The sequence below is a fragment of the Polyodon spathula genome, chromosome 16 (genome assembly GCF_017654505.1).
Source record: "Polyodon spathula isolate WHYD16114869_AA chromosome 16, ASM1765450v1, whole genome shotgun sequence".
Classification (NCBI taxonomy): domain Eukaryota; kingdom Metazoa; phylum Chordata; class Actinopteri; order Acipenseriformes; family Polyodontidae; genus Polyodon; species Polyodon spathula.
In genome coordinates, this window is record NC_054549.1 from 7,112,338 (window position 1) to 7,223,474 (window position 111,137).

The 111,137-nt window shown below is 40.6% G+C and overlaps 6 protein-coding genes across 28 annotated transcripts; 3 read left to right on the forward strand and 3 right to left on the reverse strand.

Annotated features, from left to right (window-relative positions):
- Positions 1-1,466: 1,466 nt before the first annotated feature.
- LOC121328628 (E3 ubiquitin-protein ligase MIB2-like) lies at positions 1,467-50,119 on the forward strand. Of its 5 annotated transcripts, none has more exons than XM_041273485.1 (19): positions 1,467-1,551; positions 13,137-13,456; positions 15,597-15,768; positions 30,226-30,332; positions 31,790-31,984; positions 32,818-32,960; positions 33,716-33,823; positions 35,224-35,328; positions 35,764-35,926; positions 36,364-36,497; positions 37,099-37,247; positions 37,859-38,015; positions 38,535-38,689; positions 43,464-43,590; positions 44,158-44,382; positions 45,301-45,479; positions 46,088-46,278; positions 46,649-46,714; positions 47,052-50,119. In XM_041273485.1, the coding sequence occupies exons 2-19, from the start codon at positions 13,234-13,236 to the stop codon at positions 47,291-47,293; spliced, it is 2,841 nt and encodes a 946-aa protein (XP_041129419.1). In that variant the 5' UTR covers positions 1,467-1,551; positions 13,137-13,233; the 3' UTR covers positions 47,294-50,119. The 5 variants fall into 5 exon arrangements, with proteins under 5 accessions (XP_041129419.1, XP_041129418.1, XP_041129422.1 ...); XM_041273484.1 differs by lacking the exon at positions 1,467-1,551 and adding an exon at positions 5,342-5,545; XM_041273487.1 differs by lacking the exon at positions 1,467-1,551 and adding an exon at positions 5,685-5,746.
- Positions 50,120-54,280: 4,161 nt separating this feature from the next.
- LOC121328540 (matrix metalloproteinase-23-like) lies at positions 54,281-61,388 on the forward strand. 2 transcript variants are annotated; one of them, XM_041273252.1, is made up of 8 exons: positions 54,281-54,673; positions 57,348-57,483; positions 57,821-57,960; positions 58,355-58,522; positions 59,202-59,366; positions 59,669-59,779; positions 60,237-60,363; positions 60,702-61,388. In XM_041273252.1, exons 1-8 carry the CDS (start codon positions 54,601-54,603, stop codon positions 60,874-60,876), a joined length of 1,095 nt encoding a protein of 364 aa, XP_041129186.1. In that variant the 5' UTR covers positions 54,281-54,600; the 3' UTR covers positions 60,877-61,388. The 2 variants fall into 2 exon arrangements, with proteins under 2 accessions (XP_041129186.1, XP_041129185.1); XM_041273251.1 differs by having other exon boundaries at positions 54,283-54,673; positions 57,344-57,483.
- Positions 61,389-63,456: 2,068 nt separating this feature from the next.
- LOC121328537 (cyclin-dependent kinase 11B-like) lies at positions 63,457-74,140 on the reverse strand. 8 transcript variants are annotated; one of them, XM_041273247.1, is made up of 21 exons: positions 74,041-74,105; positions 73,209-73,289; positions 72,683-72,813; positions 72,116-72,231; positions 71,814-71,941; positions 71,520-71,673; positions 70,709-70,848; positions 69,959-70,081; positions 69,652-69,753; positions 69,206-69,322; positions 68,998-69,072; positions 68,508-68,740; positions 67,942-68,032; positions 67,709-67,830; positions 67,409-67,514; positions 67,169-67,290; positions 66,866-66,973; positions 66,451-66,567; positions 65,969-66,117; positions 64,231-64,423; positions 63,457-63,935 (listed from the first exon to the last, which is right to left on the reverse strand). In XM_041273247.1, the coding sequence occupies exons 2-21, from the start codon at positions 73,222-73,224 to the stop codon at positions 63,843-63,845; spliced, it is 2,436 nt and encodes an 811-aa protein (XP_041129181.1). In that variant the 5' UTR covers positions 73,225-73,289; positions 74,041-74,105; the 3' UTR covers positions 63,457-63,842. The 8 variants fall into 8 exon arrangements, with proteins under 8 accessions (XP_041129181.1, XP_041129179.1, XP_041129180.1 ...); XM_041273245.1 differs by having other exon boundaries at positions 69,652-69,750; positions 70,709-70,890; XM_041273246.1 differs by having other exon boundaries at positions 70,709-70,890; positions 73,239-73,289; positions 74,041-74,104.
- Positions 74,141-74,942: 802 nt separating this feature from the next.
- LOC121329141 (solute carrier family 35 member E2A-like) lies at positions 74,943-84,239 on the reverse strand. Of its 7 annotated transcripts, none has more exons than XM_041274528.1 (9): positions 83,928-84,239; positions 80,352-80,800; positions 80,119-80,254; positions 79,891-80,018; positions 79,645-79,765; positions 79,497-79,550; positions 79,185-79,257; positions 78,733-78,878; positions 74,943-78,413 (listed from the first exon to the last, which is right to left on the reverse strand). In XM_041274528.1, the coding sequence occupies exons 2-9, from the start codon at positions 80,629-80,631 to the stop codon at positions 78,194-78,196; spliced, it is 1,158 nt and encodes a 385-aa protein (XP_041130462.1). In that variant the 5' UTR covers positions 80,632-80,800; positions 83,928-84,239; the 3' UTR covers positions 74,943-78,193. The 7 variants fall into 7 exon arrangements, with proteins under 7 accessions (XP_041130462.1, XP_041130461.1, XP_041130460.1 ...); XM_041274527.1 differs by lacking the exon at positions 83,928-84,239 and adding an exon at positions 83,264-83,479; XM_041274526.1 differs by lacking the exon at positions 83,928-84,239 and adding an exon at positions 82,832-83,257.
- On the forward strand, positions 83,566-91,344 carry LOC121329143. Its single transcript, XM_041274534.1, has 9 exons — positions 83,566-83,742; positions 84,255-84,351; positions 84,790-84,958; positions 86,050-86,198; positions 86,613-86,789; positions 86,880-86,999; positions 87,266-87,352; positions 87,501-87,648; positions 88,030-91,344. The coding sequence occupies exons 1-9, from the start codon at positions 83,729-83,731 to the stop codon at positions 88,053-88,055; spliced, it is 987 nt and encodes a 328-aa protein (XP_041130468.1). The 5' UTR covers positions 83,566-83,728; the 3' UTR covers positions 88,056-91,344.
- A 1,153-nt stretch (positions 91,345-92,497) lies between these two features.
- Positions 92,498-108,077, reverse strand: LOC121329140 (NAD kinase-like). Of its 5 annotated transcripts, XM_041274523.1 has the most exons (13): positions 107,938-108,077; positions 106,606-106,812; positions 104,715-104,798; positions 99,005-99,134; positions 98,495-98,603; positions 98,078-98,163; positions 97,300-97,402; positions 97,008-97,159; positions 96,373-96,472; positions 96,044-96,201; positions 95,173-95,255; positions 94,388-94,563; positions 92,498-92,780 (listed from the first exon to the last, which is right to left on the reverse strand). In XM_041274523.1, the coding sequence occupies exons 2-12, from the start codon at positions 106,785-106,787 to the stop codon at positions 94,416-94,418; spliced, it is 1,335 nt and encodes a 444-aa protein (XP_041130457.1). In that variant the 5' UTR covers positions 106,788-106,812; positions 107,938-108,077; the 3' UTR covers positions 92,498-92,780; positions 94,388-94,415. The 5 variants fall into 5 exon arrangements, with proteins under 5 accessions (XP_041130457.1, XP_041130455.1, XP_041130456.1 ...); XM_041274521.1 differs by having other exon boundaries at positions 92,498-94,563; XM_041274522.1 differs by lacking the exon at positions 107,938-108,077 and adding an exon at positions 107,225-107,343 and having other exon boundaries at positions 92,498-94,563.
- Positions 108,078-111,137: the final 3,060 nt, after the last annotated feature.

Genomic DNA, 111,137 nt, shown 5'->3' on the forward strand with positions numbered 1-111,137 from the left:
CCTCCAGCTCCTACAGAATCACTGCAGCTCTCTGCAGAGAGATTGGTTTACAGAATGCAGCTGTACCATTTTCTCAGATTAAAAAGCAAGGGCTGAACCTGAACCAACATCTGGTGCAGCGACGCATTAGACTGGACAAAAAGTTACACCGTTTTTCAAACTTCTTTTACATTTATTTATTTATTTAAATAACAGCTCTTATGACCTGCATGCTGCAAGCAATTTAGCAACCAAGTCAGATGGCTGGAAAAGTTTACAGACGCAATAAAATCTGGGGTTTGCTGTGAAGCAAGCCTGCCCTGTGGTAGCCAATGCTGCTGCTCAAGATCAATAGGTTATTTCAGCTGTTTCCATATTTAGAGACTTTCAAGCACCTTTAATTGGCAGGGATCAAGCTCTTGTGCTTGTGTGTGGCGATCCGGTTTTTATAGGGAGGCCAACAACATGCTTTCGTGGAAGAAAGACAGTGGCTTTGCAGAACACTTTGCAGATGAAATCATTACAGCTATAAATAGATGTCAGGTGTGTAGGTAAGGAGTGAGTTCAACGCAGTGTAATTCATTATATTTTCCACTTGCCAGACCAAGCTCAGTTTGGCAGTGCTTGGATTGAGACTGAGCACTCTCCAGCTCAGAGGCTGGTTTAAGAAAATACTGCTTGCTATTTTAATCTAAATGGCTGATCTACATTTTACGTCGCTCGCAACCTTAATCTATAAAGAGCAAATGGCATTCGATGCCATTTTAAAGGTTACTTACTGCATTACAGCGCGGTTGAAACACTACAACCATTTGTGACCTCCTTGCACCTAGCCTGCTGTCTGTAGCAGACATTGTGTCCCTTTCAGCTTAAATGATACCACGGCACATGATCAGAGGAGAATCCCGTTAGAATGCACGGGAGACCTGCATGTGGCCTAACATGGAGCAGAAGGCAACGTCATAGCTTTGTATATCTTCTGAGATGTTCAAAGTAATGGAAATGAACTAGTTTTTGGTTTATTCATGATTATATTCAGTCTAGATTGTAGATCTGCTGTGTGTCACGTGGACTGATTGCAGCAGGACTGAATTTGCTGGACATGAAATTGTCAGATTTTTTATTTTTTTTAACATCTGCAGTATGTGGTAGAATATTTATCTAATAGATATAGATGGTTAGATGCACTCCTTTAATTAAAGTGAACACCAATGCTTTATCTTCTGAGAGCTACTTTATTAATGAAATGCTAACTAACGCTTTAAAAAATGTATTTTCTTCCACTTCAGTGCAGTGCTAGAGCCGTAGTTTCCTAAATTATACACCAGAAGGCGCTCCAGTACTACACACCGTCGTGTACAATTTATCGACCGGACAGTATCTGGGTGACATTTCACCGCAGAGACTCTTGGGAGTTGTAGGCCTGTGGTTTCCAATTGCAGGCAATGCGAGTTAGAACTACATTGTCCAGAACGCTTTTGGGGACTAGGAAGCGAAAGCAGGGGAGTATGTGTTATGAAAATTAAACAAGACTGTCAGTGGATTTGATGTATAAGAGAACTCAAGCATAAGGTAAGTTTGCATCTGCTTTAAATATTCTGTGCTGCTTTTTATAAATACATTACACACATGAGGTGGGGTGACAGATTAGCGATCAACGAGGCATTGTAAAGTTTTCTGTTTTTATTTTACAACGAGCTGGATGACCGGGATTGTTTGTTTTCATGTACTGCTGCTGTATAATTAAGACAGATACTGTCTGTTGATAAGGCTGATTCACCAGTACGATTGAACAAATAGTTTGTTTTTGTTTTTTTCAATTTTAATGTCAAATTCGATTTAGCATTTGAACTAGAATGACCCCTTTCACGAAATACAAATGAAACCAGTGTTTCTGTGTACTGTGTTTTAAATAGCCTGTACAAGTTTGGCATCGTTTTCATTGTTACAGCATTGTGTCATAGCCACAGCTAATCATTTTCATGGGGTTTGTTCACCTGAATCTAACGAGCGCCACCGTAGAACAAGATTGTGCACAATGTACCTTTCACAGTATTTAAAATGGGGAAGCTATCAAATTAAAATATTTTTTTATATTGAACAATGAATTCTGGCTGGATTAATAATGCATTACAGTACAGGTATTGTTACGATGCAAATTCTTATTGTAGACGGGCTTCGTTAATTACAACTTCAAATACACTGTAGAAGTCAGTTTCTATTGCATATTATGTGATATTTGGACAGAAACCTTTTATGATACTTTTTTATTTTTACATTGATTCAGAGGTAATAGTTAATTTCAATATGAAAGTCCTGTCTCGCCAACAGACAGTAGGAGATCTCTGTGATGTTGTTTTATTATTAAATTCCGGGGTTGAGTAATACAAAAGGATGTTTTATTTATAGTCCATTGACTCGAACCCATAGTGTACTGAAAATGGTTCATGTTGAAAAGCCTTCTTAATATAAGCCTTGTTTAGGTTACCCAGGTCAGATATTTACTGTAGCTTAGGCCTGCTGCATTATCACCATACTCTGATGTATACCTAACTTAGTTTAATTGACTCGCTAAGAAATGATCAGGACACTGCAGGAATGCAACTGATGCATTTCTTGTTTCTGTTAAACTGTTGAATATTTGCCCCATTCAGGTTAGTCTTCAGCAGCTTTCTCATATAGCTTCAAGGTAAGGTGGTTTAGGAGTGACTTCAGCCCCTCCACCTGTTGCGTTTCTCAGATCACCAACCAGAGTGGCTACCGACTTCTTCTTCATCTTTTTATATTATTTGTTAATTTTCGACTCCTGTCGTGTCTGCTAGTTTCTTAAATTTGCCAAGTGTATTTCATCGAGCTGATATTGTAAGCGTTGACGTGGCTGCCTTTGGTTTGCAAAAAGGCAGCCGCATTAATGTTGCAAATCTGACTCTATTTCTTTTGTACCAATGTTTTTAAAATAAAAGCGATGTGATTACTGACAGAAATGGGGTACTGTAAGAATTGACACATCTGTTTGGTTTAAAGTGTTGTGAGAAAAACATTTCATAAAATGAAATAAATAGAATGAACAAGATATAGCTGTCACAGATATTTATTGCACCTATTATGTGATAGGATGGCTAATGCAGTGTTGCAATAAAGGAGAAAAACAATTTAATAAATCATTGATTTTAATAAATCATCATTAATTAATAATACAGCAAGTCTGACACTTGCCAGTTGCAAAGCCGGCAGCTGTATCTGTTTCTTTGTTGGGAGGTGAAATTAGAGACGGTTGTTCAAACAAAGGTACCTGACAACAGTTTACCAGGATCAGATTAAGGGGGGGCAGGTTAACCTCTAAAGGCATCCTAGAAAGTGCATGGTCGACAGGTTTGTAAAGAGGATCATGTCGGTTCCTTTCCAAGCGAAACGCGTGACTCCCGCCCAGGAACACAAAGACACTGTACTCTGTTATGTAAAGACAACTGTCTATTTTAGTCTGATCAGAAAGTGTTTCTCTAGTTGCCACAAGCTGTCTGTAAGCAGTTAATCTCATGATTGACAGTACACGGGCTGCCCTTTACTGTCGGTACAGTGTAAGGTCAAGGTAAAAAAAAGCTTTGTAATTAGATTACTTCCTGTCCATTTTGGCATTCTTTTTATTTCCTTTACACTCAAGGCAGCCTAAAATGAATTGTCATTTTTGCTGCAAATTCTTTCTTTGAGAGTTTTCAATCAGATTGCCTACTATCTTTCTAACAAAAGCTTGAATTTACTCTGATGTGGCAATATTAGTTTTACACTTATTTTAATATTGTTTTTTTTGGATATTTGGAGATTTAATAGGGACTGTATTAGTTACTATGTCTGTTCTAAAGAGCAAACATCTTGGCTGTGGGCTAAAGGATTGATTTGAGTGCTTTAGAATAGCTGTCAATTGTTGTTGGCTGTTTTTGTATAAACACAGAGGCAGGTTCTGGGTAGCATAGATACTGTAGTGTATTTAATCCACACAAATCCAGACGCTTAGCAAGGAGCAATATCCTGGAAGAAATCATTTCATTGTCCCGGAGTTGCGGACAGCCTCCCAGTTTGATCAGCTTCGCTCCCTGTCTTGAACACAATACTGAATGCCTGTGTATTCAAAAGAAAAGTTGTGACTTGAGAGTGTGCAGTGTGGGGAAACATGTGCTTGATACCCTGTGCAGTGCAGTAGAGACAGTTATGTAAATCCTTTCTACTTTTTTATACCTGCTTAACCAATGGCTCTGATGCTAACTGAAAGGGGTGCTAAATGATCTTGAATTGCCCCGACAGCCAGGAAAGCTGTGGAAGTTGTAATCGTTGCTTTTCGGAAAAGGATTCTGTGTGCGTGTTGAACACGTGTTTGCCCTTCTACTATTGCTTCTGCTTTTTGATTTATCGCTGTTCTTTGCTGGTGTTTCGCAAGTGCAAACATTCTCAGTTGAAGCTCCTTCTCAATCCCGGTTCTCACAGTGATACTGACAGTCTACAGAGGGATAACGGAATGGGAAATTCTTTGCATTGTGTGTTTTGAGAATGCCTTAATCTGGACCTTTTCATGCAAATCAGTTGTGTATTTTCTTTTTGGTGTTTAAATGAGGTACTTATGATGACACTATGGCAGTCTATGTAAAACACAAAGCATACTCATAAGTCTTTCTGAACAGCACATTGTCAAATGTGGGAAATCAGATGGGAACCGAATGATGTTGTGAATACAAGGTAGAGCAATGATCAGTCCAAGTGTCATTGATTTCTGTCTCTAATTTCATTTTAAAGCAATCCCAACTCCATTTATTTGTGGCAAACCACAGAGGTCCCAAAGCAATATAAATTAACAAAGAGGGTTCTTCTCAATTGAGAATCTGCAGTGCCCTTGTATTTGGGGGGGGGGTTATAGGCATGCTCATTCCCATCTTTGTGGAATGGCAGTGTTGTGTTTTGCACTGCCGCTTTAAGGATGGACAGCACACTACGTCCCTTTCCCCCTTCCCCAATCCTTGCTTTGCCATTGGTTGCTAGTATTGTGAATGACAGATGTGTGCATAGGGGTAGGGGTACAGGGTACAATTCTGAATGTGCCTGTCTGTGTGCTGGGCAGCTGAAGATTGAACAACAGGATTAGCAGGTGTGCCCCCCCCACCCCCACACACACCCTCCTCCCCCCTGCCTGTATTCTTTCATGACAGATTGTCCTCCCCTGTACAGGGAGTGTCACGGGAGGGGAAGGCTGAGCAGAGCTGTGTGACTGGGGTTTGGTAGAGACGGAAATAGCAACAACCAGAAGCTGTCTGTGTCAAACAGGACTCTCTCTCTCTCTCTCTCTCTCTCTCTCTCTCTCTCTCTCTCTCTGCCTCCTGCACTGGTAATCCTTACCTTGATGAAAAAGGGCAATGGAATAACGTGGGCCCAGGTTTCATTCCTCCTATGCACAATGCTGTAGCATCTTTTTATATATGCAGCAGCGGCAGCAGTTGTGTTTAATGGGATACTGTGCTCTTGCTTTACCTTCCAATTGGACACAGCTGTATATCAAGAGCCTGTCTGCCTGCTATAGAAAGTAAGGGCAGTAAATTTCATCTGTTGGATTTTGGTGCAGTTCCAGTATCCTGTGTGTGGTGTGGTGGGTTTTTTTTTTTAACTGTACTGTTCCACCCCTGATGTTTGGATGTGGCTTTCATAGTGAAGGTGATTTCTTTTTAAGGATTTCAGTGGAGAAGCTGTGATCTGCAGATCGTTCTTCTCATAGGGATTCCAGACGGTAACCATTAATTCCATATTCTAGCTACAGTGTGTCCTGCAGTGTAATGACAGCACCTACATTGACTGTCAAACCTGCAGCTTCTGGGTTGTCGCAGATCTACAGTACGGTACAGGATGCATGACTTGAAATGTATATTTGTATGTAGGCTTTGTTTTGGGGTGCAGATTGAGGCTTTGAGAATTTTTTAGGAGTAAATAGCTGTAGATGCTGAACAGCTGATGGGAATAAAATCTTAAATATTCTTAATATTGTAAAATTATAAATACTCACAACCCTGAGCTGTTCTATTCTGTCCCTTTTTAGACAGTGTAGAATCATCTTAAATGTCAATTAACGTATCCTGGCAATTTATATAGCAATGGGTTGCAAGGGAATGGTTAATGGAAAGTATTCCAGCACTGTGTGGTCTATACATAGCAACACAGTGTAGTATGCCTGCAGAACAACGCATTCTTCCAAATAAAGGGTAAAGGATACAATTCAAAGGCAGTGTTCTAGGAATGCGGGAGTGCTTTAAAAATATTCTCTAGGTAAAATGATTTGTCTGCAAAAGAAAAACACATAGCCTGGATATTGATACCTCTTATTAACAGATGAAGAGCTTCCAGATCCTGTGATGGTTTCTGATGCTGGGAGCCGATTTTGATCGCTATATATATATATATATATATATATATATATATATATATATATATATATATATATATATATTATATATATATGTTTTTTTTGTTATTGACTGTGAATTGATCACCTGCACCAAACTATTTAAACTGTGAATTAAATACTGAAATCAAGTGCAAGACCAATGACAATGTAGGTTTATTACAAAAAAGATTAAGATAATGTAGACCTTTTCTTTGTCATGCATCAGAGTTTAAAAAAACAAAAAAAAAACACTGGGCAATAAACTGATAGAAATGTTTGTAATTGGAATGTATGTCACTGCACTGTGATATTGGTGCTGCTGTCTGGGGTGCATTGTGCTTGCAGTACTGCGTTGATCAAAGGGTGTATTTATTGTTAAGGGACAGGGATCATTATAGGTGCATAGTAAGAATTCAGAAAGAGCACACAGAGGCAACACTAGAAGTTCCCATCCATGATTTTAAATTGATCTGTTGGGGAGGACCAGATATACACTCTGTAACTGTACAAAGATGAAAGGATAGCGCTTAGGGATGGCCTGGTAATATGGTAAAAGTACAGCTCTTGTTTGCATAGAGTATTGCACATTTCATATTCCGTTGCATGCAAGTTACTTTGTGGAAATCGTGGCTGATGAGAAAGGCATTAAAGGTGAAAACAAATTGGATTAACCTGTTGCAATCTCTTATCCTGGTTTCACACCACATTCATCTGAAAAGATACAAGCATTTATGGGAGAATGTAGTTGTCAAGGTGCCAGACCTAGAGCGTGTTTCTCTAATCATGACCATCTCTGAATTTGATAATAGCAGACGATCTAAATAGAGCAGCTGCCACTTTAAATACACCAGCTGCAGCCTTACGGAAGGTCACTATTGTGAACAGCTAATGTTAATGGGGCAGATTAAAGCACAGAGGGTTGGGGTGGGTAGGGGGATCACTTCTGTCTTTTTGTGCACAGGATGGAGTAATCATACAGCATGTGGAAGTCTGTAGTGGGGAGCTGTGTAGTTTGACTGGTGTGGGTAATCTTGTCCAGTCCTGGACAGCGTGCATGTTTGCATGGCTTGCTCTACACAGTAACCTTGACACTGCTGGCTGTTCCATAAAGTAGTATTAGAAAAAACATAATCCGACTGTTAATCTTTAAAAGATATGTCTAGTTCAAGCAAGCTTCACTACGTGCTGTGCTTTGCGTGGGCTAATTTTGCTGCCTGCCAATGACCAACCTTGCTTTACTATACATGTGGCCACTCACAGCAAAACAGATCACAACTTTGGTTGTTCAGCTTTGATTCTTTGGTGGGAGATTTTCTTACAGAACAGTACAGTTTTTGTAATTTGAGTTATTTTAAATGGGGGATTTTTTTTTTTTTTTAATAAAGTTACTCAGTGTTCATTTTAGTCTGCCAAGTTAATGATTAATCATATACAAAAATGCACCCTGAAATTCAAGACCATTCAGGTTGTCTTTTCTTAAAATAAACCAAACTGTTTACATAAAAGGGAACTGAAAGCAGCCAGAATTGCAGTCATTCATGACGAGACTAAACAGATGCCAATATATGTACAGTGCCATTGACGCCACCTTTACCCTGGCCAGACTGCCACAGCAAGTGTCTGCACTACAGCTGTCCTTCACAGAGCTTGCACTGCAGTGTATGGGTTGCGATGATGACCCTCTGCCACCTACCATGCCAGATACTGGAGGGTATAATCAGGATCTTTTTTTTTTTTTTAAATTTTAAAGTTGGAGTAACCCTTTCTAAAACACTGTTGTATAAAAGGGCTCAGTAGCTGCAAACTTGATGAATCAGAGTTCAGGTCAGTTCCTGATTTTCAATTTCATTTCCCATTCCTTTTAAATCGATTCATATTCCCTTTGAATCCAACACATCATTCAGAATTGCAATCAGAAGTATTCCTGTTAAAATGAGCTTCTCACGGTGGCTGTAAATTATTTATTTAAATTGTTGTCGCACTTAGTCACTTAAACTGGCTTCAAACGAAAGCAGTTCAACAATCACAACAGTTCTAGTGTCTCTAAAATATAAATTCCAATTTCTTCAAAGGAATTGGAAAAGGAACTGGAATTGAAAACCAGGAATCGACCCGAACGCTGATCAGAATGGCTTTATAAAACACTCCTTGCTAATGTGTTTACGTATTGCAATTTATCAAAGTTATTAATGAGCCCATATTGTTTCCAAGATGAAACTGAATACAGTACAGTGTTATCACAGCATTAAGTTTCACAGGAGAGAATGCATTCACTAGAGATTGTATTTCCCAGGCTGGTTTAAGATTGCTGTCTTTCTCTCTTATGGCTGACTGAGACTTTTGGTCAGTGTTCCTCTGTCCAGTTTCAACTCCATTGAGACACACAGCCGACCGCCCACCCCCGACCTTGGTCTTGTTACTCCAGTGTCTTCTTGGGAATACAGTCACCCAAACAGGTGTTGCTCAGATTAAGGTGCCGGTTGTACTGCATTTTCAACAATGCCGCTTGAAGGGAATCACCTGCCACTTCATGCACAGTCTATCTCTGCATGTGACCAACAAGGAAATTGCACCAACCCTTCTTAAGGGATCTTGAAGTCATGAGCGATACAGTGGCCCTGTTTTAAGACGTTTCACCTTTATTAACCTTCACAAATACTTTTTCGCTAAGGTGACATTCTTACTGGCTAGATACTATCTATAATAATAAACTCCTAGCTAATTGTAGACCAAAACAAATAACTTGCTATAGCACAGCTGCAAAATCCAATGAGTTAATCTAATAAATAAGTGTGTTTTTATATAGAGGAGCCTAAATGGCAAAGATTATCATTCCAGTTTGATGTGTAACTGCAGCCCTGCTGTGAGATGTTCAAAACAGGCAATTCACTGAACAAAACAAATACTATGCTTGTGTGTTTATAAAGTAATGTCATAGAGGACAGCCTGGCTTCAGTTGAATTGACTATGCATTGGTGCAGCATTGTATGTATCGTCCTGGTACTTTGCCCTGACTCTGTGAGAGTGATGGTTGGAAACGAGGTTATGTTCCCTAGTATGTAAACCTTTGCTCTCATGTTTTTAGAGAATTAGACTTTGTCTAGGTGTTGGCACTGTATTCCAACAGGCTGTTTTTGGGCGCTTGTTGTCTGAAATAAGACTGAAGGTGAGGATGATAGTGTGGCCCATAAGTAGATGTATCTATCTAAGTAAAAGCTGGCATGATGGCAGTGGTTCGTATACAGTGTGTATTAATTGGCAAAATAATGTCCAGGTAGAGATCTTCAGCTGTCCAGCACAGGGCTGCCATTTATTAAAGTCAGCATTTGTATAAAACTCTGGGCAGTGCTACAGATTTATATCCAAGGGAGGCTGTAGTTTTATTGAATGGTGGGGGGGGGGGGAATCTCTGCATGTCGTTATGGTATAAAGTACTTGCTTGACAATTAAAGCGTTCGTTTTCAACCAGCCAGGCACTGGCTCTTTGTTAAAAAGCAGACTTGGCTTTGTAAGGAAGGGGTTTGCTTTAGCCAATTCATTTTCTACTCAAACAGCGATTTCAATCAAAGGGATTTGCATTTAACATGAGAAACCGATGAGGAGTCTGTGCTGTGCTTTAGAAACAAAGGAAACACGTGGAGCAATTGGAAGCAGTTGCTGAGTGCAGCTGGGCTGCTGCTGCTTCCAAGTCCTACCATAGGAGGATTCCTTCTTTCGCTGAGGTCTTGGATACAGACACAGGAAGCTGGTTCTTGTGCTGCACAGCAGATAGAAAGAGGAAAGGCAGACGGACTTTAGTGTCAGTCGGCCAAGGTTAGGAGTTAAATCTCTGATACTTGTGCTTCCTCAAACTATTTTGGTTTGAGTGCATCTGCTGGTATAATTGAGTGAGGCACACTAATGTAATATTGAATGGAATGCTGTGACCACTTCAGGTTCTCAGTGTTGGCTGCAGACACTTCCCCATGTCACTCCAGGTAAAAAAGGTTTGTGGTCCGTGTCCTGGCTGTGCAAAATTGCCAGTCTTCGCTGGGGATTCCAGAGGGAGCGTCGCATTGGCTCCTGTGGGTTAGGGAGGCAAAACTGGTAAGGACTGCTTCTCCTTATCGCGCTACAGCAGCTGGCCCTGGATCTCAAGTTCCTGGGTGTAAAGAGGAAACTGGCTTAGTGATGGGATTGGCGGACACCCACTGAACAGTTCTCCGGAGCTGTGAGGGGAACATAATTGGACTTTAGTTTTGCATCCAACAAACAGGCAAAATTTTTAAGTAAAATAACACACGTCAATCCAAGGGATCAGTTACCTGTACCCCTGTTCCAGTTATGTGCAGAGGAGACTGGACAACGCTTGATGGGCTACCTGCTTTGTGATTGATGGGAACTTGAAGCAACACATAGCATGCATGCAGCATGTCCGGTGCTGCTTTGTCAGGGAGAGAACCTACTGCACTACAGTGCCTTCTGTCTTGGCATCGAGGGTTTTACCGATTTTAAATCTTTAACCTACCCAGCTGGGGCGTCTCGTTTTCGAACACATGTTTCTGTCACCAGTTGTGGAAACTGTGAGTGTTCCAAATATCTCTTTTTTTTCCAGAGGAAAGAATAAAAAATAAACTGAGTCATAACAATTTATGTACACCCAGCAAGTTTCACACTTCCCTAATTGGTTTACACATGCTTTTAATTAGGTTTGGGGATACGTGTTTAATGGGCTAGGCTAGCATGTGTCAGGATATGCTTTTAAATGAAGAGACACTCTATATAAACAGAGGCACTGGCCTCCAGTTTGGTCCATTAGCATTACAGACCTGGCAAAGAGAAGCAGCATGCAAGCAGGATGAAGCAAGGTATTAAATACGTTTTGCTTTCTCAGGTTCTTTTGATGAGGGTAGGTAATGTTTTTAAAAATGCCATGTGCTCTGACTTCAGGGATTTGATCAAAGATTGTGGAAAGCTGAGGCTTTGTTCTTTTATTAAGTGACTGTGGGTTCATTTTTAAAAAAAAAATGGTTTAATGGCTGGATAAAGCACAGTGAATTGACATGGAAAGCTAAAAAGAGAAAGGCACCAGTGTTTAATCTGTGCCTCAGCTTAATCAGCATTTTCTATCTTTTACACAAGGACGATTTCTCATAAGTATGGTATTACTACTTGTACACAGTATAACTCACAAACAACTGTTAATGAATTAAACGAGCAAGCAATTAATACTACAGTGAATAATACTACAAAGTGTATCAAATTGTGACTGGTGTTTTATTCTATTCAGTATCTATATTGTTCAAATGTTTATACATCCATTGAAATTGTGCATTTTTAATATTAAAAAAAAATGAAAATGTAATAGTGGAGACTGGGACTGAGGAGGTTAGACCCAAACTCTGCTGATTTTACCTAATTAAATCTATACAGGATGTACAATGTGTGTGGCTTTTACTGAGGTTACATCACTGCAGAAAACAGACGTACCAGTAGAACAAAGACCAAAATTGGAAAATGACACGGTTGGCAGAACAAACTGTGCAGGAGCCCTGGAAACTTTATTTTAAGGGTACAGCACGAACATTAGTACTGTGATATATGTAATCTCCCAGCAGGGGGGGGGGGGAAGAAATTCCCCCTTAAATAAACTTTTTATTGCATGTTACTGGTGAGTCTGCATCACGTTTTGGGGGGTTCATATTTGTGCTGTAAGAAACTGTTTGCTTAAGGAGGACCTTTATTGCTTAAAATGGGTGTTTGGTGACAGTTTTGCAGTCGTGCCTGAATGTTCAGCCCTGGTTACCCAATGGTTAGACCATTACGCTGGTAATGGTGGATGAGTGGCTCTGTAGACTGCATGCATGTGTTCTGTTTCTTCAGTAGAAAAACCCTGCGTTAAGGGGCTAGCGCCAATAAAACAAACACCCAACTGTCAAATACAGCTATGAAGACGCTGCAGGTAACTTTGAAACGTCTGTCTGGGGTACAGTAGAACAGTACGCTGTCCATGAAAGGGCTCTTCTCAAGCCTGTTTGACAGGTACAGCAGGAATCTTTTGGCAGCTTCTATATGAGGTGATTGTTTGTGAATTGGAACAGAGAAAACACTGTAACTGTTAAAGTAATGATTCAGAGATCTCCAGGGGAACAAACAGGACCAAGCTCAGGGTTTCTTAGGTGCAGGCTTTAGAATCCAGGAGGATTGTCCTTCAAAAAATAAAATCCGATCAGCACTTCGGTTGTGCTTGCCAGCTGGCCCGTTTTGTTACCTGTGATCCTGACTGTTAATGTACAGTGTTTGAAAACGTGGATGATATTGCACTAATAAAAAATAGCCCTGGTGTGTTCCCTCCTAACAAGCATGAGTAAATCGCAGTTAAAAATGACATTTTTTGCTGGGGCAGCGTTAATCGCAAGGACAAATTAGCATTTCACTCCAAAGGGAGGCAGTTATTGCTGCTTTTGTGATTTTTTTTCTTTTTTTTGTTTTCTTTCTAGTGAATTAACCATTTTACACTACCTTGCTGGTTTTCGACTTTGATTTCAGCTCATGTGACACAATTAAAGATAACACATCACAGTACAGCAGAGCCATTCTCACTTCTTCTGTTATCTATTTCATATCAGTAGGCACCATCTGAAACGTCTGTCCTGTTTGTAATTTATTATGTTATCTTACTTGATTGAGTGGATAAATGTGGGTGTCTGTTCACCCTGAATTCCAGCTGAATCTCTCTTCTCTTTGTTTTGTGTTGCAGTTGATGGTCTGTGATCCCTGACCTATCTTCAGAGTCTCCCATCCACCCCAGTTCCCTGAGTTTGTTACCAAGCCACTGTTGGAGCCGAGGGGCCAGGATGGAGGTGGGCATGCGTGTGATCCGCGGCGTGGACTGGAAGTGGGGTAACCAGGATGATGGGGAGGGGCACGTCGGCACCGTGGTCGAAATTGGCCGCCAGGGCAGCACCACCACACCGGACAAAACAGTGGTGGTGCAGTGGGACAGCGGCACCAGAACCAATTACCGGACCGGCTACCAGGGATCCTTTGACCTGCTCTTGTATGACAACGCACAGATCGGTAAAGAAAATTGTTTTTTTTTCTTTTTATATATATATAAAAAAAAAAAAAAACACTTTCCAACCTGCTATGACACCCAGTTCTTCTGCTGTTGACAATACCAGAGCTTGAAAAATCAATATTTAATAGGTATGTTATTGAAATGACCAGACGACAGTTTGAACTGCCCCTAGTTAAGCTGGTGCAGAGCCTCAGTGTTCGGAAGTGCACAGCCTTTAGTACTGTATTTTCAAAGATAGCCTGACCTCACCTTGTTAGTGATGTACTCTGTGGTTGAAAAGTGTTCTTAAAGGCAGGTGAATAAAACATTTAAAGCGCTCTCTGGTGATGAATAAAATCCTTGGGGAAAGGTGATTCATTGATTGATGCACAGTCAGCAGAACAGTGTCAATAACTGTGTGCTGCTGCAGTCTACCACAGTATATGAAATATCTTCCCCTTTGATCACCTAGAAACAATCAATCTGTTTGGGGGAGTGAGCTTAAGATGTGGTGAAGGCACCTCCAGTTCTGTTTGTTTCTAGAAAGGGCTTTCTTAAAAATTATTTTTCTAGTTATTTTGTCCTGTATCACCTGTCAGTGTGAGGCAGGGGGCCCGCATGTAGATGCCAGCAGTGTTGTAGAGCTTGGGGAACATGATGAGATTCCTGCAGATTTAGTGCTGTTTCAGACATGTTGAACAATGTGGATTATCCATCACAGTGGATGGGCTGCCGGGGGGGAAGCGGGTCGAACTGATTAAAAATGAACGACGGGCAGCAGCTGTGTAGAGGGAGGTAATGCAGGGCAGGGAGAGAGAAAGAGAGAGAGAGAGGCTCGGGGGGGGGGGGGGGGGGGGGGGGGGGGGGGTGGGGTTTCTGAATCGATAGGTAAACTCACACCTGAGGATTTGAAACTTTGAAAGTTAATTTAAGGTGAGCCCTAGTTTCTGGAACATTTACTGCTGTGCTAAAATGTTGAAAATTGCACTTTAGAGTATCCAGTGGAGTTGCTGGCAGTGGTAATGTGTAGGTCTCATTTATTAATATGTTAATTTTTTTTTTTAATACTTTCTTAGGTCAACAGCTATTTTTTAATTTCAGTTCTTTTCAAGTGCTGGCCTTTTATTAAAGGACCACTATGGGTTGAGTTCAGGCCACTGTTATATTAGGATGTAATATTTTTTTAAGGGCTGCCTGACGTTAAACACTGCAGGGAAACAACGCAAGATTCCTATACATTTTCCACGATTTAAAATAGCATTTTTTTGGCTTAAAGTGCTGCTCTAATATATAATTGTGCGTGCGAGTGCTGTGCTGATGGGCAGGATATTGCTGGAAGCTGCCTCGCTACATAGAAAATGCATTATATCAGCAGGGCACTCATTAATCCAGTTTACCAAGAAGTATTCTTGTTGTAGTCTGTTTCTTCAACACAGTTCCTCTGGATTTTAGCAGGTGGCTCGGATTTCACAGGGATCATGAAACACATTTTCTGATGTTTCACGTAAATCTGCACAAGGAAAATCGAGCTGTTTACTTTAGGTCAGACCAAGAAACAGTACCACTTTCACCAGCTCAATTGCAGCCAATGTAAATGAACATTCCGACTCGGGCAGAACTTGTATAGTAATCACATACTCCACATTTGTGTAAGACAACAATTAAAACTACAGGAAATGCCATAAACCAAGATGAAAATGCTTCCTTCTTCAGAACCACATACTGTACTCGGCATTCCTTTCATTTGCCCTTCAGTTAGCTCAGTATGTGAAGTGTTTCAGATGTTGTATTTTTTAAAGCAGTAAGAAGCTCTGAGGTGCTCTTAAGTTGCACAGGCTCGTTCTTTTGTTACCATAAGAAAATGGGATGGGCGGCACAAAGGTGCTCTCTTTTGTTCCGGATTTGTATAACTGTGTCAATAGGGAATACCCAACACAATAGTCAGTGGGCCTGTTTATATGGGCCTCAGAAAAAGCTACTTCCACTTCAGTTTGTAATTAGGCCTCACTGAGGAGGCACACGAGGTATTGTACAATAGGCTGTGTCTGAGCATTTGTTAGATAAAGATGTTGGGGGGGGGTTAGTGATAAATGTAGTGGAGAAATTGAAAAAGGTTTCAAGGCACGGAGATTTGATTTGTTGTTGAATCTCTTTTCCAAGGTGTCCGTCACTCCAACATCATCTGTGACAGCTGTAAGAAGCACGGGATCATGGGAATGCGGTGGAAGTGTAAGGTGTGCTTCGACTACGACCTGTGCACGCAGTGCTACATGAACAACAAGCACGACCTGTCCCACAACTTCGAGCGATACGAGACGGCGCATTCGCAACCGTGAGTACGGGAGCTGTCTGCTGCTGGGCGGCACGGATTCATTTCAGCAGAGCCCCACCTGCACCCAGCCTGGCCCCTGTCTGATTCATCACTGTTCCGCATCAAGGCTTCGCAGAAGCATTCTCCCCCTCCCCGGGCTTTTACAGAATGTCAGGAGTGAAGGCTGTTCTTTCATGTTACTATAAAGAATAGAAATGCATCCAGGTCTAGATTAGTAAATCATTATTCATTAGTATGTGTTACCGACTATTCCTAACCTACTTTTACCCAGCATTGAGTGTTTCTTGCTTGCAAGATTTAATGACATGGACGTGGTTCGATTTATTATTATTTTAAAAACAGTTTTTTTATGTGCTATATGTTGTTTGAACAGTATTGAAAGGTAGTTCTGTTTTGAACCATGTTGGTTTGGAGCTATTGAGCTATCTTCACATGGCTTTAGCAAAATAATTGGCATCCAATGCTGCTTTGAGGTTTGTCTGCCATATACAATAAATGGCTCGTAATGTAAGTTGCAGAGTCAGGATACAGCATTCTCCTACCTTGTCTGTTCAGTCTGTTTTGATGGCATCCTGTTAGTCTTTGCAGCATTGCCCTGGCAGCCGCGGGGCTTAGGATGCCCTCGATTTCACATTTTGCCTTTCTCTGAGCGGAAGTAATCCGTCGTGTCCCTGTTGCTGGATTTAAGGAAATGCTTTGCGTGCAGGTTAGTCAGGGTACCTAAAACTGAAATACAGATCTGCCGAAAAAGAAATCGCTATTTCAAAAACGGATTAAGCCGTTCCATTGCGCGCAGATGAAGATTTGCTTTGTTATCAGCAAGCTCTGTTCGTCCTGCGCCCAAGAGGTTTAACGCGTCAATGTCTGCTAAGTAATTGTGGCGTTTTAAACAATGCGAATGCACTCCTGCAGTTTTTGCCTCTCTGTGCGGTGGGAGTAGGTTGGGGTTGTGTGCTTGTGGAAGCTATTTGAGATGCTCAACACTCTTCCTCCCAGTTTAATATCATTTACATTGATATATAAGCCCAGTAGAGAACACGCCCGTGCCCTGTTTGTCAACAGGCAGCCATTCTGCCAGTAAGATGGATGTTCTCTCCTCTTCAGAATGCTTCGTTGTACAGTAGGACAGTCCCCTGTTATAAATAATTCATATACCAATTATGCACATCTCAGCTACACATTATTAGCAACTGTGTGTTCTCACGACTGAAGCATTCCGTAACACACAATAACAGTGTTTTTTTGGGTTTTTTTTTTTCCCTTTTTCAGATCTAGGCAAAATTCACAATGAACTAAGCTACCCATCACATGAATAATTTGTATTCGAAACCTCAGACCATTTCTCTAATGTCAGCAAGCTCCATTGCAGGGCTCTACCACACTGTAGATAACTGCAGAACATTCGTAGCAAAAAAAAAACAAAAACAAATGGAAGAGTCAAAGGTAGGTAAATCTGAAAAAATATATAGATTTAAAATGTTTATACTAATATAGAATAATTGTTACTGATCACAGTACAGCCCTTTTGTTGTGATTGTTGGGCATTACCACAAAGCTGCTGCACCAGAGATGTGCGAAGATCCAAAATGCTTTCGACAGGAAAACGATTCGTTTCTGGACTGAGGTAGAGGTCACTTTCCCTGGCTGAGTTGAGCCTATGTAGTCCCCATGTGGTTGTTGCTATCCCAGAGGTCCCAGTGTCAAATCTCATTGACTTACACTTAAACCTTGGGAAGAAGTCACTGCATATGTCCCTTATACAGTCTGACTCAGCTATAAAAGTGGGTGCCTAGAGAAAACTATTAAAACCTCTTATGATCAAAGCTTGCACTCAAGCTGTGGCAGGTCTGGTGCTCTTCAGCTACCCCGACTGAGACGCCAAGGCCGGTCTATACCCAGCACCTTGTATGTCTCGACACCGCGGCATCACTAGAGAACACGGCTGTATTGCATTGACTCTGTCTCTGCAGAGAGCGTTGTGCTTCTAATCCCGTGCACTGTAGAGTGGCAGGCTGCTGCTCCCAGTACCGTCCACCCAATTGTGTAGCCAGGTTTTGCAGTTTTAAGAGGACGTGCTCTTTGTGTTCCACCATGTATCGAAAACACAAGGGCTAATGAAGTGAGGCAACGGGATTGCAATACTGCCTTATAATGGGTTACTGTACACAATATGAAGTGCTGCTTTATTGCAAGGTGGCTTTGCAGTGTATTTGTATTTCCTCTTTTCTCTTTATTGTGGCAGACCGCAGAGTCAGCTGGTTTTGATTTGGCCTCTGTCTACAGCAAGCTCTGCATTTTAGTTTTTTTTTTAATAAACATTTTTTTCTGCACACAGCTGTGACATGGAATATGGATGTCCTTACAGCTGTAATTTGTCCTACTGTGTTTTATTGTTTTTCAACTTGAAGATGAGGGAGTCGGACACACAGTACAGTAGAGGACAGCACTGCAGCTTGCTTATGAATCCGGTTCTTTACAAATAGAATAATGCATGGGTCAGAATGTATTATCACACAACAGTGCATGTCTCCAGTTGGTTTTTAAGTGGATAGACAAGACTGGAGGCTTGAGCCCCCAATAGATTAGGGTTAGATGCAATTTGGAGAGTAACATAAAATATACAGGTCATACTGTAGATCAATGCTTCAGCAAAGTTCTCTAGGGTGGCATTCAAATTAATTCCGTATTAATCATTCCTGGGCGCTATTTTCAATCTGTCGGCATGTTCCCTTTTTTTTTTATCGAGTTAGTCTTCATTTTTTTCAGTATAGTTGAATATCTTCCAGTAAGAAAAGGCCAGAGCACCTGTTTACAATGTTAAGGTTTATTCAGGAGTTTACCCTGCAGACACTGCTGGAAGAGTTGTTCCCTGGTCTCTTGAAGACTCTTGACTGCGCTGTGCAAACATTCAATGGGCTTTTCTCATGCTGAAATACGGAGACGTTCACAACACCTCCACAGAGCCTCCAGGCAGCTTTCCTGTTCTCAGGCTTATTGTTATTACCAAATCTGTGAGCTGTTTCCCATCCTAAAGCCCTTCCTGGGAATGGTTAAGCCGGAGCAACTGTGAATACCCGTGCAGCTGCTGTCTCTCAGCGGCTGCTCCTGGGTCAGTATGTGTCGGGTATATCAGCTTCAGCCGTGCTTTATCTAGCGTGGTTTAGAGCTGCCCCGTCTCCAGGGCAACTGATCTCACAGGAAGTCGGAGAACGAGTGGTTTATATCCAACCTTGCCTCCCTGACCTGAAACTATTTATATTTATAGTCTGCTCCTATTTGTTTTTGTTTGTTTGTTTGTTTGTTTTTATCCAGTTATGCAGTTGTTTCTTTCCTGAGTGGACACTGGGAAAGGTCTGTAACATGTCATGTTTTGTGTCCCTGTAGTTTCAGAACATTGAGGCAAGTATTTTAAAGGTCAACAGAATTTTTGGAATAGAATCTTCATGATTTTAGGGTTGAGAAGTCCCACGTTTGCTGCCAGTTTCAAAATAGTTGTCATATAAAGCCTAAAAAAACATTTGTAGGCCTAATTGTTTCCTTTTTGCTAATCAGTGTCATGCTAAAACAATATTGACAAGGGAGATAATTGGTTAGTACCCTTCCTAGTACCTAATATTTAAAAAAAAATGTAAAGCTTTCCATCAATCCACCCACATATCACCCTAGCCAATGACCTGCAACTCAAAACATATTTTATGTAACCAGTGAGTCAAACAGTTTCTTATGTGAAACTAACATGTTATCCTCTGCAATCTTTGCTGTATTATTTTGAAATGCTGTTTCGCAGGATTGATTTCTCTTACCAGGTGCGTTAGAGAGGGTCGCCTCAGGCTTGAAGCAGGTGCTGGAGTAAGAGTGACATGCAAATGCCTCATTGTTATCATTCTGCGAATGAGAGGGGGATTTAAAGGATGCAAAGCGAAGCATTTGTACTGTGAAGCAAATTTGATTTTGCAGTTCGTTTCAATCCTTTTAGTCTAATCTTGTCAGGTCAGAGACCCTCATGCTACAGCATTATCTGTGTTATAACACCAGAATGTAAATCCAATTCCAATATCTAACCTGGGGTTCAGTACATAGTCTTTCACTCTGTATACAACCATGTGCTAAACAGCAATCAAAGACCTTTGTAGATATAACAAGCAGGGATGTTGAAGTGGTTCTTGCATTTGCTTTCTTCTTCAACTTCACTTTGACACACACTAATGCTTTTGGACCCTCATTGGCTTTTTTCTTCCATCAAAGACATTTTGAGTGACTTGATTTCTGCTACCCCCAGATTACAAGTCCGTTTTCATTTTGTTCTACTGCTAACAGGAACATGTACACAACTGATTTAAAATGGCATTCAAAGCTAGGGTAATGATCATATGGCATAGGGTACAGTGGATTAGCTCGAAGCCTTTCAGGAGCCATCAAAGCTAGATGCATTTCTTAAATGGGAGGAAGCAGGTCTGTGGAGCTGTTGGGCATTTTCCTATTCCTAGATTTCTGTGTGCTCTTATGTTAATTGAAATTCATGTTAGGGAACTGAACTTAAAAACCAATCGATACCACTGTAATCCTTCAGTAAGCTGCAACGTGGGATCTTTAATGTTTGCAGAAACTGACGTTCACTCTGCTTCAGGTCACCTATGAAAGAGCTACAACATCGCAACAGAGCGCTGTACAGTATTACGCACCTCAGGCTGGGCTATGCTGTTACTCTACCTCTTATTCAGACTTGGTATTATGTCAGACAGCTGTAGCTGCAAGCGTTCATGTTTCTATCAAGATGTAGGATGAGTGCTGTTCTTTTTTTTTTTTTTTAAATGCACATACACAAAGGCAGCAAGTAAGACATAGAAGCGTTGACAGCGGCCCCGAGCGAGCAGAACCACCTGAGAAACGGAGAGACACAGACAGAGCTGGGCTGCCTCCATGCTGGAGTGAGTCCACACTGGCCCATTAGCAGAGGGCTGCTGCTGTAGGACTGCACTGCAGAGCTGAGCCAAAGGGAGGCTAGGAGTCAAAAATTGCTTCCTATAGGGCTCTGCTTTCCCTAGATTAATCTAATTGGACCCATTGTGTGATTTTATGCATTGTGATGCAGGTGTAGACATACAGGCCTGCCCTATAGTGACCCAGCATACAAAATGTTATTTTCACTGTCAGGGTCGTACTTTTAATTTATGATGACTTTATTATTATTATTATTATTATTATTATTATTTATTATTAAGCCAATGCATGTATTTACTCCAATGTAGTATAACACAGCATGACACAGATTGTGTTTCACTCCTACGAATTCTTAGATCCTCATCGTCTTGGTGAATTCTGTTTGATGTTCAGTTGGGTTTGTCTCTTGTGGTTTATTGGCAGGACTCTGAGGAGGGAACGCATCAAAATAAGCACAGGCAAAGAAAAATAAACTACATCTCCAGAGCTTATCCCAGAACACACAGCTCTTCACATGCTGCAGTATTTTATTTACAATGCTTCCCAATCTGGTCATTTTCACACTGCAGAGAATTAGCAGGAGCGATAGAGATTGCTCATGATTATTTCCAAGCCAGTAGTGTTTACAAGCTGTTCTGTGGCCTCTAACCAGGTCATTGTTTCCTGGGAGATGACAATTAAACCAGCTTGATCTTTTTAAATCAAAGCCCAGCCGACTATCGTTCCAGCCTCGCCCTTCAGTGAGCGATATAGTGGGCTGCCGTCTCTGTGACAGGTGTTTTAAGGCTCAGCTATTGCTTTTCCTTTATATTTATGCCTCTGCAGGCAGCTTGATTTAGAAATATAAGCTCTTGTCTGAGTCAAAAGCCATGTTCTAAGGGACTCCCTGCAGGGTTATGCATACATAGTGAACGGTACTCGCTTAGTTTGGATACATTTACAAGTTTGAAAGGTTAAAAACATGTTCAGGAGCTCTTTATCAGACAGTGATTTAATAGTCTATAATATTGGCTACTTAAGGTACTGGGAGGTTGTATAAACACAGTTGGTGTTTACTGTACCTTTTTGGGCATCCATGCTATACTGTTAATGTAAGCATAACTAAAAAAATACAAAGGCACGTCTAAATGAATACATGATCCTGCTTTGTATTGTAAAAGCCGCTCCCTAGGTTACAGTATACAAGAGATTTGTCAATAGAAATGTTTGGGCTGCATGTCATGTTTCCATCTGCTCCATGAAACCAGTCTGTAACACCCAATCTAATCTCATGTCATTCCAATATCAAACTGCTGCCCATTCCATCTGCAGTCTCCAATCTGCAATGTTCTGCAAAGGTCAAAGATCGATGTGTAGTCAATAATATAGTTAATTCACAGCCCTCTGTTCAGCCTACATGACTTCTTTCTGTGATCCACGGTTTAAAACACGCCTCTAGCGTCTTTCATATTGAGATGCTCATTGGGTAGCTATCTGTAGCAGAGCGACTGAACCGTAGAGGTAGAAAGATCCAGCTGTCTGCTTTGAAGCTGCCTTTTATTTATCTTTTGTGGCTCAGTTTGTTAACGAAAGAGCTTTAGGTTTTTTAGGTTTTAGGTTTTTTTTTTGGAATGCCAAAACAATGCAAAAGCGCCACAGTTTTCTTATTATTTATTTATTTTTTATTACCGAGAGAGGTGAATGAAGATACTGAGTTTGATCATAAAAAGGCATTGTTCTGGATTTAGTTGTTTCTGTGAACAACCAATCGCAATGCAAGCATGACAGGGTATATATCTTCTACGTAGGATCGTTGATTGATCGTTGATCACTTTCATTTAATCTCCCGTTTACCATTGAGCGAGAGCAGGTGTTTGTTTTCACTTCAGGTCTTAAGCCTGTGCTGTGTTTCTCTGAATCCGGAGATTTAATGTCACATTTCCCATGCTGATTCTACCATCTTGTAGCACAGAATAAATATTAGAGAACTAAATACAAATGTGTTTATTTAAAAAAAAAAAATTAAATAAATGTATTGACATTTGTTTGCTCAGTTTTCGGGCGTTGTTTGTCTGTGTCAAAGGAAAATTGTACATTGATCCTCATTTCTGGGGAGGAGCTGAGCTTTTAATTAAAAGCACTATTAATTAAACCTGTCCCTGATTTAATTCTACAAAATCAGAAAAAGCATTGCTGTGCAGTTAGGCAAGGCAGGCCACAGCAACATTATATGGCTCTTGTAGTGATTTCTGTATGATCAGGAAAGCGTCTGTAATTTTAAAAGGATTTCAGACAAATTGAGGAGAATTAACAAAGCAATTTAAGTGTCATTAGCAACATTTACCTAATTTGACAAAACAAGAAATAAGCCATTTAAGAACACACAGGTTGTTTAGTTCAAGTGAATGACTTGGTGAATCGCCCCATTTTGTTCTCTATGCCTTTGTTGGAGTTTGTTCTAATTTGCAGTAGATCAGTGTATTTTTAAATTTTTTTAAAATTTTAATCTAATGTTGCAATTTAATGAGACTGTTGTTCGTTCAGTTTTACACTGATCAATAGCAAGTATTACGGGGTACTTGGTAAGTTTTTTTTTTTTCTCTCTGGTTTAAATGGTTTTGAACATTTTGCAGTTCCGTTGTGCCCTTCCCCAGTGTACAGTCACCTTTTTTTATTGCCTTTATCAGGTCAAGTTATTCTAAGCAGAAATGACTTAGGGTCCCATGCAACTGCCCAGAGCTGTCTGGCTGGCTGCAGGCACAATGCCTTGGAAGTGTTGCTGCTGACTCAAGACTTTTGCTGCATTTAAAGGACAGACAGATGAAGAGGGTTTCCATGCCATGTAGATTTATTAAAGAAAACACCACTCCACAAGTCAAACGAGGCTGCCATGCACAGGCTAATGAATGAGCCTTCCACCCCTTCAGGCATCTACAGTGATTCGAGAAGACGTGTGAAATACATTTCATAAAGCGTGCAGTTACTGTACGCAGAGAAAGACTGCACTGTGATTAATACAGCGTCTGAAACATCCCTATCACAGGCACTGCCTGTCTGCTCTATTAGGACTGCCTTAATGATTTGGATTAGGCATCACCTTGGTGTGGGGCATGCTCTCCTGGTATATCTTGGGTCCAGTTTGATGTTTGGGATGAACTGGAACTGTGTATTCGTCACCCCAATCCTCTCCCTGCCTCTCTGCACTAACTGCTTACAGTAGAAATGACTGACTGGATTGCCATAGCTGCAGATGCCTTCCAGCACCTTGTGGAGTCAATGCAACATAGTGTCAAAGCTAAGATCAGGGCAGTGTTGGGTACAGTGTAGGTGTAGTGGCCAGGCAGTGTAAGCTAACTGGTGTTATTTTTGACTGGACTAGGTATTTGCTCTAGTTTTTTATTGATCAGTGAAATCAGTGGCTGTATTATTACCAGGAGCTAGATAAGAAAAAACAGTGCTTTTTACTGGGGTGTTTACCCTTTAGATTGTACAGCTTATGACTCTGGTGAGAATGCTGAGAGTTTCCAGTTCTCATTTGCCCTGGAGAAATCATGCAGAATGAGTGATCTCTGGAGTATAGGAGGAAAATTTGGCACAGAGGAGAATAAATACTCCACGACGTCGTCGACAGTTAGCACACGGCTGACCAATCAGCAGATGTGGATCACGTCACAGCTGGAAATGTTCTGCCGAGCCCTGAACAAAAAAAAAATCAGATTTTAGAGAGAAAACAAACTACATAAATAAAGCAAAACCTGGACTTCTGTAAATTAGAGTGGAATGAATAGTTTGGAAAATGTGGCTCATGCACACCACCCCCCATCCCCAGACATGTTTTAGGAGTGATGCTTGCCCTCATTTTGGTCTGTTATTCTTCACTGGTCTTCCAGCACTGCAGGGTGTTTTTTTTTGTAATCGCTCTGCATACAAATGTTGCACTTTCATAGGGTAATGAATAATTTGGTGGAGGGGGGGGACCCTCTTGCATGCAAAGCAGTTAAAGAAGGCATCTTTTAAAAGGTGTTTTCTCTCTTCTTGAAGCTGGATTTTCACAAGGTCTCAAGTCAGAATCGCAGCAGCCAGCCGGGGGTTTGCAACTCCATGATTTTAATGCATCATTACATTTTGCAAACCAATCAGTATTTAAATGGGTCTTATCCAGATCTGTCTCTGTCTGGGTAGTACAGAATTGAGGGAATGCATTAATTATTTCACAGCTAAATAATCACTAGTGGGGGCCTTTGACCTGAATGATCTAACTAGCAGGAGGGCAATGTCTTAAAGGAAATTAAAGAGAGAAATTGTGATTTAAAACAGTCCAGGGACAGGCGAGAAAGGGGCAGATTATTACCACTGCCTTGGTTTGAAATCAGTTTCCAAACAATTATCAGCTCTTCTGTTGCAACTACTGAATTAGACGCTAAGCTGCGTATCCTCTCTGGCAAAGTGTCAGGCAGAAGTCTTTCAGTCTGTAAAAGAAAACTGTGTATAAAATGGGAATTTTGTCTACAGCAGTGGTGTCAAAAAATGAAATATTTAGTAATGAAGTTGTTTCATCTTTAATGGAGCCGACAGTTTTTTAGTGGTGTGGGTTTTTTTTTTTTTTTTTTTTTTTTTTGCAGAACTTGTCTGATATTTTTATTTATTTCCATGTCTATCAAATCTTTGTTCATTCTTGCAAATTTTTTTTTTTTTTTTTTAAAGTGAGAGACAATTTTGTTTTAAAGCAAGGATGGAAATAAGGCCCCCATTGCATAGCAGTTTGATCCATTCCTCGTTTTACTACAAGTTTATTTAGACACAGCTGTGCTTGTTATATTTGCTAAACAAGCTCATAGTAAAATCTGGAATGGGTGAAACTGCTCTGCAATAGGAGTCTTATTTCCATCTCTAGGCCTATGGCAGGTTTAATAAGTAATGTTTCTAAATGTACCAAGGTCCCACAAATTGTTTAAAAACTAAACCATGAAATCCATTTTAGCATGGCGTTGATGCAAAAGAATAACACATGAGTACTGTAAAGGGCAAAGATTTCTGATCTATATCATGCGGGTGCCCATATGTTTAAAAACCCTGGCTAATCTTCTATTCTATGGCTTATCCCTGTCACACTACCCCTTTGTGAGCTCCACGTGTCCTATTCTGTCCTGATTTTAAATTGACTGCGTCTGGAGTTCATTCGAGACTGTTACCATTAGATTCGCCCCCAGGCGTTGGCCGACTGAGTCAGCTACATCAATCTCTTTGCTTTGTTTAAATCTCCTGTACAGAACTCCATCGCTTCCTGCTTTTGAAAACAGAATCAAATTAGCTTTGCAGAACGCCATGTGACGGCTCCTGATCTTTCACGGTTTGTTTTGGATGCCAGAAGGTGGGTCAGTTGATACCAATATGATTTCTGATTTGCCAGACAGTGTGATTGATTAGGGATGGATTTATATGAAGAAAAAATAATAGTGCTGACTTGTATCACAGATGCAATGTCACATGTGTGATAACTCTTACACATTCATGTTAAACACCCCTATATATACCGCTGTGCAGTTTCTTGTCATTCTGCTACTTTTCATTTTTTCACACTACCAGTGGCACATTTTACATCCCTTCAATATTACTTTGAGTTCCTCGCAGTCTGTTAACCGCGCAAATGTAACTGTAAATCTATTTTAATCCAATGGCAGGGTGACTACCACTGTTCCAGAATCTATTTTATGTAGTTTTTGTACACAGTACATTTATACTGGGTCTTGGTTTTGTTCCTCTCGTGATTACAATCGGAGCTCCATGAACATTCATGCAGTGTCGTCTTTTAAATCTGTCAGTGCACCTTGAATAAATACAATTGAATGTATTCAGCTTTTCAGATGTTTTATTTAGACCCCCCCCCCCTTTTGCCCTGGGAATCAACCTTCAAGTCTGTATGTTCACATCCCTATCTGTGCCTGTGATCAAGATTATTGGTAGCAGATGTTCACTTTCATCCCATGGTGCCCCGATTTTTGTGTTTTGTGTTTTTTTTCTTTTTAATACATAAACACGCACCAATATCTGACTTCCCTATTCAGTGTAAAGTAAAAAAAAAAAAAAAAAAAAGTGGAATCGTCAATCTGTGTCGTTGCTTGTGTCAAGTCTGGCTGAAGGACGTGAATTAAAACCTCTCTCCCTGCTCTTCTGCTCCACTGAGTTTCCAAAACAGATTTATATTGTTTGATAGCAACGATAGCTCTGTGTTGAAATGCAAAGCCAACAGCTGTTACTTAGGGCTAGTGTAGGGGCTGTCTCTTTGTTATAACAGCCAAAAAGATATTCATTCTCAACCAAGAGCTACCCTAGGAATAAGACACTAAGAGCTCAGATGAGATTCTCAGATTACCCAGTCTGTCTTTCTCGAAGGCATACACTTCAAAGGTCGCCTTCTCCGCCCCCAGCCTCGGTGCCCGCTGTGTGTGTAGGTGTTCAGTGATGTAAGTCTGCCTGGTGGGTAGAGAAGAATGAAAATTGTGATGTCTGTATGTCTTTTGTAATGTACCAAAAATAAAAACAGGAATTGTATGCATCGAATTTCTTAGTTTTGCTGTCATTGTACAAGCAGATTTGGAATTTCATTAGACTGCAAATTTAAAATATTCAATGGGCGTGATTTGCCGCTGGTAGAAAGTTGGTAAGCACAATGTTTACTTATCTGATAAAAAAACAAAGCACAGATTCAAGTTCTTATCTTGACACACGTTGTATAACTGACTCTACAGTGACCCCTCCTGGATGAGATAAGGAGGATGGGGCCGCCATGGTGTGATCCCTTATAACCCCAGTTTGCATCTGCCAGTGATTTAAAGCAGTAATAAAAAGCTTTCCACTAGTCAATTATAACCAGAAAAGGATTTAAACTTAGCCCTTTTTTTGAAATTAAGGAGGGTTTTAGCATTTGATTGTGAGAATTTCCATGCTATTGACAATATTATCCCCTCTGGTTCTCTGCCTATGTCTTTTATAGGTCTGCCGAGTCCAACAAACCTCTCAAGTTTGTATTGCACCTTCATCTGGTTTTTACTGTTCATTCAGTTAATCTAATTAAAATGACCTATTGAACCCTGAAGGCTCCATCCTTTACCCTCAGAACAGTATGAGATTCCGATGAGTAATTTCACAGGAAGATCTGCCTCTGACACCAAAATGGATTTGTTGAAGTAATCGCCTTTTGATATTGCCATCATTTATAAAAATTACTGTGTCTGTTCATTTTTTTATGTATTTCAAGATGGTGATTCTACTGGAGGCTGTATTATGATTATTTTGTATTATCGTCATGTGACATTATTTTTTTAATGCTAAACTGTAGCAGGGATTGAAAGCCAAAATCCAGATAACCATCTGGGTATTTTGTTCTTAAGGTTTTTGGTGTTCAGCCAATAACAAAAGCTATTTAAACCCCTGAGTCGGCCGTTTCTGGGAAGTGCTCAATCCCTTCGGCCAGCATTGATGCACTAAAACCTGGCTCAGTCTTCCGGTACTGAGCACAGCCTCTGATCCCTGTCCCGTAGTGATGCATCTTGAACGAGGCACGCTCTGCACAGCATTGCTCCTGTGTTGAGGTTCGGTTTCCCTTTCAAATTATAAGTAAAACAATAGACCTACCTCTGCACCCCCCACTAACCCCTAAGCTTTGCAATTGACAATCTGGTCTTATTTATTACTGGAAATAGGTGATTGAGTTTTCACTGTCTGTGAAGGTCGGTCTTTTACAGTAAGCCATAAATCCACACTACTTAGAGGAGTACAGACTGCTGATCACGCAAAGTTTATTTAATTTTATGAGACAGTCCCAGTCCCTCTAGCCCAGCAGTACACAGTGAACTACTTCTATCCAGGTCCAAGGTAGTTCATTATTAAGTGGTAACCTGGTTTGCACCCCTGGTATCATCCCACCATGGGATATATTGAAGTAAAAAGAATACGCTATCGGTTTTGCCTGAAGCAAGATTTCCCTCCTGCCCAGACACCAGCATGTACTGATGGTTGTAGTTTTTCTTTCTGGCCAGAACCCTGTAGTACAGGCTAGCTCCACTGCTGCCAAGGGTCATCTTACTGAAGAGGTTCTGTGGAGGTTTGGCTTCTGTAGTGTGTTTTTATTTTGTTTTATTTTTAATTCAGTTGCACCTGCAAGATAACCCGTTTTGAGAAATGTAATTTCTGATGGAAAGTGCGTGAGTGCTGGTGCAGATTAAAAACAGATTTGAACGCATTCTAATCTCGTTCCATAATTACGCTGTCTTTTTTTTTTTTTTTTTACAGCATATTTCACAAACCAAATTATTCTCAAAGTTCCCTTCCCTCAATCATAGTCATTTCAAGAAACGGTTCTTTTACTAGAATGGTTAAGTGTTTCAGTGAGACCTCGCTGTGGTCTCACAATGGGCGCCGGTAAGCCCTAGGCAGTGGTGTTCCTACCTGAGGACAGCTGGTGTTGTCTGGTTGTTGACGCAGTGCTTAGAGGGGGGGAAACTGTACCAGCAGCGGCAGGGATTGAAATCGGCTAAAGGAAGGTCTAAGGATTAGGAAAAAACCTGGACTTTATACACGCACATCCCCGTCACTGTAGCCAGTGCAGTCTGCGTCCTTCACTTAAAGCCACTAACAAGCAGAGAGTCTAGAATAGCTCTGGTGAAGAATACAGATATACAATGTAATTGTCTTCAACAAAATCAAGAAGAGGTGAGGATCTGGATAACAAGAATCTGCGATCTTGATTTGTTTCAGTTTTTTTATCTTTTAAACTATATAAAGCAATAAAGCAGAGGAGTTGAAGGGCGCTCTGGTAGATTAGAATTTGAATGGTGACCTTTTCAGGGAATGATGGGAATTGGAAGTTCCTTTGCAAACTCGTCCGACACGATCTTCACAATCAGGTAGGCTGTGTGTAGTTTAATGTGCTTTCAGTCCCTCCAGCTTGCAGTGTTCATTCAAGCGGGGGTCCCTAAAAAGACATGGGACATAATGAGAGCAGCTGTAATGCTGTTTCACAGGAGTTTATAGAAATGTCACGCTAGAACTACTTGTTAACTTTCTACAATCCTATTGTAATTTGTCATTGTGCTAACTTTATGAAACATTGATCAGAATACGTACAACTGCAAAGTTTTCTCCATTCATCTCAATGCTTTTCTGTAGAGTCCACCACTAACGCAAGATGTCCTAAACCACCTGTCTTTAGCCACACTGAATATTGTGAAATTGGGGCTTTGGAATGTGACTACCTCAGCTGAGAGATTCCATTTCTGCTCACTTTGCTTCTGTGAGCGGTGGAACAGCACAGGGCAGCTCATTTAGGGCATACGGGGCGGGTCTTCATTACTCTTTTTAATTGAGCAGAATATTTTTAGAATATATTTCCTGGAAATCGCTGCTCTGCCTGGTTCAAGAGCATGTGTATAATACATGCTTTAATAGTCAAAGGGACTGGAGTTCAGATCCAGCCCATGAAGCATGAGGAGAGCTAAGGCAGTGGAGAGACGACGGTTGAATTGTGTTCTTTTGCAGGGTGACCCTGACTCCACGGCAGAACCTTTCCCGTATCATTCTCAAGGGGATTTTTCAGGGGGTGAAAGTTGTACGAGGACCAGACTGGGACTGGGGCAATCAGGACGGTGAGTTGGTTTCCTTTTTTAAAATCGGTGCTCTGAAAAATTAGGCGTTATTGATGATGAAAACCACTAACAGCTGTGGTTAAATTAAGCTACTTTATGTGGATGCCCTTTGTCACATTGGGGTCTATAAGATGTGCTGTTGTTTGGGTTTGATTTACTTAGCGCCCTATGAGCCAAAATGAAATACAAAAGCGACCCATAGGAGAAAATACATGCAAGTGCAAGTCTACGTGTCCCGTTGCAGTCATTGAAAAGCATGAATTAATTACGAGAGGGGTTGAAATGGTAATACTTGGAAAAGGAGAAATTCGAATTGCTGGGTGCTTTGTAAGTGTCTGCTTGTGCTTTTTACAATGCATTGTGCTGTTCTTTCGAACAGTCCATTCAGCGTTTATTGTGTTACTTGGAAATTGTTGTGTAGACACTAGTTGTATCCATTTGTGTCTTTTGTGTGTAGTTACAGTAGCAGATTGACACATTTTGTATCCTGTCTCTTAACCAAGCCTTGTTAAATTCTGAATTTGTTTGCAGATACAAGCTGTGGTTCCATCCTCCTTACCAATTACAGAATGTTAATGACAGCAAAACCTGGCTTCTCCAGCAATAAATCCAGCCAATTCCACAAAGGCAGTTCAGAACCTTACTGGGGCCTGGAGACGAGTATTAAATATTTATAAAAAAGACAGCAGCTCTGGCGTTCATCCTGCTGCTTAAAAACAAACCTATCCAGTCATAATAAGACTCTCCGATTAAATTAGACTTGGTGAGATGGGTTTAAAGAAAACTTGCTCATCATATCTAAAATAAATCAACTCCAGAGTCATTACATGAAACCCATAAGCAGGATACTGGATGACCTACGAATGCACCAACAATAAGAAGCAGCTCTGCTATTCACTGATGCTATATCCTAAGTTTGCATCACTATTCTGCTGTGGTAAATAGGCTGCTTGCAGATCATTGTGTGGGAACTGTACCATGGGTTTTATTCAGATGCAAGCCCAGGATAATAACCCATGCTCACACCCCCAACACGAACCTTCCCTAAAACATCACTGTGTTTGCACTAAAGAAATAGTACAATTGTAAAGGATTTTGAGCAGTTTGGTGAAACTATTTTTTAGAACACGTGCATGTTGAATAATAACCCCATACCTCAACCCTTGCAATCAGATCAGAGATCTTATTTTTTGTTTGAAGTCTGCAGCACTTGTATTCTAGTCTTTCAAATCTTGCTTTCTCTCCAGCAGGAAATGGTGGCACCAGGACAGCCCTCTTTGTAGACTTAGATTTAGATAGATCTACCACAGCCCAGCAATGGAACCTGCAATCATTCCAGAGGCACCTTTCTTAACCACTCCCCCCCCCCCCCCCCCCCCCCACAGACTAACTAAGTTATTCAGAGCCGTCCATCAGGGCAGGCCTGTAACGCTCTCCCTCCCTTGCTGTGTGACCAGGAGGAGAAGGGAAGGTTGGGAAGGTGATGGATATCCGTGGCTGGGACACCGAATCAGGACGCAGCGTGGCCAGTGTGACCTGGACCAACGGAACCACAAACGTCTACAGGATGGGCCACAAAGGAAAGGTCGACCTGAAATACATCTCTGACATTGCAGGGGGCTATTACTACAAAGATCACCTCCCTAAGCTAGGTATGGATGGGTGTTTTTACATTTTTGAGTTTCGTGACGGATAAACACATGCCAGGTTTCTATTTTAATAGTATAAACAGAGGCTGATCTACTGTAAATACCACCACCTTTCAATTCTATATTAATCCTGCCAGTGAGTCCTATATATCCGTTAAGTTGTCCCGCTGCTGATACGGTGATTAAAACAGACCATGCTGTGTGTACGGCTACCATGCTATTTCAGGGTTTCCTCCCCCTATCTGTAACTACAGTCTAGAAGTTTCCAGAGTAATCTAATCGGGTATTGATTCTAGTATTCTGGACATTGGCGATTGTGTTAGCACATAATGAAAAGAACTACATTCGCAGCAAAATGTCATTTTAGTTTTCTCTGTGTATCCTTATCACAGCTTATGTCATTTAAAAAGGAGACAAATAGTGGCGCAATGCATTTTTGGAATTCCCTGCAGAAACGGTGTACTAAAAATAAATTAGAAGTTGGAATTTCCCAGAAACAATAAAACTCAGAACTTTTGTAGAAATGCATGTGTGTTCAGAAGTGTAGGGGAATTCATTCTTTTATGAAATAATTAGAAGAAAAAAAATAGAATTTAGAATTTAATTTAACCCTTGCGTGAATGGCGACCTCGTGAGGATGGATAAAAAAGCCTCTTCTAGAAGACGTTGAAAACATTGTCTAACTATTTCAGTTTCAGCTTTTTTCAATATTTAATGCAGGAAAGGGTAATGTACATGGGCAACTGCCACGTGGTAATGCTGTTGCTTAACAAATGCATTCAATGGCAGGCAGCTAACACCAGCCCCCCATCTGTACTCTGGCTGTTTTTGCCTAGGTGAGCACGCTGAACTTCAGCGACAGGACAGTGCGGAAGGCCATACGTTCCAGCAGGGAGACAAGGTGAAGTGTCTCCTGGAGGTGGACATTCTGAGACAGATGCAGGAAGGACACGGGGGCTGGAATCCCAAAATGGCAGAGGTGCTGACTCAGGCTTTTTCTGTTGCTGTTATTTGATCTGATTCTTGTTTAAGAAACATCCTCTGATATAGATCAAGCCACTGGGTCCTGTCACATTGGATTGTACACTGAGGTAAAGGAGACCCAGGGTTATTAAAACACTGGCAGCCTTCTTATTAGTTTAGATTTATTTCCCCATTTCATTCCCCAGTTCCTGCTGCAGTTATAGGTTAGGGGCATTGCAATTTACCTTGGTGCCTGGCTAGATTCAGACTGCCAGGGTATATGACGCAAGTGTGTAACCTTTCCATAGAGAGGGTCAATGTCAGACAGCCCTGTTTGTAACTTTTCCAACAGCACACAACGCATGGCAGGCAGGTATGTGTGTTTGGGATCTCGGAGTCGGTGACCTGCATTACATTACATCACATTACAAAATGTTAGCGATTTATTTATTTTTTGTTTTTTTAACATGTGGGTCAAACACACACAGGATCCCGTTTCATCAAGTAAATTTGTGTGTTTTGTGTTTTAAAACATTTATATACAAATATGTGAATTTTAAAAGAAGTTCCATTACTTCTTGTTAATACAATACATACATTGAAATAAAATGTGTTCAGTTGGCACACATTTATTGGCTAACAGTTGAATAATTTGAGTACAGCAGTTCTGCCACGATTGACAGCACAGCACATATATAATACATTACAGCTGTAGCAGCCAGCCGTTGTGCCCTGATCTTTTAAATGCTGTCTCCTGGTCTTGTATTACAGTACATTGGCCGCATAGGGACTGTGCACAGGATCACAGACCGAGGTGATGCGAGAGTCCAGTACAGCAATAACATCCGATGGACTTTCCACCCCGGTGCCCTAACCAAGGTAGGGAGACACATAGCACTGTAGGGCTTATCTATGGATTATGTAGAATATACAAATGAAACAATTATGAGGTTTAGCTGCTTGTGAATGTAAGAATCGCTGCAGAAAATGCTCTAGTAATAATCCTAGTGAGTAAGATGCACTAATCCTAGTGAGTAAGATGCACAGTGTACATGGCCATGCTTTTCATGTAGTGATGTAATTTAAGAGATTGAGCCTTCTGCATTTTAAAGAGCAGCTGGATACTGGATGGGTTAGCTGTAATGCAAGCCCAGGACTGTGACCAGAACAAGTTTAAATGCTTTTAGCTCTTTGTAGCATTTAAATCTAACTGCTTATTAGAAGCAAGCATCCCATTTTTGTGTTTGCCAAATTCCGAATGCAAATAAAATAATGCAAATGGTAATTAGGAAGGACAGAAATTGCAAATTGACAGGCAGCTCCCTAAAACAAGACCAGGGTGAGAGGTGAGCATAAACCCGTCCCAGTCCTTCTGTTAGCAGCGTTGAAACACAGAACAGAGCCTGACTGATTTACGGCTGAGGGTTTGCCTCTTGATGCAGCCGTTCGTATGCATCTTTCTGTTCCACTTCCCAGTGGCAGCAATGGGGGAGGGCTGATAAGAAAGTCTCATTGTGCGATTAGGATTCCCTTGTGTAAATCGGAAAGGGGAGAAAAAACACAGCCCAGATGACAGGACGCATGTTTCAACTCTCACTAACAACAGGGAGCAATAAAATAATTAAGCTAATAACCAGCCGACAAGATGCCATTCAGAAACTAATATACAAGGGATATTGCAGTGTCAAAATACTGTTTTTAATTGAATAACCAGATGCTTGACCAAAGCTGGATGTGTTCTTGGAAAAATTACACAATCTATAATGCCTTTGCTGTCATTTAAAGAGAATACCGTTAGTCAAATGAAGGTAGGAATATGACCCTTATGAAGTAGCCACCTGCTGAGAAGATATTTGAATCCGATAGCAGTGCAGCCAGGATATTATTAGCGTTGCTGCTTGTGGCTGAATTAATGATCTGTTGCTAGCAGAACTGAACAGAATATTGTAGAACTTCTGTAGCTCACATTATCATCCAGTTATTTTCTTTTTTAATTCTAGTTTTAGTTCTGCCTATTCGATCCAGTCCTGTTATGTTGCACTGGGTAGGATACTTTAATGGATTCAATATATTTGGCACCGGCACCATTGTTATGTACAAAAAAAAAGTGAAATGGATACAGTGTATTCAAACAGAAAGCAATTGGTGAGAATTGCGTGCTCCCAGTTTGATGGTAACCCACTCCCGGTCAGGGACTGCCACACATGTTAAACAGGGCTGTCTTTTTTTGTTTTTTCTAAATGCAGTAAAACTGATATTTGACCCGTCCGTTTGACCAGGTGAACACGTTTGGGGTTGGGGATCTGGTGCGCGTGATGGATGATATGGAAAACGTGAAGCGTCTTCAGGCTGGCCACGGAGAGTGGACAGACAGCATGGCACCGGTACGTGTGTTTGCTTTTCAAAGAGTCCAAAGGCTGCTTCTCTGTAGTATTGACCAGTGTACTGTCAGGGCATGTTTGCATAATGGAAGTCTTTATTTGTCTTGGGTCATAGCTCTATTGACCCCTATCTTCCTGCCTTTTATACAGACCACTGAGTACAATACACCTTTCACACCATCCCAGAGCGCTGTACAAAGTTAAAAAGTAGATTGCTTCCCAATATTTTACTACTTGCTGGTAATGGTACTGAAAATTAATGCAAATTTAAAGATGGTCTGCCTAGATGTAACAGTTTTATTTAATAAGACTCGTTGGACATTGTTGCAAAGCAAGAAGTGTTGGCAACTACAGAATTCTATCCAGGTGTTTTTTGGTGGTTGTGTGAGATCCCATTCCAGTGTCTTTCAGGGTTCTGTTTTTCTGCCTTTCACACAGGCTCTGGGGCAGGTGGGGAAGGTGCTGAAGGTGTACGCAGATGGAGATTTAAGGGTGGCCTTGGGGGCACAGACCTGGACCTTTAACCCTGCGTGTCTCTCTGCGCAGCCAGTAGAGGGTGACGCCAACCTCATGACTGCCGATAACACGAACGACTCCGGAAGTAAGGAGACAGGCATGGGTTCCCTCTTATTTCCCTGGTCTTTCCAGTTTAACACGCTTGCATGTGTTCTGTCCCTCCTTCATTGCACTCTTCTAACAGGAGGTTCCTTTGGAGGGTTTCTCTTATTCTTGCCATTTTACTGCTGCATAAAGGTCGTCGGAGGCAGCTTTTCCATGCTGTTTTGTTCTTGATGGGTTTTTTAAACTTCATTCAATCGTTCTGTCCATTCATGCTTTTCAAAGACAGCCAGGTGGCATTTTCACTAATTTCTCTGGTGTTATAACAGCACGGTGACAACAGAATGCATCATCCTTTTTTATTATTTCATCTGCAAGCCTGGGCATGCCGCTGTGGTGTTTCTGCGAGGTGCTGCAGCTCGGTCACTGAACCCCTACAGCACCATTCATCTCTATCTTCCTTCGTCCTTCTCTCTGCAGGCACTGTGATCTCTGTTCTGGAGAAGCTGCTGTCCCAGTCCACTGACCAGGATAACCCTGGACGGCTAGTTATCGAGGCTGCTCGTGGGAGTGCAAGCAAGGTCCGGGATCTGCTGCAGAAATACCCAGAAAAGGTGTGTGTAGAGCAGCCTTTAATCTGCAATCCTGCATCTTTACTGCAAGAAACAAAGGCCATTGATTTCCTACTCTCGTTTATCAAGTTGAAAATACAGAGATGTTTTTCTACTTGACTTGGTTTTGTTTGAAAATAAAAGTACGGTTTTGTCTACTTGACTTGGTTTTGTTTTAGGGCAGTCAGCAGTTTTTACAGACCCTGATAATCTTGGTTTTTGACCTAAAGTATCATCAGATAGTTAAAAGTACTAATCGTGGTCTATGAAACCCTGTGTATTCACAACACACAAGTGTGTGTTTACTAAACTCGAGACCAAAATCCAGGAATTCTTCTATTTTCAGTGTGAAGTTCCACAAATACACTACCTAAATAATTAAGTCACTCTGTTTTCAATTACATTCACTGGACTCTGATAGTATGCTAAGTTTTAAAGGGCTGCAATCCATGCGGCTGCACCAGGACTTGGCCATATTGTGTGGACTTCTCACAGGAAATGGCTCACTAGCACCCCCTTTTGTTCAAGTCACTCTACACCCAGTAACACACCTATTACAGGTATGTATAGTTTCCGTGTCTAGCGCCTCCCCTCTCTTTCCCAGGTTGATATAAAGAATCAGGGGAAGACATCTCTGCAGGTGGCAGCGCACCAGGGTCACATGGAGGTGGTGAAGGTGCTGCTGCAGGCCAATGCCAGCATTGAAATCAAAGACGAGGATGGAGACACGGCTCTGCATTACACAGCGTTTGGGTAAGGAGCTGTTCAGGGCTGGTTTTCTTATCCCTTCACAGGGGCCAGTGGTGGCCTCTACATTAGGCCCGATAAAACGGCATTAAGGAATCTGGAATTCACTCCTGGCTGTATAGCATTCAGCATATGTGTTCCGCCTGCAGTACAATGCAGGAGGGTGTGCTCCACATTGTAACACGTAACATGGAGTGGGCCATTAGAATAGAGTAATTACTTCATGCCGCCCATTTCAGCGGTTCATGCGACATCCAGCTAACAGGACAACTAGTTTCTATCTCTTAACCATGATTTACTTTGAGTAATTAAAGAAAAAATCATTTGATGATCAAAATCAACAGGGGGATTTTATTTATTTGTTTGTTTATTTTTAAAAGACAACGGCTGACACTGTGGCTTCTGCCAGATTTTAAAAAAGAATGAATCCGATACACCTTTACCTTTGTGTTCTTATTGTTTCTTTTGAGCCCTAACTTCAGAAAATCAGAGTTCGGACATGCAAGAAGCTCCAGTTTTCAGACATCTCACAAGACCTCAGTTGGTCTAATCATTTTTGAAAGGCATTTATTTGGTCCTTTTTTTTTTTTTGTATTGGTTTGTTTTCCCCCCGGCAGGAATCAGGCTGAGGTCGCCCGGCTACTCCTGAGTAAAGGAGCCGGAGTGAACCTGCTCAACACTTCAATGTGCACGGCTCTGCACATCGCCGTCAATAAGGGCTTCACAGAGGTGGTGCGTGTGCTTTCAGAACACAACGCTAACATCAACCTGCAGGTGAGCAATCCAGAGCCCCTCCTGGAAAGAGAACTGGGAACCCTGTGAGATTTTTAAACGCAGAGGCATGCACTTGACACTTGCCTTTGTTTAGCTTCACGTTCCTCTGCCTATTAAGGCACCCGTTAGAGTGCTTCCAAGCCACTGAGTTTATACAGAACCATGCCAAAGGAGCCTGCTAGTCAGAACGGCAGTGCTGGGTGTCGCATTTTGCAAAAACAGGTGCAGATTGTTTTACAGTTGGAAAAGCAGGATAAACGCACTCCTGAAATGCTGTCGTTTCCCCAGTTCTGTGTCATTAATGGGGTATTTCTTTTGTATTATTTAGCCAGATCCACGGCTCTTTCTGTCGTCCTGTTACGAGACAAGGGAAATGACTTGCTCACACCGTGTAAAAGCTAGGGCTCTTAAGCCTACCAGTTAATGTTTCTTTTGTAGAATCTCTCCTCCTCTCTGCTCACCAATGTCAGGGCCATCCAGTGGAGTCTCATTTCCCATTGTACTGCCCCCTGCGTTTAGGATTCCTACGGCGACACTCCGCTTCACGACGCCATTGCTAAAGACTTCAGGAACATCATTGAGATCCTGACCGACGTTCCCAACGTCGACTTCACCCAGCAGAACAACAGGGGCTTTAACCTTCTTCACCACGCGGCGCTGAAGGGGAACAAACTGTGAGTAAAGAGGCCCATCCTTCATCCTGCTCCTGATCAGTACAGCACTGCCCGGGCAACTCTGAAGCATGCAGCTTCACTCTCCCGTTCGTTTTACACATGCCTTCGCTCACTTGAATTTGACTTCACCAGAACCTTGAGCGGAATCGCAGCACTGTTGGGAGTTGTTTTGAACTTGCAATTGCTGATCGAACCTTGTGGTGATTTTTACTTTGTCAGTAATGTAACATTATTCTGTTCTCCTGATACGCAGCCTTCTTACCCTGATGATTTAGCTTCAGACTCAACTGTCTAGGCTGCAGTAGGGTTAAGCCCAGCCAAGGATCTAATCGATGACTTCAGTACAAAGCCACCTGTCCTGTCTACTAAGATTTCAACTGCAAAAATCCTCTCTGTGAAACAGAAATTTTTTTTAAAAAAATAAATAAATACAGCAATACAATGTGACGTTGAGCTATTAAGTGCGCTTGTTGTGATTTGATAAATACCCTGTGGGCATATTTCAATCAGATCTGGTCTGGGTTGACATCATATGGCTGATTAGAGATTGCAGGTTTATCCATAAAAGTGCCTGCGTTGAATGTTACGGTCCCATACAATAAAAAAGGTCAGGGCTTGAATTTACATCCTTGAGGGTTTGTTCCCATAACACCGTTCATAGGGTTATAATCAGACGCAATCAATCGTGCAAGCTGTTGCATTGCTTTGCAGTGTTGCTTTCAACCCATGCTGTTCCCAGTGTGTTTGCATTCGATGACTAAACAAAACACAAGTACCGGTGCCAGCTGAAAATAGAAGCGTGGCATTTTCAATACGTGATTTTGATTACGCGTCCAATAAGAAAGGTTGTGATCGCCTGGTCAGCTGATTCCCCAGAGGTGGCTTATCAGCGGACCTCCTCCAGAGGACAGTTAGCTGAATCTGGGTCTGTCACGTGCTGTAACAGCTTGGAACTCTTCACAGCTTGTTGGTGCAAAGTGGCCCAAATACATACATCACACTGACAAGGACTCAGGATTCAACCCAGCAGCTGTTTCAGATTTACAGCCTCCTGACTTTCCATGAAGGCTTGCTCTGTGTTTTTTTTTAATAGTTTTTTATTTAAAGTGACAGAATTGATCCTTATCATTTGAATATAAATAGCCTTAGGAAAGGTTACCCACACAGAGATAAATGGCATCAGATTGGTGTGTGTGTGCGAGGTAGCGTGTACTGTATGCACAGACTTGTGATAAGTGTCTGTTTACGCCAGATAAGCGTCTGTGTAGTGTCTTGTTTATTGTGCTTAAGCATACGATTCTCTCTTCATAAGATCACCATAGATTTATGTGCTGTTTTAAACCACATTGATAGATAAGCCTTTTTGTGCGGCTTGTACAGATCAGTATTGCCTGTCATATCCATGTTAAGTTTTAATAGCAGTCTCCTGGGGTACTTCCCCTTTTTTTTTAGCACCAAGAATGAAGATCTGCCCTACAGTATATACTTTTCTTGTATTGGTGTCTCTTCTGTACCACTGTTTCTCTACATGGTCAGTCAAGTGAAACAGTTAAACGTATTCAGAGAATGGATATGTTAGAATGGTCCTTTAGCCAAAAAAGGGCACATTCTCTCTCTCTCTCTCTCTCTCTGTGCTTCACTGCTAATTTCATCTGAGCATTTCAATCCTCTGAGTGAGGTATAAACAAATCCTGTGGCTCCCAGCTTTCTAGCGGCACTCAGCCATTTCACACTGGATAGGGGGCCTCTATTTCTTTCCATAAAGAATATTAGCGATGAAAGTGAATGTTGCCTGATTCTCAGCAAAAACAACCCCCTCCCATTCTACAAGGCAGTACAGTCCTCTGTTTTGATCCAGCGTCTCGCTGAGAAACTGTTCATCTGTCATGTGTGTCTAGTCCTTAACCATCTGTGTGTGTACAGAAGCAGGGTAATGTCAGGGGGAAAAGTATGTGCCATAAAGCAGGGCAGCTTGGCAGCTAGCACAAGCAGGTGCTCGGTGTGACCAGAACAGTGCCCTCTAATGCCTTGTGGTGTAATTTAAACCGATCCCTTCATCAGTTTATTGTTGCTATCTGCCAGGATTCATGCCTTTCTCTGAAATGACTTCCACATTTGTCTATTGAGTAGATAGATAGATAGATAGATATAGATAGATAGATAGATAGATATAATCTCTTTAGAAGAAGCAATCTCTTTTCAGAGTAAGATCATCTGATACTAGCAATGCCATATATGTTTTAAATAGCAGATCCTGAAATGGTTCAGTTGCATAGCTCTACAGCTTCGAGTTTTTGACTCTGCGTTTGGTAAAATGCATAAAGCCCAGGGAAAACAAAATGATCAGTATCTAGAATGGCCAGACATGGCAAGTTATTCAAGGATGGTGGAAACTGAGCAGTGAAACTAGAGCTACAGAGTGTAGCAGTGCTGGGGGTAGAGGTCGCAGAGCAGCACAGATCTGCTTTGGGTTCGACTCGGATGATGGGGCAGCATGGCCCCCGTCTGAAGGGAAGGTGAATCCAAAGGGGTTTGAAAAAAATAACAGCATTGCCATGGAGCTCGGTCTCATTGGCGGAATCTCACAGATCACAGGGAGACGAGAGAGAAGCAGCTGTGTACTCACCCCACAATCTATCTGTTAACCCTTTCAAAGCAGTTTTATTTGGGTCCGTAACCCCTTTTACTGTGAATAAAAGTCAGCAACAAGTGACACTGAGCAAATTAAACCAGGAAATGCAGACAACTTGTTTAAAATGCAGTATGTTAAAATGTTCCAGACAAATGAATATGGAATGCAAAATCTAAAAACGCACTGCAAATTGCATAGAAATTAGGAAAGAAAGCATGCTGAGTTTGTGTCCCCTCCCTGGGTCACTTAAGACACATTGTGTAAGGCAGATTGATTGAGCTTGGTGAGCTAGTGGTAAGATGTCTTAGAAAAAGAACCTACATTTCTGTTCTGTTAACACATTGCATATGATTTGAAGCAATAGTGGTCAATAAGGTTCTGGAATCAATTACACAATCTATAGAATGTTCCACATAAGACAAAGCCAACCGCATCAAAAGGCTAACCATACAACACTTCTCCTAAAGGAGAAAATGTTACCCTGTAGAATGAGCTCACATAGTTCTCTATACTTTAGTAGCTTTGTGGTGAAACAAGGGATAAGAGTATTGAACTACAGTGTGTTAAGCAGGAAGTGTTTATATTCAAAGCATAGCCCCTGTTTTGGGTGAAAATGCTGAGATAGAGATTTAGCTGTACCCACTACACGGTTGATTAGCCTGGTGGCTGTTTGTTTTTTGCTCTGTTTAGTGTTCAGGACAATGACCCTCACCCCTCACCCCCCACCCCACACAGTCACATTGCGGTCAAAGCCGGATCAATGTTCCTAAGAAATTCTGTGATGCTGCCATATATCTAACAGCAACGCCTCTGTGCGTGTGTGTGTGTGTGTGTGTGAGCCTCGTTAATTCAGAACACAAAGCCATCCCTAACAAACATCCCTCAGCTTCTTTTAATTTCACGCACCATTAAACACACAGTGTGCACCTCAGGCTTGTTTTATGGTGGTTCCAATATTAGTAGAGGAGCATTGTGAATAGAAGTGAATTAGGTTCCATTATTTAACATGCTTGTTATTGTCTCAGGGACAGTACAGACTCTTCAGCTGTTTTAATTAGCAAATCTCTGCAAGGACTTTTACAGCGGTGAAAGCTAAATATTACAAATCCAAAATGCTATAAAGATAAAGTTGAATTTTGAAGAGAGATGGAATTTAAAGCTTTTCCCTTTCAAAGCCTGGGGGCGATTTTAGACAGCCTGCAATGTGTGTGAAAGGAACAAAACCCTTTTGAGTGCATGTCTGGGTCAGATGCATGACTTTTCTATTGAAAATATTTCTTGTATGCATGCAACTTTTTTTTTTTCTTAATTTAACACACAAATAACGTGTTTACACCCCCATTGACTTGAAATGAACTATCAGAAAATAAATATATTTTTTAAACTTAAACTGAACCTTATAAGCGGAATTTATAAATGCCAAAATGTGATATTGGCCAGATCCAGGGTTAGAAACGTACACTAGTCCTAATCCCTTTTCTGGGTTTCAGAGCTCCCCTCCAGTTACATCAGTTAAATAATTAGGAGCCAGGAGTTTGAGCAACGAGTCTACTGTTAAATAAACTCTTCCTCTCCCCAACAGATTTATAGAGCTATTTATACTGGGATAAGTGAGTATATAATAATACGTGTAATTTAGAAACCCAGGACTGGATGAAGGACTAGGAGTTTCTAACCCTTAGATTAATAAAGTGCTTAAATCAACGTAGGGCTGCAAGATCTCTAAAAGAGAACTGCTCTCATACTGGGCAGCAGTTTCACCCATTAAATATCTGCTTTATTTATGCAGTAATCTGGCAGTTGGAGAGTTCTACACTTTAAAAGCCTTGAGCAAGGGTTGCCCTTAGTTGTTGTAATGCAACTGTGTTTTTATTCAGCAATTCCTTAGGGCAACAACAACTTGCAAAAAGTTTGTACTGAACTATGGATCACTTTCTTGAAGGACCGTGTGAAGCTGTGATCGGACAGCGCCTTGTGTGAAGGTTCAGCGCCTGCGTGATAAACGATTGTTATTCTCTGTCCCACAGTGCAATCGATAAGCACTGGGGGGCTGAGAGAAGAGAGAGACAGCTTTTAAAGATTACCCTCGGCTGCTCTTCCTGTCTGTTTCACGAAGCTTTGTTTTGTTGTCCCCCCCCTCAGAGCCATGGAGAAGATCCTGGCACGAGCACGCCAGTTAGCGGATGTCAAAAAGGATGATGGCTTCTCCGCTCTGCACCTGGCTGCTCTAAACAACCACAGAGAGGTGGCTGAAGTCCTCATCAAAGAGGTAACCTTTCTGCTCCTTCACTGTCCACTAGGGGGCGCTAATCTTCTCTGTAGAAATTTGTCTATGAATTCAATAAAGAGCTGATATTTGCTATAAAAAAGAACAAAGGACTGGATGCATGCAATTGTTAGATTTATAAATCTGCATCTCGGGGTGGAAGAAGCCTGCCTGATTCTCTGATTTTTTTTTCTATCGCATATCCGAGGGGGGAAAATATGTACACAAAGCTGTTGCTACACCTGCCGAGCTTCATTGCTGCACTTTCATATCCAGGAACTCTTCCAGTGATCACTGTCCATCCAACCTTAATGCTATCCTATTAAAGTTCAATTTTGCACAGAGGATAAGTGCTGGAATTGAGTCATACTAGACTACAAGGAAAACCCATGGTGTTGAAAAACAGCAAAACATTGCAATGGGGCTGTTGAGCAAGCATGGGAAAAGAAATGCCGTTTTTAAATGTCTAGCCAAAAGCAGCAATGACCAACAGATCCTTCTGTTTAAATCAAATCTCCATCTCTTCTAGATTGACTGGCCAGGATAATACGTGTGTTTGTTTCGTTTCAGGGCCGCTGTGACGTCAACGTCAGGAATAACCGTAACCAGACCCCGCTGCAGCTAGCTGTGACGCAGGGCCACGCCGAGATGGTTCAGCTGCTGGTGACTGAAGGGGCTGACGTCAATGTGGAAGACGAGGACGGAGACACGGCCGTGCACATCGCTCTGAGCCGGCAGCAGCTCGCATCCACCATGGCCGCCATGGAGGGGGAGGGCTCCTCTCTCTACACCAGGGTGAGTGGACGGCAGGCAGGCAGGAAGCCTATGCTTCCTTACAGAGCTGATCAGTGTGGGACCTGCGCTGCTGGATTCTTCTCAACTCAGCAGCTCTTAAGCCTCCTGTTGCATAGCAGCTTAAACCAGGCCTAAACTGTATCTCATAGTCAAATCTGGAATGCATCAAACTGCTCTGCAAAATGACTCTCATTCCCAACCCTGTAACTGAAGTAAGATTTCAAATTAACTATTTACTCTCTACATGCCAGGGCAATATGATTCTGCTCTTTCAATGTGTGAGGTCGAAAAGGCAGACACAGGTTGTTGGGGTGTCTTGCTGTAGGTTTGGGTTCAGCGTCACTATCGATGTATTCAAGTCACTTGGAGTGGATACCCTATCATGTCCCACAAACACACATACAGAAACACTACACTCGACACAGAGTACCAGCACTGCAGGTGGACACATACATTCATATCTAATAGCAGGATGCAACATAGGAGCTGGCTATATAAAATCCTCTACAGTGACCTGTTGGTTATATTTAGTGAGCATGCAGTGCCAGCTGTAAGGTCAGTGCTTATTTACTTTAGATCTTCGTCCCTAATTCTCCTACTTCTAAAAACTGTGATGCAAGGCTATTAAAGATTATCTTCCTACAATATCAAATCCTCATCGCAGGTATCTTTTTATAGCATGTAGGTGTTTGCTTCACTAATCGTTACGAGGGAGTGTAGTGGGTATCCATAGTGACAACCAAGCTGTTCTGTAACCCTTATCAGTCTAAGTCCTAATGCCTTGTATTTTATTTGGTTTATTTGTAATTTCAAACGCTCAATCGTAATGTTCTAAAGCTTCTTACGAGCTTCTGAACAGAGGTGGTTGATATAGTGCCCTTGAACACCTGATTGCAGCCTGTCTGTCTGTGGGTTTAGCTGCAGGGCTCAGGGCTGTTGGGGAACCAGGAGCTGAATGTGGGCGCTGCTATCGCCTGCTTCCTGGCCCAGGAGGGAGCCGACATAAACTACGCCAATCACAAAGGAAAGAGCCCGCTGGACCTGGTCACAGACGGGATGATAGTGCAGCTCATCAAAAACTTCTCTGAGAAGCACAGGTACCAAACAGCCTGCTGTTCCTGTATCAATGCATGCCCTGTTGTACCACTTCCAGCCTTGTAAAACATTTTCCTGCAGCATACCAGTGAAGTATATATGTATTGTAAATCACATCAAAAGCAAAGGGTGTGTAGTAAAGAGTACAGAAAGCACAGGGAATGCAGAGTGCAACCGTGGCAAAATAGCGACACCTGCTGGAGGACATTCGATTGTAAGCTCTATCAGAGTTCCAGCCTCACAAGCCTGCTATGCCCCTGCTGGATATAGCACAGGTGTGTGAGTCGGTGAATGTTTACCAGTTTTGTTGTCATCTGCAGTCATAAACGTCTAAATATAAGAGACATAGATATTTTATTTAATGTGTCACTTTTACCGACAGGAAATTCAAGAGCTTGTCTAAAAAGCATCACTTTTTTACCTGTTTTTTTTTTTGTAATTAACTATAATGGGCCAATTCTAGAGATAAAGCTAGTTTAGCTTACTCGAAAGCCCTCCTGGAATTCAACAGAACTTGCTGCTAGAGACTGGGCAGCGCAGTGATGTCACAGTGAAAGCCACGTTCTGAACTGACTGAGTTGTTTCTTTCACCCTTTTTCCTTTTTCGTAGGTTGCAGCAGCTCCAAGGCAACAGCTCAGGCCCGGTGGTGAGCAGCAGTCTGCGGAGAGTCCACACCACCCCCAACACCATGACCAACCTGGCCATGCCCTCCGCCCCCGGCCCCTCTGAGTGCCTCATCTGCTCAGAGCTGGCCCTGCTGCTCCTCTTCTCCCCCTGCCAGCACAGCGTGGCTTGCGAGGGTGAGGACTTCAGAGATTGTATTCACTAGATAGGTTTGAAACGTATATCTCTTCTTTTAAAACGTCTGCTACTCCATGAGAACAGAGATCCATTTCCATACTCTTAGCAAGTCTGTTTTAGGTTATTTCACCTCATCAGGGTCAAAGCATGTTGCTGGCTGCAAAGAATGCCAGTCAAAAGAGGAAGCCTCTGTCGTTGAAGGGGTCCAAGTCCACCCACCAGCTGAAATGATCAAGAAAGTGCAACACAGTTGGAAAATGAATATAGCTTTTGTACACCCCAAGGAAAGGAATTTAACATGCTTTGACTGGTCCTAGACTCTTGGAAGTGAAAAGCAGTAAATTTTTTTTTTTTTGTTTTGATTCCCAGAATGTGCTCTACGCATGAAAAAATGCATCAAGTGCCAGGTCACGATAACAAAGAAAACCAGACAAGGTACTTTTTTTCATGTATTTACGTGCTATACTGAGAGTGAGAAACGATGAAACGGGTACAAAAAAAAATCCTGGTTACCGCTGTGCACAAGCAAAAGATGATGTCAGTATCACTGATACTATGACATCTTTTGCTTGTGCACAGAGGTAACAGGATTTTTTTTTTTTTTTTTTTTTTTTTTATCTCTTGCATCACTTACCATAATGTTACTTAATGATGATGTCATAGATTCAATCCTGGTTACCGCTGTGCACAAGCAAAAGCTGGTGTCCTAGTATCAATGCTGGTTACCTCTATGCGGTGTCGGTGTAACGTCACTCAATGCCGTCCCATCCAGACAACACAGAGGTGGAGTGCAGCCCCAGCCCGGAGAACTCGGAGCAGAGCAACCTGCTGGAGCAGCTGCAGTCTCGTTACAGGCAGATGGAGGAGCGTATCACCTGTCCCATCTGCATCGACAACCACATCAAGCTGGTGTTCCAATGCGGCCACGCCTCCTGCATCGACTGCAGCGTCGCGCTCAAGACCTGCCCCATCTGCCGGCAGACCATCCGTGAACGCATCCAGATCTTCGTCTGACCAGCCAGCACCCCCTGCTGGGGGTGGGCTGGCTTTGAAAGAAGAAAGAAAAAAAAAAGTGGACACATTATAGAAGTGCCCACCTCCCTCGGAGATGCATCTCTAGTTTACTCCCATCCCCCCCTTCTCGCTCGTTCCTCTTCTTTAATTATCTATTTTTATACCTGTGGCTCTGTGTCAGAGTAAGATGCCATAGTCTTGCCCCCCCCACCCCCCTCAGTGTTTCATATGGATCCAATACATCCTGTGCTGCTTAAGTGTAGCCTTCTGCTATTGACTAAGGCAGCAACATGTAAGTAACAGTCAATGAATGTTAACCTAATTCCATCACGTATTCCATTGATATGCAAAACAGCTATATATATATGTATATTGTAAAAATAATGAGTAATATGTATTTGTGGTTTAGCATAGCTATAATGAGTACTGTTTATTTATATATGAAGAGTCAATACTGTATTTTATCTGATGGGGGAAAATGATTTTGCATTTGCTCAAAAAAAGACTTAATTCCACACCCCATAACAAAACATTCTATTCTAAAACAGTGAACTCAGGGTCTTGAGTAAAGACTAATTGATCAATCGACTTCGCATCCAGAAACATAAGAGAAAAACTGCATTTGTATTTTGCAACCATCATTTATAGGTCAGTGAAAATACTTTTCTTTTGTACAGGAAGGTGTTGCAGAAATTTCACTTGTCTTTGGAAAATGGCCGTTACCGATTTTCCCACTATTGGTTTGAACACACTTTGGAAGATGGAGTTCAGTTTCCTGTGACTTTTGCCTATGCTTTTAGATTTATTCACCCATAAAAAAATCTCGCTTAGATTTTAGTCAAGGCACTGTTATCGAAACAACAAATGTGATCAGCAGAACTCAGCATGGCATAATTACCATTGTCTTTATTAATTTGCTTTTCTTTACAGCCACTGTACGGATCTAATCCCAGCCTGTTATGAAATGGGTCATTTGAAATGGGTGCAAGTCAAAACATTTGAAGCAATTGATGAATTAGAATGAATTCAGAGAGTCTAGTTTTTCCCCCATCTCTATGCTAGCTTTAAATATGCATATAGACTAATGCAAGATGCAAATATGAATAATGTAATTAGGTAAGCTCCCCTCCATAGACCACTTTCAGACCCTTTCAATATGGAGACAAGCCCCCCGCTATCGGGAGCAGGTCTCTGATCAGCCCATTTTACTCTGCCCCTCTGGTGGTCAAATTCCAGGGATTGCACTGTACAGAGCAAGCTGATTCTTTAATGCAGTTTAAACATTGGTTTTAAAAACAACGGCAATAGGAGGCCAGTTTCTAAGGGAATGGTCATCAGGATTGCTATGCAGAGGATGCATTGGCAAATGTGGTGTTCTTTCAGAGATGAACATACTGCACCAGCATTTTGAACCCTGAGCCAAATCTCAATGCAGAAACCGCATGGAGCTTTGCCTGCCTGCATCTTCCATTTCTCATGAAAACAGATTTTATTTTGAACCGTAAAGATTCGGACGAGAACAACTTAGAAGCCTGGATGAAAGATAATGCAATTGTGAACTTCTTTTAAATATATTTTAAAATGGCTAAAAATGTTTTATTTTTCAGATGTGTTAATAGTTATGTCTTGTAGAACACATCTGTACAGAAGAGACTATTAATTTTCATCTTAACTAGCTGCATTCTTTCATTCAGCACTACAGGAACATGTTGCTTCCCTGTATCTGCCAAGAGATCAGAAACTTAAATCCAGTGGGCAGATTGTGAAATAATGTTTCAAAAGGGCTTGTGGTGTTTTAAACTTTGTGTAAACTTACGGATTTGTTACATCTCTGCTTTTAGCCTCTGCAGACTCACCCGAATGCTTTTGGAATTGCAGGCTCTGTAAGAAACAGTGGTGAGCTGTAGTTTCGAATGTCAGAAATGAAAATAGAAACGTTTACTCTGCCTTTTTTGTAAAAATAATTTAAAAAAAGATAAATAAAAATGAAGGTTTACTTCCACGAGTAAAAACTACTCGAGTGCCAAGCTAATGGGTCGAATGTAGATGCCGTCCAGCTAGGAACAGAGTTGTACACAAAGCAACAGTCAAGTGTTCTACTCCATAGAAGTACATGTTAATGTCTTATTTATATGTAATCATATCTCAGTAGGGAGGGGTGTTGTGAAGAGTCACTGTCAATGGTACATATCTTGTAGCTGAACTGGTTGGCAAAGAACGATACCATTAAGGAAAGTGTGTGGGTTTTTTTTTTTTTTTTAAGTTACTGTACTCGAGGTTACAGTATTCCAGAAGGTATGAGAAAGGTCTAAAAATACGGAAGAAAATTTATTTCCCAATTTTGCGTTGCAAACATTTTACTTTATTATAATTGTCTTATTTTTTGGAGCCAAACATTATTATTAATATTATTCAGAAAATAAGTCAAACAAAAACCTTTTTTTTTTTTTTTAAATGATAGATGTTTAAATGCGGTATTCCTAGAAAGACAAGTACTGGAATGCAGATTGTGCCAGTGCTCGAAGCAGCAAGAAAGTTTGCAACGATACGTTGAGAAGATTGTTTTAAAAATCCAAACGCATACAAAGTTACAGCTGATGTTTCTGCAGCACTCATTGTTCTGTTGTTGGCCTTATTGTTCAGTCCTGTTTTGGTTTTTTTTTCAGTTGTATTCTGTAAAAAATATTTTGCAATAAATATGGAACTGTTTTATAAAAAATGTCGTTTTTATTTTATATATACACTAAATATTTTAGGATGATGTTGTAGGCAGTAGGATGAAATACAGTATAATCGTAAATCTCGAAAAACTACTCACTTCTAAATCTTTTGTAGTCATTTTTGTATTACTTTAGTATAAATACATGTTAATTTGGATTCATATGTTGTTTTCTTCTGACTTTATGTGAACGAAGAGACACACATTTGCCCGTTTTCCCATTGGAAATAGTGATATTTTGAAATATCACTGTCCTGGTCACAAAAGCAAAGTTTGTGGGGAATAATAGCCATTTTCTATACTTTTGAGGCATAAACAATTAGGAAATAACACTTACTGCCCAGGAACAAAAAAAAAATAATAATTGTTACACAGTGTTATCAAATTAGTCTTAGGGGAGCCCCGCTCCTTGGTAACAGCTAGAAGTGAATCACTTGGGTGAACCTCATTTTTGCAGTAGTACAAACCATGCTGTTTGACAGTCTGCGTTCTAGAAAGAAATGTGCGTGTAATTCCCCCTAGGAATGACTCTCTCTGCGATGGAAGCTGCAACCTCTTTGCTTACTAGGTTCAGCTTCCCTGATATCTGTAGGAACAAATTATCCCAGGTGACACAGAAAACATGATTGTGCAAGTTCAGCACACCCAAGGGAAGGCAGCAAGGGAAATCTATCCAGATTAAATCAGAAAACAAACATGTTATTTCAAGAGACAGCCGTTTATCAGTTAACAGGGAAGTATTGCAAAATACCGGTAAGTAAGGATTACTGCAATGTCAAAGAATAGAAAACCAGGGGCATATGTATGATGACTTAGAACTATTGTGCAAATACAGGACTGATTGAAAGGCAATGACTATTCACCCCCAGCAAACGAGTAGTAGATGGAAATGCATGATAAGAGCATCTGTCCTGGGCCTTAATTGATACAGACAATTGTGTTGGCATTGCTGCTTTGAGCTGGAATAAAAGCTGCAGCACTTATTGTCAACCTATTGAGGGATTTATACAGTCTCGAAAGTGTATGTAAAAATATGAGTTCAGCGTATAACAGCTTTCACAAATTACAGAGCAGGGACCAGACATGGGAACGTTGCCTAGGTGACGGGCAAAATGCAATATTCACAGTTGTTTGAGACACCATTGGGTAATTTTCAGAAATTAACTGGTCTATTGCCACATTCTTCTTTTTTTCCTTGTGCATCAAGTCTAGGCCCACATGGGCAATTTCTGCTCATTTTTAAAGGTACTGTTTTCCTACTCTGCATTTAATATGAGGATCATCTTGCACCTACTTCAGCGCCCTGTGTGTTAAATATTATGATATGATACATTTTAAAAGATTGCTTAGAACAGTTACCACGGTAATGTTGCTATGCTCTTGTTATGGTTATTTTATGCATTTTTAAATGTTATTTATTTTTTTAAACATATGCTTTACAATACCTCCCTGGGCTATACAGCGCTTATATTTGCTTTATTGCCCTTTGCCATGCTTTCACTATGGCACGCTTTTATAAGGCATGATATTTCTTAAAGGCATTTAAAGTTATCATTTAGACCATTGTCCTTTGTTGCTTTTTTGACTGACAAAACCATCTTCTATGTGTAATGTATACAGTACTGCTGAAAATGGATGGTGATCTTGCCATCCTCTTTCTTCACATCCTTTTTAGTATTTCCTGTGGCCAATGTGTTTTTACTGCCATCCTGTGGTGATAACCCTGTATTGCAGCACTCAACTGAACTGAAGCCAGATGTCATCCACATCCTGCCCCTAGGCCGCTAGAGAAGCACTTTGATTACAATGTACTACAGGGATCTCTGATTCACTGTCAAACACAAGCTAAGTTTGTTTTGAGGAGTACTTTCACCCGTGAACATATTTTCAAACAGGATAAATAGAGCAACTTAGACAAAATTACATTTGATAGCACCCAACTGGAGATTCTTGCAACTGCTGGTTAGTCGAGGCCAAGAGATTTCTGTTCTCTTTATGAACCATGTTGAAAAGTTATCTCCAATCTCAATCAGTCCGATACTGCACACTTAAAATGATAGTGTACATTCCCCCAGTATTCAATTTCTTATCTCTTTAATATCCTATTGCAAGTGTTATGAACGATTCTCTGTTGTTGTTGCTACTAATGTGTGCCATCTGTTAAGATTAACTGTTCCATAAAAAAACTTCTGAAAATACTCCCTAAGGCTGATGGTGGGGAAGCATATTAACGTTACCTTGTGCTCTGAAGGCCCACAGTAGAGGCACTGTGCATGGAACCCTGTGTAACACTGATGTGCTTCCCCAAGCTTAGATGATATAAACTATGCCTTTAATAGGACCAGAGATCAGGTTCACCGGAGCCTATGTTTAGTCAAGCCAGAGCTAGCTGACAAGCTCTAGTAGTGGTCTTGTGTACTGAAGGAGAGCAATCCTGCAATCAGAACAGGGTTCAGCTTTGTCTGGGTAATTGTTTTTCTTAATAGGTCAATCACTTCGCTCTGCTAAAAAAGCAAAGAAAGTTCAACCACAGACTTCTAGGACACTATTACTGTACCTGGACACATGACAAAAAGCTTGGTGAAGGATTTGCAAACTGGACATGAAGGGAATATTCTGTTTCGTTAGGAGAGGCAGCAGAGATCTCTCACTCATACTGTGCACAGGCAAAGGCATCTTTAAATTGCAATGCATATAAAAGCAATGCAGAATTCACTGTTAATATGAACTAAAAGCACCAACATGCCTCATCCAAGAGGTCACCAGGTCATTCTTCTAGTCTGTTGAGAGACTGGGCCAAGCTATAGACCATGCGTCACTGCAAGAGATCATCCTGACACAGAAAAACAGCACATCTGCTTTCCTCTGCCCGGGATTCCACCACTGCTAGGCTTCAGACATTATTAAACTGAAAGCAGAAAGATGGCATTTTAAACATTAGCAACAGCAACGAAAAAAATAAGCAAGCCACAGCTGCCAAGCAAGACAGATCAAAGCTGTGAAGAGTTTTCTGAGCGCCCTAGTTTAGCTTGCCTTGTAGAGGAGTCCTGTAACATCCTGATGAGACCAAGTGCTTTGTTCTGAGTGGAGAGCAACTGAATCAACTGCCATCCCAACACAATTCCCAATTAAGGGGCTTCCCTGTTTGCTGCTTCAGTGAAAACCTTTGCAGTTACAAAATACAATTCAAATACAAAAATAACATTTGTGGATAGAAACGCACCAATTGTTCTGTAACTAATAAAATACAGAAGAAAAACATACAGTTCACAAGCCTGAATGAATACTGGTCACTAGCGCATACTATGTAATTAACTTGGGAGTAATTGAAGTTTTACAGTATTGGTTTCCTAGTATTCATGTTGAGAAAGTCAATGTTTGTTTAGTGCAAAGAACTAAATTACAGGAAGAAACAAACTCATCAGGAGTGCCTGCCAAGAAGCCCGGGGGAAGGAAGTCCTTGTCTATCTTTAAGATCCTATGGCTGCATTAGTGACAATGAGACTGCTTTCAAAGCAGACAGCCACTGCAGGAGAAATGCACAATCTCCTGATCAGTTGCCTCGAGTATTGAACCTGTATGCGCTCCAAAAAGATTTGAAATGAATACTCATTTGTATCTGCTGAGGTCGACGGTGATAGACTGGATTGGATCACTGTTTAGAACATCTAGTGTGATGTGAATCTCAAATTCTATTCAACATGCCAGAGGCACTGCCAAAGCCGTTGCCATGGTTTCTGTTTTTACTGGCACGCTTAATTAAACCGTGGTTTATACTGTCAAAAAAAAAAAAGTAAAATAGTTCAGTATTGTGGTACAATATTTAACTGTGTACATTACAAAAAAAAAAAAAAAAAAACATGCACTAAACTGAAGTGTTATTGTCTGTTTGTTTAAATTCAGCTGTTGGTTTTACATTATCACCTGAACACACGTAATATTAACAATACGATTCATAAATAAGGCACTCCAGTATTAATAATGTGTGCACAGCCGGTTGAAAAATGCTTGCATTATTTGTAGTGTAACAGCAGTTTTCTCTAATTCGGGTTTTATTGCTGCAGATTTTAACACCGCGTGATTTTAATAAAACGTTCTGTTGGCTAAAATTGTCTTTTTTAAAAATGTGTACTTTCTCCGTAACAGTCGTAATAATTTGACAGCAGCAGATTTAATCTGCACTGGAGAGACTGCAATTAATCCAGAAACTGGGTTCGGTTCCAGTTCATTCCAGCTGGTTTCCTTTATCGTTCACTTTGACAACGGCTGAACCCCATATAAGTAATGTGAAACCGTCTGGCAAACTTCAGTCAGTAAAGCGCTGCAGACACAAGTTATAAACAAATAAAACTTATGCGGCCTGAAACTATTATAATATAGCTTTTCGAATAGAACTGTTGCAAGCAGCGGTCTGCATCAACCATGCAAACGGTTTCACGGTTCTAAATGGTGGATATATAAGGTTTTTTTTTTTGTTCTTCTTTTACCAGGGAGAATACCCGGGCGTTCTCCGACTCATTGCAGAGATGGAGTGTACTTTATATAACGCAAATCGAGAAGGCAGCTCCCAGGTTCTGCATTTCGCTGTATGTGTTCTGTCGGTGGCGGCTATGTTTGCAGGGCTGCAGGACACCTCGGCATTCCCCGCCAGGAGATTTCAGGTAGGTTGAAGTGCACGCATTCTTTTTGATAATAGGTGCAGGTGTAGCTATACAAAAATATCTATATACGCATGCTTGCTTTGGCAAACACCGGCTTGCATTTTGGTATTTAGGGTTACACAATGAAACATGTCTTTACCAATATCGTTTGGAAAGTGAATGCTGCTACAACCCGTCGTTTTAAATTGTTTTATATACTTTAAGATGGACAAAGAGAAGAAGATGGGAAACCTTTTATTGGACTGACTAAACAATAATTAATCACAGGCTTTCAAGACCTCAAAGGTCTCTTCTTCAGGTAAAAGTAGGAAAGAGAGATTGATATCACTTCTCTTTGTCTATCATACCTGGACTGAAACAGCTACCATTTCATCTATACACTTGTAAAAATATTAATTACTTTATCCCCATACACTACCCTGTGCATATAGCAATGTAGGTCAACTGTAATATATTTTTTTCAGTAACATGATTGCAGGTTCTTTCTTTTTCCATAGACATTGTCCAGGATAAGCAAATGGATAATTGGGAGGTATTTTCAGGATATTTAACCCTGTGTAATACAAATGACTCACCTGCAGGAGGTGCTGTTTCCGCGTTGCATTATTTGCAAGCCCATACTGGGGCTGATGCAGGTGGCCAATATTTACACTATTAACACACTACCTGTCATTGCTGGCTCCCAGTCCAGCAATGCAAGCAGCTATTTAGCTGAGAGACTGCCCACCCACCCGGCTTGGGGAGAGAGGCGTTTGTCTTGTTACGTGCTTTGCTGAGAAAGCAGAGGCACAGAACTTCATCTGAAACCCTGCCACATGTGCAGACTATACCAGGGATTCACATGAACCCCACAGTACATCTGGTAAAATACACAGACCTTTTGTATTAATAAAAATACAACGCAGTGAAAATCTGAAATGCGAATTTCACAGCATAACAAAACATACATGGCGTCTGTATTTGCAGGACACAGATTCACCTGCTGCTTCTGTGTTTGCTGTGCGAATAAATGGCTATTTAGGTGAAAGCCTGCATTGCAATTTGCTGTCATTTGAGACACAAACCCAGATGTTGGCTGCATAGTGTTAATCCCAGAAGGAAAACCATTCCAGTTAGAAGGCAGCCTCTCGTCTGCTCATCTTGAAGGATGCACACCTTTTCCTTTTCAGTTTGTATCCTGAGGAAGTGACTGCCTGGTCCAGCTAAGTTTAGGGTTACGTTAATGATACATGTCAAAAGGCCCTCAGTCCTAATTCAGATCTGTATTCCATACCTGCGTGGCAGGGAATGCGCTCCCAGCTCTCCTTAATAAAAAAAAGAATTGTTATGAGAAGCACAATGAATCTCTCCTGTTTTCCAGCCAGAGGATCGGTGGGTTCTCAGGGCTTGGCAGCATCCCTTAAGTGTTCCCTGAAAGAACTGGAAGCATCTTAGGAAGGCAGACTATAGACCTGAAAAACAATAACTGAACAGCAATATTTCCAGGGTGCCTGTTAATCAAATAATAATAATAAAATTTTGTGATTCTCAATACCAGACCGTAATAAGATTTTCCATTCTTAACCTCTCTACTTTGCACTATAAGTGAATTTCCAATCCATAATACTGATTCTAATTAAAAATACGTTATGATCTAATTATAAAAAGCATTCTAACAAGGATGGGACAGAATGGAATGAAGTCTGCACAAGTGTGTGCTTCATATTGTAGGTCTTTTTTTGTGGTCCCTGTGATGACAAAGTTGATTCATGTGTCAGGAAACATTCCAGATGCATTAGCTGCGAGTTCCTCAGAAATGGCTGAGGAGGAGGGACCGACCGCTACTCTGTATGCTTGGTCAATGGGTTGTATTGTAAATGTTGTGTTCTCTCTTGGGCCCTCGCTCAACTGCTGTAATGCTAAGATTAATAAATAAAGCACAGGAAACAAAGCCACTGCTTTAATTACCACCTTCCCCAGAGTATTCCCCTGCATCCTTTTTGAAATGGCCTTCTTTGAAAGTATTTCTGTGGTCTGGCATGCCATTTGAGTACCAAGCTTTTGCTGTGCTTTGGCTGTCTTGCGACAAAACAAGATGTAACCTCAAAGAGGAATCTTCTGGCAAAATGACTGTACATACATGCATAATCTTATAAATAGTCAAACAATTGCAACAAACAATTAAACTTCTTATTTTTGGAAATATTTGGATATTAAACCTTCACCTACTAGTAGCTTTAAGTGTCTTTTTTCAATAACCTTGTTTTAAACATGATTTCAAAGTATTGTTTAGGTGGACTGGCACTTACTGTATGCAGACAACTGGGCGCTGAGCTAGTCCTGTTCAGTTCAGTCTCTGGGACGCTCTTGGGCACAGCCTGCCCCTCCCCTCCTGGTTTCTAGAACAACAGGAAATGAGTGGAGTCAGTACACAGTTCAGCTGTGCAGTGGTGAGGGGAGTGAACATGTTTGTGGTGATATCAACCAAACAGATTTGATATGAAACAGGCTGGATTCATCTCTGTTAAACTGCAGAGTATCTCTGTCATGGGGCGCTCACAGTTTTTTTATACTTTAACAAGGCGTTTACTTGCAGTTTCATTTGACAGAGTATTTCCCGGTTTCCTGTTGGCATCCACTCGTGCTGTACAGTCCAGATAAATAACACATGCTGTTCTTTTCTTGTCCAAGGAAGAAGCTCAAACCTCCAGTGTCTTAGTAATTGGCATCCGAAAGGAAGCCAGCTCCCAGCTACTGCATCTCTCACGGAAGAAACGCTACACCCTCACCCCCGGGATGTACAAGTGGGACAAATTCAAACTCACGTACAAGTAGGGACCTACTGCCTCTCTGAATCCCTGTGCATGGCCACAAGCTGTACTCTCTATATCACTCCAACAGCCCTTTAGACTTTTGCATCCCAGGCATTTTCATCAACTGGGTGATGGAATCATGAGTCCCATAATTAGGTGACTAATTCCAACAACCAGGACATCACACACAAAGAATGCTTCTTCTAGAATCTTATTTTTAAAACACCACGTCCTGCTCACGTACGCTAGGATTTCCCATTAAACTCCCTACAGATGAGTGCAAAACCCTTGAGCCAAAAGTGTACATCCAGTCTCAGCTTTAACTTAAGAAGCACTGCCATTTCCTCACTGACAGGCTGCTGTCGTTCCCGCGGAACCTGATGAACGAGAGCGACACACGGAAGGGCATGGCAGCTGCATTCGCCATGTGGAGTGACGTCTCTCCCTTCAGCTTCAGGGAAGTGCCGGACGATCAGGAGGCGGATATTAAAATAGGTAGCGTTTTTTCAACTCCCGCTCTGTACTTTGCAACCCTTCGTCAGAGAATACTTTCCTGGGCAGGGCGGGGCGGTTGTTATATTAGGAGTCCTGCCAAGCCACGCTCTAATGGGGGTACCTACTTAAATATATTTTCTGAGATGCATCTACATTTGAGAAATCTTGTTGTGGAAGACACTGTGCAGTCGCCTCTAAATCAGACAAACCACTGGGCAGTCCTGATTTAGATGACATAGATCTTTATCATGCACAGGCTTGGTGCAGATTTGGGTTGCAGGTATGATAAAGGGTGGGAACAAAGACCAGTTTCTAATTCCAGTAGGCACTGCTGTCACCCAGTTTTACACACAGCCCTACAGTCCGATATTTTTCCCTTGTGTGTCCACTGCAGGGTTCTACCCCATTAACCACACAGACTGCCTGCAGTCGTACCTGCATCAGTGCTTCGATGGCATCACCGGGGAGCTTGCACACGCCTTCTTCCCCCAGACCGGCGAGATCCACTTCGACGACAGCGAGTACTGGGTCCTGGGAAACATGCGCTTCAGCTGGAAAAAGGGTAAACCGAGCCTCTGCCGTGGCAACCTGTAAACAAAAACCAAACCAACACGGCAGCAAGGCTCCAGCGGGCTGGTACAAAACAGCAGGAGTGGGATTAGACTGTTGTCGTTGTTAAAAAGATTTATTTTTAACTGTTTGCTGTGATTCTTAGGGTTTCATGCCAATTCACTATCCCGAAGAGTAATACCCAAGTACCAATTCAATTTGGTAAGAGCAGGAACCAGTTGGTTAGTTATTACTATGTTATTACTTGGTTATGGATTTACCCTGTAATCTAATTGGACATCCAAACAAAATACAGTTATAAGTATACAGTAAGATTACCTGACTCGCATGTTCTTATAACACTGCACGCCTTTAGTCTATTGTTTAATAATGATCTCCTAATGTTTAACATTCTTTATAACACGTCTATTGATTGTTTATAACGGGTGCCTATGTTAACGCGTCAACAAAAAAGCATATATGGCAGACAACAGGCTTTTAACCAAACTGCAACAATTCTAGAATCTAAAGTATTAAAACACCCACTAGCATATCCCACGGACACTACAAGCTAGCAGTGTTAATGTTACTACCCCAAGTTGGTTATAGATTGAGAGGAAGCTGTCCCATCTGTGCTGGATAGGAGGCAAGCTACTCTACCGTGTTGCGATCGGCTATGGTTATGTTGGCAGGGGTGTGGCTCACAGACGTGGTTCACGTGGCGGCCCACGAGATTGGCCACGCCCTGGGGCTGATGCACTCCCTCAACCCCATGGCCATTATGCACCTCAACGCCACTCTGACCGGGAGGAAGGATATCTCTCAGGACGATGTCTGGGGTCTGCACCGGCTCTATGGTAAGGAAGGCTGGAAGCAGCTGTCAATGAACCACTAGATTTGTTTACTGGGCAGAGGTGTATTGGCTTGTACACCTTTGAGTGTAACACTTAAGTTTAGAGATCCACTTGAAGTGATTGCAGTGTCTGGAAAATGAACTATTGCTTTGCTGTAGGATGAAGGTTGCAGGGTTATGCTGGAGTCTAATGCAGTTTATATCTGAAAGCTCAATGCTGGCGTCTAATGCAGTTTATATCTGAAAGCTCAATGCTGGTGTCTAATGCAGTGTATCTCTGAACGCTCAATTCTCAACCCCTTCCAGGTTGTTTGGATAGGTTGTTTATCTGTCCCTCCTGGGCCCGGAAAGGCTACTGCAACTCAAAAAAACAGCTAATGAAAAAACACTGTCCTTCCAGCTGTGACTTCTGCCATGGTAAGAAAAAAAAAAAAAAACACTTTCAAAACAGGGTATTTGTGGCTACTTAGTCCAGCAGACAAACACAGCGTTCTCTTCTCTGAGGTCAGTATACTCCACATACACAGCTTCAGTAAATGAGGTTTTGAAATTACTACTTAATGCAGTTTATAATCAAAGGGCTAGACTCCTCTAAGTCAAACTCCTAATTCCCTACCCTGGAATCTGTACATCACTCCCAATTAGAAAAACTGTTTTTGATAAGCGGGTACAAACGCTTGAATCCTAAATAAGTTGTGACTTGGCGGGCTAAAATAAAAAGTTCTGTTCCAGATTTTATTTATTTGTGAAACTGGGTCATGTAAATATTTCACAGATCTAAAAGACAAAACCAACACCTTTGAAGGTGGCCTGGCTCTAGATTAGATTAAGGGAAAGTGATGGAATTAAACAGCATGCTCATTTCTCTGTACAGACTTCCCCTTCCCCACCGCAGCTCCAACCTCCATCCCTCCCAGGACAAAAAACAAACTCGTCCTCGAAGGAAAGAAACTCACCTTCCGCTGCGGGAAAAAGATTGCTGCGAAGAAAGGAAAAGTTTAGTACGTTTCTTTTTATTATTTCATTTTTTTTGACTGGAGAACGAGAGCTTGTCAATACTGTGAAAATGAAATGTTTGGTGCAGGTTTCCCAGTAACTACTATTTAAAAAAAAAAAAAAAAAAAAAAAAAAAAACTTAGTTTCCCTGCCACAAAAATACAAAAGCTCTCTTACTCACTGTTCCATTATTAGAACTGACACCCTGCATTACCAAGCTCTGCAGAGACCCAGTAAGGAATAACTTCATATGCACGCTGTATTGCAGTACCACCAGAAAATGCCACAATCAAACAGTGTTCTTCCAAATCAGACATTCAGGTTTTGTTTCTTTACCTTCCAGCTGGTATAAAGACGGGGAGCTGCTGGAGAACTCCTACCCAGGTTACATCTCTCTGAAAGACGACCACCTTAGCATCGTTGCCAACGGCATCAACGAGGGCACGTACACCTGCATAGTCAAGAAGCACAACAAGGTCCTGACCACATACACCTGGAGGGTTCGAGTTCGCTTCTAACAAGACATTCTCAACTTCTAATGGGGAGGGGAAGGGGTAGACGGGAATTATGAAAACGAATGTAACGCACACGTCACACTGGCAACGATGCTTTGTGTTAAGAATTAGTGACTTCCAAAGAAGTGCTGTTCAGCTCCCTCTGTGGTTAAAATGGGGTCAGATTCGACAAGAATAAAAGTCGACTGCTATACAGTATGAAAAAAAGTAGTGTGATATTAATGCTAGGTGTCTGTACATCTGGGATTAACAGCCTTTACAGTCTGCAGCAGTCTGTTGATCTACCAAACAGATGCTGCCCATGCTTCATCTCACGCTGCCAACTGTAAAAACCGAGTGCCAGTTTCTGGGCACTAAAACAAATAAAGTGTTCATACAGGGCTCTGGACAGCCCACCTGAACTTATTCCAAAACAGACCTGTCACAGCTCCGAGACACATCCGTTAGGGATGTGGGTATACCCCATATGCTTAAGCAACGTGGAGCAAATACATTCGAAAATACATTTCTGCAGCCATTGAGTCACACCCAGACAGGTCCTGTACATTCAGAACCAACCCAACCTAGAAGAGATTAGTTTCAGAGCAGTAAAGCTCCACCAATATCCACACTTTATCACAATTTTGTTTTAATTATACCAGTTGTCCTGATATTATCAAAGTTGACGCCAGAAAACGAGAGTACAGTACAGTTAAAGACTAAGTGTAGAGCAGATTTCAGTAAAGCAAGAAAAAAAGATTTCTCTATTTAAATCTCACTTATTGCATGTCTTAATCTTTGCCCTTAAACTGCTACACATTAGGTTAGACACCATTTCTTCCAATCTCACACTTCATTGATTTCTGGCATGGAAATGAACATCTGGAAACAGGATAAAATATAGTAAATCCTAGCACTGTCGAGTTTAACTAAGAAAATGCAAAAAATAAATGGCGACGGATAATTCCTGGCACAATATTGCAAATATAAAAGCATTTCCTTCACACTGGAAACTACAGCAAAGCACGGCACCCTCTTTCCATTTACAAAGTGCTGTTGAGGGATGGAAGTCTCATCCTAAACATTTGTGCTGACACGAAACGATTCCAAGGACACATTTATAAACAGTACAATAGTGTGTTCCACAGAAGGATTTTTTTTTTTGCTTTCCCTGGGCTGGTAAAAGCCACTTTTGTTTTAGAAACTCACTCAGAACTCACAACAGAAGTGTATGGATAGCACAGTAAAATGTGTCAATCTGACTTTAGTTGGAACTACCTTGTGAAGATTTGCTGCAATCTAGTTTCTGCTACATTCTCAGGGCTTGAAATCTGGACTGGCTTTACACCCACTGCTAAGTTTCAGAACTACCATCAATGAAGTATATCATTTAAATGATCAGGATACAGCAGTGCGAGCAGCTGAATGCATTCTTCATTTCTTAAAAGCTGCTTGAACAATTTGTGAACCTACAGAATCTACTGAGTCTTGCTCATGATGCGACACAGGCAATCAGAGTACGCAACAAAGGGTTAAACACGAACAGCTTGCTGCTTCAGGGTTTTACACTCTTGCTACACACTAGCCAGGATTCCAATAATTTAAAAATGTGTTGATTACATCTGACACCCTTCTATTCTTTTCAAACGACAAAGCAGCCAGTCCTCCTTGGTCAATGTTCATGCTGTTTTTAAATTTGCTATTTAAAAAAAAAAAAAAAAAAAAAAAAAGTCTCTGCATCCCTTTCCAAATGCAAAGTTTTGGGACTATGAAATCAAAAGAACAAAACCCTTTTCATTATGGCTGCTTTCACCTCTCTCGGTGACTTAATTCAGAGTTAAAAAAAGAAAGCAGACCTCAATAATTAACAGCTGACAAAGCAAGGGACTTCCTGACCCACAGCAGCAAGTTATGATTCCTTGCAAATAGCAAACTGGCAGCGTTCTGAAGTGAGGATTAGCAATCCAAGCGAAGCTGGTGACCCAATTGTTAAAAAGCATGTTTTAGAAGTTCTAGCTTCATTATAGGACTTCTTTAGTCAAAAGAACACTTGTACGGTTACATGCAGCAAGCCAACAAACAATGCAGGGCTCTATTGCTTCAGGTCATAGAACTGAGAAGAGAAAGAAACACAGTATATATTGATCTTAAATTACCTGAACCAGCTGCCAACAAAAACATTTTGTTCTTTCTTTTTTAGACCAGTGGATATAAAGCTTCCTTCTAATGCAACATTAACACTTGTTAATGTTGCATTAGTCAAATCTTAAAACACACAATATTCATTTTGATTTAAATATCACAGCAACAAAACAAAGCAGCAAAGTTATTTCTAAAATAGTTTAATACTTTAAAAAGTAAAATACTTTTTTTGTTTTCCGTATACCACCTCTAAACTGATCATGAATCTAAACCAATACCCTTGTGTACGAAAAGGTCCCAAACAAGCTGTGACATTTGTTTCTTACCAACTTTTTACTTTTTTTTTTTTTTTTTTTAAATCTCTAAATGCACCCTGGTCATTGGAAAACAGTACACAAAATCTCAAATAAAAAAATGGTAATTTATTTACTGATCTAGTGGGTAGCACTCCTATTTAAAAGAAAAAAAGAAAACAAAAGCTGGCATTATTTCAAAATCCAATACACTTGCTTGGGGCAAGGGATGTCACTCCAACAACTTATTTGAGCCTTGCAGTGCTCCATGGTTTCTCCTGGTGAAGACGGCTAAGTACTTGCTTGGGAATAAGTACTTCGAATTAGCTCTCCAAGCAAATGAAGACCCCATATAACGTGCAGCGCTTGCTGTCTATTTTGCAACTAAGAACACTGTCACTGTTCCGACATCCTGTAATGTCAACAGAAAGGAAAACACGAAAAACACAGTCTCTTCCGTGCTGCAGAAATGCGTCAGAATCCCAAGCGTTGCAAAGCTGATGAGCTGCACATCACTCATGTGGAATCCCCAGTCCTCTACGCTCCAGCGAGGAATCAAAACTTGAGGCTGAAGCCGGGACCGGCAGCGGAGGCCCCCTGGTTTGTGGTGGTCAGGTGGAAACCTGTATCTTTCAAATCATCATCCCCCTGGGAAATGAGAAAGGAGCAGCACGTGACTGAATGTGGGAATTAACATTAAAAAGAGAAGCCTCAGTGTTCGTCCTGAGGTTAAGCAAATGTGTTTATACCCTGACCTTTACTGGTCTTGCTGTGCCAATACAGAATCATTATGGGTTTTGTAAATTGTCAGCATTTTGACATGCAATTCAGTATAACAAAACCGGAGAGAGGGTGACTACAATCTATGAAACAAATCGTGCCAGTGCACCAACTTTAGCCACCAGCCCCACTAAAGGTACCACCACAGTGACAGCACTCTTACCAGTTGGCTGTAGCCCAGCCCCCCCTCGGGCGGCCGTGGACTGGTCCCTCGTTTCACCCTCTGCTGCTCGCTCTTGGCTGGCCAGGTGGGGAACATGGCTGGTTCAATGGGCAGGGGAGATTCCCGGAAATACTCGTGTTTCAGAGCCTCCTCTGCAGTGATCCTTTTGCTTGGGCAGTACGTCAGGAACCTCCTCAAAGGTAAAGAAAGGACTCACGTCAGGTGATGGGGTTGTAACTGTTAAGAGCCTTATTCTTGTGCCCACACTAGTACTTACTGATACACCACCCATAGAACCCGTCCTCCCCCACGTCTTAAAATAAAAGATTCTTATCTCAAGGGTTCTATCCTGGTTAAATAAATTCATTTGAAATCTGAACTCTAATTCAGCTGGCATGTTTCTTCCTCTATGTGTTACCATGGAATTGTTTGGTTCAAGGAATGGTTTTATTTTATTCTTTTTTAAAAATACCACTAAAGCAAAACTGGCTTACAGACCTCTGCTCCCTATCCTGCCAACTTCTCTGACAAGCTAAAGGATGCTCCACCAAACAAGGAAGCATCTGTTAAGATCTCATGGAAAACCTCCCCTACTGCCAGCCTAAACACCGATTTCAATCCCAGACTTTATCCAGGAGAGTGGATTATTTTGGTCTGCTGTAAACACGAAGGAAGCCAGACACACTCTGAATACTTTCAGATGCAGGAGTCATGAAAGCCTAGGCCAGATAGAGCACTGAACTGAACGAGAGCCACACTAGAGTGTGATATTCACAGCAGGAGCGTTACCGCATCACTGCTGGAGAGTTCAACACTCCCACACTACATAACAAAAACTGTTACCAAAGACAGTCAGAGCCAATAAGACATAGCAATAAAACTGCAGTTATTTCTTGATTGTCTCAAAACCCTACCTCCTCTTTGTTAAATAATGACTTCTTATACTATAAAGCCGATTAAAACATCTGAAATACATTTGCATCATATATAGGGTATTAATATTCTGGAAATAGGACTCCCATGTTTCCTAAAGCTAAACATGAATTATACAAAAGCAATTGGTTTCAATTCCTACATCGTTCAAAGCTGTGTTACTGTGTTATAACTATCATGTTTAAAATATGAAATTGAAATTAATATATTAAGTCTGTCAAGACACGTAACCCATTAAACAGAATTCATCAAGTTGCTGCCCATCGCCTTGTATTTAGGAATTGTATTAAGCTTGCCCGCACTTGTGATATTTGGCTCCGAGGCGCAGAAAGTTTGGAGATCAAAACGTTGATGTAACACAGCCCCGACGCTGATCTCTGCACATGTGGAACGATCTATAAATCATTCTCACGTTTATGGTTGTGCCTCCAAAGAATCACTCAAGCTGCAAGAGTTAACACTGCAGTGATATCTGGCATTTCATCCTGTGAGAAATAAATGATGAGAGTCTCTCCAAACTCTAAGGTTGTAATATTAGAGCTATGAATTCTGGAAGGACCAGGCTCCAGAGCCGGGAAAGACGACCAGACAAAGCTTCAAAAGTATCCGCTTGAGAACTGGATGAGAAATTTTACGACTCAGTCTTAAACAATAAATGTGAAGACTGGAAGAAATGGAGAAGGAAAGCAAACAAACACTATCCTGCAGATCTCTGTTGATTAAAATAAATGTACGCTGTTTCTGATGCACAGTGCTTTCACTTACAAGTGTATATGCATGACTTTACCAAGTGGAAGAAACTCACTTGTTCATGAGGTCAAATCCCTGGTCAGACAGCAGCGCCCCAAATCTCTTGCGGAGGTTGTTGTATGGATACTCTGTAAATGTCATTTTCTTCACTGCTGGCATCTCATTGTACCCAGGCCAGATCTTTTCACTGGGGCTTCCCAAATCCTAAAAGTTCAGACATACTAGGCTCAGCCAATTTTCACAAGAGTCTTATAGTTCACCCATAAGATTTGATTGAGCAAATGAGTTATTAACACTGCCATCTAGTGGAGCAGAGTGTCACTGCCTCTTCTGCAAGCAGATTTAAATTACAATAGGCTTACTACCAATAGATATAGCACCAAAGATTTTCTTTATTTATTAATGTTTTCACTGTTATGGAATGCACAAGCAAATGTTTTAAAAATCCAACAGCCTTCAACACTGCTTAAGCTTTAAACACACTGCTGATAGATTTACTGTACAACAGCATACATATTAATGATCAACATTTTTTACCTTGAAGATCTTATTAATCTGGTCAATTTCGGATTTTCCAGGGAAAAGTGGCTTCTGGGTCAAAAGTTCTCCAAATATACATCCTACTGACCACAAGTCTATCGCAGTTGAATATTCCTATACAGAAAACAAAAGGATTAGCATTAAGGCCGGAAAGTTGAAAACACAGAAAATGGAGAAGAGCAGTTAGGCTTTTAGTGGTCTACAGAAAGCATGCAAGAAACTTGTGCCGCTACACGAAACCAAACCATAGATAAAGTGCTGCACTGGAAACACAAGCTGCCAGCGTGAATGAATAAAACATCCTCACTAAGTGATGCAAATCAGCGTTTTCAGACAAGTAGTCAATGATGTTACATGTCATCGTAAGACAAGGCTTTTCCCCAACATTGAAAACGTAATTCATTTGACAAACCTTGGCTCCCAGGAGCAGCTCGGGTGCTCTGTACCACAGCGTCACAACCACCGGGGTGTAGGGCTTCAGAGGAGAGCCGTACTCTCGAGCCAGTCCAAAATCTCCAATCTAGAAAAACAAATTAAAAACTCAGGACTGAAGGCAGCGAATACCTCTGCACTCCAGTCTCAGATGGTTGAGGGTGTCACCGCTGTGCTGTAGGAGGTGCTTTCCAGAAGTCAATTCCACTGCTGCAATGGGCAAATTATTTTCCACGTCTCTTTGGAAAGCACGACTTAAAAGCAACGTCAATTTCTCGGTTACCTTCAATATCCCTTTGTGGCTCAGAAGCAGGTTGGAGGTCTTAAGGTCCCGGTGAAGAATCCAGTTGTCATGAAGATGTCTGGTTCCACGCAAGAGCTGAATCATCAAGGTTTTCACCTCACCTGCACGATGCAAGGAAGGTCAGAATGAGGGGGGCAGTTTTGGGAAACCATGGGTCTATGCTAGCCGAGGAAATTAAAAACATCCACACAAAAAAAAAAATCATCATCTTGGCTTTACCTGGTAAGAATGGCTGCTTCATTGTCTCCATCAAACTCTTCAGGTCATGCTCCACGTAATTCATAACTATATAGATCTTGTCCATGTTGCTGCCAACCACTATTTCCTATAGGAGTCAAATCGAAAATGTTACAGTGTTTAGATCTTGCTTCTCTCATGGGAAATCTTGACAATTATACAACTTCATAGTGCGAAATGATGATCTCAACCACTGTCCGTAGCACGCTTTTCAAATGGATTGTTGCAGCCGTAATCATGGACAGGAGTGCAGTGCATTTCAAATACAGGCCCTCTACTCACCCGAACAGTGACAATGTTGGGATGCTGAGCTTTTAGGATGGTGTTGATCTCTCTCAGAGAGGTGATAGGAAACCCTTCCTTTTCCTTCTCCATTTTCAATCGCTTTAGAGCCACAATCTCATCTGGTGAAATGCACACAGACACACGCTGAATTAAAGAACTTCTGAACAATTTAAAACAAAGTGCTACATCTTGCTTTCCATAAATGCTACAGTGAGCTAGCTAAAATATACCTGTCTTTTTATCCTTGGCTCTGTACACCACACCGTACGTTCCCTCTTCAATTCGGTTCAGACACTGGAATTCCTCCACACTGCGACAGCCCTTAAAATAGACAGAAAGCAGACCATTCACTTACAGGCAAGTCTGTTAAACTGAAGATTGCAATACATCTATAAAACATGTATCCTGTAATCATAGACCCAAGAGTACATGGAAGGGTTATTGTCAACATTCCCAGAGGAATTGATAGGATCATTGGCAATGCTCTGAAAAGATACCCGATATTTCAAAATCCTGAACGGTATTGCACTTTGAATTAAGCATTACTAGAAAGCACTGAGCGGCTATGAGTTTACAAACAATGTGCTGGCATTGTAGAAAAATGTAGGAAAAGAAACCCATATTCGCAGATGCCTCCACATACGTCAATCATCAGAAATCATTTCACTAAATTTGAATGCAGCTAGCAAATTAAACTGAAAATGCACCACACCCTATGTTCTTACTCATGTTCAATCGCAGCTACAGTGAACCACAAGGCGAGCTGGATCCCGCCCAGGTGGGATGCCGTCAGTACCTGAAGAGCAGGCAGGTATTTGGGTAGCTCTTTCTTCAGCTCCACGGAAGACATGGGCGGGGATTCAGGGATATAGTTCTCTTCAGGAGTGTTGGAGCGCGAGTGTGAGTGGAGGCTGGGCTCTGCCTCCTCTCCTTCCTCCTCCTCCTCCTCTTCTTCCTCCTCATCCTCCTCCTCCTCCTCCTCTTCCTCCAAACTCTCCTCAGTATCACGGTCAAACCGCGACTCTGTCACTGTGGGGGGAAAAAGGGACACAAAGACCTGAACATCGATGGGCACTGCTGCTCTAAATCAAGTACATTAAATCAAATGAGACTCGTCCCATCACATGAAGGAAACTACATATGTTGAGCTAATAAAAAAAATTGGATGCTGGGGTATGCCAAAGAACATTAAAAATACAGAATGGTTGGTTTCAAATAGACCATTACAATTAAAAACACAGCAAACCAGACACAGAACCAGCAGCAGCAAAGAGAGACAGACATACCGACTGGAATGTGGATCCCGTTCTCCCTCTCTTCCTCATACTCTTCCTCCGTCTGCTCTACTTCACTTACTTCATCTGGAAATAAGAAGAGCAAAGCTTTTCAGCATCTTCACCCTTTTCAGATCAGAGGAGTCACATACTTGCATTAGGAAGAGCGTGTGCCTCGTACTGTGCCCCCTCCCTCCCTCCCAGAGCTTGTACTGCTTACCTGCAGTCTGTTCAGACCCATCCTCTGAATTGGTTGCAGACTCTCCGCCATCTCCTTCTCCCTCGCCTTCCGACTCGCTACTTGTGTCCTCCTCTTCTTCAGAACCCGTGCCTGACCCTGGGACAAAATTAAATAACCTGAACATTACATTACCATGCCAGCTTTTTATCTGACTTGCAGCAAAACAAAGGAATTTGATTTGCCAGTCAGTGTTACAGCACTATGCCTCATTTAAGAAATACACTGATCCAGCAGTGGATAAACAGATCCTGCTCTTGCAAAGAGGTGTATTGGCAGCCATAAGTAAAAAGCAAAAGACATGCTGTTGTGCGCAATGCTATGTAAACGGACGAAGCTTACTGCACCTGTACGACATCATTGTAACAAATCTCATGAATGGTTAAAGACAATCTTCATGCATATAAAGTGCAGCCCAGTGGGGTTACCTGTGGATGATTCTGCTGTGCTGGTCTTTCTCTCGCTTTCACTCACATCCTGCAGATCAGACAGCAGGTCCCTGTCCTCCTGCTTCTCCTCTCTCACTGCTGCTGGAAAAGGAAAAGCTCTTTCCTTATCATTATGAACTTTTAAAAAGACACCGAAGAAAAAAAAAAAAACGTCAAAAGTGACACCACTGTGTCCTCGCTGGCTGGTTGACTAAGTAATAAAGTAGATAGATATGAGGCAGGGTTTCTCCTAACTGCGTTTATGGTACATCAAGTTTGAGGTTCCATGTTAAAAAGGTGCTCCTACCCATCCTGCTGCCCTCTCCCAGGTCCTGCCTCTCACGGTGCTGCCGGCTTGGGCTACGGCTCCGGTGAGTCTGCTTCCCTTTCTCCCCATACTCATCCTTAGGGCCCCTGTGATGGGATGCTGCTGTGAAGATATGCAGCACCATGAGATACCAAGGCAAAGACTTGGGAGAACTGACTCCTAATGTTTCTTTTTATAATATATGAGCACCATAGGGACCAATTCATTTTCTAATAGGTCTTCATATTGAGCTGGTCACAAGGATTAGATTACAGTGCAACCGACATAGATTTTAAAACATCTTGCAATGCAGAGAATTAAAACCAAAAGGCATGTATCTTAATAAACTCTCAATTATCTCTATTACTGCTTAGAATCTTAGATTTCAGACTGTTTCTAAGTTTTTCAGATCATAGCGTTTGTACAGAATTTGGAAATAAAAAGGCATTCCATTTTCTAGCTCCATGGTCTTGGTCCCTTTAAAAGGAGTTCACACGAAACATTAACATCTATGTAGCCGAGACATGTTTTTTTACCGGTGTGCCTAAATTGTTCCTTGTAATTTGATGAACTTGTTTGTATTGCTAGTGCTCACTTGAATGTGTTTTTTTTTGTGTATTATATGCCACCTTCTTGACCAGGTATCCCTTCAAAAATAGATTATAAATTTCAACAGGATTTTCCTGGTTAAATAAGGACCATTTTAACTGCTACTAAGGGAAAAACAGAAGGAACTTGCCGAGCACTCACCTTCTCTCCTGGCCTCGCGCTCCTTGCGTCTCTCCTCGGCCCTCCTCTCACGCTCCACTTGCTCCCTCTGCTCTTTCTGCTGCTGCTCCCTCAGCTTTCTCTCTCGCTCCCTCTGCCGCTCCAGCTGCTCCAGGCGGTCCCTTAAAACAGGGGAAGAGGGCGGGAGCTTAACAGGATCTCTCCTTAAGCCCACCCAGACATTAATCTCAGGGAGCACACTTACTTGTTATGCCAGTGAGATGCATTGTTAATTCACAACTTACACAACTACCATGCAAAAACAAAAACTCATGTACTATTTATGCAGAACAAGGGTACTCGTTGTGGTCGAAAGCTACACATTCTTTGATAGTAATGTAAAATGCCTAATGCGCATGCCTGAATTAATCCAGGACACAGTAAGAATTTAGAAACTGTAAGCATGTACTGCATAGAGCATTTAAAAAAAAAACAAAAAAAACACTTCATTCTAGCCACCTGCTGTCACTGTATTACACTTAATATTGTGTTTCTGTTTTGATAATGGTATATACCAGCACCCCTCCAAAAAGTGAGCCAGTCTGTTTTCAGGGCAACTAAATGACGTTCATAAGTTTACAAAGGGATATCTAAATTTTTTGAAATTTAGAAAAGGTCATGCAGGTTAATGAGACATTGGTATTGATGCTATTCACTAAGCAGGCATCTTTCTGATAATACCTCATAATATTTTTATATTTGTAACTTATGCTAACTAGGCAAAATAAATTAACTACCTAAAAACAACTGAAAAATCTATGGGGGGCCCTAGAATGACGTGAGTGAATCTCACCTCTCTCTCCTAGAGTTTATCCTAGCCTGCTCTCTCCGCTTCTGCCTCTCCCATTCCCTCCTCGCCTTCTCCTGCTCTTCGCGTTGCCTCTTCCTTCGTTCATTTTCTCTCTCCTTCTCTTTTTCTTTATCCTTTGGCCGGGCATGTTTCACAGCTGACAAAAAAAAACACCATATATAAAAAAAAAAAAACAACCATGGTGACTACATAGTTTGTTTTCGTTAACATAACTGAAGTAACAACTGAACTGCGCATGAGGTATATGGGAATATTATCTCCTTGCATGTGGTTCACCTCCTTCAGCGGAATTACTGCGGTGCCGCCTCTTCTCCTTTCTTCTGTCCTCTTTCCTGTGATGAGATTTCTCTTTTCTTGGTATTTGCTGTGGTGGTTTAATTGCCAGGGAATCATCTTCTTCCCCTCTTGGAAATGGATGGACAAAAAGTAAGTACAACCGCTTGTGAAAATATACAGCTTTCACATTTATATAGGATTGAACATATGCAGAGAAAGCAAAAAGCAGGATTCATTATTTTAAAAAAGCCAAGAAAAACAAGCAAAGCTCAGCAAGAAGACGATGGCTTTATTCTGCCTACCTGTCTTCGGTAGACTCTTCTCGCACGTATGGGGAGTTACGGATTGTTATTTCCATCTTGTGGTCCTGAAGCTCGCCTTCCTCCAATGTATCTCGCTTAGAATCCCGCTCATCCGTCTGGGGAGAGAAACGAGGTACTAACTCACTGCACAGAACAATGACAAAAACCATTCTAATAACCCGAAAAAAGAAGTCACGTTAAACAAGGTTGTTTCCACTAGTTTCATGTCTTAATGGTTTTTCATGGCTGCCATTGTAGAACCCCCCCCCCCCCAATCATCATCATCGACATGTGTAGAATCACTTGCCATTGTAATTTTACCAGATAGTAATGCAGAGAGGCTTCTCTTTCTCAACGTGGTGTACCATTATTGTGGGGCAACTGACAGGCTTTTTTTTTTTCTATTTGTAATAGGTGGGTTTGAGTGTTGTTTTTTTTTTTTTTTTTTTTTAAACCAAGAACTAGCCCTGGCGAAACCAGAGTCCTGACAGGCAGTACAATATATACATACAGTGAACAAGTTTACATCATGAGCAACATCTGTATCTGGCTGCCATTGGGACTCACAGTTTTCGGCCGTTTGGGATCTGTCTTTTCTTCTTGCTCTCGTCTACGTTTCTTTTCTTGGAGGATTTCATCCAGCGTTTTCACTTTCCAAGTGTCCTTTTCGTCCCCCATCAGCACTAGCTCAGCAGAAACTGAAAAAAAAGAGGAGACGGAAAAATCAAAATGACATCAAAATGACAACAGTCAAGGTATTTGTCATTATTATTATTATTATTATTATTATTTCAAAACAGCTGTTTTACTTCTAAACAGGACTCTAGTTTTCAACTACTGGGGGGAATGGATTGGTGGAGCAAATAACAGGCAGTCTGTCAGTAACTGAAGAGACTGGAAGTTAAGTGTTGCCAATGATAAAAAAAAAAAAAAAAAAAAAAAAAAAAAAAAAAAATGAACCGTTTTCAAATGCAAGGCAAATCTACAGCACACATTTACACTCAAGCGGTTTTGAACACGGTTTTCCTTTCTTGACTACAGTGTTTATTTGGATTATTGTCTTTGTGATAAACCTAGAAACATATAAACTTACCCTTCCCAGTACCCATTACAGTACATTTACCTGAACAAGGCTCGGTATCCTATCCGTATTCAGTACCTTCATACTTTTTCACTGGTAAAATAAACACAGGTGTAAAAAAAAAAAAAAAAAAAAAAAAGCGAGCCCAGTAAACAAACTTTTAAAAAAGAGCACACAAGTGTGTGAAAAACAGCATGGATCTGATATATAGTCACACTGTTTGGGGTTTACTTAAACTGCATGCGGTGTACAGCCACTATCAGTAAAGTATCACAGCTGCCTGCTTGTTTGCTTCCGCCTCACCATATGTATTTTAATACAAAATGTAATACAAACTTATGAATGAAAAAAATCCAGGGCATGACAATTTTGGCCAAAAAGAAATTGAAGCACGGTGTACAGTACTACATTGTAAAATAATGCAAAATACACGCTTTTTAAACGTGTATGAAATGTAGAATCCATTTTACACAGGACAACAAAAGCTCCTGACTGATTGTCTGTGCGCACCAACAAAAAGGCCGCCTCTATTTTTCTTTACACTGTAATTTTGTAACAAAATCAAATCTAGTGAAGTTTAAAAAAAAACAATGTTGTGACGTAAACACATCCCTGTTGTAGTCTGTTGTTTACTTAGTGTTTTTTAAACTAATAATGTTGCTCTGGACTTATAAATAAATCGAGGGCACTAGATGTTGTTATCATTGATGGATCCCCGGTGCTTGCCGCTCTTTATACTTGATAAGTTCAGCTATAATATCCATTTAGCTTCGTTAAACACTGTTTTATTAGAGGTCTGGCGTTTAATTGTGTAAAAAAACAGAATAAATTAGTTTAATCTCACCTGCACTATGCTTCACGCAGTTACAACACCGTCGCAGGGAATTACAACCCCTGTCCGTCGAGAGGCGCGCTGAAATGACGTTGTCTTCTTTTTCTTCTGCTGTTGTGCTAATGGCCACGAAGTTTTTGTCGAAACTTATTCTCGCCACCTACTGTTCAGATTTGGCTATTAAAACTGCTGTGAACACAACCTTTTAAATTCTCTGTATGTTAAACATTCTGGAATCATAGTGCAATCCCTTATCTTCTCTCACCTCCCTATATCTAATACATTCAACCATCAGATGCGCCACTGTTTTCTTTACACTACATTCCATGCATAACCCGTTCTCATGCGCTCCAGTCCTATACAGGTGTTCATTTAATGCTGAATGCACCATAAGAAGCCTTATTAAAGCTGCTTCCTCCTTCCTATTCCACCCTTCCCTTATTTTAACCTTACTTTGAGTCTTATAAAACGCTCTACCCTTTTTTTCCTGTATCTCATTTACTCTGCCATTCATCTGTTTCTTAATAATTATATAATATTCATTTAAACCATATTGCACATCCATATCCAGTGACGTCACTCCCTGAAGGCATTAATTTGCAACGCATACTAATGCACAAAGCCACTAAGAAAGACCTTTCGAGTTTCATTTGAATTAGAAATACTGTATTCTATGGAGTTGGACAGTGTGTTACAAGCTGCACACAGTATTCCTTCTGCAAGTCAAACACAAGCCAAATGTATTGTAGGCTGAAGAGAGAAGTATTGTAATAATAGATACACATACATACATAAGTTTGTATTTGTAAAAGCAATAAACAACACTCGTGTTTACAATGTTCTTCTATATTAAACGTCTTATATTTTTTTAAATAATTTAAATAAAAAAAAAAAAAAAACAATTGGAAAAGATAAACCTGGGGAAATATATTTATTGATTTGTTTAACATTTACATTTGACTATTTTTAAGGCCCACAGTATTTCACAGCAACTACATAACCAGATTTCATTATCTTGAACCACACTAGCCACTGCTTAATCAATCCCAGCATTCATCAATGCAACAGTGGCCTCCTTAGTACCACTTCTGTTACCAAAACCCTGACTGTGTTGGTTGGTTTAAACATAAATGGGTTCCCTGCAAATGTATACCTGTACATAACAACGTTTAAGTAAGAAGTAGATTTTATGATTAAGAACAGATAAAAAAAAAAAGAAACCAGTTTTATAGCGCAAGGACACAGGGTTATAACAACACAACAATCTCAGACATAGCGGTTACAGCAGGGTCATCGAAATGAATGTCACAAGAGGTGAATTTGTGAAGTTTCTTTCAGTATTTCTAAAAATCCTCTGACAATGAAAGAAGGTGCTTCTGCTGTGATTAGTGGTCATAAAAAGGGCAGAAAAGACAATACTGGTAGAAAGCAAAGTTCCAACATGAAGTACCATGAAAAATGCAGTCCTTTGCGTGTTCTTTTGACCTGTCTGCAGGGAAAATGCACAGTTTAGGGCTTGTTACTCACAACTAGCGTGGCTGGCTTCATGATGAACGTGTCAAATCAGATCAAACATAGAAAAACCTGGGGAGTACATAGCTTTTACACTACCCTTACACATACTGTCAAAAGGAGGTCACTGTAAATTAAGAACACACTCGGGTTTATAAAACAGACTTCTAAAATAAACACTGAACATCGTCATCCTGGAATATAAAAAGTATAATTTCTCCATCCACAGGTTTTAAGAAGACAGTTTCAAAATGAAATAAATCCACTTGTCATATTCAACAGCTGTGGACAAGCACAGAACATTTTAAATAGCGATAGACGTGTGGCTACAAAACAGGGCCCACAGGCCACTGGGAAACTGATGCAGCGGCTATACTGGGCCTCTGCGATTACCAGCGACAGAAATGCAATAAACATTTTAACATTACCAAGTTGCACTGGCTGACAAAATCAGTTAACATCTTGTTTTAATTCACAAGCTGTTGAAAAAACTGTATAACTGAGAATAATTAAATAATAACTGCATTTAAAATTTAATATATAACAGTTTCATAGAAAGTGGTCCTAAACCATGTGGATAATTTCACAGTGGAAGAAAGAAGTATGACATTATAAAAACTAGACTAAGAGTCATATGGTGATGAGGCAAACATATTGGCCCAGCTATACATGCACACTGTGACATTATTAGTCCTAGTAATAGGCCTCATGTATACATATACTGCACCTGTGGACACAATAATCCCTCATTGTGGTATATATCTCAAGCAAGTTACTAAATGCATTGCACTGCACGGACAGTAGAGAAGACACTGGAGTCTAACCTAGAAGCTAAGAACAAGTGGTATTCTAACTTGGCTCACAAATTAATATATTCCTATTCCGTTTTGCTAAACACATTTTTTTAATTTAGCTAGTAGCTAGTTTTTGGCAGTAATGTATTTTACTATAACATTGATAGCCTTCTTAGTGCACTTCATAGAGTGAGCTGGTAGTTTTTACATCAGAATCCTTAACAGGAGCAAACGGTTTCTGGTCATTTCGATAAAACTGTACTCATTGCGTTTAATATTGGAGCCAGTGTTTCTGCAAAGAAAAAAAAATCTGTGAATTTCCTGTGGGTTTCCTATGAAAACTCAGGAACTGCACAGGAAAAAGCTGCTAGAATTGTTAATATTTTTTTAAATAACGGGATTATCAGAACGCACGTTTGGTTGTTGCTCAAAGGCACATGTGCAGAACATCTAAAGAAACTGAGTAAATGAACTGGCTCCAATGGCAATGTTAAATCACTTTGTGTGGGTGTCGTGCATCGTTTGGATCAGAAAAAAAAAAGAAAGAAAGAAAACAAAATATCAGTGAAGTTCTTTGTTACCTGAGCTCTAGCAAAGTCTGCAGATTATCTGTGGTCCCCACAGCATCCTTATCCTCCACGCAACACATTCAAGGACACAGCAATTACATGAGCTGTGTTTCAATTCACTGTCCCTCGAGTTTAAATGTCAGTGGTCATGTTTTAAAACCACTCTGTCATCACTGCTAACATGTAGAATGCACACCTCTTATAACTGAGAGCGTCTGCACTGTACAGTTACACAGCTGATTTACATCTTCAAGCCACAACTGCAATTTAGTTTGTTGGCTGTCAGATGAGGCTAGTATGAATTGTTATAGGAGCATTCAAAAGGAACAGAGCACCTTGCACATTATCCACTCCTTTCACCACCTTCCACTCTGCAAGCCACACATATATGCAAAGTGTACCTGCTGTATCGACTGTCTATATTGTTCCATTCTACATACCTATCTGCTCTATATCCCACTTCATACAGCTACAAATGAAGCCCAAGTTAAGCTACAAAGCCTGCACACAAGAGGCGTCTGTCTATCCAGCTCAGAGGTGAGAACGGTATCCTAAACGACAAAGATTGATCCGGTATTAAGAATATACCCATTTTTATTAAGACTAAGCTACATTATCACAGTGTTGTTTTTTTTTTGTTTTGTTTTTTTAAACCCAATTGTGCAAATTTGTATTTGCTATTGTGACTATTTTACACAGTAGTAAATCACATTAGTATCGCTGAATAATTGGTGAAACTAATATTCAAAGTGACAGTTGTCAGCACAGATTTTTCACCATTTGGCTGCTTCTGCACACTTTGTGGAATGTACCAACACATGTATTAAATTAATGGCTAGGCATCCAGATTCTGACTTTTTTGTGCATTTTAAAAGGTAATCTTTAAGCATTCACTGTACAGCGGCAGACAGCAGATTGGTCAATGATTAATTCCAGAGTTTACTGCTGTCTGCTTGTGGCATCTTCCTGTCTTGCCTGCTGCACTGTTCAGAAAGCACACTAAACCCCCTGGGGTGCACTGAGGAGTGGGGGGGGGGGGGGGGGGTACTGGCACGGGGTCACTTTTGACCTTTGCCAATCCCCCACTCCTTACCAAAGTGCCACGTCTTTATGGTGGCGCACTTGTACTGAAGCGGGCTGTACCATGTTGCAGTGTGTGATCCTTCCTTGCAGGCAGAATTGGTGTGAGTATCTTTGCTGGGTTTTGTACTCTAAGTGCGTCCACGCTTTTGGGAAGGTGTGCACAGTTCCAGCAGGAGCCACTCCACCCTGACCCCTTCATTGTGGACATTATTTCTTAGCTCCTTTGCTGTCTTCCTGCAGGTCCACTGGGTCAGCTGGCTGGGCGATTGCCTGCAGGCTTTCTCGCTGGTGCTGGTTGGCCTTGTTGTAGAGCAGGACCCCGATGATCACCAGCACCGTCCCCACTGCGGACAGAGCTGTGATGCTGTTGCTGAAGACGATAATGCTCAGCCAGATGGACAGGGCGTGTTTCACTGTGCTGGCCACACTGGAAAAGACCATTAAAAATGATGATCAGTTAATTTGTTCTTTTAGAAAGAACATTTTGCATTATTTAAATGGAACCAAAAAGTGTGTTTAACTAATAAATTCTCTGATGTAATGTTAAAATAAACAAACAAGCAAGCAAGCAAATGGTTCATTAACTAACCTTAGAATTACAATAATTCAGTTTTATTATGTTTTATATGTCATACATTTACAATTCTGATACAAACATAATATTGTCATAATCTGGTCAGCCTACCACCACCACTGTCACTTTTGTTAACTTTGAAGGACAGGTGTCCCTTTCTCCAATCTCTCACCTGAAGGTGACAGGTGAAATCCTGCCCATCAGTGCGTACGCCGTGACGCTCTGCAGGTGAAACAGGACCCCATCGAACAGGAGCAGGAGGAGAATATCCTGGCTGAAATGAAAACTGCGCCCACTCTTTCCAATCACTGGAATGTCCTGTTGGTAAAACACACAGAAAAAATAAACAGCTGTGTTGTTTGAAGACAGCACTGCACCTCGCCCTGGGGCGTGATCGCTAAGGTTTTAACTTCTGTTTTGAAGAATGCATAGGAAAGTCCCTGGGTTGACTGTAACATGTATGAACCTGTGACTACCATACATTTTACATATTATATATATATATATATACACACACACATTTTTTAACATGGTAAAATATCTGATTATATATTGATTATATATGTGTGCATTTTACTAAACATAAAAATATATATTCCATTATTTCAGATTTCCCCAACTCACCATGAGAAATATCCATGCTGGGATAAGCATGATCACAGCAGCAGCACTGGTATAAAACTGAAGCTCTGGGGGACTGATTGGAGACAGAATAGCAGAAGTACACAAAACCAAAATCACAAATACAATCTTATAATACAAATAAAATAATAAAACAACACTCAAAATGAACTTGCACACTGTATTTGACACTGACACTATGCACTACGTATTTAAAAACATTCTCAAACAATTACCAAGAAATGTAAATGTCATAACTGCAAGCCATGTTCAATTTGATATGGTTTGTTCCATTTTTCCATAACTTAATCTTACCTGAATTTGTACTTGTCTCCGCTTAGTAGCTTTTTAGAAAAGACATTCTGTAAGCTGAAATAAAAAAAAATTTTAAAAGGGATTTAGTTCGGGTTCAAAGCATACAAACAAAATCAGTAGATCGGTGAGATCTTCTGTACTTTCTTACCAGTCCATGATGTTTGTGGATAAGGCTGCAGAAAAGCCCAGCATGTTGAAGCTGATCTCTGTAGCTGTGCACAGAGCTAATCCTGCCATCACAGGGAAGAGAGAGAGGTTCACCCATAGACCTGCAAATAACAGCCCCTGTTAGATCTCTAACATCACAGGAAACACAGAGGTTCACCCACACCTGCAAATACCAGTCCCTGTTAGAGATCTAACATCACAGGAAACAGAGAGAGGTATTGTGTACCTGTGTACTCTCCGAGTATCAGCCTGGACATGATCACAGTGAAGATTGGAGCTGAACTCTTCACCGTCTCTGCAAACGAAACAGCCACGTTCTTCAGGCTCACCAGCCCCAGGACCACTGTTGCAAACCTGTAAGGTACAAAGCAATTCTCTCCAACTGCCTTCATCTTGAATAAATCAACACCATCACAACTAAAAAAAGAAACATCCCGCTTTGTTATCATCTTACCTCATTAATCCCACAAAGAGCATGATCATGATGAAGTTGGGTGGGTACTCAGCACGAGCTTTGTGTTGATACAGGCAGCACGGGACGTACATCTTCATGAAGCCTATGACGGAAGTGGAGAGCATCTGAACAGCACCTGGGAGAACACAGCACCGCGTTGAGAAGAACGTGCCGGGCAAGACAGACCAAACTGAGAGCGTCCTGTATGAATCAAAACAAATCCAAAGGCTTACCCAACATGCCGGGCTCCCCCTCCAGAAGCGACAGAATATACTTGTTGAGGAACAGCGTGCAGAAGCTGAAGAAGTACCAGAGGCCCAGGTAGGAGAGGGCGCGGGAGTTCCACACGCCAGAGTGCGACTCGATGACGGTGGTCTCGGTGATGGTGATCTTCAGCACAGTCTCCTCCGGGGAGCTGTCGCTACGCGCCAGCACCACTCGCTCCGTCCGGCTCCCAAACAGAGAGAAGCATCGCCACGGAGACCGTTCCCTGGGATTGCCTTCCTTTGCCATGATCGCCGAGTGTGGAGCTTTGAGGAGCTTGATGGGTCACACCAGGATGGAAATGGGGCAGGCTCAGCAATCAACGGCAGTGCTCCATTTTCAAAATCCCTTGGGCTCTTCTTTGTGGTCCCGCTGATCCCTTTAGCATTACTCCCCGTCACGTCAGGGCATCAAAAGGCTAGCTCAGGAACACAAGAAAAGCATGTAGTTACACAAAGATATCCTCATTAGTTTGATTTAAAAGACAGCACTGAGGTTTTTGTAATACCATCTGCTACTTTGGCATGATTTACTTGCCTAAAGAGCTATACAATAACAAATACAATATGCAAACACTGCCCTGTTAAATAAACAAAAATATCGCCCTCACAATAATAAATTCAGCAGTTTTGATCTTTAAATAATAACTGGCTTGGCAAGTTTTTTTTTTTTCTTTCTTTCACTTCTGCTAAGTTTGAGACAACCCCCTGCAAATAAAACCTGAAACCAGTTTCTTCAAATGCTTACTGGTCCTCATTACCCAAATCCAAAAATCTCAGGGAGCTGTCAGTTATCACACTAATGCTGGAGATTAACTGAAAACTCACACCGAGACTCGGCACTGTATTTCAGAGAGGATTACGTGCAACTGAAAAGCTACACACAAGAAGCTGCTGGTCCAACTACTTTTGAGGTATAGCGTTTATTACAGCAGAAAACTACTTAAGTCAATACAGAAGCATTGCTTAAAGTAGCAGTGATCTTTCCCAGAGTAACATATATGCTGAAATCAGTACAGCATACCTACAGCTAAGTGCAGATTACATTATGGCACTGATAAGATTTCCCAGCACATGCAGAGTGGCAGTAGTATTCGCTTGTTCCTCTGGGTCCTTCACTCATTTACAGCAACAACACATTTATTGGACTGCAGCCTCTTTGTTTTCTAAATCAAACAGTCAGAGACAGAGCTGAAGCAGCACAGCTTCTGTTGCCTTCTCTCCACATCTGGGTTCAATTCTCCTCTCCAATCTGCCTGGGTTTGATACCATACTGTACTTACTGAGTAAACGTGGCAATTTCAGGAGTGCCTTTCTGCCAACTTCAAGCCACTTGTTAAAGCAGTTTTATTCAAGAACTCTTAAAAATTGTACTGTAAATTGATAAACTTTGACCATGCACTAAGCAATCAACACAAATTATAATTTGATTCAATCACAAAAAACAATTCGGAATTCATTTAAGTCCTCTCGCAAGACATGTGTTTTCACAATATTTGTATTTCAACAGTTGCATATACAAATGGCAAAGCACGACATAAACCAGCTTCAACATGCTGCTTAACCCTTCATCACCACAAACAGGACAAACCTGCATTAACACCTTTCCGCTGACTACACCGGTTACTCGATCACTTGATTAAGTATAATAATAGAACAATGCAAGCACTACCTTCCCTAAAAGGGAAAAAAAACTACGCAGTGCAGTGCTATTCATTCACACATGATTTTCTAGGCTTCGATGGCTTAATAAAATATAACCAGAACATGCAACGTCACATATATACAGGTAAACAAAAACAAAAAAACAGGACGATTGCATTACAGTAATCTGCGTACTTAAAGATAAAAATCTAGCAATGAAGAAAGGCAGTAAACATTGAACCGAGATCAACAACTGACTACGAGGAGGACTGACCTGCAAAAAAACAAACCATGTTTAAACTAGCAGATTTCTGTACAGTCACAATAACTTCCAGAAAAAAAAAATCATACATAGCCAAATCACTAACCAAAACTAATGCCCTGTACAGCAGGGTAGGAAATAAGACTCCTGTTGCATAGCAGTTTCACACATTCCAGGTTCTAGTATGTGCCTGATTAACCCCAGTGTATATAGGAAACAAGTTTAGGTGTGTCTTATTAAACTCACAGTAAAACCAGGAATGGATTTATCTGCTATGCAGTGGGAGTTTTATGCTTGGCGGTTCTGTTCGATACTAACCACTGAACTTTGACACATCGATTGTACATTTTTCATAATCATATTGAATTGCTTGCAGCTAGCGAACTAACAAATGTTAAAACTGCTCTATCGTGTTTATTAAATTACGTTATACGGTATTGGTATAAAACTACCCGCACAATGAAAAACAAATGCATTTAATTAGAACGATGTCATTAAATAAAAATAATTAATAAAAACGCGTCAAAGAGAAACCGATTCTTACCATTTATTTACATGACGATCCATTCGCCGGAGCAACACAAGCACAGCACCTGGACAATCACAAACTCACAGAGTGTTTCCCATCGGGTGGACAACCATCACCCCTCCCATTTGATTCAGTAACAGCAGCATGGCAGTGCTGCGGATAATAATAACTCTTAAATCTAGTGTTCCCTGTCAGCGTGTGTGTTATGCCTCTTTTCAACCTTTTTTTTTTTTTTTCTGATACCCCCGGACCTCCAGCTAAACCTCAAACACACAGCCCTTTGTTTATCGATTAACAAACTAAACTCGGATACCCGATTCAAGCCCTGTTGTAGTAATAGGACGTGCTTCTATGACTTATTTATAAAGCGTGCTCTTATTCATTGAATTATTATGCATGTAAGACAAGATTTTATTTTGCCCCAGACCCCCGGTGAACGCCCTTTACCTGGAACAATGAGACAGAGAGACTCAAACATTATTTGTTGTTCAGAGACTGTAGACCAGCTGTAAGGCTCTTATTGTACATTTCAAACATCAGATATACTTCAGTCCAGACGCAATGGAGAATTAGCTTTAAGGGTTTTTTTTTTTCCTTCACCACCAATAATAACTTAAAACTAAATTAAATTAGCATTGCTCATGTCAGGACCTTAACGCAGACAAGTGATAACAAGTGATGCAATGCTGAAAAGCTGAAAAGGGTGGCGCGGTTAGACTTTTTCAAGAAGCCGTTTAACAAAACGTCATCAGATCTTATGACCCTCCCTTGATCGCATACAAAAAACACAACGCAGGAAGCTGTCTGAACACAAACGCATTCTTAAAATTGTACTAGTTACCCCATCGATTTGTTTTATTGTAATCATTTTTAAAAAATGCACGAAGAATTTCAATATAAAAACGCTTGAAAATGGATGATCGCAGGTCGGTATCAAACATGTTTTGCATTGAAACAGCACCGCGTCCTCGCTTTCATCAGTTAGGGTGTTAAGAAAATATTTACTTTATTTATTTTTTACTTTCAGTATATATTGTTTACTGTAATCATTGTAGCCAAAGGGTTTGTTTCAAATTTACCGAAAGAAAAACCAAACAAAAACAAGTCATACCTATTTCTTGCAAGCGCTCTGCAGACACACTGTGCTGAAACCAGCTTTACAGTATTCTGAAGCTCAGATTGTTTGTACACAGCCTTCAATTGTATTAGTCCAGTTCGGTGACTCCCATTGCGTAGATCAGGTTTAGGTTGCTAGACACGACTGAGGTATTATTCAGCAGAGCAAAAACCCTAGATAAGATCGGGTGAGTATAAATAATATAGGGCAGGCAAGGAAACGTTCGCTCTGTAATGTTTTTGACTTTACGTTTAAGTTTTTTTGCTTGTTCTAGTGCGAGCAGTAGCGGTTCATGTTTACATTTTTAAATTCTGTTTTCAGTCCACTACCCGTCCACCGATATAGCGACAGCGCTGACTTGCCTTCCCCCAACCTGAGACCCAGGCACCGGGAGCTGATTCCCACTCCCTGCGGTCCAGTAAGTATCGATAGAGCTTGAGAGCACTCGGGCAGAGCTATGCATATGTCACCTTGTTCCCCTTCATGTTTAGCACAATATTAAACTACACTTACCTGCACAGACAGGGCTGAGGTATCGCTTGGCACCCCACCCACCACGGACTCACTGACTGTGTGTGACCCTGAGCAAGTCACTTAACCTCCTTGTGCTTCTGTGTTCTTTTTGTACCTGTCTCTGGTACATATTTTTGACAAAACATACCATAAACAAGACTGCTAGTTGTGCAGATATATTTGCATGCCTTACATGTGCTGATACAGATTTTAATTTCCTTTTAACGTGTCTATGATCCGTCTATGATGTTAACTGGACCAAAATCTCAGCTGAGTTTGCATCCCTTCTGAAAACCACTACTGGGGCTTGTGTTGAACATTATGTGTTATGTTTTGTTTTCAGATCAAGCCCTGGTCAGAGCTGACATGCCTGGTGAAGCTGTATTACTGCGTGACAATCAGTTCTCTGCTGGCTGTGCTGGCTGTCACAGCTGTGAACATTTACAAACAGATTCAGAACCCCAGCTACCACGAGGACTTTATCGTCTCCCTCATACAGCTCGTGGGAATCTGTGAGTCCGTGCAATTTCTGTCCTTCAGATGGCACACCTAAGCACACTGTGCATTTCCATTGTACGGATCTGTTGATTTCTTTACAATACATTCTTGAAGGGGAATGACTGTTCTGAGGTTGCTGCAGTGGATTTAGGCACTAGAGAAGAGAAGAAGAATACACTGATTATTTATAGTTTCAGCATTTCGTTTTCTTAACTGTTCTTACCTACAGTATATAGAGAGAATGGGTTATTGTGACAGAATTTGATATGGGTATTATAGAGTCCAGTGTATTGGAATTATTGTTTATTATTTATCATTATTTTTTAAAGAAGGAGAATTCTTTAACCCATTAAGTCCCAAATACATTTTACATTGAAAAAAGAAGAATCAGAACACAAGAACACAAGCTGTATTTATGTAATTTGATACATTCCATTTTGACTTTTGCAGTTAAGAAAATTACTATAACAATCTAGTTCAAGAAACAACAAGATTTGCTGAAGGCGGCTGTTATGTTAGTCATTCATTGGAGTGATTGTCACAAGACATAAAAGTGTGGTCAGTAAAAGGAGAGGCTCTTTAGTTCATTTTCTTTTACAGTAAACAGTTGGTTTTGTAATGTAGGAGTGTTTCTGCTTTTTTTTTTTTTTAATTCAGCTGCTCAGTGTTCAAATTGTGCAATCCTTTTTCCTTCCCCTAACTAGCTGGCTCAGTTCCCCGTGATGTTTTAATGTCTCTGAAGGTGTAGCAACATAACTTAGCTCTTTATCACATCAGCAAAAAGACAAAATACCCTGAAGTTGTATTCTAAGTGTCCTGTAGATGCCTGTAGCACAAAGCTGGCTCTTTGAATCAGTTGCATAGTGCCCCTGCAACCAGAAGACACTTCATTACAAAGGATAAGTGGTGGTAGAATTAGTTAGCAGGAATTATAGTACAGCGCTCCCTCACTAGTTCCCATGAACACATGCTAAGCATCTACTATACTTTACTCCTGCACTGATATACTGCCCTCTTTTTTAAGCCAGATTGCAAGAAGGGGACATGGTCCTTTACAAAGCTGAGGTCCTTCAATAGCGGCTGTTGTGTGCTGGTGTTTCTGCAGTGTTCTGCTGTTACTATGTGTCCCGCGGGATCCTGCAGGAGAACCGCCAGGAGCTCATCGTCTTCGTGGCGAGCGTCTTGCTGGTGATGATCCGCTCAATTGTTAACTTCGCCGTCCTCCCCGCTTCCGAAAAGGACAGCCTCATTCTGGTGGGTCGCCCCTGCATGCTGTCGGAATCGTACTCTCTGTAGATACAAGGCAAACTTGCGAAGCTGCCCAATGTATAGGGCAGATATAGTAGTGGAAATTTGACTGGCAACGTTTTGTAGTTACAGCAAATAATCACTAAGGACAGTGACTCACTTACCACTTTAGACCCAAGCTTGTTGGGGTGGGGGGTTTGTAAATTCCTATTGTAGTATATAACAAAGAGGTATTATTTAAAGGCTGACTCAGTGAATGTAAACTGGAAAATCTACACTGCTGAAACATTTATCCCAGTTGAATTACAAACACATGCAGTGCCTTAGTCTCTGATTGTATTGAGTGTTGTGGGAATGGCTTGGTGTTTTGCGGTGGTAGTTAGGGCTCAACGCAGCCCCGCTGTTGCCTCCTCTTGGCAGGTGCGGTTCGTGTGCATCGTGTGCATCGGGCTGTTCCATGTGATCTGCAGCACTCTCCTCATCTGGAGCCCCAACATGATGGCGTTCCGTGTGGGCGGGGCTCTGGAGAGCCTGCAGGAGCAGTACTTTCTGCTCAATGTCTGCTTCTCCATGGTGACCTTCGACCTGCAGGCCCAGGTAAACAAACGCCTCTAAAAGTTCTGTTCTTTCTTCTCCCTCCGTTTGAATGAGACTTTAAGCGAACCGCGGCCTGCTGTTTCTCCTCAGATCTGCCTGTGCATCTTGGTGCTGACTTCAGGCGTCTACAACATCTCCTTTTCCCACAGCATCATCCTGGGCTTTGGGATCTTCTGGGCGTGTCTCACATCCGCTGTCGGGGTGATAGCGGTAAGCACAGCTGACCCTGCCACTCCTAACCATTCCCTTAACAGCAGGGATTGTTATCGCCAATATTTAAACTTGTGAGGGTATTATTAGTCAGTATGGAGGTTTTTGAACAAAGACAATCAGATTGTCATGCTCCTGCTTTTCACTATATGTGCATTGTCAGCTAATGAGTCACAAAAACATTACACACAGTGGTAGCTGTTTCATTAAATAACAGTGTGTCACCATTAAGCTTACACTGAAATAAATGTATTTTATTCCTCCAGGTCTTAAAAGAACTGAAGCCTCTTGTTTGGGTGTTTATGTTCCAGAACTTGCCAGAATTGGCCTATCTCATTTTTCTACTGTATCAGGTAAATGTTCCCGGTGTACACAGACATTCGCCGTCCTCTAATCTTGTAGGAATGTTCTTATTCAGAATTCCATTGGAACTTTTGTTTTGTGCCAGTTCCATGTGCATTGTTCCAAGGTTCTGATGCCAGGCTCTGGTCTTGTGTTTAGATTATAACACAGTGGGGAGCAGGGGGGTCCTACGCCCTGGAAGCTGCTGCAATTACCGGCTCCATCATCTCAGTGGTGATCAAAGGCGTCCTCTTCTGGTCCTTGACTCGGCTGTATCGGAGCTTTGGGCAGGGGCTGCGGGAGAGGAGTAAGTACTCTGTTGAGTTTAAAGAACACTGGATCTGTGGGATATGAAGCCGTCTGAAACTAGTAAGCTGGTTCAGTTCTGCCTGATAACGTCACCTCTTGGGCCATATCCCTATATGAGAGTTTTGCACTCTATTGAAAATGTTATGAAAGTAAGATACCTATAGGCATCATTAAGACATCATTGCTTCCATATTTTTTCAGGCTTGGAGACTGATTTCCCAGCCCAGTCTCTATTCAGGCTTCAATAGGACTTTTCTCAGGGGCACAAACAACACTTGAAGAGCTACCAGCATATCGTGGCTCTGTGTGCACACCCATGTACAGTTCTTTCAGTTTAACATTGTTTTAAATTGCAATTTTTTTTAAATTTGCTTTTCAGTGTTTGCTTCAGAGCAGCAGCAGTAGCAAAGCATTTTCCTGATTTGAAGGTGACATCACTCCGGCTAAGCTGCGTGGCAAAGTTGTGACCACCGTGGGGCGCCAGCACAGCAAGTTCTACAGCAGGACTGCTCTCATGGACTGATTACTCAATTCGAGGAGGAACGGAAATCAGAGATCAATGGAGGTTGAGTAATCTCAATGAGATACTCAACTAAATACTCCGACCAGGTGGTTTGTCTTATTTTATGTACAGACGGTGCACTGGATTTAGAAGAAACACAGTTGCAGTTTTGTGGTTTACTGCATTGTCATCGTTAGCATAACACCAAGCCTAAGACATTTGATTATTATTATTATTTTTTTTTTTTTTACAGCTAGCATTTTCTTCGTTGACAAACGCCTTCTCAAGACTAATTTCTGTGTTTCAGCCAAAACAAAAAAATAATCGTAAAGGTATTTTTATACAGATGAAACTGTTCAAGAATATCGGACTGTACCCCTTTTATTCACCCATTACTGTCGGGGTCCACTCCAAACTAAAAAAAACCCAGGCCACCTTAAAAAATGATACTGAACCAAATCTCCTAGTATGACATTCCCAATAAGCAGAAGTGCCTGGGTTACCTGTATTTCCCCCTAACAAACCCATTCCATTGTTCATAGCTGCAAAGGGAACCCCCTGTCCCAACACAAAGGCATGCTTTTAAAAATCACTAGATTGAGGAGTGGGTCTTAATTCTGTTCAACACTGTGATAACTTCATGATATATATTTTTTTCTGATAAGATCCAGTCAGGTTTTCTACAAATCTGCCAAACAATTAACGTGTTAAAAGGTTTAAGATTGGTCATTTAGTGTGGGAGGTAGGATGTGTTTTTAATTTGGTTAAAAGCATGGTCCCTTCCAGATCTAAGAAGAAAAAACCTGCCCTAAAAACATTGCATAACCAGGGCATATCGTACATTGTTTCCTGTGGGCAATTTTTAAGCAGTATTAAAAAAAAAAAAGATAACTGTGCTGGTCTAGTGAGTATTATTATTTATTTATTTTATTTAAATGCTGGCATGCTGTCATCTTCAGAATGGAAACAAAATGATGACATTCCTCCTGACGCTTGACCGTCATGTTCCTTTCCTGCACTGTGGTCTCTTATTGGAGGATTGCACTAATGAAATGTTTCAATACTGGGCAGGGTTACTGCTTACCCTGTGGCGATGGGGAGAAACCCACAAAACTAAATATAAATAGGGATTTACACAGGCAAGCTTTTTGGCATTGCGGAGATATTGAGAAATGACCGCAAAAAGATGATGCATTTTAGATTAGACCTCATTTGAATAATCACAATTGATGAGGTCATGTAGTTCTCATCCCGTGCTGGGAGATACAGTGGAGACTGGTTTTACATGCATTAGAGAATGTGGAAGTCGGTCTTGTATGGTATTATTAACATTGACCTTCTGTGCCAAAACCTGATTAATAGCTCTCTCTAGTCACTTTATTTCATGAGGTGAGATGTGATTGCTTGCTCCGGGTTCATTCCAAGTCTTTTTATGTTTGCTAGAAGACAATCTAGGACTTTTCTTCATATACGTACTCATCTGCACAATGCCTGGCTGCATTGCACATAATTAAATGACAAAAGAAAGTATAGTTTCAGTGATGAGAAAGAGTGTGTATTTTTGCAGATTTTTTATGAATGGGAGATTTTTTTTGTTGGTTTTGAATAATGACTAGAAATAACTTGCATTTACTTTTGTAATTCAGTGGATTACAAAAAAAAATAAAAAAATCGAGCATGTATTTCTCATTTATTTATAGAAATGCTTGTGTAAATTTATTTAAACAATTTTGGTCACTAACCAGCATCGGATCTCTTGAAATTAGTGTGCTGCTGTGTTGTTGGCCAGCAAAATTTACTTTTTTTTTTTTTCGTAAAACACTGGTAATTGTTGAACCATTTTGTTTTCGAAAATGTTGCCTATTTCTAATTACATTTTACATTTCATACAAAAGCTAACGTTTTGTGAAATAAAGCAGTCTTGTGTATAAGACGTACAGGTTCTTAAATACAGGACCCTGGCACATTTATTTATTTATTTATTTTTTTAAGGCTTGTGGAATGTAACAGGACCATTCTGGATAAATGGTGCTGCATGGGGCCCAATGCAAAATGTAAATTAATTTTAATCGGGGAGGGAGGGAGGGAGGGAGGGAGGGAGAGAAGAGATGCCCTCCCTTCTCATCACTAATCCAAGGTATACCAAAATACTGTCTTCTGGGAAAACACGATTATGGTATAGAAAAGTACATACCCTGTAAATATTACTTGCATCGTGTTTGGCATCTTGATACTATGTTAAAGCGCTTATCCTTTTTCAAAAAGTATGCTAACATTTTTAATAAACCTGTTTCTAAAATCTGTTTTCTTGTTATTTCTGAGTCATAAACTGCAGTACACACACAGATTCTAAACCTCATTTACAGCCTCACCTTAGACACACTAAGCAATCTTGTTTTGTTTGGCAGGCGTCATGCCTCACTGTTACAGGGTGTAGTCAATGATGGAACAGTGGTATTGTAAAGCTGGGGCTCTGGTAAACACATACTTATAATGGGTGTCCTCCTAGCGGCTGATGAGTTAATACTGACATCAGCATTAGGCACGTACTCACCTCTGTAATAACCTGCTCTTCAGCTGCATGAGAACAAGTTTGTCTTTTAACAGTATGGCGTGTGCTTCGTATCCAGCCCTTGCTTTTCCATACAGTTCAACGGGCCAAGATGCAAATTCATTGCACGTTATACTACAATCTGTACTTAACAGGAGTCCTTAATGACACTTTTGCTCAAGTGGTGTATTAAACTATCCTAGTTTAGGATTCAAATACTCTGAACTAGCCTCAGAAGTTACTTATTTCAAAATAGATCCTAAATGTGCGTATACAATCTTGTTGCAGTTTTAATCCCAATGTTAGTTTGTCTAAAAAATGATGATAAAAAGGTCAAGAGTTTCTGGATCCAAACCATACCTGCCCCTCCTCTCCCCTCCCCCTTGCCAATATCACTGCAATATACTGCCTAAGAAATAAAATACAACACAGAATTCTTTCTTGAAAAAATGCTTATTCTACATTTATTAAAAGGCTCTGAAAAATAGTATATTTCAATATCATCACCAATATTTCTCAAGATCCGACAGGATTAGCAATTTGAAAAACAATCTATTGCACAAAGTATTTGAAATCGCTTGAGTAACACACCCACACATTCTTACATAGTAGGTATAAAAAGCTAAACCCAATTTTCCCAGCAAAACTCGTGATCCCGTTTCCATTCCAAGATACTTCTGCAACACTGTGGAATTTTGTAGCCAGACATTTGTGCAAGTTATTTTTAAATAGGTGGTGGATATCCTTTTTGCATTTTCTACTGCAGGCAATTTTCACTGGATTAGAGATACTTAAAAAAAAAAAAAAAAAAAAATCTTAAAAACTCTTCCTTGCACGTCTTATACAACAAGCTTTTCACTTTACTGTACAAGTAAAAATAAAATCTCTTTATCCTGGGGATAGCAATACATGTTTTCAAAACATACTTTTTCTGCGTAAACTGTCCATTCAAATAGCGGACTTTCAGGTGGGTATTTCACCATATAATACAGGTGCGCTAATATGCACATTTAAAACCATGACTGCCACAGAAAATACTGAAATTGCACAACACCACCTGCTGTCTTTATAACAAGAGCTGTTTTGTACAAGGCCACATGGTTAAGGTAACATGCAACAGGATAGCATAGGAAAATTAAAGATCACTTTTCAAACCCCTTATAAACTGTAATGGATATTTAGGTTGTTATAAATTATATCACTGTATTCCTTTGCTGGAACCAGGCAAGGGAAAATAAAAAAGCAATACAGTAATCCGTAGTGTATCAGACTGCAGTGGGACCAGACGGATGGGTAAAAGCCAGGTGAATGAATCCTGTTTTAAATACCATTACACACAGCTGTGACAATTACTATATTCACAGTTATTGTTTTGCGATTCAGCTTTTATTAGGGATCTGCCCTAAATCCCTTGTTTTGAAAGATACAGGGTATTAATGCATGTGACAGAGTAGCTGTCTGCCGTGTGGGTGCGTGCATTTGCTGCTGAGTGACAGGCAGGAGATCGAGATGGAGGTTGAAGTTCCCCGCAGGCGAACAGGATTTACATATCAACACACTGAACAGCTCACGTGACACTACCAGCAGTGGCAGCGCACAGAGCACATACAAACACAGTGTATGAATTTTTGTAGGATCTAAAATATCTGAACTAATGTTCTCTGTTCAATAATAAACTAGCGTTGCTGAAGAGCTTGATAATGGCAGATAAATGGTTAGGGTGGATTTGTAACGGGCAGATAAGCGACGGATTACTGTACTTCAATGCACAAAATGCAAAGGAATCTTTACATATATATATATATATATATATATATATATAAAAAAGGAATTTAAGATAAATACATATTTGATAGAGGGAAACAATAAATAACACTCCATTTGTTCAGTAAGGATTTGGATTACAAGAATCAAGATGCAATGACTTTCACTTAAGCACCTCACTGAAAGAAAACTGAGGAAGGGCAATATAGGTATCTGTGGTTGCCAGGTCTTAATTAAAGTTTATCGTACACTGCTTCTTATTTTACAGGCAGTCCAAGAAGCTACTTTAACCTGCTTCTGTGTCCATCTTAAGCTGAAAAAAAAAATAAAAAATTAGTGGCCAGCTATTCTTCAACTTAAGCACTACCTACCATTAAATCATTCGACATGAACACACAGTACAATGAAATAATTCAAGTTTTTTTTTCTTCTCTAGTCAATAAAGTACAATGTAAATGTTAACCAGACTATGAAGTTTAGAACAAAGTGTCATGATATAGCGAAAGCATCTCATTTTAACACCACACACCAACATATTTCTGAAGAAAAGTCTGCACGCTACACTGATCACCATGGGATTTACAATCTGGGATGCAATGGTCCTATTTGATAGACATGAACAAGAGTGGGTCAGACACTGTACACATCTTGGAAATGGGATTGCAACAACAGTGAGCAAAAAAATAGGAGACGGATTTCAGGCATTGCCAAGCAAAGATAGAGCAGAGAAACTCCCTTCTCGATCCGTTTAATATGACTAAGAATATGGCCCTGCTCATATTCTGATTTGCACGAATACCTGATCATATAACCAGCTGGTAAGAAGCAAGAAAACCTGAACGTGCCTGCAACAAAACTAAGAGACACTTATTTTGTCTTGCAGCGAAAACGAACGCTAGAAATCATAAAGCACTTAAAATCATAAGGTATAAATAGCTACATAGCATCAACATGTATAGCTGTGTAACATCTCTGTAAACTGCAATCATAAAAAGCGACACACTAAACACACGGGTAAACACAAGGTTACATGTTAATTAATAAATAGAACCCCTCCCTCTCTCTCTCTTTCACGCTAGTGTAATCGGAAAATCTTTGCTCGTCAAATTCGGAATTCAGTCATACACCTTACACCTCCGAGTAAGATATGCAAATCATTCAATTAATGGTCCCAAAACAATCTGGCAATAATGTTTCTGCCTACCATCCTTTATTAAAGAAAAAAAAAGAAGTACTTCAATTGAATTAAAAGCCTATTTAAACTGCTTGAGCAACTGAAAGATCCAGATGAAACACTGTTTTCGTTCAGTTCACTTGATCAGATTGGCGGTTTGAGGGCCGGGTTTATTAACTACAATGTTCAAATTACTCCCCCCCCCCACCCCACCCCAGTTAGCATCTAACGAAGTGAGGAAATGTATTAAAAGTCTTTTAGCGGATGAGAGAATGGAAGACATGGCAGAATTGTAAGATGAACTGTAACTTTGGCATTCATATATTTTCAATATTCATGTACATTTTTATATTTGTTTCCTTATAACCTACCACATTATCGTACAATTATAAAATAACCTTTAAACATGATTTTGCGACGTGCATTAAAAAACACCCTTCACACCACAGTGATAAACTGTGGATAATACAGTACGGTTCCACCAGGAAATATACTGGTTAATAGATGTCTAAGGCACTAACTCTTATTGCAGGGAATGAGTTTTCAATTAAAACTTGCAGTATCCTTTCTTTCAGGCATGAAATTTAACAAATTTGAAAAATGGGCTATTCAGTTACATTTAAAAAGGAAAATGCTTTGGAGAACAAAATATTCTATGAACAGAGAAGTTTAAACTTGTGTTGGATGACAAGTGGTGTTCTAAGGAACACAGTTTAAATTTCAGGTCCTGCACAAAGACACCCTGCCTGTTTAACGATGCCGAGCTCGTCGTTTTCAGTACTCCTCATCCTCCACCACGAAGGGGTTCTGTTTCTTCCTCACGTTCCAGTGCAAACACTCAGCCAGGCTCTCAAACCAGTCATTCACAGGGTCTCGGAAACAGACTGAAGGAACCGGGTAACAGGAGGTAGTGATGGTTATACTGGTCAAGGAAAGAAACAGAGAAGGATCAAGCAAAAAAAAAAAAAAAAAAAAAAAAAAGGAAAAAAAAACCTGGCTTACAAAAATGATACACAGCCACAGTACAATATACAGCTATGGGCAAAAGTTTAGCATCACCTACAATTTTAGGAGAGACATAATTAATATATATATATATATATATATATATATATATATATATATATATATATATATAATCATGTCACATTTTTCAATGTGTTTTTATCTGTTACCGGTGTTAATAATGCCTGTAATTTCACCCCTGCCTGAGTCATCGCTTTTGCCTTAACAACTTTATACCCTCTGGGTGCTGACTCGGCAGAATCGGGCAATTCGATATGTTGAGAGTAACATTATTCTGCCAGTTTCACTCGACTATGAATCAAAATCTGTTAATCCTATAGGGTGATGCAAAATGCCATAGCCTTTCTTTTTATTGTACTAAAACTAGAGAAAGCCTCCATTAATGGGGCCGAAACATGACTGAAGATAATTATGATTCTCTCAGTCTAAAAATGTCATTATTACCCGACACCAGCAGTATACACAGTACCAGGTGCAGCTCAAACACCAAGGTAATCTCACACACCTGTCTCCATGGCAGATCTCTTGACGTTTCCTTCCATCAAAGGAAACCCAGGCAGTGTTTCGAGCATCAGGGCACAGCATGATCTGAAGACACAAACACGCACAGTCACAAAACACAAGCACACAATCCAGCAGGACTCTTGTATTCCACATTGGCCTTTAAAAGAAACTTACGTTGAAAGAGGAAATGGTGGCCATATCAGTCCAGAGATGACAGACAAATAGGAGATTTTATTGGACTAATAAACAATAACGAATCAGGTCTTAATCTTATTGATTAATTATTGTTTAGTTAGTTCAATAAAAAGGTGTCTCCATCACTTCAATCCAAGTCATTATTTTATTACTATAACATAGTAACATAACACTATAACTCTGCAAATGTGTGCGATATTCTTTGAGCTCTGGATGTGGAAGAAGCAACCTCCTTTGTTTGTGTCTGTGTTACCTCTGTGGTGCAGGGGCCATGTGTATTGCTCAGATACGCGCCCCCCCCCCCCCCCCCCCCTTTTTTTCAGGCTTCTCTCGGCTCCTATCGGTCTCACTCAGCCATTGAAAGGTTCTCTCAGCTTTTTCTGGAGAAGGAGCCTTTGCTTGACGTCTTTTTGATGATGTCGGACCTGGTCCGACACAGGACCGCAAAGGGTTAACCCATTAAGTGCCACTGTCCTCATTTGAGGACAGGCTACTTTAAATCTTACGGCGCATTTTTAACTGGCACCCACCCCGTTATTTGAATTTTCTATGCTTACTTGCTAACTGTAGCGTTACCTCAACTTGCTCCAATTTTGTTAACTGCTAAAGTTCAGTCTAAATGTAAGCGTTAACTGCTAACAGCAGTTGTTAACCCAGAAAAATGGGATCAGGTGTACCTTGAGCTCCACCCCTGCAGGAACAACGATAGGTCGGAACGACAGGGAGTGTGGGCAGACTGGGGTGATCAGGATGGCAGGAACGTTGGGGTGAATCATGGAAGCCCCTGCCGCCACGGCATAGGCAGTGCTTCCGGTCGGAGTGGAGACGATGACTCCTACAGGAAAAGAGAAAGCAAGATTCAGGATCAACGAGCTGGTAGTTCATGGCTGTTTTTTTTTTTTTTTTTTTTTTTATTCGAATTAAGTGACACTAAATGTACCATTTACCATTAAAATGCCAAAACACACATGGACTTCAGGAAGGACAATTAGTGCAGTAAACTCACCATCTCCCTGCACTGTGGTAATGAGATGCCCATCAAGAAACAGATCTACATTGGAAAGATACGACGAGGGACCCCGGTCCACGACAACTTCATTCAGAACCTATGCAGTGCGAGACAGGAATACTGAGTTACTACACATAGGATGAGACCACCTAAGGCACTGTTTATTACAAAGAAGACCCACGTATATGTATTAGGAGAATAGCATCACACACTCAAGAAACACAGCAAACAGATGCGCTTGAGCAGCACACGTGTGTGTGCAAAAACCTGCAAGTCTCTGGTAACTTCCAAGAGGTTCCATGACACCACGAACATTCTGAAACATCAGCATTACACAGTGATGCACCAAGCCTCTTATTCTTCACTCACAATAACAGTGCAATGCCCTTCCACACAAATAATCAGGCTGGCTTTTTTTTTTTTTTTTTCTTCAAATGGCTCCTTATCTACCCACAAACTAGCCTTTGAACTCCAACCGATTACAATAGTATGCATATCCCAACCAGCAATGGTTAATGAAGGGTTAATCATCTGTCTTAAATAGGGGGCAGTTCTTAAACAGTGCTTTGCATTTCTCAATTGAACCAATGAAATCCCTCGCGATACATGTTGCGTCACTTGTCATGACATACCTGGTACTGCACAGTGCGTCGGCTTATCTCGCTCTCCCCATTTTTTATGATCAGTCTTTTTTCCTTCCCTCTCTCTTGAACCGATGTCTTTTCTCTAGGTTCTTTCACAACCTTCACTTTTAGTCTGCTTCGAAGAATAATCGCAGCGCTGCCTAAATAAATATTTAAAAGAATGAAAAAAAACAAAATCTATGCCAGCTGATGAAGATTAATAGAAGGTACTTAACCATGCAATAAACCAGACACAGTAGTGGCCCATCATATCAATGGGAAGATCGTGCACAGTTCTTACCTTCAATGACCTGTGTAACCTGAGACTGATAAGTGTCGAAACTGAAGGGTGTGAGAAACCCGAGAGAGCCCAGATGGAAGGCCATGACTGGAGGAACACTTTCCTAGAAATCAAAATGAACACCTCTAGTCCCAGAAAAGTTTCAGTTTGTATATGATGTTCATACCACGTCGTTATCTGATGGGTTACACCTTAGGAATAAATATCATAGGATCGGTGTAGTCTACTTAACATTGGCTCTACATACCACCCCCCACCCCCCCCCCCCCCCCTCCTCCCCTCCCCCCTCCCTTTTCTTTCATTCTTCAGCATTTGGAATTTATTGTCGACACTCACGTTAACGGATCAGGCACTGGCCGAAATGTTTGTCAATTTAACTCACAAGCTTGACCCCGCAAGCTGATAAATGTTTTTTCGGCCAGTGTTACATTAATGTCTTTACTGTACCCTCAAAGCTTAATGCTCCTTATACAAACCAAGTGTACAGAATTGGCTTTGTAATGCTACATCTGTTGAACAAACGCCTTCTTATTTCTCGGTTTTCCACAGCTGCAAGTTTAACCAATAGTGTGGACGATGCAAATCAAGCTACATCAATCAGCCCACTGTTTTCAGTTCAAGCAGCCGAATATGACGAATATGTGGTTAGAAAAGGAACTCTAACATAATGATTTGTGAACTCTGGGAACAATATGATATTTACAGACATGGGAAGAGCCTGTTCCTCTTATATTTACAGCATGCAGGAATTCATTTAGGCAAAACTGGGATACCTTACCTGGAACAATGAAGACGCATACAGTAAAGTCCCGTCCCCTCCCAGACAAATAATGAAATCTACTCGGTCGGAAATGTCGTCGTAATCTGAAACAGTACAGGCCTGCTTACACACACAGTTAGGGAAATAATCTCAGACACGGCATCTACATGATTTAATACTAACAAAGGTCAACAGCAGTTGTTTATGATCAGTTTCAAAGTGCACATGTCACGTGTCTCAAACGCTTCATCACCAAGATAACGTATTATGTTTGTTTTTTGTAAAAATCACTAAAGGTTATTAATTACTGCAAACATAAATTCGGATCATTCCAAAAACGCAGGTTTACAGCAGATCGGAATGCTATCCTTCTATTAGCCAAGCAGACTGCAACCCCTCCCAGCCCTTTCACAAAGACTTGTAAAGCCTCCATACCTTCCCTGAAGGTGCAGAACTTCTTTATCACCGCACCAAAGCTTTCATCGTTTTCAATTTCCGGATCCTCCAGTACCTTCCTTTCCACGTAGACGATCATGTTCTTTGACTTACGAAAAAAAGAACACAGGAATCAATACAATTCCAAAAGGGTTTTGTTTTAGATTATTTTCATACTGCTAGGCTGCATGTAAAGCCATTTTAAAATAAATATGAGACCTAAACCTGATACAGAAGATTCTTGTATTATTAATTTACTTGGCAGATGTCTTTATCCAGGTGTTACAGGGCAGTACAGGGTTACAATGACAAATGAATATTTAATTACAGTATAGTTTACAGTAAGCGCAAATAATACAACTAAACTACAATAAGAATCAGGATGCAACCAGTTAGGATTATAACAAGTTATAGCTACGATAACATATCAGCAATAAAATAGCATAAGGACTGGACTATACCTACTTTTACAATGAAGCTTAACAAGTAATCTTAAGAAAACGTTCCTACCTCTGTAAGGAATATACATAGCTCCTTAAAAGGCTGCAGTAAACTGGCATCTCTGATCTTTTTAATTACAAGGACACTTTTAGGAGGCTTGTTCCATGTTAGCTGCTGGCTAGCTGGGTCCTGAATGTGCCTGAAAGTTAAATAAAATTACAAAGTTTTTTTTTTTTTTTTTTAAATACATGTAGTACATTTTTGTACTAAATGCACATAAATATATAACAAAAATACAATGAAATACTTACAATTCAAACCACATCGTGCCTAGTATTTTAAAATTTCTATCGACATTTCCATTTCTTGGTAAAGTTTCTCTAATTCATTCCTAAACTGGCTGTGGCCGACGCTTCATATACACAGCTGTTTACAAAATGTATTTAACACCCAAATCCAGCTTCCTCAATACAGAGGAATGTCCCGAGGCTACTTGCACATTGACAGAGAGTAAATGAATGCAGAAAGGGTCCGTCCCTCAAAAATAGTTTCTCTATATTTCACTTTGTGAGCTTGAGAATATAATTTATTAATCCCAAAAGTATCCCAATTTGATTCACAAAGTGACATGATTGTTAACTGCAGCTGAAAAAGCCTTCAGGCCTGTAAGCAAACAGTCAACAATATCACGGTGCTGTGAAGTGAAGGAAATATAGCAAAATGAATCTTATTACTATATATCTTTAACAGAACGACACATTAATTTCAGTCACTCAAACGACTGCTGGACACAAAAATAACCCAAGACTGCATTTGGCAAATCCAGCGAACACAGAACTCCTGTTCTGGCATCCTTGCACTGACTGCCTGTCAAGTCTAGGATTGATTTTAACGTTCTGCTGATCACCTATCCTAAATGGATTGGCTCCATGCTATACAAAGGATTTAGTACACAACGGTATTCCTTCAGGGAATTTGCGGTCAATGGTCTTAATTATTCCAAAAACAAGGATACATTTGATGGGTGATGGAGCATTCCGCAGTTAAGATTGTGGGATGCTTTCTTCCTGGGGTCATCAAAGCACATCTTAAAAAACATACTTTTACACATCAGCATTTACTAAATGTTTTTATCTCTACATTTTAATGTCTGCGACGTGCTTTTTATTGAACTGTACAGTGCTTTGTGACGTTTGTATATGAAAGGGTGCTATATAAAACAAAAGATTATTATTATTATTATTAAGAAAAGACATAAATCACTAAGATCTGACAAGACTATGACGGACTCCCACGTAATTAATTTTATCGCATATGATTATTGCACAGTGTTTTTGAGAAGGCACACTGCTTACAGTATCTACATTACAGGGAAGGTTGCAATCTGTGGTTAAAGTAAGCATTTCACACTAAATGAAGTGGTCCTGTGAAACGCCAAGCATTTGCTTTACACTGCTGTAAGCAGATGTAGCAGATTTCCACAGCTCTGTTTTAACAGCTGCAGTGTTCAATGCAACACTGGTACTGGATTGCATGGAAGCAGCTGCTGATTTTCCAGTTAACTGTCAAATTAACCCAAGCACAGATCTACACCTTCTTAAATTTAAAGTTTAGCTCCACTTCAAATCTTGGGAACTAATATAACTGTGAATAAAGAAATACAATACAGCAACTGAGTCACCTCAAGATAAAAATAACACTGGTAAATAAAAAGGTAGAATTATTTCCTGATCTGGCTTGGTGACTCACATTTATCAGCACCTGCCTTTGTGAGACTCGAAATAGTATTATACCAAGCCTAGCGCATTACTGTCAGATTCAAACTATAGCGCCTGTACAATTGAGATCTGTTCTCTAAATCACTGCAGGAAGAGCGATAAAAAAAACATAACAAGTGGTCTGGCTTTTCTGTTCTGTAGCACATCACGGATCATTATTGCTGTGTTACCTGTTTGACAACGTGGGTAATAATCCTTACTCTACGCACTAGAGCGCGCATTTTGAAAAGAGCTTTGAAAACAGATTTTAAAGTTGCAAGTACAAAAAGTTGTCAGGATGTTAATGAAATAAAAAAAGAGTTATAGCAATACGTTGAGGGGTGCAACACTATATTTTTAGGAACCCCGCTGCTTACTCTAAGATCACTGTTTCTATAAATACAATTTATCGTATTAAAAGGTATCCTTACCATTTCCACACTGTATTTTTGCTGCTCACTGGAGCTACATTTACACGTCGGAGGATCTTCATTGTCTTCATGCGACGTGCTTCTTTAAGCAGGAATCGCACTGAATATGCGATAAAATTATATGCAAACTTATGGAAACTATAATAAGAGCCAAAATGGAAAATTACCTATATGGTAACAGAGTACTGGGAGACAGTCAACATGGTTTTAGGAAAGGGAGATCGTGCCTAACTAACTTGCTTGATTTTTTTGAGGATGCAACATCGATAATGGATAATTGCAAAGCATATGATATGGTTTATTTAGATTTCCAGAAAGCTTTTGACAAAGTCCCGCACAAAAGATTAATTCTCAAACTGAACGCAGTTGGGATTCAAGGAAACACATGTACATGGATTAGGGAGTGGTTAACATGTAGAAAACAGAAAGTACTGATTAGAGGAAAAACCTCAGAATGGAGTGTGGTAACCAGCGGTGTACCACAGGGATCAGTATTAGGTCCTCTGCTATTCCTAATCTACATTAATGATTTAGATTCTGGTATAGTAAGCAAACTTGTTAAATTTGCAGACGACACAAAAGTAGGAGGAGTGGCAAACACTGTTGCAGCAGCAAAGGTCATTCAAAATGATCTAGACAAGATTCAGAACTGGGCAGATACATGGCAAATGACATTTAATAGAGAAAAGTGTAAGGTACTGCACGCAGGAAATAAAAATGTACATTATAAATATCATATGGGAGATATTGAAATTGGAGAAGGAATCTATGAAAAAGACCTAGGAGTTTTTGTTGACTCAGAAATGTCTTCATCTAGGCAATGTGGGGAAGCTATAAAAAAGGCTAACAAGATACTCGGATACATTGTGAAAAGTGTTGAATTTAAATCAAGGGAAGTAATGTTAAAACTGTACAATGCACTTGTAAGACCTCATCTTGAATATTGTGTGCAGTTCTGGTCACCTCGCTATAAAAAAGATATTGCTGCTCTAGAAAGAGTGCAAAGAAGAGCGACCAGAATTATTCCGGGCTTAAAAGGCATGTCATATGCAGACAGGCTAAAAGAATTGAATCTGTTCAGTCTTGAACAAAGAAGACTACGTGGCGACCTAATTCAAGCATTCAAAATTCTAAAAGGTATTGACAGTGTGGACGCAAGGGACTTTTTCAGCCTGAAAAAAGAAACAAGGACCAGGGGTCACAAATGGAGTTTAGAAAAAGGGGCATTCAGAACAGAAAATAGGAGACACTTTTTTACACAGAGAATTGTGAGGGTCTGGAATCAACTCCCCAGTAATGTTGTTGAAGCTGACACCCTGGGATCCTTCAAGAAGCTGCTTGATGAGATTTTGGGATCAATAAGCTACTAACAACCAAACGAGCAAGATGGGCCGAATGGCCTCCTCTCGTTTGTAAACTTTCTTATGTTCTTATGTTCTTATGTTCTTATGAGTCTCCAGTGACCTGCCTCATTAAGTTTTGCCGTTCACAACCTGACCTGCCTGATAAAGCTCTCTCGCGAGTATTAGTGATCCTTCAAGTTTACATAAATACACACCTAACTTTCAATAGGCTTTTATCCATATTAGCAAATAAATAAATAAATAAATAAAAAGCAAACTTTGAATGTGAAAACTAATTATTTCAAATCTGTCCTGCCCACCTGTATAAAGCAGATCGTCAAAATCAAACTGGAAACTGTGTTTGTACAGCAGCACTAACTGGAACCGACTTCCTTGCAGTAAAACTTCATGCAAAAAACACCCATTCTGTACAATGATAAGAGCGCCCTGGCTTATTGTAAACTCTCCTATCCCTCTGTCTGACAACAAGCTGCAATAGCTCTCTCTAATCAACTCTACGATACATATTAAGTCATGCCTCCACCAACCACACATCATCAAGGCTCTGCCCACAACGGCTAGGCTGCCTTTCTCCACTCACTGGAGCAGTGCGCATGTGACGGGTAAGATCACACAAGAGGAAACATAAAAAATACTAATGGATTTTCCCAGCCTTTTAAGCACATAGCGAATACAGACAAAGCGGTTTCAAATAACCCTAATCTGGGTGCAACAACGTTTTGGAAAGTTTTTAATGAATAAACGCATCGTGGTGCACAAGGTTTATTTATAAATCTGGTAGAAGAAACGTCTTTTCTGGAAAACATGCAACTTCTGGTGACATGATTTAAAAAGGAAGGTTTAGTTTCATAATATTTGAAATGTTCCAGGTTTGTTGTCATGTTGAAAAAGTATGTTTAACAAAGTCTTAGTTATTGGTGCAGCATTAGCTCTTTCTTTCCTTCTTTCTTTTTGAGTTTGCTAGTTTAGACACCACTACGGATTACCTAGGCAAGGCTGTTGCAACAGCTTTGTGTCTAGAAAAGCATTCTTTTTTTTTTTTTTTTTTGCTAAAAAAAGTCAATGTGTCATTTGAATGTTTTGCTCACCTAACAAGTTCCCCAGGATAAACAACCTTGTTGTTCTCAAAAAAAAAAAAAAAAAAAAACCCACAGAAAGCTTGTTTACTGTAGCTAGCAACAGCTTAGCCTTCAAAACCTTTAAAACTGATCATTTAAAAAAAAAAAAAAAAAAAAAAAAAAAAAAAAAAAAAAAAACCTGACGTTTCAAAATGAACAACTTGGCTTCTCCGAGATTTGTTTTTTTAATTCACAGTTCATCCTGCAGTGAATTAACCCTTAGTGGTCCATTTATTCAGCGCCTCTCAGGTGTGCCATGGTACAATTTACTTTCACACACGCTGTTTAAAAGTTTTTGTTTTCACAGTAAAACAGGATTAAAGGGCACTGCATCTCCAGCCAAGCCCCTCCCCTTGTTCGCTGTATTTAACACACACCTCTTCATAATAGTGCACACCTATAAATCCTCTCCTGATCACTCGTTTTATCACCAAGCTCCTCAATAGTGCGATCCAAGTCTTTATTTTATTACTATAACATTTCAAAAAGCTCTGCCAATGTCTGCGTTATTCTTTGAGCGCTGGATGCGGAAGCAGCTACCTTGTTTGTTTATGTCTGTGTTATCTCACAGGGACTGTGTGTATTACTCAGATCCACACCCTTGTTTCTTTTGGCTTCTCTCGGCTCCTGTCGCTCTCACTCGGCCATTGAAAGGTTTTCTCTGCTTTTTCCGGAAAGGGAAAATTGTAATGCCGGACCTGGTCCGACACAGGACCGCAAAGGGTTAAACCTGCTGTGCATCTCGACCCAAAATAATTCAAAACGAGAAAAAGCTGGAATCACAGCTCTAGATCCTCTGCAGTGCACTTGGATTGCACAGGCAAATGAGAGCATGTGTTTAAACCACATTGAAGCAATTAGTTATCACTGAATTTATTTCAGCATTCTCTTCAATACCAACTGACCTTGTAAAGAATACAGCATTGCACTAGAAGAGACGCTGAAAAGAAGTGCTCATTTTCAAGGAAACTGACCTGCTTATATGTACGACTGGCCAATAACATACTACATTTACTAAAGTCCAGCTTTAATAATGACACAACACCAAATTTAAAGCCCTTAAAATGCCGATGGTGTTCCAAGGGGTGTTTTGGAGGAGATGTGCTTACATTATGGCCTTTGGGTTCTGTAGCATGCAGGCTTTTGGTCCAAACTTGGTCACAGGGCTTGGTCCATGTAATGATCGCATCTTCCTAAGGAAAACACAAGAACATGAAATCACTGGTGTGCAAACATACTGTTATATACCGTTTTAAGCTAAGTCACTCATTTGTTTTACAATCACATGGGTAAAAACACAAGTTCAAACTATGTCAACTTTTTTTTTTTTTTTTTTTTTTTAATCAAACTGGCAGTTATGCAATAAGATGTTAATGATTAGAATTAACCGCACTGCAGCCACACAGAAAATGTGCATACAGAAGCAAGGATCTGTCCATTCAGACAAATTTAACAAATGACAAACCCTACAGCACACTATTAAAAGAAGAACTACATATTTTATTACATTCATTATTTTGCAGGCATGTCATTTCAAAACCTCCACACAAAAGGGTCTTCTTTCAAAGTGAAGAATTTGCTTACAAGACCCCAGGGAGGTTTCTGCAATCTGCAGTTCAATTTTTGGCAGTCACTGTCTTAATAGTTTTCATATTAAATGCTTTTAAAGTAACTGATTAAACTGTAAAAACATACTTGCATTCAAATATACAAGAGAAGCAACAAGAGAAGCAACGTTTGAACAAGACAAACAAATTTAAAAAAACTCCAACTGTAATTCACATTTATCGATTATTCTCATCATAAATTGCTCATAACAAGATGCTGTTAACACTGTCAAATAATTCATAATAAGTGCAGCACATGCTATAAACAAGATCTTGTGTGCGCACACAAGGACAGAAATGGTGAAGCACACACTTAAATCCTTATGCCACCATTTCATCAACACACTCCTTACCAGACGAAACACTTTGATCTTCCTTGGTGCAAACAACACGGCACGCTAAACTAAAAGCGTGTTCAATACTGAGCTCAAACAGTTCCACAGGATAGATGATAATGAGGATGTTTAAATGAGTGGCAAGGATTCCGATTCGTACACACACCCTGAGGGAGAGGTGGGATTGCCAGTTCCTTACAACTAAGGTGCACAGCACATACATAATTTAGCCCAATGACTCTTTAAATCAATCAATAAAATGAATGAACTGGCTGAAGGAATTCTGGTTCCCATGGGCACACATGCATGGAGACGCCCCTAGGGTTACTTTCCTTAGGGGAAGCTAATTTTAGAGTCACATGACCAGCAGATGCAAATCTTATTAGCCGTCTACCACTAATAGTTCACCATCTGTTTTGGACTTGTTACCATGCAAACAATTGCAGCAAAGATACACGATAATAGGGCTCCCGGGAAAACTGGACTAGAACACAAAAACATCTAGATGTGAACTGATGACGCTATAGGATTGTTAAATCAGCACCATTTATGATCCTTATTGCAGGGGAAAAAAAAGACAAATATAATCACATGATCTGTACTTACAGTGCACACATTGCAGCAGAACTGCAGTTTTGTGAATTGATCCCCGTCTGTTAGCTCTCATGATTCCAGTACAGAATTAGCGTCTGCTGCTACCCTGCCTTTACTTCGTGGTGTGCACTGAAGCGCTCTGCTCTGCTGTGTCAGTTTTTAATTTTTTTTTTTTTTTTTTTTTTTAAAAAAGGCTCAGTCCAAATTTCACAGGGTTACGCAAGGTTCAGATATTAGCAAACATTCCCACATTGTGTATTGCACAAGCCTGATGTGTTGTTTCATTTCCTTAAAGCAGGACTTAGAAACCACATTCGCTTATTGGGTGTCAGAAGACATCCAATGTTTGGAAATGGAATAAGCAGAACCACTACCTTACACATTCCCATCAAGCTGGGAATCTTTAGATTTTTAGATCTTTCCCACAGCAGTATTCGAATCCCTCCCAAATTGAAATGTCTTGCCTGAAATCCTCAGAGTTGCCCAGCGCCGGAGAAGCAGACAGGCTTCGTGATTTGGTTCTTCCCCGCATGGGATTTCCTCGGCCCCGCAGGTCTTCACCATCACAGGCAACACAGCAGGAATATGCAGAGTCCAAAAGCTCCTGCTGCCTTCTGGGTCGGACTGCTGCTTTCGATGACTCCATTTTCTACGCAGCTCTCTCTCACAAACTAAAAAAAAAAAAACATATATATATATATATATATATATATATATATATATATATATTATATATATATATATATATATATATATATATAAATTAATATAGGTCTTTCTTTGTATTAATGCTTGCAGTATTGAGATGTATCTGTGCTGGCTCTGCGGGCACAAAGTGAACAAACTAAACTTCTTCACTTTTTTGTTTGTAGCTGGTTTTTTTTTTTTTTTTTTTTTTTTTTTTTTTTTTTTTTTTTTTGTAAAGCCAGGACTGTATTATTTTTTTACATACACATATCTGGAAGGTTTTAAAAAAAAAAAAAAAAAAAAAAACATTCAAGTTATAGATGATCCGCTTACCCCTGTTCATACACACTGGATGGATCTCAAACAGCAAAAACACAAAATAGCTTACACCCTCACCTGCTAATCCCTAACCTCACTGCTTCAACTTTCATGCATGACTAAAGTAACCCGCAGATCCATTGTCCATCTGTTTTTCCAGCATCAAATCACAACTAATGTATTGCAACCATGCTAGCAACACAAACAGAATAATTTGCAGAGCTATGGTGAGTTTGTCACACTTCTTGCTGTAACGATGACTGTGCACTTCTCCGTGTTGACAGAAAACACACTTCTATGGTGTGTGTGTGTGTATATATATATATATATATATATATATATATATATATATATATATATATATATATATATATATATAGAGAGAGAGAGAGAGAGAGAGAGAGAGAGAGAGAGAGAGAGAGAGATCACTTTATAGAGATGAACACCTTTACCTAGTAATAACATATATAAAAAAAACCACAATACAGTAGTACGATTTGGTAATAATATTACAGGTATTATTACAGTACATTTAGGACTTCGTTTGACACTACTGCCACCGCATACAAATATTTCCCCATTCCTGGCGTGCACCTTTGCCCCGAAGGCAAGTCGTCAGTACCACCCCTTTTTTTCGTAACTTCCCTTATATTTTCCGCCGGCAAAACATTTGTAATCATTCTAAACTTCCCGACAATTCATTGCTGCAGTTGTATTGTTTTTAACCCTTTGTGGTGTTAGCACTGAACCGCACAAGCACGGGTTGCGCCGGACCGGCTGTGCTCCATTACCGAGTGAGCAGAACGCCGCCACTTCTTTCCAGACAGCTCCTCGAATCAGAATCGCTCCATGCCGTCCCAATCCAACGACTCCACTTTGTATTTCAATTCAGACTCGGAACAAGGCGCGTTCCACTCAGACTTAATCCTCACAACGCATGCGCCGGAGATGTGCGTAATCGCCAAACTCGTCCGCCAGACGTCGCGGATTACATAATCATGTTTACGTAAATATCGGCTGGTACGCCAACAGCGTTGCTTACTGGCATGTAACTTGCAAACTGCGAGGCAGTACAGAGGATACCGATATATAAAGCGTGCACTCACATGTCCGGCTCAAGACTGGAGCGCCTTCTAGCGGATTTTCTGAGCAGAGTTTTCTCAAAGCAACCAACGCTAGCTCACTGAAATATAATGGAAGTCAACGAGTCAACGCTGGTCTGCATGTGCTAAAGTTTATTTTTTTTTAAATATTCACTGTTAATGTTGTAATGAATTCCCATAAATTACTTTAAACAGGTCTAATTGATATATGGTTGCAGTGTTGCCCAGTGGTTAAAGTCCAGAGCCGGTTCAAATCTCAGCCACTGACTGCGTGACCCTGAGCAAGTCACTTCAATACCTTGTGCTCCATCCTGCGGATGAGATGTTAAATCAATGTCCTATTGTAAGTGACTCTGCATATGCAGTACCTATAAGCCGTTTCCAGTTGCCGTTGCCTGCCATTTAAAACTCCAACACCGCTGTACATTTCAGTCAGAAGTGATGTGTCCTGCAGCTTGGAAACACCTGACTCGCTTTCTGTTCAAAGGTGTTTGTGGTTCACGCACACAGAGAATCGGGCTCGATTGGATTGTCAGTGTGGACCGAAGACGGGGCCACAGTATGGAGAACAACACTTCGTTTCAATAATGAACAGCATTTCTGAAAGGTTCAGACATTTTAACGCACACAAGATGGCGCTAGAACACCTTTAAACAAAGGCAGCATCCGTCACCCCCTGGGGCTGATTGATAATGTTTTGCAATCGGGCTGGTGAGCATGTTGGCGTTTGCTAAGGGGTATTTCCATTTGATCTGGATCGTGAAAACACGAATACACCATTTGAATGACTCCTATTTACCATGTAAACTGTGCACGAACAAGTGACTAAGCAGCAAAAGAGTTTACAACAGGCACAGCAGGTCTTTGCCATATTATTAATAAGGGATAGGAAAACTTAATGCTGCATTCTAATCTACACTCATGTTCTTATATATATATATATATATAGATATATATATAGGCATATATATATATATATATAAGTTGCTGTAGACTAATCTCTAGCTGCAATATAAGTTATAACCATGCAACTCACAGTGAGGGTGTAGCAGTCTATCAACAGCGTTGTATATTAAACATGCGCATCTTAACATAAAAAACAAGACTCAAAAGGTTTTATAAAAATATTGCCCATTGTTTAGCATTCCTTTCAAGATTACCCACGACCCGTTCTTGTGGGTTAATTTGTGCAGGTATTATACCTAACCTCCTATTTTAATGCTGTACAATATGTTTGGCTGCTAAACTTATTTTGAAGACCCAGTGTTTAGATGCAAAATCAAGGGCAGCAGTACGATACAGGATGGTTGTAAGCCCTCGTTGCATGTTATCACCATGCTGTTGTTGCCACAGTAGACATGTGTCCAAGGATTTGAATGATAGTATGATTACTATCTCTGGCTGAGGAAATGTGGGGAAGGTTGTATCGATTAAAAAATAAATAAATAAAAACAAAAAAACCACAAAAATCTCGTTTCCTAGGAAATCATTTACATTAACTTACACGGCACTGAATTTGCATGCATGATGAGACTATCAAAGTTCATTCAAACCATGCTGAGGACCTAACATTCTACCCATTTAAATAGTAGCATTCTACAGAACCAGCCCTGATCTTACTTTCAGTGTTGCAGTATTTCTCTTTTTCCTATTGATTTTTGGTTTTGCTAAATGAACAGATGGGGATGTTAGTCCACACTAATTACCATAACCTTCCTGAATTACTGAACAATTGATACATTCACCCAGTGCTTCAGCTGTTTGATCCATTCCTCATTTGAATGAGTTTACCAAGACACATCTGAGCTTGTTACCTGTACACTGGAACTCATCAAGCTCATAGCAAAACATGGAATGGGTGAAACTGCTATGCAACAGGAGATTTCTATCCATCCCTGCAGTGGATATTACTTGGAATCTGACACTGCTTTATAGGGGAGACAATAAGGGAGTTCTGTTAGTCTGACAATAACAAGCTTCTACTGTACTTTCATTCTCTAGGACTGTGTTATATCATACAAGTAAAACATGTTTTTAATGGACTAGCTCGATATATATGCAAATATGACGTGTCATGGATGTTTCGAAGATATGGACATTTATAGCCACTGTTTGCACAGCTGATATGCGACAGCAGTGTTACATAGTTCCAGTGCATTTTAAACGATTTGTTTTCTGCTTGCTTTTTACCTGTAGATTGTTGCTAGTTTCAGTTTTAACAGGTTATTTTCTTAAAGAAAAACATCAAAGGACTCTCAATGTGCACGTTTTGAAAGGCATTGTCCCCCCTCCTTACTTGATCCTGAATTCCTATCCTCGAGTTTAAAATACAGTTCTGCCTCATTATAAGGTGACCCTTTATACCACTGAACAGGTTATAAGGTGCTATGGTCATGGCTTTCATTTGACACACGGTGCTAATCCACTGGCACTTTCAACGCAGTTTGTAAAGTGAAACACAAAGTGCATGCATGGTCTTATCTGTGACTTTTAATCTGACACAAATCTACAAAATTGAAACAGAACTATCATTAAACTTCTAAATTTCCAGGAAAGCCCTAGATAGATTGCAAGTGCAGGGCAGCCAGCCATTCATAAACAAGGGTCCATTTCAGTGTGTATATCTATGGCATTCATTACCTGCTTTAGTAATTGACTGGAGAGACCCCCCCCCCTCCTCCCTTGCAATTTAATAAACAGGCAAGAAACTAGCAACAATCTACTGGTAAAGCAAGCAGAAAACAAATCAGTTAAAATGCACTGGAACTATGTAACACTGGTGTCACATACCAGCATGCTGGATCTGCCAGTTACAGACTGACAGTACTGTAAAACACCCCTCCCTCCAATTGCATTACCAGCGGTAGGCATTGAGATTGTCCTTTGTT

What these genes read in the sequence shown, in the direction of transcription:
- LOC121328628 (XM_041273485.1), top strand. Translation starts at nt 13,234, where the DNA reads ATGGAGGTGGGCATGCGTGTGATCCGCGGCGTGGACTGGAAGTGGGGT. An exon ending in TAACACGAACGACTCCGGAA is followed by an intron (nt 35,927 to 36,363) that starts GTAAGGAGACAG and finishes TTCTCTCTGCAG; the next exon opens with GCACTGTGATCTCTGTTCTG. An exon ending in AACTTCTCTGAGAAGCACAG is followed by an intron (nt 45,480 to 46,087) that starts GTACCAAACAGC and finishes CCTTTTTCGTAG; the next exon opens with GTTGCAGCAGCTCCAAGGCA.
- LOC121329143 (XM_041274534.1), top strand. An exon ending in CATACAGCTCGTGGGAATCT is followed by an intron (nt 84,959 to 86,049) that starts GTGAGTCCGTGC and finishes GTGTTTCTGCAG; the next exon opens with TGTTCTGCTGTTACTATGTG. An exon ending in CCGCTGTCGGGGTGATAGCG is followed by an intron (nt 87,000 to 87,265) that starts GTAAGCACAGCT and finishes TTATTCCTCCAG; the next exon opens with GTCTTAAAAGAACTGAAGCC.
- LOC121328540 (XM_041273251.1), top strand. Translation starts at nt 54,539, where the DNA reads ATGGAGTGTACTTTATATAACGCAAATCGAGAAGGCAGCTCCCAGGTT. An exon ending in AAATTCAAACTCACGTACAA is followed by an intron (nt 57,484 to 57,820) that starts GTAGGGACCTAC and finishes CCTCACTGACAG; the next exon opens with GCTGCTGTCGTTCCCGCGGA. An exon ending in CAGCTGTGACTTCTGCCATG is followed by an intron (nt 59,780 to 60,236) that starts GTAAGAAAAAAA and finishes TTCTCTGTACAG; the next exon opens with ACTTCCCCTTCCCCACCGCA.
- LOC121329140 (XM_041274523.1), bottom strand. Translation starts at nt 106,787, where the DNA reads ATGGAGTCATCGAAAGCAGCAGTCCGACCCAGAAGGCAGCAGGAGCTT. An exon ending in GGCAACTCTGAGGATTTCAG is followed by an intron (nt 104,799 to 106,605) that starts GCAAGACATTTC and finishes TGTTTTCCTTAG; the next exon opens with GAAGATGCGATCATTACATG. An exon ending in TATGTATATTCCTTACAGAG is followed by an intron (nt 98,604 to 99,004) that starts GTAGGAACGTTT and finishes TTTTTTCGTAAG; the next exon opens with TCAAAGAACATGATCGTCTA.
- LOC121328537 (XM_041273242.1), bottom strand. An exon ending in GCCACAAAGGGATATTGAAG is followed by an intron (nt 66,974 to 67,168) that starts GTAACCGAGAAA and finishes TTGTTTTTCTAG; the next exon opens with ATTGGAGATTTTGGACTGGC. An exon ending in AGCTGCTCCTGGGAGCCAAG is followed by an intron (nt 66,568 to 66,865) that starts GTTTGTCAAATG and finishes TTTTCTGTATAG; the next exon opens with GAATATTCAACTGCGATAGA.
- LOC121329141 (XM_041274528.1), bottom strand. Translation starts at nt 80,631, where the DNA reads ATGGCAAAGGAAGGCAATCCCAGGGAACGGTCTCCGTGGCGATGCTTC. An exon ending in CAGCATGGATATTTCTCATG is followed by an intron (nt 78,879 to 79,184) that starts GTGAGTTGGGGA and finishes TTTTACCAACAG; the next exon opens with GACATTCCAGTGATTGGAAA. An exon ending in ATTTCACCTGTCACCTTCAG is followed by an intron (nt 78,414 to 78,732) that starts GTGAGAGATTGG and finishes GGTCTTTTCCAG; the next exon opens with TGTGGCCAGCACAGTGAAAC.